Below are 121,896 nucleotides of genomic sequence, written 5' to 3'. Positions count from 1 at the left end.
ACAGTTTACAACACTACACTGAGCTTACCAACTCTGTTAATTAAATATTTCAAATCTTTCATATGAGGCAAGAGGTTATAGCTTAAATGGTCATCATCAAAACATACATTTTGTGTGTGTTATGTAGCCTACACTAAAAGTGTCACAATGGACTACAAATTAAATATTTAATAATATGGATATCTAATTAAACGCAAAGTAAATCCATAAAAATTAAATATTAGGCCATATATATATATATATATATATATATATATATAAGAAACCTCTGTATTTTATACGACACACGCATAAATATATATATACATATATGTTGCATAAAATACAGAGGTTTCTCATACTGACCACGTGTGGTTGTTTTAGTGGTTATTTTGGCGCAACATTGGATACATTGTGGGAGGCAACCGTCCGCCTAGGGAGTACACGATGCGCAGCATGAAAACGCATTCCATCTATTTTGAATTTTGTCTCGAATGCTAAAGTTGAAAGGACATATTGCGTTGCATGTTACCATTGGTTGGTTGAGGTCACGTTAGTTTTACATATTCATGAGCGGCCATATTCGTCAAGCCTGCTTTCTTTTGGTTGAGACAAAGTAAGATACTTGCATGAGCTTTGCGGCTTTCTTATATTTCTAACCCCATTCCACCGCCTGCCTGCTTTATATTGCCTTACGTGAGCTACTTTTGGTTTACTTCCTTCTGTTGTAAATTGATCTATTTTGTAACCTTTTTTGTTGTTGCTTAGGTTAGCGGATAAGCGACCTGTATTTCATGTCCTACAGCTTTGCCAAATTTAGTCTGCCGTGGTCATAATTTTCCCACCGTTTAAAATATATATTTTGTCGTTTTTAAACCGTATTTAATTGAATGTATATTTCTCTATTTGATTCAGCATTTTTGCTCCATAATGGCAACCGCAACTTCAACTCCGGCCGGCCAAAGAATAAGCACCCGCTCGACCGCCGGTAGCACTCCATTGAGCCCCACGAGGATATCCAGGTTGCAGGAGAAAGAAGACCTCTGCAATTTGAACGACCGTCTAGCCATTTATATCGACAAGGTCCGGAGTCTAGAGTCCGAGAACAGCGTTCTTCACCTGCAGATTTCTGAGAAGGAAGATGTAAGAACCCGGGAGCTTACTGGTTTGAAATCACTGTATGAAACCGAGCTCGCTGACGCTAGAAGATCTCTCGATGACACCGCCAAAGAACGCGCGAGGTTGCAGATTGAATTGGGAAAGATCAAATCCGACCATGAGCAGTTATTGCAGAAGTAAGTAACTTATTTTATTTACGAGAACATTTGTTGAAATTAGGCCTGTGTGAAAATTCGCCGATTTGTCGCCGAAGTGTTGCACATTTGAACACCTAAAACAGTGAATTGCAACATTGGAGCCAAGTCGTTGCAACATCAGACCGATAACCTCGGCAAAGTTGTTTCAAATGTATCCAATTTCTTTACTGTTCACGAATGGTCTACCCAAGAGAATGTGAACATGTAGCCTACGTTGAAAACACAGTTGGTTTGTTCCCGTTTTATAACTGGTTTTAGTAGAACACTAATGTATACAAACAGTAACTTTTTTATTTGTTTTTCTATTGAGTCAGTTTTGTTTTCCGTATAAATTCAAGCATGGGTGTTACTCTGTCTTTTCCAAGTGCCACACCTTTTTGATAGGAATTAAGGTAGGCGCCCCTCCCCCATCCTAACGGTTGAATGGATCTCATAGCGTCATTGTCTCAATCTTGAAATCTGAGCCATTCCAAGCGACCACTGCCCAGTCAAAATACAACTTGAGTGTATACAAATACTCATTGTTTGTCATTTGTCTTCTATCAAAAAGTAACATGATACAATATAAACTCTTATACGACAGAATTTCTATAGTATCCTACTAAAGTGGACTGTAACTCCAAAATCATGACTTTTCAAATCAAATTTTGTCACATGTGCCGACTACAACAGGTGTAGACCTTACAAGGAAATGCTTACTTACAAGCCCTTATCTCACTTGGCATTTGAGCACTTGGTGCTGTAAATGCTTTTGGGCTTGGTCACTTCACTTTCTACTTTTCTCTCTACTAACTTCCTGCCTATAAAGTTGTAAGCTGTAAAAAATGCAGGGAATTTTGTGGTTCTCCCGAGGTGTAGATGGCCCAGAGCTATTTGAGTCTGGGAGAGGATTCAGAAGTAGTCATTCCCACAACAATTATTCATAGTCATCGAAGGAAGAGGGGAATGAAATGAGCCTATGATTAATGTTGTAGGAATTTACTACAATAACACGTGAACTGTCCACTATCTTTATCCCCACCCTCTGGCTGCATGTCAATGGTACGAGAGGCAGGTAGAAGTCACTTGACAAGTCTGAATGACTGTTTACGCTTGATTGCCACGGACTTGTTTTGGTGTTTAGGGCTAACAAAGTAGCATGTACATGTGACTTTAAAAATCAGTACGACAAATTTCTACCAGCTGGTTACAGTTAGTATATTAGAGGCTTTGACTCATTTGGATAATATCCACACATTTACAATCCTTGAGTTTGTCTAAGAATAAAAACAACCAGTACATTCATATCAATTGAAAGTATAGGGAAAATGCTGATTTCGCCCATCTCAGAGTTCACAGTAGACCCTTTCTGTGTTTGCAAACATTGTCGCATGAGGGCAGCAGATCAAGGAGGAGTTCTTAAAACACCAGCAAAATTTGGCTCTCTTTACATGTTGTTTTATGAGTGCATTTCACGCTACTTTTGGATTTTAATGCTGTACTGTTTAATGTTTTGTCATCGCAAATTATTATACTTTAAAAAAACACTTCAACCAGTAAAATAGCTCTGTCTAACTTTTGCTACAGACTATATAAATGAGCGTTAGCATTCTAGCTAACAAATGCTGCATCCAAAATAGTTACTTTGCAAAGATCACAACCAAATATAATCTTAGTGACTGAAGCAAGAATCAAAACATCGTAAGCGTATGAGAATCGCAAAAAGTTATTTTTTAGAAGTAATAAAAATGTAAATCTAGGCTATGTTGAATGGGAACAGATGGCGACGGTTATCTTACTACCATCGAGAGTTCGCGCGCATATCTGCGTGACGTCAGTGTGTCAACTGGAAAGGGGTCTATAATCTGCAAACCAATTCCTGACATGTCTTGCCTCTTATTTCCTCTACTAATGCTTTATCCAATTATTTGCTCATTTGCATACTCTATTGCCAGATAAAAAAAGGCTTGTTTTTCTGGGCAGAACTAGACTGGGGTCAGTTTGGAAGACTGACCAGATGGGCAATTTGAATATTCAGAAGTAATTAAGCTTTGTGTACTATTCCTGATCATGTGATTATACAGTCACGTGGCAGGTTTTGTTAGCCTATAAGAGGTCATTTGAACGGCAATAAAGTTCACACACATACTACTATTCCATATAGATTTCTATTGGGGAGTGTTAACACACGTTACTTCCTGATCAGCAGTCTACTGTTGACGACATGCATTTACAGTACACATGGTAATGTAGTTATCGCTAAGGATGCATATTGCACGTGTTCCATTTGAAAAATATGAACAATATTCAAGGGTCTCTACTTTCATTTTATGGACCATGTTCCAGTTTAGAACTTAATACTTATATTGTACCTGCACCACACATGCATTTAAAATCAGCAAAAAAAGAAACGTCCCTTATTTAGGACCCTGTCTTTCAAAGATAATTTGTAAAAATCCAAATTACTCGACAGATCTTCATTGTGAAGGGTTTAAACACTGTTTCCCATGCTTGTTCAATGAACCATAAACAATTAATGAACATGCACCTGTGAAACGGTCGTTAAGACACTAACAGCTCATAGATGGCAATTAAGGCCACAGTTATGAAAACGGAGGACACTAAAGAGGCCTTTCTACTGACTGGAAAAACACCAAAAGAAAGATGCCCAGGGTCCCTGCTCATCTGCGTGAGGCATGCTGCAAGGAGGCATGAGGTCCGTTCTGTGAGACGCCTAAGACAGCACTACAGGGAGACAGGACGGACAGCTGATCGTCCTCGCAGTGGCAGACCACGTGTAACAACACAGGATCGGTACATCCGGAGATTACATCCTGCACAGGATTGGTACATCCGAAGATCACACCTGCGGGACAGGTACAGGATGGCAACAACTGCCAGAGTTACACCAGGAACGCACAATCCCTCCATCAGTGCTCAGACTGTCCAAAATAGGCTAAGAGAGGCTGGACTGAGAGTTTGTAGGCCTGTTGTAAGGCAGGACATCACCGGCAACAACGTCGCCTATGGGCACAATCCCACCGTCGCTGGACCGGATAGGACTGGCAAAAAAGTGCTCTTCACTGACAAGTCGCTGTTTTGCCTCACTTGGGGTGATGGTCGGATTTGCGTTTATCGTCAAAGGAATGAGCGTAACACTGAGGCCTGTACTCTTGAGCAGTGTTGATTTGGATGTGGAGGGTCTGTCATGGTCTGGGGCGGTGTGTCACAGCATCATCGGACTGGGCTTGTTGTCATTGCAGGCAATCTCAACACGGTGCGTTACAGGGAAGACCTCCTCCTCCCTCATGTGGTACCCTTCCTGCAGGCTCACCCTGACGTGACCCTCCATCATGACAATGCCACAAGCCATACTACTCGTTCTGTGCATGATTTCCTGCAAGTCAGGAATGTCGGAGGGTGAGGGCTAGGGCCATCCAAATGTCTGGGATCTGCAGGTGCGTTGGTGGAAGATTGGGGTAACATCTCACAGCAAGAATGGGAAAATCTGGTAAAGTCTATATGAGGAGGAGATGCACTGCAGCACTTAATGCAGCTGGTGGCCACACCAGATACTGACTGACTTTTTTGATTTTGAACCCCCCCTTTGTTCGGCACCCATTATTCTCTTTCTGTTAGTCACGTGTCTGTGGAACTTGTTCAGTTTGTATTGGAGGTCGACCGGTTAATCGGAATGGCCGATTTTTCAAGATTTCATAACAATCGGAAATCAGTATTTTTGAGCACAGATTTTGGCCAATTTTTTTATTTTTGATATATATATATAACACCTTTATTTAACTAGGCAAGTCAGTTAAGAACACTTATTTTTAATGACAGCCTAGGAATGTTGGGTTAACTGTGTCGTTCAGGGGCAGAATGACAGATTTTCACCATGTCAGCTCGGGGGATCCAATCTTGCAGCCTTACAGTTAACTAGTCCAACGCTATAACGACTTGCCTCTCTCTTGTTGCACTCCACAAGGAGACTGTTACGCGAATGCAGTAAGCCAAGGTAAGTTGCATGCTAGCATTAAACTTATCTTATAAAAAACAATCAATCATAATCACTAGTTAACTATACATGGTTGATGATATTATCTAGTGTCCTGCGTTGCATATAATCTGACTGAGCATACAAGTATCTAAGTATCTGACTGGGCGGTGGTAGGCAGAAGCAGGCGCGTAAACATGAATTCAAACAGGACTTTCTTTGCGCTTTGCCAGCAGCTCTTCGTTGTGTGTCAAGCATCACGCTGTTTATGACTTCAAGCCTATCAACTCCCGAGATGAGGCTGGTGTAATTGAAGCGAAATGGCTAGCTAGTTAGCGCGCGCTAATAGCATTTCAAACGTCACTCGCTCTGAGCCTTGGAGTGGTTGTTTCCCTTGCTCTGCATGGGTAATGCTGCTTCGAGGGTGGCTGTTGTGTTGCTGGTTCGAGCCCAGGGAGGAGCGAGGAGAGGGACGGAAGCTATACTGTTACACTGGCAATACTAAAGTGCCTATAAGAACATCCAATAGTCAAAGGTTAATGAAATACAAATGGTATAGAGAGAAATAGTCCTATAATTCCTATAATAAGTACAACCTAAAACTTCTTACCTGGGAATATTGAAGACTCATGTTAAAAGGAACCACCAGCTTTCATATGTTCTGAGCAAGGAACTGAAACGTTAGCTTTCTTACATGGCACTTTTACTTTCTTCTCCAACTCTTTGTTTTTCATTATTTAAACCAAATTGAGAATGTTTCATTATTTATTTGAGGCTAAATAGATTTTATTGATGTATTATATTAAGTTAAAATAAGTGTTCATTCAGTATTGTTGTAATTGTCATTATTACAAAAAAACAAAATTGGTCATATTAATCGGTCTTTTTTGGTCCTCCAATAATCGGTATCGGCATTGAAAAATCATAATTGGTCGACCTCTAGCTTTAACACCTGTGCTCCATAAAAATGATGGTGGCCATAATGTTGTCATTTTGTAGTCTAGACTAACGTTAGAACATTACTCGTTCCACTATGAAGATTTGAATGCATTGTCGCTGAAGATGAAGTAGCAGGCAGTTGCACTGAAGTGTGTGCAAACACATGGTTTACTGGTTCCTCAGAACATCTGCCTAGTGGCTTTGCACAGCTATGCATATTTGCCCTCAAGACTTTGGGACGTAGCAATTTAAGAAATGCATTTCTACTTGTGATTCGCAAAGGGAACATTCCACAACTCCTCCTTTCACACACAACTTGGAAATGTATCACATTTTTCTACAGCCTATGATAATAATTTTGTTTCTCCCTCTTGGCAAAGTATGGCGACAAACATGTGACATCTTTTAATTGAACTAGGAAGTGTTGTTGGAAGCCATTTTGATTGACTGAAGCATCAAGTAGACTCTACACCTGTTGGAAGATTACATTGAACAACAGATGCCCATTATTTGCCAGTAATCCTGCTGCAGCATGTGTGCCATTGACTCCAGTCTCCAACGGTCTCGTTCCAGCCCAGTACTCTCTAGATAACCTGAGCATGGACTTGACCTACCCCTCTCATTTTATGTTAAGTTGACAAACTTCTATCAAATAGTCCACATCTTGGGGAAATCAAGCTATACTAGTTGAAAGTTAACCTTGCTCGAAATAGTGTTTTACTAAACTTTTGGACTACCCTTTAAAAAGATTGCAGTATGCAGAAAGTACTGTCTAAAATATATATATATTTTTTTACTGCATTAATTTTGCAGTATAACTGCAGTTCTACTATAGCTGCAGTTATTCTGTCATTACTGTGTCCAAAATACCACAGTTAACTGCAATATTTTTTGGGTACTGTACTCATGTCGTACGTAGTATGGAATGTTAATGGAGACATTTCTGTTCAGCCCAGTCAATGCATGCATGAAAGTCCTCTGATACTAGTCATATTCAACCAGTTCTGAAACCGGGCCTGTCGGAAGTTTTGCTACTCGAATGAATTCTTCTCTCCAGTACTCTGGGTAGTTTCGGTGCATGGCATGGGTGGGTTGGAGGTTGTGTGCTGTGGTGGCAGGACATCTTGGATATAAAATGGCTTTTCAACCCTCTGCAAAGAGTGACATGGCAGCTGCAAGATGTCTGTGTTCGGTCCCCCTCATTGAACCAGTTGTTCAGCCCATTTCCTACAGAAAGTAGCCTTTTGTCCAGCTCTGCCAACCAAGCTAGCAGCTACTTTGCTTACATTTAATACAGTAGTGCTTGGCCACCTTGTGTACTTTTCAATGTGTTGCATTTGTTGGGTTATGTCAGTGGAATACTGAACAAAAATATCAATACAACATGTAAAGTGTTGGTTTCATACGTTGAAATAAAAGAGCCCAGAAATGTTCCGAAAGCAGCAAAAGCTTATTTCTCTCAAATTGTGTGTACAAATTTGTTTAAATCCCTGTTTGTGAGCATTTATCCTTTTGCCATGATAATCCATCCACCTGACAGGTGTGGCATATTAACACTGATTTAAACGGCATGATCATTACACAGGTGCACCTTGTGCTGAGGACAATAAAGCCCTGTTTCCACTGGCACTTAAAATTTGTGCCAAATTTGAGCTGGGTCGAGGGAAACCTGGGCCAGTGCAGCCCAGTTTCACGACTGGTGCCAACAAGATTTAGAATTAGGTCTAGTGACACCATTACTATGCAACCACCAAGCTGATCACTGTTGGATGCTGACACAACGTTTATATAGCGCGTCTGAGTTTGTTGCTGTTGGCTACCACATGGACAAGCCATACTGCAGTAGTCAGACATGACACAAATTACTACCATAGTTGGATCCTTCCTTAATTTTTGCACTACACAAACTTATGAGAAGTCAGCCCTCAAATGCAATTTATGTTAGCTAACAAATCAGTTTAAACATGCTAGCTAACGTGAGCTAACAGGAATTTTAATGGCTAGGTCATTGAAAGCTAGCTGTCATCTGGTTAGCTCGCTAGCCAATGCCATGGCAAACAAGGTAGAAATTAAGCTATGTTTAGCTAATGATGACGTCAGAGCGTCCAACCTGCTTCATAACCGCAGACCACGTGTAACCACACCTGCCCAGGACCTCCACATCCGGCTTCTTCACCTGCGGGATCGTCTGAGACCATCCACCCGGACGGCTGACACAACTGGATTTGCACAACCAAAGAATTTCTTCACAAACTGTCTCAGGGAAGCTCGTTGTCTTGACCTGACTGCAGTTCAGCGTTGTAACTGACTTCAGTGGGAAAATGCTGACCTTTGATGGCCACTGGCGTGCTGGAGAATCATGCACGTCGTGGATGAATTGCAGTTTCAACTGTACAGGGCAGTTGGCATTGTGTGGTCGAGCGGTTTGCTCATGTCAACGTTGTGAACAGAGTGCCCTATGGTGGGGGTATGGACAGGCAGAAACTGTGGACCACAATTGCATTTTATCGATAGCAATTTGAATGCACAGGGATACCGTGACGAGATCCTGAGGCCCATTGTCGTGCTATTCATTCACCGCCATCATCTCATGTTTCAGCCCCATGTTGCAAGGATCTGTACACAATTCTTGGAAGCTGAAAAATGACCCAGTTCTTCCATGGCCTGTATATTCACCAGACACATGCCACCCCTTGGGATGCTCTGTATCAATGTGTACGACAGCGTGTTCCAGGTCCCGCCAATATACAGAATTCGCACAACCATTGAATAGGAGTGGGACAACATTACACAGGCTGGCATCAACAGCCTGATCAACTCTATGCAAAGATGTCGCGCTGCATGAGGCAAATGGTCACACCAGATACTGACTGGTTTTCTGATCCACGCACCTACTTTTTAAAAATCTGTGATCAACAGATGCATATCCATAGATTAGGGCAGAATGAAATTATTTCAAGGGACTGTTTTTCCTTATTCAAATTCAATCAAATGTATTTATAAAGCCCTTGTTACATCAGCCGATGTCAAAGTGCTATACAGAAACCCAGCCTAAAACCTCAAACGGCAAGCAATGCAGATTTGGAAGCACGGTGGCTAGGAACTGTAACTTTTCTTATGTGTTTTATTTTTGTAAAGCAAGATAGAAAATCACGCCCTAGCGCAGGTACTGGGAAAAACAATGAAGCAAGCACTCATTACCTATAGAATAAAGTAAGCCTGTCACTACGTAGTAACATGTTATTGTTGGTCTTTGTCTGAAAGAAGCAGCTTTGTTCTTCTGTAATGCATTTCGTCTACCTAGAGAATTCTTCTATAACATGAAAGCCTGTGTCGGATAAGACATTTCCCCCCTGCATTCAGCTGTGTGTGAAATACCAGACATTCCCCCTGTATTCCACACAGTGTGCTCTACCTACGCATACCTCATGCCCCCAAGTCAAGTGTGAGACAGGAAATGCCAGCGCTCGGCAGGAATGCTTCCCTCCCACTGACGTATACACACCACGCCTCCCTTTAAAAAAAATCTTAATTTCAAACACACCTGGCATCCGCAAAGCTTTACACCTACGTCATGTGATGTTTGTAAAATCCTCAGTGGCTACTGGTGAAATAACTCCACCCCTTTTTCCCTTGAACTCTCTACTGTTCCAGAAGCACCATTACATTGACCTTTTAGACATGTATTTACTGCATGTTGGAATCATCCTATGTACAGTACTAGGGTTAAATATTTTCCTGTTATTTTACAAATCTTCCGTCCTGAGAGTAACTCACTTTTCTCCCGTGTTTTATTACATTTTTATTTGGCCTTTTATTTAACTAGGCAAGTCAGTTAAGAAACAATTATTTTTTACAAACCCAGACGACGCTAGGCCAATTGTGTGCCGCCCTATGGGACTCCCAATCATGGCCAGTTGTGATACAACCTGGATTCGAACCAGGGTGTCTGTAGTGACGGCTCTAGCGCTGCGATGCACTGCCTTAGACCACTGTGCCACTCGGGAGCCCCAACTCGGGTAACCCGGTATTTCCCGCCAAAAACCGGAACTGTCTTTCAAAAGCATTATTAAAGTACACTACAAAGTATGTGGACAAACCTTTAAATGTGTGGATTTGGCTTTTTCAGCCACACTTGTTGCTGTCAGGTGTATAAAATCGAGCGCACAGCCATGCAATCTCCATTGACATTGGCAGTAGAATGGCCCGTACTGAAGTGCTCAGTGACTTTCAACATGTCACCTTTCCAACAAGTCAGTCAAACCCTGAGCATTGATGATTCACCATGCAGAGGCCGTGGAGAAGCCAAATTTAGACATCGCGTATCATTTAACAGTTCCATTTCACGCCATGCTGTTCATAAATCATTTTTTATAATTTACCGGTTTCTCAGTTATTTATCCCAGGAAAAGGGGAGTGGTTTTGGGCGGTAAATCTCGGTAACCGGGTTCCTGCCATTCAACCCCAGTCAGTACACAGCGTGAACTCCGCAGTATTGTATATGGAGGGCACCGCCCAGAGGAGGACTGCTATGTTGGTCTCATCTGGAGCCTTCATACTTAGCGGTCTAGATATGAGCCTCAACAAATAGCCAATAGAATAACCTCATCCTGTTTCCCTTTCTGCTACTCAGAGCAGTCAGTTGTGTGCACAGGAACTCCAGATTGAATGTAGAGTTTGATATTAATCTCAAACCAAATATGGCCTGTTGCACTTGAATTATGGCATGAGAAATAGCAGATTTTCTTTCAGTGAAATCACAGGATATGTTATGAGATGCTGTTTACGTTTGACTGTTTATGTAGCCTGGGTAAATACGACTAAAATCTACGCTCATTATTACCATGTTCGGCTTTAACCACGCTAGTTTAAATGGTTAGTTCACCCAAATGTCCAATTTACTGTGACCTTTATGGTTTGCCAGTGAGCAATCCTTAGATCCAATGGACTTTTGCAACCCTACTGTTTATGCTATTTCAATTGAAGACAACAGGCCTCGTGTCTTGGTATTTGAATACCAAGAGAAATGGTGATCTGATGACATCACAACACTCGCCATCCTAACTAACCACCCCTGCAAGGCTATGGTATGCAACGTTGCTGATATGTTTCACGTGTTTTTACTCAAAGGCACCTTTATGACTATATGACAATGGGGACTTCAGTCATTGAAATCCCCTCTTGGCATTTTAAAACACACACACTACCTTCATGGCTGGGCCGTACTCAATGCTGCTGTGCCTCCACTTTTGCCTGCAGCTTTGCCAAGAAGGAGTCTGATGCGGCTGGCGCCCTGGCCCGGCTCAGGGACATGGAGACCCAGCTGAACTCGAAGGAAGCGATGTTGGCCACCACACTGTCAGAGAAGAGGGCCCTGGAAGCCAGCCTGGCTGACCTGCAGGGAACTGTCCAGGAGGTAAACGATGATGATAACAGTACTTTTAATTTGTAACAGGCTTTCCTCAAAGTGATGGCAGTATGGATCAATCAGACAAAGATAAGTTACTGTTTACGTTGTCTAACTTTTTTCCTATCAAGATTGTGATTTGTCACGGCAGCTGTTGGTCAGCCTATTGATGACTAGCTGCACTGAAATTGCCATGCTTAAATGCAATCATCTTTATACAATTTGTTTTCAAAATTATGACATTGAATAGTTCATTTGTTGCTTGAGTGAAACTTACTGTTGACGAAGCCAACTATCGTGTGTGTGTGTGTGTGTGTGTGTGTGTATGTATATATATTTATATAGTTATATATATTTTTATTTATTTATTTTGTGTGTATATATAAACAGCACTTGTTGTAATAAATGCACCTGGAAGATGAGTTGAAACAGATCTCACAGCTGCTGAGCACATTTAGATAGATACGTTCTCCATCCAAATGTCTGAGGAGATTTTGCATCACTAACCAGAAGGGGGCAATCTAACGCTCCTCCATCTTAATTACATTGTTAAAAGAGGCCATAGGAGGATGGGCTCAGTGTAATGGCTGGAATGGAATTATGGAATGGAGTCAAACACATCAAACATATAGAAACCAAGTTTTATTCCAGCCATGAGCCCATCCTTTTATAGCTCTTGCACACACACGTACCCAGTCTTGTTCTTTCCTAAATCTTATTCAGTATATCGGATTTTAACTTTGCGGCATTGGGGTTCTTCTTTGCCATTTACGATCTGCAACATTTTGACAATTTAACTCCATTGTCTTTTCATAGTCCACAACAACTTCAAAACATCCAGTAGATTAGAACTCATTCACGTATTAACCCTCTTGTTCTTCTCCTACAGTTGGATTCTGGCCTGATCTTTGCCAAGAAGCAGCTGGGAGAGGAGACTCTGCTTCGCATCGACCTGGAGAACCGTTACCAGAGCCTGTCTGAGGAGCTGGAGTTCCGCAAGAACATGTTCGAGGAGGTCAGAGAATTGTCCAACACCTCCATTAGTTATAGCTATAGACATGTTCACATTCATTCATTTAGTTATAGCACAGCTGTCTTTTAGTGGGAATGTTTGGTGCAGCAAATGCAAATCTCACAGTATACTCAACAGCAGGTTGATGACGTGGACAGTTTTCAGTATAAAGACTGCTTAACCAGGGTAACTAAGGGGAAAGGGGACATACACTACCGTTCAAAAGTTTGGTGTCACATAGATTTTTTTATTGTCCATTTAAAATAACATGAAATTAATCAGAAAAACAGCATAGACAATGTTGTAAATTACTATTATAGCTGGAAACAGCAGATTTGATCAGAAATTGATCAGAAATACAATGTAGACATTGTTAATGTTGTAAATGACTATTGTAGTTGGAAACAGCAGATTTTTTAATGGAATATCCACATCGGCGTATAGAGGCTCATTATCAGCAACCATCACTCCTGTGATCCAATGGCACGTTGTGGTAATCCAAGTTTATAATTTTAAAAGGCTAATTAATCATTAGGAAACCCTTTTGCAATTATGTTAGCGCAGCTGAAAACTGTTGTTCTGATTAAAGAATCAATAAAACTGACCTTCTTTAGACTAGTTGAGTATCTGGAGCATCAGCATTTGTGGGTTCGATTATAGGCTCAAAATGGTCAGAAACAAAACTTTCTTCTGTAACTCGAGATATGAAGGCTATTCCATGCGAGTAATTGCCAAGAAAGTGAAGATCTGGTACAACGCTGCGTACTACTCCCTTCACAGAACAGCGCAAACCGTTTCTAACCAGAATAGAAAGTGGGAGGTATAGTTTGAGAAACAGACGCCTCACAAGTCCTCAACTGTCTCAACGTCAACAGTGAAGAGGCGACTCCGGGGTGCTGGCCTTCTAGGCAGAAAGAAAGAAAAAGCCATACTTCACTGGCCAATCAAAATACAAGATTAAGATGGGCAAAATAACTGATGCTGGATAGAGCACTATTGGAATTAGCCTTTTAAAATCATAAACTTGGATAAGCTAACACAACGTACCATTGGAACACAGGAGTGATGGTACACCTATGTAGATATTCCACTAAAAATCAGCCGTTTCCAGCTATAATAGTCATTTACAACATTGTCTATGGACAGATGAATCTAAGTTTTAGGTGTTTGGATCACAAAGAACATTTGTGAGACGCAGAAAAGATGCTGGAGGAGTGCTTGACGCCGTCTGGCAAACATGGTGTAGGCAATGTGATAGTATGGGGTTGCTTTGGTGGTGGTAAAGTGGGAGATTTTTACAGGATAAAAGCGATCTTGAAGTAAGGCGATCACTCCATTTTGCAACGCCATGCCATACCCTGTGGGCGGCACTTAATTGGAGCCAATTTCCTCCTACAACAGGACAATGACCCAAAGCACAGCTCTAAACTATGCAAGAACTATTTAGGGAAGAAGCAGTCAGCTTGTATTCTGTCTATTGGAGTGGCCAGCACAGTCACCGCATCTCAACCCTATTGAGCTGTTGTGGGAGCAGCTTGACCGTTATGGTACGTAAGAATTGCCCATCAAGCCAATCCAACTTGTGGGAGGTGCTTCAGGAAGCATGGGGTGAAATCTCTTCAGATTACCTCAACAAATTGACAACTAGAATGCCAAAGATCTGCAAGGCTGTAATTGCTGCGAATGGAGGATTCTTTGACAAAAGCTAAGTTTGAAGGACAATTATTTAAATTAAAAATCATTATTTTTTACCTTGTCAAAGTCTTGACTTTCCTATTCATTTTACAACTAATTTCATCTATGTTTTCATGGAAAACAAGTGACCCCCAAACTTTTGAACGGAAGTGTATCTTATGTGAATCAGGTATAGAAGTATAGTATACAGGGCTTTACTTGTCCTAGACAAGTAAAAATATATATAGACGGACAAGAAGAATATATATTTGAGTTGTCCAAATGTGATTTGGTTTACTTGTCCAATGACGAACAATTACTCTGATCAGACTTGGCTCTGTGTCCTCTGGACGCAACAATTGAGTATGTGATATTGTGTACGGCACAATCTTATGGTAAAACAAGCCACCCCACACGTGGTCAGTCTCAACATGCCTGTAGCGTTATATTGCTAAGCAGACCCTTCAGAGTGCCATATGGTCATACACCTTTCCCTGAATGTGTGTGTACTACCTTGAACCAGAGCCATGTATTTAGAGTTGGGCTAACTTTTAGAATATGGTTCTAATTATAGACATTGTTACATATCTTTTTGTATTTTTATATTCCCCGTGTAATGTTAATGGGGAGCTAACATGGCTGCCATAGAATGTTGTAGTGTCATTTAACTGCATCATAATGCAGAAACCTCAATGTTCCTACTCTCTAAATACATGGCTCTGCCGTGAACCATCTTTTGTGTTTGTCCAACACTGACTGAACCTTTTGAGCAGGCACCAAGTTGTAGAGTTTACTTAAGCAATAAGTATACCACAAATATACCACAAACCGCAAAGGTTTGATTTATAAACTGGTTAACAATGTAATTAGAGCAGTACAAATACATGTATTGTCATACAAGTGGTATATGGTCTGATATACCACTTTTCAGCATTGAGTTCGAACCACCCAGTTTATACTGACAGTATTAACAGGGCACCAGTCCTTTCTTGGACAAAGTTGGTCTTTATTCTAATTTATTATTAGAAGTTATTATAATACATTATTACTCTGAAGATATGAATTGATTTAAGTTTTCCCCGCAGAATATCAAGATGAACACAAGCTCTTTATAGAATCAACATTTTAACACTAATCAAAAAAACTTAGCAAACATAATGATTGTGAAAAGGAGATCCTGAACATGGCTGTGTTTGTTGGTGCATTCCTTGGGCTGCTCCTTTATTTTAACTAGACAAGTTCAGTGAAGAACAAATTCTTACTTACAATGACGGCCCACCCCGGCCAAACCCTCCCCTAACCCGAATGACGCTGGGCCAATTGTGCGCCGCCCTATGGAACTCCCGATCACGGCCGGTTGTGATACAGCCTGGGATCGAACCTGGGTCTGTAGTGACGCCTCTAGCACTGATGGTGCCTTAGAGCGCTGCGCCATTCAGGTTCCCTTTGGATTGTTCCTTGTTGCTTCCTCTGAGATGCAGAGGCTGAGATCTAAAAAGTGTTGTCTTCTCCTTTTCATGAAGGTGAGTTTGTTAGGTACTGTTCAGACAACCCTAGCTCATTTTAAAGTCTTATGACTTCGTCTGAGACTGTTTTTAGTGTATGGGCTCTTCTGTCCCAATTCCCCTACTGAATAGCTAGTACTTCCTTTAAAAAGGGTCTCTCCTTCTGAGGAATGGAGGAACCCACAGCAGGGCAGACACGTCGCTACAATGACCCCTAACCCCCCCCCCCGTCTGTGTTGTAGGAGATCAAGGAGACAAGGAGTAGACACGAGACTCGTCTGGTGGAGGTGGACTCTGGCCGGGCTGTGGAGTACGAGTTCAAGCTGGCCCAGGCCCTGACTGAGATGAGGGGGCAGCACGACGAGCAGGTCAAACTGTACAAGGACGAGATGGAGAACACTTACGTGGCCAAGGTGAGACAGAAAACACACTCCTACCTGTTAACTTGTGGCCAAGGTGCAAGGCAGAAACACAACATCCAAGATCCTTGATGCAGACTGGAGGGCCCATTATTGTTTGGTCATATACCAAGGCTTTTAGGAGATTATGTTCCTGACTTGCTGTGGTATTGACCATAAAGTTAACCTCATTTCAGTGGGTCTCGCCATGCTGGGTGACCTATTGGGAACATTGCATGTAAATCTGTGTCAAACTTACTAGTTGTAGGATACCAGTATAGTCACGTCATCAAGCGCAGCGTTACACAGCAAATCTAAAAAGACCCATTTCTGGTGTTGCACTTCCTCTCTGGCTGGTCAGGAAGCCCTCTCTGTGAAGTTCACTTCCTCTTTGTGAGGCGTTGCACTATCCATCCTTCCGTATGTGTGAAATTAACATTGTTTGTACCCACACAACCCATTTTAACTCTGCTCTGTCCTCCTGTGTACCCCGGGGGCAGCTGGAGAACGTGCGCCTGTCGTCGGAGATGAACAGCTCGTCGGCCAGCATGGCCCGTGAGGAGCTCCGGGAGTCGTGCCTGCGTGTGGAGAGCCTAGCCTCCCAGCTGGCCAGCATGCAGAAAGAGGTGAGACCTCATTAATAAAAATGTATTGGAAAGGTGTTTTTACATGATTTGAGGTGATGGTTGTACCATTATTACTATCTACTGACAATGGTTACGATGCTATCCAGTTACTTTTTAAAGAGGTTGATGGTTTGGACTACACATTTAGACTAGAGCCTGATACTTAAACTAGCCAGAATGCAAAAAGGGGTGAGAGATGATATGGAGGATACAGGAGTAATGTTACACAGGAATAACAATGTTGAGGTGAAATGAGGTACTACCTGAACACATAATGTGTCTAACTTGTGTGTCCCACTGAACACAACCCTAACCTGTAAAATATCTCTCTAGACCCGTGGATGGCAGGACCGGATCCACGAGCTGGAGTCAGCCCTGGCCCAGGAGAGGGACACCAGCCGCAGGATGCTGGGGGAGAAGGAGCGGGAGATCGCGGAGATCCGGGCCAAAATGCAGATGCAGCTGGACGAGTATGAGCAGCTGCTGGATGTCAAATTGGCCTTGGACATGGAGATCAATGCCTACAGGAAGCTACTGGAGGGAGAGGAGGAGAGGTGAGGGTGAAGAGAGACTCATACAGAGATCAATGCCTACAGGAAACTACTGGAGGGAGGAGAGGAGAGTGACTCATGCAACAGTCACACTTAGGCACACAAAATTCTGCATGAATGCGGATGTAAACATTTACTTTAGGGTAAGCACACTTTAGGGTGGTGGGGAAACCAACACATAATTCAGATACAATCAGTGTCATCTTCTCTTTGGAGTGGAGCGCTTCAATGTTTGGCTCCTCTCTCCTGTTCTGGGTCAGGTCCCAGGCTGATGTCGTGTTGAGTTTAAAAGTTGTGTAGGTAGTGTTTGAACTGGCCAGACATGTACACATCGATGTAGATTCTTCATGCAGGAGAAATGTTAACTTCCCAGCTTGTCGTCGAGCTGTTACCGAGAATATAATGGTGTTAATTTGATGAATCTCTCATACCCAATCTTTCTCTCTCCCTTCACTAGACTGAAGCTGTCCCCCAGCCCGTCGTCCCGTGTCACCGTCTCCCGTGCCCAGTCCAGCTCTCGCAGCGTGCGTACCGCCCGGGGAAAGAGAAAGCGTGTGGATGTGGAAGAGCAGGAGGCCAGCAGCTCTGTCTCCATCGCCCACTCCGCCTCCACCACCGGCCCAGTGTGCATTGATGAGCTCGACACTGACGGGAAGTTCATCCGCCTGCACAACACCGCCAATGAGGTGAGGGTGGCAGATGAGTGGGACGCGCACTGTGCTATCTAATGTTCTCGCGTACATTTGAATGTGTTTGCGTTTGTTCTCAAACATTAGTGTGCGCTCAGACACGTTTGCTTTTGTTTGACAGCAGAACTTTACCGGTAATGTAACTTTTTTTAACTAGGCGAGTCAAATTGTTATTTAATAATGAAGGCTGTGTTCCAGATTGTCTATAAACCATTTGTGCGTCCGTTTGCCTATAAACCACCTTAAAATTAAGAGAACCAGTATACATTTTCAATTTTATTTCAAATGATATTTTCTGAAACATAATTTACTTCCACTGCAATTCCCCCAACCCTGACTGCAAATACTACAGCTTAAACTACAGCCTGTGGTATTATCACTTCAACTATACACACAGAGTTAATCAAACTCGTGGTCAGGGCTCCCTTGAAAAAGAGATTCATGTCAGTGGTACCGTAAATAAAGGGTACATATAGTTATTATAATGAACTCGTGTTTACTTGCGTCCTCTTCCCCAGAACCAGGCCATGGTGGGCTATGAGCTGACCAGGACCATCGGAGACGTTTCTGCCACCTACAAGTTTACTCCCAAATATGTCTTGAAGGCAGGCCAGAAAGTCACGGTAAGACTGCATTTCCTGCTAGTTAATACACAGGAAAGTAGATATTAATTATGTTGCTTCACTGTGGCATAACACTGTAGAGCAGAGTTAGATTTATCAATGGTGAGGAGGAACAACAAGCAGATATTTGATAATGTTTGTATGGGCAGATTTCCTGGACATAGATTAAACCTAGCCCTGGACTAAAGAGCACTTTCTATGGAGAATATCCATTTTAGAATTGTAGCCTGTTTAGTTACTTTACATCACATTCCCATAACCTTGAAACCTGTGTTTTCTCTCTGTCCCAGGTGTGGGCGTCCAATGCAGGTGTGGCCTCCAACCCCCCCACAGACTTGGTGTGGAAGAGCCAGGCGTCCTGGGGCACAGGGGAAGATGTCCAGGTGCTGCTGCTCAACCCTCAGGGAGAGGTACAGAACCTTTAATCCACCTTATGTAGCATTTATACAAATCTTATAAAGGACTTATGGAGGGCTGAGTTATTGTTAAGTTGTCTCTAACTTCTTGACGCTACCCATCCCGGGATAATTGTCATCAACAACCGCTGAATTTCATAGCTCCACATTCAAATATTACTACAAATATTTATATTCATATAATCAATATAGCAAAACACTGTTTAGCGTTTTGTTAATCCACCCGTCGTGTCAGATTTAGAAAATATGCTTTACAGCGAAAGCAATCCAAGCGTTTGTAAGTTTATCGATCGCCCGACAAAACATTATGTACACCTAAGCATCAAGTAGCTTGGTCACGAAAATCAGAAAAGCAATCAAATGAATTGTTTACCTTTGATCTTCGGATGTTTTCACTCACAAGACTCCGTTACACAATAAATGTTCCTTTTGTGTATTCTATCCTAATCTGTAAATTATATGCATATTCTAGCATCTGGTCCTGAGAAATAGGCCCTTTACTTTGGGAACGTTATTTTTCCAAACATAAAAATAGTGCCCCCTAGCTTCAAGAGGTTAAAGGGGGCCCCATAGGATATTTCTGTCTTTGGCCCTGTCTATAAACAACCCCTAGTCTGCTGTAATCGTTTTTTTTACCAGCAGGTGGTGCCCTGTTCCACCTTTTACTGCTGCTGTCAGGGGAGTATTCTAATCAGCTTTCCTTAGTCCCCTGGATCCAATGTTATGGAGCGTAATGCACCGTAGGGTGGTGTTCCATAGGGCGCACTGTAGAATTTAAAAAAATAATAAAATAAATAAAAAGTTGAAATTTACGGAATCAAATATTTCTTGCTGGACAAGTTCCTGTAGTCCCTCGTTTCAGTTAAAATCAAATTCAAATCAAATATATTTATATAGCCCTTCGTACATCAGCTGATATCTCAAAGTGCTGTACAGAAACCCAGCCTAAAACTCCAAACAGCAAGCAATGCAGGTGTAGAAGCACGGTTAATTTCTCTTCCGTTCGGTGCCTAATGAACACAACCCTGGTTTCTTCCTGTTTCCAGGAGGTGGCCAGGAGGAGCACCTCGTACAAGACAGCCATGGAGGAAGATGATGATGAGGATGACGAGGGAGTGGAGGTCATTGAGGAAGATCTCTTCCACCAGCAGGTAAATGGACTTTTATGGATAACCATAGCTATTTTCAGCAATGAAATATTTATTTGGATTAGAATTGAGTAATTATGGACTGAAAGAAAATCACTGCGAGGAGAAAGCCCATGCAACACTGTCTTGCAAAAATCACCATGTTTAATAGTTGTTTTAGACTGACTGAGAATATACTGAAATGTGGTTGTTTTGTGGCTTTCCAGGGAGACCCACGCGCCACCAAGAGGGGTTGCTCCATAATGTGATCTTACCAGTACACCCCCACCCCTTCACACCCCCCTCTCTCAACCAGTCTCAGCTGCCAACCGAACTACCACAGAACTATTTTGTATCTTTTTAGTGTATTATAAGAACCGTGTGAATTTCTATTCTGCTCTTTTTAGTTTGAAATTCCTCATATCTCAAGATTGTAAAACTGTTTTTTTCTTCTTCCCCACATTATTTTTTTTATGTGTAATCCTAAAATGAACCATCACTACTTACATTTTTCTGAACCAAATAATGTTTTCTAGTCCCAGTAGTTTCTTTTGTAGAGTATTACTTTGGACAGCTCTGTGCAGGAGAGGCAGCTTGCAGAATGAATCTGTACCTCGAGGTGCTGTGACTTTGTTTTGTTTTTACATCTGATTTTCGATAAATATAACATTTTAACGGCCTCTTTTATAGAAGGTAATTTTATTAGTGTTTTTTTTTTCTTCTCGCTCAGATACTAGTTAGACAGCCAGGTTGTTGCATACTTCAGAATGTAGGTAATGTTTATGTGAAACTAGAAGGAATAAAGCTTTCCAATTTGAAAGAAGCACGCAGCTTTTCGAAATGGTCCTCCATTCGTGTACTTATGGATGACCGCTTTTGGTATTGCAGGTATTGGCAAAGTTTGTCTTAACGTTACACACTACACCACAAGGTGTCAGTGTTCCATTAGCTAAGTTTCCATCCAATAGTTGAGATTTTCACATGAATATTCTGAATTCAGCATAGAAAAAATGTGGCAATTTTCCCACCAGGCGTGTTTCCATCAAACTGACTTGCTGCGGATGAAAGGCTGTGCGTGACGATGTAATGTTTCCTGTATCGAACCCCCCAAAAAAACATGCATTTCCATAGCATTCAACTCTAAAGATTGTTTTATTTCCTTGGTAGTAGGCTACATCGCGTGACTCCCAAGTTTACTAAGACGTGATGGTTTTTATACAAATATTTGCTCATAAAAGCATTTCAACCGCAATTATCACAATTTCACTGACAAAATATCTCACCTTGCCTAGCTTATTTTGTTGTCGACATTGGGACGTTTTACTGACACATTTGCTGTTTCCTTAAGGCCTGTCGTAACTTTTTTTTCATCCGGTCATTCATCTGCATGGAATGGTTGGATGGAAACATGGTTACTGAGAAGAATTTCCTGTCTGCTATATTCTTCATATATTTGACTCGATATTCTACAGCCAAGACTGTTTTACAAGACAATGCTGTATACTACCAGTTGACTCTGTGGGAAAATTGTTTTCATTTTATTTAATTGTATCACATCAGCTTTGATGCAGAAATGGCTAACTCGAGCCTGCTGTCTTGGTCAGATTTTCTTCCAGGAGCCCCTTTTTTTAAAAATAAACCACTAATTGCTGGATCCATGTCTGGTACAGGTTTAATGTCCATATAATAGCTTGGCGTTAGCTTAATGTGTCAAGGGTTAGTATTTTCTGTATTAACAAACTCAGCCAGGAGCCAAGTAATAGTTAAAGATGGCTGTTTTGGCATTATTCCTCAAACCAATGGGTCTGTGATCATGATTGTACTCTAACAAATGTCAATTGAAGATTTATCCTTTTTGAATTTAGCATGACTGTATACTCATGTTAACTTATGAATCTGAATGCAAAAATGCGTTTTTATGCTGTACTAGACATACCTTTTCAGAAACTCAGATTACCTTGCCAATATTTCTTAAGTCATTTGGGCGTCGGTCATATGCATACATTTAAAATTTTAGCGGACCGATTTTTTATTTTATTTGCTCCATCAGATTTGTGGTCATATGCATGCGTTGTTTGACTTTCTGTAACCTTCACATTTTATGAAAAAATAAACTATTGATTTTGTTGTATTTCCATTAGACAGGAATATTGTATAACTTTAAAAAAATCTTTGCCCATATTTGAAGCGTATAGGATTACATGTTTAATCAGTCATCTTGATCCAACATCGGCACTCCTCCTTTGAGATGCTTTGTGTATAAAGGGGCCCTGATCTGTTTGATGGTTATTCTAAAGCAATTGGGTCATGGCTAGGATTCAGCTTTTGTCAAATTAAAGTCCTATTTGACTTTTTGTAGCAGGTTAGAATTTACGCAGCAAGTTAGGATGATTTAATGTAGCTGGTTAGGAGAATTAGGGAAAGGGTTAGCGTTGGCTCAAATGCAAACAAACATTTGTCAAGCTGGATCCCATCTAGCCAAGACCAAGCAACTGGGGTGCATTTAACTAGGATGCAAACGGTAGACATGGAGGGATCAAACAGAACTTATCCAATCAAACTAGTTTTTGTTCCAATATATTGTCAGTTGCAAAATGTTTTTCTAGATTGTGCGCTGATGAATACACCCCTATCTAGTTTATCTAGCCTTTTTGTTTTTCAATGCCATTCTTTTTGACTCAATGTAATCTTTTTCTCTTTTGAATAGAGAACAGTATCCTATCCTTTTCTATGGCTTGGCACTTGAAATTGTATTCAATAATGCTTTATGAAAGTCAAGTAATACCCATTGCATGTTCAAATCGGAGTATGCGTTAAGGTTACCAATCTGACACTATCTGGAAGGATGGTTATGTGAGCTGATTCAGTTAATCACTTTAAAGGAAATGTAACATTTAGAACAGCTCCGGAGTCCTTTTAAGTTCATATTTTTATTGGAAACAGCTGATAAAATAACTGTAGAGAGAATACATTTGATCAAACTGCCACCCCGACACACAAACATAACGGAAGTTTATTCCACTTCACCAACAAGCTCAAAGTGAAGCCTGAAATTTAATCAAATGAAGATGCTGAAGAGTTAAATAAGGGCACCATGTACTCAATGATAATAATAAAAATAAAAAAATGTGATAGTTTAATGCATCTGGTATAACAAGAAGTTCTCTAGACAGAAAATGTAAGTGTTTTTGGCCCTTCTAATCAACCTGAATAGTCTTGGCTAGGCTATACAACCATTTCTAGGAAGAGAACTATCACAAAATACTTTACAAGGCAGCGACTACAAAATCCTTGAACAAAAAATCATTAACACAATGACATATGACCAGTCATGAGTCAAAGATGGGATGTCTAACAAACACAGCTATTTGTAAGTGAAGTGAATGACTAACACTAACATATACTACAGTCAACCAGTTCTCAACTGAGACCAATATTGTATTTTTCACACAAAACTACTTTGTAGCCAAAATATAAATTAATTCAAAATGTCCCTTTTAAGGTCAACCTCAATGTACTTCAACTGTTAATGGTGTTCTTATCTAAGGGGAGGACTGTTAAAGACTGAGCAGCTAGTATAGACCTACATCAACCTATGTCCTGTTTAACACTCCACAAAGCCTGTCTTAAGTTGGATCGTGTTCAGCAGGGCACACCGTAGTGAAACGTTTTAAATACTTTTGAAACGGAATGAAAAAATGAGTAGTCCCCCACTGTTTCATTAAGTTCTCTGTTGCATAATGAACATGACCTTGGTTTGAGGCACAGAGACCCATACATGTAAAGGTAAGAGTTTAATACTATGTAAAATACTGAAGAAGTTGAAGTACTTATTTACACTCTGGGCTTTGATTTGTTGATTGGTAGAATGTGACTAATATAGTAATGCTATACACAGGTTTATGTTGGTATGTTATATGAACCAGACAATGTTTTCTGCACTTCACAGGAATCACCAATCACAGCATATGGTCACAGTGGCAAACTTTTCCTGGCTGTCCTTCAGTCCAAATGCTTTATGACCAACTATGCACTCCACCACTTCTATATCACCAAATGTACCTGTCCATCCCTGTATGACATATTGGTGGCAGTGGTGGGATGTAATGCTGTATTTTGAGTCCAAAATGGATGCTGCACCGAAGAGAAGGTCTCTGTTGTACAGTAACTCTACCGCCTTAGTAAATGTGTGTTTAAACCATTCCTTAGGGGCCCATTAATGACATTTGGTGGCACTTCAAAGTTCAGCACTGGAGGGCACCAGAAGCAAATACTGTTCTGGCGCCTATGGAACTATCCCCATTCTTCCTCAGTGTTTCTCCTTCATGGCTTTTGAAGAAAGGGCTGCTCAGACAATAGTCTCTTTGGATGGCCATTTTTCACGAGATGGGCCTCGTGAAGAGGGCGGAGCAGACGGTTCACCATGTGACCTGGGGAGGAGAAGCACCACCCTCTGATTGGTCTGCCGCCATTCGTTGTACAGCCGACAGTGATACCTGAGCGACACCTGTGGTAGAGAGGCAAATTCAGGTTTAAATACTGTATATACTGTGCCCATTACTGTAATGCATTATGCAAGCCCAAACAAGTGGAAGATGTTGGGGCGGCAGATAGCCTACTGGTTAGGGCGTTGGGCCAGTAACCGAAAGGTTGTTGAATCTAATCCCCGAGCTGACATGGTACAAATCTGTCGTTCTGCCCCTGAACAAGGCAGTTAACCTACTGTTCCCCGGTAGGCTGTCATTGTAAATAATAATTGGTTCTTAACTGACTTGACTAGTTAAATAATGGTTAAATGTTTAAAAACTTTTTTTTTTTTAAAGCCCCTAGACCAGAGATGGGCAGCTGATCAATCCATAAAAAAAATATGCAGTCTCAATATACCAAGTTAGAATAGTACAGTACACAAGGTGAAATTTGGTTGTGCATCACCAATTTATTTTATGTCAGTCACTGATAGTCACTCAATTAGCCAATGTCAGCTAACTTTCAGATTGGTAAATTAGTCTAGCAGCCAGCTATCTCGGGGGTACGAAGACCCGCAAGCAACTGCAGCCCCTCATGATGAGTTCAGATTTTTTTTTATCCTCACCCCCATCAAAGTTGCCCATCCCTGCACTAGACACTGGTCTGACGTTGGTTTTGTGTTGAGTAATGTCTAGAATTGGGACAGGGTAAGCTGATCCTAGATCTGTGCCTAACAGCATCTTTTACCATGAGCAAACCAAGTGGCTGACTAAAAGTGCTAAATTCCCAGGGTTGCATTCCTATTTCCTGCATAGCACCCTGAAAAGAGGATCCTACAGTATACACAATAGGAATGGAGGATCCAGAGAGTCGACTAATGTTTATACTTGTTACATTGTTTTTTTACCAGTCAAATGGCTTGTATGTGTATTCCTTATGAGGCATTTGTGAATAATGCGATGTATCTGTGCAAGGGTTTTGCGTCACAGGCACATCCAAGGGAAAACGGGAACGAATTTGCGCAAAATGCACAAGAAACGCCCAAAATCAGTCTGACCTCTGCTGAGATATACTGGCTGTCACCCTCCACCACTCACCAGGGTCCAGAAGAGGTAGATGGTGAAGAGGGCCACGGTGAGGGCGATGAGGCCCACGGCCTCCAGGCGGCTGGAAAAGTGCAGGTGGTCCACGGCCCCCCGCAGACACAGCCACCCGGAGATTGTGGCCAGAGGCGTGATGAGCAGGAAGCACACCATATCGCCGAACAGCGTCCTTTTTTCCTGGCGCAGGCCCGGGTTACGCACCCACTAGACGGAGAGAGGAGAGAAAATGTCACGTTTGCTGACAACCGAAACATCAATCAATGGGCGAGTCAATGCCACATTTTCATTTGTGCCGAAATCAAAATTAAATAAAGTTCAACAGGCTATGTTGTGAAATAGGCTTGTTGAAGTCTTTATAGACGGGTTGGCTGACAACGTCATGAAAATGATGCGCGTGCATCGACACTAAATGTGTAACGTGATAGGTATTTTAACATTGCTATTTTTTAACACTGCTATTTTTTAACACCAAAAAAGCATTTGATTGATTAATAAAATATTTTGTCACTTGTCTTTCTCAAATGAAGGGGGTGATGACGCAATCTTTGCGAGAGGGAGGGAATCTGATTTCATTGTTCCTCAGCTCGCGACTCAACACTTAATTCAGGATAAATGGCGTTAGCCTACCGAGGAGGATTCATTGCCATAGAAATGTACCTGGCTAAAATATGAGCCACTTTCTTGGTATTGGTTATCCCGAGTTGAACTCAATTGACCAAAGTTACCTCGCTAATTCCTCAAACCAGGTATGTACTGTAGTATAGGGCTCTGGTAACCACCCTTGGGTTCTTGAGGTTTTGTGACAGTAAATTCTATATTTGCTCAGCTAACACCAGTATATAGTTTTATGGTCTTCCAGCTAACAGGAACAGTGTATTGCTAGCAGAAAATTGCTAACTGAGTTTGATAGCAATATGTTGAGAGATAGGAGAGTGTAACTGGATTTACTCTAAAACAGGATACCAGTCAGGTCTTCGGGGACTGGGCTAGGTTGGGCTAGAGCCAACCAAATGATGCCTTGCTGATTTAGCTATGCCATTTTCTCCCTCATACAACCTCTATTCCAAAGCAACATGCGCTTTGATAGACAGCTAGCTTGGATTGCCAACTACCCAACAATATCTTTGGTTTCAGTATATTAAAGATGCACCCCAGGATCTTAAGCACAACAAATTGGTAACCTATAGTTCAACATTTGTATGATTTTCAGGGCGTAACATATCATACGAAATAGACAACATATTGCACAATTTGATGACATAGTACACAAAAACCAGGGAACACTTTTGGCTCGTGAGCATCACGAGCAAACTACTGGATGAAATTATACAAAAGTTCCAGAGTTCGTCTTTAACTAAAGCCCATTCTTCAAATATTTGGAAAGTAGACTTCTCCTGAACATAACGAGAAATTCAATCGCAAACCAACCCACAATGTCTGTGGTTTGTCAATATTAAAAGTCTATGGCTCCAAGAATATAAAATAAAAATCCTGGTGCATCCTCAAAACCTCATGGAACAAAGCTCTCTTTATGATCCAGACGATGAGGCACGATATATAGATGATATATTATATTCATGAGAAATCAGACCTGGGTTCAAATACGATTTTACATCTTTTCAGTTACTTCAGCTGTGCTTGATTGAGCTCACCTAGCACAGTGGAACCAATAGAACTGTCCCAAAATTGCAAATCCCACCAATTCAGCACACCAGACAGGTTTAAGAAAACGATCAATGTATTTGAACGTTTTGGAATAGTTGTTGAACCCAGGTCTGATGAGAAATGCTACCATGGTATGCATGGTACGGGTGTAATTGCCACCAAACAACCACTTTGCACCACCGCTATCCAATTATATATTATATATGGAGGCAGTGTCCTGATGCAGAAATAATGCAGGAGATGCTAGGGGGTAATAACATGTTAGCTAGAGGTTATTGTGGAGACGAGGACACTAACACACACACACACTATTATTGTGGTCGAATTCATTCAACAAAAATATGGGGTGAAATCTTCTTCAAATAAAAGGGGAAATGAGGGGTAAAGAAATTCATAAATACAACGGATATTAGCAGTGAGCTTACTTATTACCATGAGAACCAAAACTAATTTGGAGTTGATTTATTCATTCACTTGCAGTATTAATTTACAGAGCACAGATGACTAGGTGTTTTTGCTATGTGTTGACAATTATTTTGCGATTTAAGAGCTTTTGGGAAACTCACCCCTGAAAGACTTAACTGTTACATTGCTAATAAGACACACAGTAACATCAGTGTGATGATATAACCCACAGTAACATGGAGGATTGGTTGACAACTAGTGTACCTGCTAAGAATGTAGAGGAAGTGGGGTGTGTGAAGTGTCATGGAATGTTTACCAGAAGCCCAAAGTGTCTTCAACCCCCTTCACTTCATATTCCATCTGTGCATATAGACCAAACTTCACACCACAGCTTATAACTATAAATGACAGATTGACTAGACTGTGTTCTTCCTAAAAGATATCAAGAGCCAAGAAAATCCTTTGGCATGTTGTTTTAATGTAACATGAAAATAACATGGAAAAACAGGACAGGCCCTAGGCCTGGTTTTAAGCCCAGCGCGGACAAACATATATGTGTTTGTTGGGATTATGTGGACAGATGGGGACAGAAGGGCCATGCACCGTATGGGTAGCATGTGATTATGACAATGGTTTATTTACATGCTGCATTTTGTGTGTGCATTTATGTGTCTGTATACTGTACCTCCATCAGTGGCCGGTTCTTCCTCTGTACAGTGAACTGGTAGTGGCAGAGCTCACAGGCGCTGGTGCCAGAGGCAGAGAGCCAGTGCTCCAGGCAGCTCCGGTGGATGGTACCCAGGGTCCCTGCACACTCACAGGGGGAGAGCAGCTCCTCCTGACCCCCTCCGTCATGACAGATCCGACACATGGGCCGCTCAGGCAGAGGGCTTCGGCGATATGGAACGAGGTGAGGAAAAAAGAGGAACAGAAAGAAATTGTCTTTAGATACGCTGATGTTTTCACAGGCTGGTGTTTTCTGTTCCCCTTGAAGCTTGGGACCGCAGGTGGAAAAATGTGCCGTTCCACCCTTGAGCAAGGAAATTAACCCCCAACACAACTGCTCCCCGTGCGCTGATGACGTGGACGTCGATTAAGGCAGCACCCCGCACCTCTCTGATTTAGAGGGGTTGGGTTAAATGCAGAAGACACAGCTGAATGCATTCAGTTGTGCAACTGACTAGGTATTCCCCTTCCCCCTTTCTGAGAACAATAACAGCTGACTAGGGATCCTACTTCCCCCTTTCTGAGAATAATAACAACTGACTAGGGATCCTACTTCCCCCTTTCTGAGAACAATAACATCTGACTAAGTATCTGGGCAGGTAGCCTAGTGGTTAGAGCATTGTGCCAGTAACCGGAAGGTTGCTGGATTGAATCCCCAAGCTGACAAGGTAAAAATCTGTCTTTCTGCCCCTGAGCAAGGCAGTTAACCCACGGTTCCCCGGGCGCTGAAGACATGGATGTCGATTAAGGCAGCCCCCGCACCTCTCTGATTCAGAGATTAGGTTAAATGCGGAAGACACATTTCAGTTGAAGGCATTCAGTTCGACAACTGACTAGGTATCCACCCTTCCCTTTGCCCTTTCTGAGAACAATAACTAAGATTGGACATCACAATTCACTGACTAGAGGTTTTCAAAAATATCATGTCAATATTTCAGTGGATAGAAAACTAGCTGGTTAAATAACAAAACCCTGGGAGGGAGTTGGTGTAATTTGACGCTGTCACACATTGTTAGAATACCCTGTCTATTCTGTCTCTGTACTATGCATACATACAGTACATCTCTTAGATTATAGACTCAAATCAAACATTTTCTGGATTAAAACAACATATGCAAGGAGGATTATTACTTTCATTTACTATATGGACTGTAATCTATGATTCACCAATCTCCTATATGGCATCTAATCCTCTAATCTGGATGATGATTATGTTGGGTTGTTGATCGCCTTGATTTCATCAGGAAACTAAGCCGATGTCTTTGACGGAATGAATGAGCCCCTCACTCAACAAACCTCCCCTTGAACATAAACACTTGTCGCTGCCAATAACTAACACAACAGAATGAACATCATCTTGTCAGACAAATGAATTAATAATAAGATTTTGCTAGAACAAAAAAACTTTGGAGTCGTCGTCAGTTTGAAGTAATAAAAGCCTTTAAACCTAATCTGGAAATTGTTTTTCATGTTGATCATCAACAGAACAAACATGACGACAACGTCACTGGATATGAAAACAACTAATAAACATCTATAGCGATAATGTTTGTTGATTTAGTTTATATTAGACATATATGATAAAAATACATATTTATAACCTGGTCCCAGATCTGTTTGTGTTGTCTTGCCAATGGCCAGACATAGAGTTGGAAAGACGGCACAAGTAGACCTTGGACTCGGATAGCACATACTCTTCAATCAGTATTTATTAAATAATACATTGTAGATTGTAGCCACCATGGCAATTTATTCTGTAATATTTATTCTGTAATCGGTAGCAAATTAAGTTGATCCCAATTCTATAATGTATGCTACCAGCTCTACTGTATGCCAATCTATGCTAGCTACCGCTTTGCTACTATGCTATCTATCTCTAAGCTAAGCTACCCTATCCTAGCTAGTGCAATGCCACAGGCTGATTATTAAGAGGGCTTTGGGGGGGCTAACAGTTGTGACCCAGTCTGCATGACTGCAGCTGTTGCCGCTAAAGCCCCCCTTTGTCTCCCATAGTGTGTGTGAGTGACAGAGTCCCGTCAGGCGTACATGCTAATCAAGGTGCTAAATTTAGACTCTGCACCATCCGGCCAGAACAGGACATTTGTTGTGTTTCAAATGTACAGACATTTACCCCACAGGGCCAGTTAGTGTGATTGGTATGCAAGTTATGTAGCTGTCTGAAGCCATAGTTACTCATCTATAGGATCTATATAGTCCTCTTTCACTGCACAGAGAACAAGAAGGACATCCCAGACAGATAGAGGGGGGAAATCCTTTTGAGAGGCACTTGATTTGTTACCATTCAGAAATCGTGTTTGGTTATATTTGGGTATATATTTAAAACTAGCTTCACTTTACCTCTGACCCCCACCAACCCCTCCCCTCCACACCCGTACAAAACTCTATTCCATCCATGTTTGGCAGGTCCATACCTCTGTTTGGCGTACGCTCCCACGATAGGTGACAGCAGCTGCCCATCCTTGGCAGACACTTGCATGTAGTACTGCGGCTCTCCATTGGCCGGACTGCTCTGCTCTTCCATTGCTTTTCCTGGGAGGTCAGGCTCTGTCGGGTAGTCCAGGCTACCCATTGGATCAAAGTCCTTGTCGCTCAAGCAACTCCCTGTGTGGGTAGAGTCTGAACACTCTGGCAGCACCTCCGGCAACAGAGTGCATCGACTGGTCGTCATGGCAGCAGACGGTTATCTTTCATTGGCGTCTGGCTTGGTTACTGAGCATCATCTGTCTGGAGTAGAGGAAGGGAGAGATACAGTGATATTGACAAGGGTTTCAAGCATCATAAAGTGTGTGTGTTGATGCGTCATACATACAGGTGGCACAATGGGATTGAATACAGTATCTTCTTTTGGTGTGAAATCCTGAAGGTCAAACTCAATGCTTTGAATCTGCCACTACACCAGCATTTCGCTACACCCGCAATAACATGTCCTAAATATGTGTGTGACCAATAAAAAATGTGATTTGCTGAATAGGCCTATCTGCCTTTGTTAAAAGCTATATTTTGTGGTGTAGTAATTGAAGATATGAAATTAGTAAAGTTCACCTGAGAACATTCAGTCAACTATAGTCCATAGTCAAGTAGAATCCTTTCCATTTCCTGTGTTACATCAATATTGTTAGACATGCCAGTCAATGTTAGACCTACTGTAATATGCAGGGCCTCCCTACCATGTTTCTGTTAGAATTATACTAAAGGTCATCTCTCTTGAGGTGCTGGAGATCTATATAGGTTATTAGTATAAAACCACTCTCAAATGACGGAGGCTTTACTAACCTGTATAGATCTCCTTGCTTCCCTGTGACAGAGGATAGATAAACTATACAGAAGAAGAATTAATAGTCGTCTGTACAACCTAAGAGTAACACTAACAGAGTAACACTAACATAACATACCACACTCAAAATAAACAAAAGGCAGTGTCTTAATATATTCTACGTTTTTGATTGAATGTATTGAGAGATAGATGTTTGGGATCTGTCAAAGTTTTCTCTTAATGCTTACTCGCTTAAAAATGTACAAATCCCTCTGGCTTGTGTTGATATTTACCACAAAAATGAACATGCGAACAGACAGCGATCACATTCCAACTGCCACAGACTAAACACAGATGTCTGTCTATTCAGTGTGCCGGCATTAACCGTGTCCTAGTTCAGCTATTCCAGACCGCACCGAACAACTAGGGAAAGTGAAAACAGACAAGAGGGTGGCTGCGACAACACAACTAAACAATGATGTCAACACAAAACGAATTCGCATCAATGCGGCTGAGGTCATATGTCTGGTGTTCAGGTAAACATTCTGTCAACGCAGCAGATTGGAGGAAGGCCACACTGACAACAATACCCAGTGTTGCAGGCTAAAGATGTGGTTGGTTGAACAATGATTAAATATAACTCACCATATTTGTAGCTAACTAAGCATACAACGTAACCACACTAAACACATCCATATGATAGCATGTAAATTAACCGACATTAAACAAGACACATTATAAACACAGATTTTAATTGTAAACATTTGAAGCTACCTAAGCATGCAACCGAACCCTATTGAAATGCATCCGTATGCCAGCATAGCAATTAATCAACATTAAACAAGACACGTAAATAACACAAGGGTTTTAACTGTAAACTAGCAGCGAACGATAAACAATGGCATCTTTATATCCGTATACAGCTGAGACAGTAGAGCCCTTCAGCTGGTTTTCCCCGAGAGTTTTCGCTAAAGAGCTTTAGAGAATACGTAATATTACTAGACACGTTGTTAACACGTCCACAGAGGACGTTCCTTTCAGATAATGATCTTTTGCCCTGGAACCACGCACTATAATTCTGGCACTCCCTATTACAGTACAAAGAAATGTGAATGACATGCTATTGGATACAGATAGAGCTTTCAGTATTGTACATTCAACCATGCCAATGAACTTCCTGACTAGGACCAGTGAGACAACAGGATAGTGACTTTTTAAATGCTTCACAATGCCTATCAGATTACACAACGCAACCGTTTGTGAGTGGGTGTAAAAATCTAAATGATGGAGAAGTGGTAGGGACGAGACCTGGGTTCAAATACTATTTGAAATCTTTCAAATACTTTGAGCGTTTGCTTTAGCATGCCTGAAGTGTCAAGTGGGTGGGGTTTTCACTTTTGGACTTTTCCATTGGTTCCATTGTGCTAGGCAAGTTCAATCAAGAACAGCTAAAGTATTTGAAATGATTTAGAATAGTATTTGGTACAGACATACGATAGGGAAGGGCAAGAACACAGTTGTTTCACATTGTGTTTGGATACAGAGGAAGCAGAGCCTCCTTGGCACTCTGTGGGTGGTGTTGCGTATTTGTTCAACTGTCAGTGAAAAATGTCAAACCACTTCCTGTTGCGTCATTCATTCAACCTGGTGTGCAGACAACCCGTGGAAACATAGGCCTACTGTAGACCCTTATAGATGCGTTAAGTGGGTGTGGAGATAGATAGTGGTTGTGAGATGTACTGTAAATACGCCTAAGTTGCAAACCTGCAACTAAGGTTGCAAATGCAGAAAACAAAACTTAATTGACTGATTTGTTTTGCACACACACCTTGAATGGTAACTTGCTCCACCCCGGTGTGCCCCTTACTCCACCTTTTTGGGTAGCCATTTTCCGGGTCAGGACCAATGTGCTTTGAAAAGTTGTGGTTTGGCACTGGGTGACCTCACATGTTGTTGTTGACCTCATCGTCGAGGCATAGGAGCGAGGCAACCCATGCCAGGGTGGACTACAGCAGCTCTCGTTAATGCCATAAACTACATTTCAAAGCCACGGTGCAGCAACAGAATGTTTCCCCTGTGAGAACCTGTGATCTCCAACCATGTCACAAGGTTTGACCAATTGAGGCAAGAGACTAACTATGACCGTAGCAGGAGACAATAGTAATGACTAGTCAGACCTCCAAAACAGGAACATTAATCATTGTTGGTCGACTTTCAGGAACACTTTACTCATGGTACTTTCTATAGATTTTTGTCATTCTTTGTAAATCAGTCACTCAATGTAAAACTATTTGACTCAAGTACCCATGGTGGAGAAAAGGATGTAAACATATTCTGACTCATGCTTTTGGGAAAGACTGTCAAAGTGCATTAGAATTTTTTATTTTTTAAATGGACTCTCCTGCCTTAAACCTGTACACCAGAATAAAATTAGACAAGGACAGTGATACACAGTGAACGTTAAGGACATCTGCATGTGAGAATATCCTATAAATTGTGAATGATGACCCATGTCGACATGCTGTAGGCTGTATGTTTTGAAATACTGCAAATAACTACTCAGAGAGCTGTTAAGCACTGGGTGTGGACATCACAGTTTAAAATTAACTGACATAGCTAAGCTAACTTCTAAATATTAGACCATGCTAACTCGCTTATTGCGATGACAGCTTTGAATCTGACTGGACTAAGTCTTCAAAAACAAGAGCATGAAATGCAATTCTTGTCAGTGAATAGGACCTAGTCACAGTGAAAGCACTGTTGTGCCTAGATAAGCCTGAGTGTCGTTGATAAGCGAGGTGGAGATTCCTCTGAAGTTTCATTTATCCCTTACTGCCTCGTAGACCCACACTCACTCACCTACTCTACTTAATCCTATGGAGACACTGGCTTTGTGCCAGTATCCACACTAACAGACAGGCTAGCATTAGAATGCATGGCAAATACATTGGTTCATTCTAAGTAGTGTTCTAGTGTGGATACTGAGAACAGTCATGGGCCTCATACATAGTGTGGATACTGGGAGCAGTCATGGGCCTTATACATAGTGTGGATACTGGGAACAGTCATGGGCCTCATGCATAGTGTGGATACTGGGAACAGTCATGGGCCTCATACATAGTGTGGATACTGGGAACAGTCATGGGCCTTATACATAGTGTGGATACTGAGAACAGTCATGGGCCTCACACATAGTGTGGATACTGGGACATAGTCATAGGCTTATTCAGGAGCATTCAATGTTACAGAATGTTGTAGAAAATGTATTGTGTAGAACATACATGGCCCTCTCTCAACTAGAATAAAGAGCTATGTTTCTGCTATGTTTTTTACAAGTTGCAGCCCACAGAATTAGCCACTCCAGGTCTGCATATCACCCTGCAAAGAGGCCCAGAGTCTAGTGTGTCGAGGTCTTTCGGTTCATATCGGCTATCCTCCCTATTCACTACAATATTTGGAGGCTCTGGAACGATGAGATAAAGTGATAAACGAGGTTATACTGTAAGCCTTTCCCAGTCAATCCCACTATGGCATAGTGTTGCTGTCTCTATCTCCCATTAAATTACTTGTCAGTGTGCTACAGTATGTGTTACAGTGTGTTAAATGAGCTTTGGGCTGGTTCCCAGTGGACGAGAGCGGCATCAAATGATAAGCTGTTCAGTGGACAGGATACCACTCCTGTCCTGCATTCAAGTCACAGCTGTGGCTCTGTGTGTAACAGTTGGCAGCCACTTCTGCTGCCGAAGCCTTCGGACCAGGCACTTAACTCTCATCAGTGATTTACTCACAAGCTGTGGTCAAGCCTAGCCTGGTTAAACTGGACTGAACGCTCACGTCAGTCTGTTTCAACCAGGCTAGATCAAGCCTTGATAGGGTGAAGTATTTAACAATGAAAGAATGTGGCTTATGGTCAAGTGTATAACGTTTTGTTGGGTTGTAGATTGATTCACACTGTTTTGTCTAGGCCCTTGGTCAGTCAAGTCCCTCAGTTGTAAGAAACAGTAGTCTAAGTGTATACGTTGTTACAGAGTTGGTGACAACCAATATCCAACACCTTCAAGTTAAATGTTACTTATTCAATGAAAGTGTCTTATGTCCATATCAATAGAATTAGATCTCTATTGTTAATATTGTTTTTAGGTTTGACCAATAACATAGTTAAAGTGCGTCATAACACTGTGGTATGTCTTTTATTGAGGAACCATTGTGCAAAGGCCTATTAACTCGGTTCCCATCTTTCAGAGGTCAATCTCTCTGCAGCAACAATGTATTGGCTAAATTTACCCTGTGTTTGGTCTTTCTAGTCGCCGATCCTTTTAAGATAAAGGACAGAGAGGAAAGACTGTGCTTTTATCAAATTGTGACTCACAGTTATCGGATTGGCTTGAATTCTTCCAGTAAAATGTTGTGTAACTAGGAATTCCCAAATTTTGCCATCACAATGGATAAATGGCTTTATTCCATGCAGATTTCCTCAGCCCTCCCCAAAAACAAATCATTCAGTGGGCTACATGTGAATCAGCTCTCAACTGAAACAGAGTTTAGTGTAGCACGATAGCATTCTAAGATAGCTAGTCCTGACCCCAATCACAGTTTATTACATTTTTCTTATTTAACCTTTATTTAACCTTTATTTAGCTAGGCAAGTCAGTTAACAACAAATTCTTATTTACAATGACAACCTACCAAAAGGCCTCCTGCGGGGACAGGGGCTGGGATTAAAAATAGATATATTTTTATAAAATATAAATATAGGACAAAACACACATCACTGCAAGAGAGACAACACAACACTATATAAAGAGAGACCTAAGACAACAACATAGCATGGCAGCAACACATGACAACACAGCATGGTAGCAACACAACATGGTAGCAGCACAAAACATGGTGCAAACATTATTGAGCACAGACAACAGCACAAAAGGCAAAAAGGTAGAGACAACAAAACATCACTCAAAGCAGCCAGAACTGTCAGTAAGAGTGTCCATGATTGAGTCTATGAAGATATTGAGATAAAACTGTCCAGTTTGAGTGTTTGTTGCAGCTTGTTCCAGTTGCTAGCGGCAGCGAACTGAAAAGAAGAGCTACCCAGGGATGTGTGTGCTTTGGAGACCTTTAACAGAATGTGACTGGCAGAATGGGTGTTGTATGTGGAGGATGAGGGCTGCAGTAGATGTCTCAGATAGGGGGTGAGTGAGTTACAGTACTTGTGAATCAGTCCTCAACTGAAACAGAGTATAGTGTAGCACGATGGCATTCTAAGCCATCTAGGCCTGACCCAAATCACACAGTTAGAGTACTTGTGAATCAGCCCCCAACTGAAACAGTAAACTGAGTAGAGGATAGGATAGCACGATAGCATTCCACGCTAGCTAGCCATGCTGTTTGGCTTCAACTTGAGGTCTCTCCCCCTCTCACATTTTCTAAGCTCTAGCACTGTGGGAAAGGGACCAGAGAGACTTAAATATAGCTTGTTTGACAGACTGCTTTCCACCACCCCGCTGACCACAGCCGGTAACCTCTAGCCAGTCTTAATTCCATCCGTAAGGACGCAGAGTCGTAGACCCTCCCCCCCTCCTCTTCCTTCCCTTCTCAGTGTCCTTTGGGACAAAGTGTGGTTCATTTAAACAGCTAGAGGAAGGGGCACATAGGAAGTAGGCCAGTTTGGTGAGAACTAGCTCTGCAAAAGACTGCACTTCTGGGTTCTCCCTAAGCTTGCATCTCCCCCCCACACACACACAATAGTTGTGGTGTCTAAAATCTTTCCAAATGTCTAATCTTTAAGACTAATTGGCTAATAATACTGTCTGTGAAAACTGCATTTAAACATCTTTCTGGTTTTGGTAGTAAAAGGTTTAAAACAATAACTGATATAGTGTACTGATGCCAAACACAATGTATTAAGGTGGTTTCCGTAGGTGGTGGTCATTTTTTTTGACCTCAAGAGATGTGTAGGAGGCTCATTTTTTAAAATTTGTATATTCATTTTCACTCAGCCAAGTGAAACACACCACAAAGGCTTTTCACATTAGACCAAAAATAATTGTTTCAAAGACAGTGGACATGCACTGGCCAGTGCCAAACCACACACATGAGAACTTCCAACTCTTGTATAGCCTGTTTGTTTTGAACACAATTTAGCTTTTTAATTTGACTCACACCTTTCAACAGCGTGCCAGCAGACAAATTCATTTTCCAAACATCTCTACACACATGGTTAACATTTTTGCGTTTTCGAGCATTTAACTCATTTTTTATTGAGAATATCCAATTTCAAATGCCTGTGAGCATCCACTGACTCTAGGCTGGCACAATTATCTAGACTGTTCCCACACAACTACACTACAGCATTCCTCTTCAACTAGTGTTTGACCATAACATAGCTGCATACTTTTCTGAGATAAAACCCCATAGCGACTCATTTATGGTTAATCTACCGCAATAAGGAAGTTAATGGATATAAATAGCCAATGTGGGACTGAGTACAAAGGGGCTTTGACTGTGTGTGCCAGGGACAGTGCCCACCCAGCTCTGTGTGTGCTGCCAACCGACCATTGTGGCATGGCAGGAAAAGGACTCCATGCTGCTTTTTGCATGGCATGCTGCCTCGGGGGAAAAATTTGAGCAGAAAATCTGCCCTTTTGTTTTTTAGATGCCCTTTTAACTCCAACTTCTCAACAGAAATCCCACATGTATAAATAGGCTACAGTATATCTCTTCGGTTATAGTGGGAAAGGGCTAGACAGGGCTAGCGTTTAGTACAGAACTGCTCAAAGTATGGCTTAAACTGTGGCCTAGCTAACCTCCTAAAACAAGAATTGGCATCCTATATCTTACCACAACATGAGCAAAACCACTGTATGTAGAGAGGCATGGCTGCTGTGTAGCATCTGTATTTGCATTTGTATTTATTATGGATCCCCATTAGTTCCTACCAAGGCAGCAGCTATTCTTCCCGGGGTCCAGCAAAATGAACTGCCTTATACAATTTTAAAAACATTACAATACATTCACAACAGATTTCACCACAGACTACTCCACTACCACATCTCTACAATACAAAATCCATGTGTACGTGTGTGTATAGTGTGGGCTTCCGAGTGGTGCAGCTGTCTAAGACACTGCATCTCGGTGATAGAGGGGTCAAGACAGACCCTGGTTCGACAACCAGCCGTGATTGGGAACCCCATAAGCCGGCGCACAATTGGCCCATTGTTGTCTGGGTTTGGCCGGGGTAGGCCGTCATTGTAAATAATAATTTGTTCTTAACTGACTTGCCTAGTTAAATAAAACATGTAATTGTGTGGATGCCAGTTTGTGTTGATTCGCAGTCTCCGCTGTTCCATAAGGTGTATTACTCTCTGTTTTTTAAAATCTAATTTTACTGCTTACATCAGTTACTTGATGTGGAATATAATTTTTGTTAGTGCTGTTAGAGTCGCACTTTATTATGGACAGACTTCTCCCCAATATGTTTTGACCATGACAGTTTACAATCCAGGGTTACTTGCTCAATTTCCACATTATTTATTACAAGATTTAGTTGAGGTTTAGTGAATGATTTGTCCCAAATACAACGAATTTAGTTTTAGAAATATTGAGGACCAACTTATTCCTTGCCACCCATTCTGAAACAAACTGCAGCTCTTTGTTAAGTGTTGCAGTCGGTGTAGTAGCTGACGTGTATAGTGTTGAGTCCTCCGCATACATAGACACAATGGCTTTACTCAAAGCCAATGGCATGTCGTTTTCATAAAGATTGAAAAAGTAAGGGGCCTAGATTGCTGCCCTGGGGACTTCCTAATTCAACCTGGATTATGTTGGAGAGGCTTCCATTAAAGAACACCCTCTGTGTTCTGTTAGACAGGTAACTCTATCTACAATATAGCAGGGGGTGTAAAGCCATAACACATGTTTTTCCAGCAGCAGACTATGATCGATAATGTCAAAAGCCGCACTGAAGTCTAACAAAAAAATATTATGGGGGCTGTTATCATCAATTTCTCTCAGCCAATCATCAGTCTTTTGTGTAAGTGCTGTGCTTGTTGAATGTCCTTCCCTATAAGAGTGCTGAAAGTCTGTTGTCAATTTGTTTACTGTAAAATAGCATTGTATCTGGTCAAACACCATTTTTTCTAAAAGTTTACTAAGGGTTGTTAACAGGCTGATTGGTCGGCTATTTGAGCCAGTAAAGGGGGCATTAATATTCTTAGGTGGTGGAATTACTTTTGCTTCTCTCCAGGCTTAAATTAGTAGGCTTAAATTGAAAATATGTAAAATAGGAGTGGTAATATTGTCTGCTATTATACTCAGTAATTTTCCATCCAATATATCAGACCCCAGTGGCTTGTCATTGTTGATAGACAACAATAATTGCTTCACCTCTTCCATACTCACTTTACATAACTCAAAATTACAATGCTTGTCTTTCATAATTTGGTCAGATATACTTGGATGTGTAGTGTCAGTGTTTGTTGCTGGCATGTCATGCCTAAGTTTGCTAATGAATGATCATTAAAGTAGTTGGCAATATCAGTCAATTTTGTGATGAATGAGCCATATGATTCAAAGTTTGCATTTTTCCCCAAAATGTCATTGAAGGTGCTCCAAAGCTTTACTATAATTCTTTATGTAATTTATCTTTGTTACATAGTGTAGTTTATTTTTATTTAGTTTAGTTTACTTCTCAATTTGCAATATGTTTGCCAATCGGTTGTGCAGCCAGACTTATTTACCATTCCTCATCACTCTCAACCATACAATTTTTTAATTCCTCACCAATCCACAGGGATTTAACTGTTTTTATAGTCATGTTCTTAATGGGTGCATGCTTATCAGTAACTTGAATAAGGAATTTAATAAATGTGTCAAGTGCAGCGTCTTTTTGCTCCTCATTACACACCACGGACCGACATATTATTTACATCAACATAGGAATCACCACAAAACTTATTGTATGACCTCTTATACATTATATTAGACCCAGCCTTTGGAACTTTGGTTTTCCTAGATATGGCTACTATATTGTGATCACTACATCCGATGGATCTGGATACTGCTTTCAAGCACATTTCTGCAGCCTTAGTAAAGATGTGATCAATACGTGTTGATGATTTTATTCCTGTGCTGTTTGTAACTACCCTGGTGGGTTGACTGACAACCTGAACCAGGTTGCAGGCACTGGTTACAGTTTGAAACTATTTTTTTTGATTGGGCAGCTTGATGAAAGCCAGTCAATATTTAAATCACCCATAAAATATACCTCTCTGTTGATATCAAATATATATACTGACTGTTATCACTTGGTCTATAGCAGCTTCCCACCAGAATGGTCTTTAGGTGAGGCAGATGAACCTGTAGTCATATTACTTCAACAGTATTTAACATGAGATCCTCTCTAATCTTTACAGGAATGTGGTTCTGAATATAAAACAGCAACACCTCCACCACTGGCATTTCTGTATTTTCTGTAAATGTTATAACCATGTATTGCTACCACTGTATCATCTAAGGTATTATCTAAATGGGTTTCAGAGATTGTCAGAATATGAATGTCATCTGTTACTAGAACATTATCTGTGTTTAGGCCCTGGCTGACACATATAATCTATGAGTTGACATACATACCATTGGCATGAAGGCCTGATTGTCTGTGATGGCTTTTCTAACTGCCAGTGATGTCACTGTGCTTTGTGCAATTAATAGAAGGCGTCGAACTGTCGTGGCTCTGAACAGACAAGGGGAGGGGAAACCAACGCGGATATGGATTCAGCCCATAGGGGCTAGTGCCTTTAACTCAGAGGGATTACCCCTGTCAATCAGAGGATATTACTGTATCACCACAGAATTACTTAATGTAATAATAACTTGTATTGCGCGTCATTGTCAGTTTAATGTGAAACTGCAGGGGATTAGTTTGGCAGTGTGCCAGCTGTCAAGTAGTAGATCAAGTCTGAGATAAACAACATCAACATGTCATGATTTGTTTACTCTTCTGGGCCAATCAGAGGAGTGACAAGCTATCCCATTGCATAGCAACAAGCTCTTTGGCGAAATAGGGATTTTGAATGATCAGTTAAATCCAATGGAAAACTAGAGATACTACTTGACCAAAACCGCTGTACAGATGTTTTCAGGGGTAAAAAACAACATTGGCCTTGTGCTGGAAGGGTGCCCATTTAGATAGATTCAAATAACTACTACTACTACTACTACTGACTATCTATTTGAACACACCCACCACACACACAAGGACATTTAAACACACTGAGAATACTATTTTGGTGCATCTGGGAAATAGAGCCATATCCACTATTCTTCACCATTTTATCCCTCCATCTTACCAAGGCACGTACAGATGTACAATAGCTATAACATACTAAGGAAACTGACACTTCAGAGAAACCTTGGGAGTGATTGTCCTCTGCACAGTCTCCACTTCAGATGGGTACTTTTCCCTTTTCATGATGGCTGACAGCCATTGAGAATTGGCACAATGCCTGCTACAACAGTGGATTGTGAGACCTGGTAGCCACAGCACTGACCAATCGATATTTTCACAGTACACACATTGTAGGACACTATAACACTATGCTGTCCTCCCACATACTGCACTGTAAATCTACTTTGTTGCTCCCTGAGGCTGTGTTCTGTGAGCATGGTTGGTGTCAATGCCATTGCTAGTCAGTCAATTCAGGAAGTTAACTGAAATTCCTTTTTTCCCATGAAGGAAAATTATAATTTTAGTTGACTAAATTAATTTGATTACAATTGACCTCCGCACTGTCTGTGAGTGACCCCTTGCCTCAATCTAACATTCTATTTGACATCTTATTTCCTTGTTGTAACTATATAGTTTTCCAAACATAGGAAAGGCATATAATATCAGCCTTTATTTTACACCCCAGCCTATTAGAACCTGACTGTTCTCTGTTACATGACAACTTCTGTTGTTGTGATCCCCCAGGATGCTTTGCATCATTGTTGTTTATGAGGCTCAGGCAGACAACAGAATAGTATTAATCCATCTAACATTTTTATAGCCACAACGATATCCGTTCACCATGTGTTTCACACAAGTTCTAGTCTAACCTTTAGTATAATTCACATTTTAATCCAAATGATACACCACAGAGATCATTAGTAATGCTAAACTCTCCACATACAGCACAGTGCAATGTGAATATTGGTATTACACAGCCAAATTAGCATTTCACCAAAACCGTTCAAGCTATTTTTTATTCTATACTTTCCAGCAAGAGATTAAATTGGCCTCTACAATCAGACGTTCATAACCACAAATTCATATTTAGTTAGAAATGCTGTATAAATGAACATATTTTCTGTGTGTTGTATGTTCGGGAGTATTTTGATGACGTGATAAGCTGAACAACTGTAAACAAAGCAATGCCAAACAATACCTTTTTTTTAAAGGGCCAAAGTACACTCATGACACACCGCAGGGACTGGATTCCTTGAAGCAGCACCATGCTGCATACGTTTTCTGTGAAACATAATGAATCTTTCAGTCTAGTGCCCTTATGGCATGGACCAATGACCATATTGTTTGACCCTCTCGACAAAAGATCACCTATCTATTGCGTGATGAATAACCAGATAGACACAGACATGTGCTTCTCTTAATAACTCCAGTAGAAACTTCAGTATTAGTTATGATATACAGGTAGCTGCCAAAATAATGGAAACTTTTGAGTAAATGAGGGATAGATACAAAGTATATTGAAAGCAGGTGCTTCCACACAGGTGTGGTTCTTGAGTTAATTAAGCAATAACATACCATAATGCTTAGGGTCATGTATAAAAATGCTGGGCAGACTATTACTTTGGCTACCATGGCTAAGCCCCCCACAGGATGACAATGCCCCCATCCACAGGGCACGAGTGGTCACTGAATGGTTTTATGAACATGAAAACCATATGCCGATGTCTCAGTTAAAAGATCTCAGCCCAATTGAACACTTATGGGAGATTCTAGAGTGGTTGCTCTGAGACAGCACTTTCCACCACCATCAACAACAAAACACCAAATTATGGAATTTATTGTGGAACAATGGTGTCGCATCCCTCCAATAGAATTCCAGACAGCTATTCTGGCTTGTGTTGGCCCAACGCCGTATTAACACCAAGTTGGTGTTTCCTTTATTTTGGCAGTTACTTGTAGCTAACTATCTATGTCTGTGCACTCAACGTGAAATTGAAAAGGGTAATTTGACCGTTTTGCTGTAATAGACACACTTTAAAAGAGTGTGTTAAAGTTTAAAATAAAATATGTATTTATTTTTTATTAAAAATATAATATTGTCATGTTTTTCAGTCTATATCATCATTGGCTTGGCCGTCCAATTGAAGAAGCCTACACGAGTCAACAATAATGCAACAGCTGAACGCAATGACAACTGTACGAGAAATGCTCTGACTAATTAACTAACGTTCTGGAGCAAATGTGCCCTCGGTCTCATGACAGCATTTTTGGGATTATCACAGGCAAGTCCCAAAGAGAGAGCTGCCAAGAAGACTCAAAGAGCAGATACCGTTTTCAGAAAATTGAATGCACTGTACATGTTAGATAAATGAAAGTAGCCTCGCAATTTATCAGACCATTTACAAAAATCACACGCTTACACGGTGACTATTGACATTGTTCATAAAGACAAGTAATAACATACACAGTACACGTATCCAAAACGCTCTGTTGTCAAAACACTGTTAGATTGTAACACTGTAACTAACATTAGCTTTATGCATTGTGAACCCCATTGCATTGTTTTGACAGCAGGGTGTGTGGGTGTATTGAGCCAGACACAAAACGAAATGTTAATTTTGTTAACTCATGTGCCACACCTTACATTTTACCATGTGTACTAATATCTAAACTATACATACCTTCATTGTGAGATCCCAAGTCTTCAAATTATGATTTTACACACTGCGACGCAGGATGATCAAATAATCGTTTGGTTTAATGTCAGTGATCCACGCCAACTTCCCCCCCGTCAGCTGGTAAATCAAGCCGTCTAGCCAGTCAGACATACAATAACTGTCTCCCCCATCCAATCAGATTATTGCAGTAACAAAACTTGCCACCAATGGGAGGGTCCTCGGCGGAATGATGATCTCGGGTACCGTGGCGCATCCTGGTGGTCTATCCAGGAACTTTCACTTTCAAATCAATTACCGGTACTTGGTTATTATTCATCCAATGTAAGACGGCTGTCTTTTTGATATTTAAAATGTATTGACAAAAGATAATCATCACTATAAGCATGCATTTCACGTAAGAAAATTATAGGCCTATATTTATTTCAGTCAAATAAAAAATTGCCTACAGCTGAAGTCGGAAGTTTACATACACTTAGGTTGGAGTCATTAAAACTCGTTTTTCAGCCACCACACATTTCTAGTTAATAACAAACTATAGATTTGGCAAGTCGGTTAGGATATCTACCTTGTGCATGACACAAGTCATTTTTCCAACAATTGTTTACAGACAGATTATTTAACTTATAATTCACTGTATGACAATTCCAGTGGGTCAGAAGTTTACATACACTAAGTTGACTGTGCATTTAAACAGCTTGGAAAATATTTAAAAAATGTCATGGCTTTAGAAGCTTCTGATAGGCTAATTGACATAATTTGAGTCAATTGGAGGTGTACCTGTGGATGTATGTCAAGGCCTACCTTCAAACTCAATGCCTCTTTGCTTGACATGGGAAAATCAAAAGAAATCAGCCAAAACCTCAGAAAGAAAAATTGTAGACCTCCACAAGTCTAGTTCATCCTTGGGAGCTATTTCCAAAAGCCTGAAGGTACCACGTTCATCTGTACAAACAATAGTACGCAAGTATAAACACCATGGGACCATGCAGCCGTCATACTGCTCAGGAAGGAGATGCATTCTGTCTCCTAGAGATGAACGTACTTTGGTGTGAAGATGCTGGAGGAAACAGGTACAAAAATATCTATATCCACACTAAAACAAGTCCTATATCGACATAACCTGAAAGGCCACTCAGCAAGGAAGAAGCCACTGCTCCAAAACCGCCATAAAAAAAGCCAGACTACGGTTTGCAACTGCACATGGGGACAAAGATCACACTTTTGGGAGAAATGTCCTCTGGTCTTATGAAACAAAATAGAACTGTTTGGCCATAATGACCATTGTTGTTTGGAGGAAAAAGGCGGAGGCTTGCAAGCTGAGGAACACCATCCCAACCGTGAAGCACGGGGGTGGCAGCATCATGTTGTGGGGCTGCTTTGCTGCAGGAGGGACTGGTGCACGTCACAAAATAGATGGCATCATGAAGGAGGAAAATTATGTGGATATATTGAGCAACATCTCAAGACATCAGTCAGGAAGTTAAAGCTTGGTCGCAAATGGGTTTTCCAAATGGACAATGACCCCAAGCATACTTCCAAAGTTGTGGCAAAATGGCTTAAGGACAACAAAGTCAACGTATTGGAGTGGCCATCACAAAGCCCTGACCTCAATCCCATAGAAAATGTGTGGGCAGAATTGAAAAAGCGTGTGCGAGCAAGGAGGCCTACAAACCTGATTCAGTTTCACCAGCTCTGTCAGGAGGAATGGGCCAAAATGTACCCAACTTATTGTGGGACGCTTGTGGAAGGCTACCCGAAACGTTTGACCCAAGTTAAACAATTTAAAGGCAATGCTACAAAATACTAATTGAGTGTATGTAAACTTCTGACCCACTGAGAATGTGATGAAAGAAATAAAAGCTGAAATAAATCATTCTCTCAACTATTATTCTGACATTTCACATTCTTTAAATAAAGTGGTGATCCTAACTGACTTAAAATAGGGAATTCTTACTAGGATTAAATGTAAGGAATTGTGAAAAACTGAGTTTAAATGTATTTGGCTACGGTCTATGTAAACTTCCGACTTCAACTGTACATATAATTTTTATTTAACCTTTATTTAACTAGGCAAGTCAGTTAGGAACAAATTCTTATTTTAAATGACGGCCTACCCCAGCCAAACCCGGATGACGCTGGGCCACTCGGGAGCCAGTAGGCCTTAACTGTATATTTAAAGATGGAATGCTTAGTTCCTACTTTCATTTTTGGACCTATAAAATAATGATATATATATATATATATATATATATATATATATACACACATTTTTGAAGAATAGAACTTATAAATGCCTCATGAACTTTGTTCAACAGTCACACTCCATGAGAACCCAAAATAGAAGCTTAGTTTACTCCCAATAATTGTAAACAATGTAAATGCAAACAAACACTGAATAGCCTTAAAAAAATGGTTAAAACTATCATTTTAATATCATGCATGGTCTGACCTTGCATCCATATCTCTGTCCATGAATTTGAGCGTGGTTATAGTGCCCATCCCACAGCTCTTAACCAAAACACAGGTGGGGTGACCTGGATTCTAGCTTTAAGAAGGCTACACTATTGCAAAGTAATTTTATTGTTGTTCTTCATCCACTTCAGCCAACCGTTTCTCCAGGAGTGAAGTGCTAACTCGGTGCATCATTAGAAACTGTCCATTCAGATGGAAGACTGGGATGTCGTATTTGTATCTGTCCCACCAAATTTTGTTCTCCGGCAGTGTGATATCTACCTGCAGAAAAATATACTGTAAATAACAGAAATAAGAGAAGACATTCATTAGTAAATTGACCTTTTCATAATACACTGAGTATACCAAACATTAGACACATCTTCCGAATATGGAGTTGCACCGCCCCCTTTTTGCCCTCAGAACAGCCTCAATTCGTCGGGGCCTGGACTCTCCAATGTGTCCAGCGTTCCACAGAGAAGCTGGCACATGGTAACTACTATGCTTCCCACAGTTGCGTCAAGTTGGCTGGATGTCCTTTGGGTGGTGGACCATTCTCGATATACACAGGAAACTGTTGAGCGTAAAAAGCCCAGCAGTGTTGCCGTTCTTGACACAAACCAGGGCACATGGTACATACTACCATACCCCGTTCAAAGGAACTTCAATCTTTTGTCTTGCCCATTCACACATACACAATCCATGTCTCAAAGCGTACAAATCCTTCTTTAACCTGTCTAATGCCTTTCATGTACACTGATTTAAGTGGATTTAACAAGTGACATCAATAAGGGATCATTGCTTTCACCTGGAATCACCTGGTCAGTCTATGTCATGGAAAGAGCAGGTGTTCTTAATGTTTTGTACACTCAGTGCATTCGGAAAGTATTCAGACCACTTTACTTTTTACACATTTTGGTACGTTACAGCCTTACTCTAAAATTGATTAAATTGTTTTCTTTCCACGTCAATCTACACACAATACCCCATAATGACAAAGCAAAAAAAGGTATTTTGAAATGTTTGAAAATGTTTGTTTTTTTTATTCCCAAAAATATCACATTTAAATAGGTATTCAGACCCTATACTCAGTACTTTGTTGAAGTACCTTTGGCAGCAATTACAGCATCGAGTCTTCTTGGGTATGACGCTACAAGCTTGGCACACCTGTATTTGGGGAGTTTCTCCCATTCTTCTCTGCAGATCCTCTCAAGCTCTGTCAGGTTGGATTGGGAGCATCGCTGCACAGCTATTTTCAGGTCTCTCCAGAGAGGTTAGATCGGGTTCAAGTCCGGGCTCTGGCTGGGCCACTCAAGGACATTCAGATACTTGTCCCAAAGCCACTCCTGCATTGTCTTGGCTGTTTGCTTAGGGTCATTGCCCTGTTGGAAGGTGAACCTTCACCCCAGTCTGAGGTCCTCAGCGCTCTGGAGCAGGTTTTCATCAAGGATCTCTCTGTACTTTGATCCGTTTATCTTTCCCTCGATCCTGACTAATGTCCCAGTCCCTGCTGCTGAAAAACATTCCTCACCATAGGGATGGTGCCAGGTTTCCTCCAGACGTTCCGCTTGGCATTTAGGCCAAAGAGTTCAATCTTGGTTTCATCAGACCCGAGAATCTTGTTTCTTATGGTCTGGGAGTCCTTCAGATGACCTTTGGCAAACTCCAAGCAGGCTCTCATGTGCCTTTTACTGAGGAGTGGCTTCCGTCTGGCCACTCTACCATAAAGGCCTGAATGGTGGAGTGCTGCAGAGATGGTTGTCCTTCTGTAAGGTTCTCACATCTCCACAGAGGAACTCTTGAGCTCTGTCAAAGTGACCATTGGGTTCTTGGTCACCTCCCTGACCAAGGCCCTTCTCCCCCGATTGATTGGTTGGGCAGGGCGGCCAGCTCTAGGAAAAGTCTTGGTGGTTCCAAACTTCTTCCATTTAAGAATGATGTCGGCCACTGTGTTCTTGGGGACCTTCAATGCTGCAGAAATGTTTTGGTACCCTTCCCCAGATCTGTGCCCCGACACAATCCTGTCTCGACTCTCTAAGGACAATTCCCTCGACCTCATGGCTTGGTTTTTGCATTGACATGCACTGTCAACTGTGGGACCTTATATAGACAGGTGTATGCCTTTCGAAATCATGTCCAATCAATTTAATTTACCACAGGTGGACTCCAACCAAGTTGTAGAAACATCTCAAGGATGATCAATGGAAACAGGATGCACCTGAGCTTAATTTCAAGTCTCATAGCAAAGGATTTGAATACTTATGGATATTTACTTTGTCATTATGGGGTATTGTGTATAGATTGATGAGGGGGGAAAAAACAATTTAATCCATTTTTGAAACGGGCTGTAATGTAATAAAATGTGGAAAAAGTCAAGGTGCCATTTAGCAGACACTTATCCAATTGTTCAGCAAACATTTAAGGTGCATTTTTCTGAGAAACATAACCTCACCCTGTGTTTGTATGGTTCAAGGACTTCTTTTGCTTCATCACACAATGGGCATGGATCCTGGAAAATTGTTAAATACATATATCAGTAGTGCTAACTAATGCATTCATCACTTTTCCTATAAAAAACACACAAAAAATGTGTCAAGCAAAACCACTAATATGAACATAATTAATTAAAAATATGAATATTATCTGATTAATTTAAATGACTCGACAATTCACATTACCTTGGTAAAAAGTGTTAATGTAGGTAAGTACTTTTGGGAGAAGAGTCTTCTAAGCAGATGAGCAGAACTCTTTGTCCTGTGGAGAGTCCTCGGCAAGACCAAATGCATTGTCTGTCTGCAAAGTAGACAATTACTGCATCAGACATGTAGGCTTGGCACTACTTTATATGCTCTCTGTTACCTGGAGTTGCATGACAAATGGTCCAGGTACACAAGTACAATGCCCACTACAGTAAATGGTGACCCCAACGTGATATATCATTAGGAAATTGTGGATTATTTTCATAACTTTGGAAGTTCGGTAAACGGCGATTGGATACTTAGGAGTATTCTTGATTACTCGGAATGTCCGGTTCAGGTCGTATCCTTCATATTTGCATCCGTGGGTCCGTAGGAAGTTTAGATGATTTATTCCATTAGATTCCCTGATATATAATGAATACACATCCTATGTAATGAATAACCTTTTTAAGTTGAGGGAATCTCGTATTCTTGAGTTAGCTCAAATGCAGATCAAGAAAAATAATAATGGTCTTAACATTAATTCGACAAGTGATGAAATACTTGATTAGGCTGCTAATATTTAGGCTGCTAATGAATGTCTTAGGCTGCTAATGAAAGGTCTATTTGACCGGAACGTTACATGTTTATTAATGTTCTCTCTGCACTGTGTGCTGGAGCACCTATTCTAGTTTTCACTTTTCCCAACCTGTGACCTGTGCGTATTTTTGATTTATTTTTCTACTTATTTCTGAGTGAAAGTGTGTTGTCTGTCCAGAGCTGAAGGTTGGTGAGCTGTTTCTTAACCAGATGGAAGAAAATTAGCTATGGTCCAGCATTGAATGCCTTGTAATGCTTGTTAATGCTTTATAACTTAAGCTTGATGCCTTGTATGTAATCCCTTCATTTTCCAAAGTAATTAAATACACTTGTATTTAGGATTCCATTCTCAGACATTTATTGATTGCTTATTAGTGTAACTCAAATATATTGTTCTTCCATATTGCTAAATCATCTTTATGGAGTCAGATAAACATTTTAATTGGCTAATTGCTTAGTCTTATTACTAGTCACATGTGAGGTATTTATACTATCATATATACTGTATATACACATGTCAAAAATATTAGGGCTACAGACATTCAGATATTCTTGTATTTCAAAAGCATTTCGATTGCTATAATGACCTCTCTTTGCATTGTGAAGGGTGACCAGAGTATTAAGACAGCCATATTTCCTCTCAAATTTCTCCACATATAAATCTAAAGCACTGGGTAAATCTGTCAGAAATCAACAAATTTTTTTAAACAGTAGCGCCGATTGCGTAGGATGTCGCTCTCGTGTTTGGCTGCAATGTGTATTTTTAGCGTAGACCTGTGCCTTGAGGTAGTAAATAAACCTACCTCTGTATCTATGTTTATGTTTCTCTATGAAATGTTTTTATCCAGTATACAAATGTATGCACGTCAAAAGCCTGGCAGTATTTGACTTATTTGTGTAAAAGAGTAGAGTTTATGAAATATCTCACCTATGAGAGGACAACCAGGCGTGACAAAACAGAGGAAAAAGAAACGCAAATGTAGGTGATACCTATTGGTTGACTGTCATTTTACTTCCTGCTCATGAGAGTGCCACTATTGGACAATTTTCTGTCCATCAAATAAAGTTAAACGAACACGCGGCAGTATTGTGGAAACGTGTACAATCAGCGGTTACAAAGTTTCCATTCATAAAATGACAAATGACAGTCAGATAGATGGGTGCCCCCATTTGTTAAACAGTAGCAAGTGTTTAGCCTTTTGTTTTTTGTATATGACAAACCTTCATTTGCAGTGCATTTCTTTTCCAATCAATATTGATAATGGACATAATTTGGAAATGGGTATTACTTGCATTATATAGTATTAACAAATAATACTATTTTACAGTGATGACCTATATCCTAGATATTCATACAGTATGTAAACCCCCTCAAAACAATCCTGGTATTGAAAATATGTCAGCTGAAGGCTCACTGTCTGCACTGAAATATACAATAATAATAACAAAGACCTTTTGAATGTTGACAACTAAGCGAGGTCAAGCCCCATCATTTGACACTCACACAAACACGCACACACACACGCTTTTACCTTATTACACATGTACTACATTTAGTAAACAAATGTCAAAGAGTCAGTAGCCTAATAACACCTCATTTATTTTTTATTTATTTTATTTTTTCACTTTATTTAACCAGGTAGGCTAGTTGAGAACAAGTTCTCATTTGCAACTGCGACCTGGCCAAGATAAAGCATATCATTCTTTATGCAGTTATTTTGGGGTTGGATGATCAAGGTGTGCCACACTGAATCCAACCTCAGCGTAAATACAACAATCTGAAACAAATAACTAATGATTTGGTGCGGCTAATCCACTAGTACCGAAAACCTGACTCTAGGCAACAGTGACCAATCAGGTTGGTTTTCGAGACTACTAATGCACAGCATGGAGTTTGTTTGGCTGCTGAGAACGTGCAACAGTGACCAGTCAGGTTGGGTTTTCGAGACTACTAATGCACAGCATGGAGTTTGTTTGGCTGCTGAGAGCGTGCAACAGTGACCAGTCAGGTTGGGTTTTCGAGACTACTAATGCACAGCATGGAGTTTGTTTGGCTGCTGAGAGCATGCAGCCACTGCCAGTGTCATGGACGAGACAGTGCGGCTCTCAAACTGTGTGAGCGAGGAATTTAGCCCTCCAAAGCCTGCTGCTTTTAATGGAGTAGAGTAATATAACACAATGTATATTGATCTGATGAAACATTTTAAGCCTTTCCACCTTCATCATCACCTGTATCCATTATGTTACTAGGACAACGGACTAGGACAGTTGTCATTTGATTGTGCCTTTACAGATTACACATGTAGCCATAGACTATTCATTCGTGCAATATGGAATAATTCTCATCAATGGCTAATTTACACCCAGGTGTGCATGGACAGTCATTTCAAAAGTTATGAACATGTATTGTGAGGAGTGAGGCAGACATCTTTAAAAAAACTTAAAGTTGACATAATATATGTCCACAAGTGCAGAACTTATGTCCGTCTTTTAGCAGTATGAGGTTTGGTTGTGTCTCCTGTAGGCCTCTTTGCCAAACAGAATATTTAGGCTGCTAATGAATGTCTTAGGCTGCTAATGAATGTCTTAGGCTGCTAATGAATGTCTTAGGCTGCTAATGAATGTCTTAGGCTGCTAATGAATGTCTTAGGCTGCTAATGAATGTCTTAGGCTGCTAATGAATGTCTTAGGCTCCTGCTAATGAATGTCTTAGGCTGCTAATGAATGTCTTAGGCTGCTAATGAATGTCTTAGGCTGCTAATGAATGTCTTAGGCTGCTGCTAATGAATGTCTTAGGCTGCTAATGAATGTCTTAGGCTGCTAATGAATGTCTTAGGCTGCTAATGAATGTCTTCGGCTGCTAATGAATGTCTTAGGCTGCTAATGAATGTCTTAGGCTGCTAATGAATGTCTTAGGCTGCTAATGAATGTCTTAGGCTGCTAATGAATGTCTTAGGCTGCTAATGAATGTCTTAGGCTGCTAATGAATGTCTTAGGCTGCTAATGAATGTCTTAGGCTGCTAATGAATGTCTTAGGCTGCTAATGAATGTCTTAGGCTGCTGCTAATGAATGTCTTAGGCTGCTAATGAATGTCTTAGGCTGCTAATGAATGTCTTAGGCTGCTAATGAATGTCTTAGGCTGCTGCTAATGAATGTCTTCGGCTGCTAATGAATGTCTTAGGCTGCTAATGAATGTCTTAGGCTGCTAATGAATGTCTTCGGCTGCTAATGAATGTCTTAGGCTGCTAATGAATGTCTTAGGCTGCTAATGAATGTCTTAGGCTGCTAATGAATGTCTTAGGCTGCTAATGAATGTCTTAGGCTGCTAATGAATGTCTTAGGCTGCTAATGAATGTCTTAGGCTGCTAATGAATGTCTTAGGCTGCTAATGAATGTCTTAGGCTGCTAATGAATGTCTTAGGCTGCTAATGAATGTCTTAGGCTGCTAATGAATGTCTTAGGCTGCTAATGAAAGGTGTCTTTGACCGGAACGTTACTTGTTTATTAATGTTCTCTCTGCACTGTGTGCTGGAGCACCCATTCTAGTTTTCACTTTTCCCAACCTGACACTTCAGGTGTGCACGTTTTAATTTTTACTCTCTTATTTGTGAGTGAAAGTGTGTTGTCTATCCAGAGCTGAAGGTTTGAGAGCAGCTTCTTAACCAGATGGAAGAATAAGATGAGCTATGGTCCAGCACAGAGAAAATGCCGCAACACAGGATGTGAAAAGTCAGAGCTGTCTATTCTGTAAGGCTCTGTGCTAAACTGTACTACCATCTATAGGATTTTAAAAGCAACAGCACATGAAACTCAATATCATGAATGCAAGATTATAAATGTGACACATTTTCAATTTATGTTTCGTGGCAGGCTTTAAATCCAAAGGACACAATGGATTTCACAAGGACATGAGGTAACCTACCGGATCAGGGTTCACACAAGTCCCTCTATATTTCACACTCTAGGTGGAAGACCTACACACATTCTTGGATGCCATCTGACACTGGGCAAGCAACCTATACCGTGAGGATGCCTTCAAGGACCTAGTCATACACTTTGAGGAGATGGGCAACCACTCTGTCATCTGCTCTCTCTTGTAGATCATAATTAGACAAATATAATATAGGAGCCTACTTGTTATGGGAGAACACTGGAAAAATATTGAAATAAAATTCTCTGAAGTATAGTGTCTCAATTTATATTTCTCACAAATGCACATGGTTTGTAATGATGTTTTCAGTGTATGTGGTTGAAGATGTTGGTAATGGAGATAACTGTTCTCTGTCTTGTCCTCTCTGCCCATGTCACATGGCATTAGAACTGCTTGAGGCCAATACAGCAGATTGTCATGTTGCCTCGTGAGCCACCCGTATCGGTTGACAGTGAAGACACGTCATGTAACTTACTGCTTCAGTGAAACAGACAGACACAGAGAGAGAATGGTCCAAATACACTACTTTAGACCATGCTACTATTGAATGTCTTAGCAAAGGTCTCTTTGACTGTACTAATGTGCTGGAGTACTACAAAATGAATCATCCTGGGTCGTGTTCAGTAAGACACACCGTAGACAAACTGTAAACAAACAAAAAATATTTCTTAATTGGACAAGCCACCAAAAATATAATTTGATGCATAGTGAACATGACCCTCCTTAAACAGTATCCAGAAACAGCTTACCTCACTGAATGTGGCCACAATTCACTATAGATGGGGTCTGTGCATCAACAATGTTACATTATGGGAAATGTAGTCAAATCTTAGCCCAACGAAGAGGAGGAGCCTATTAATTGGTATTCAAGTTCCTCCCTCTTGCTGTTCTAACTTTGCTAAAAGATGGCTATTTTCTCAGTAAACTGTGTTGCTTAGGGTGTCCATCATTCTTCCAGGCACGTCAACAGAATGTCAAGCAGAGGACAGATTAATGTTTTCCAGCAGACAAAACATACTTCAGGATGAAACGACGTTTGTGGAAGAATCCGTGATCGTCGCTTTGCTTCACGCAACGAATGACTGTGGAGATGAATGGGAGCTACAATGAACCAGCTCCTTAGGAGAAACTACAAGAAGGGAAAGGATTTGTCCGATAATTTGGCACGATTATGATCATTGGTTCTGTTTGTTTTACAAATACACTGTTTGGAACTGTTGACACTAAAATACAGGCCAAATAAAGACCACCTGCTCCACAGAAATTCATACTATCTTGTGTGAGCCTTATTGACAGTAGGCCTAAAGAATACATTGTTTCTGAGATTTGGCAAATGGCAGTGGCGAATGACATCATAAATGCACTTATTGAAAAACAACATTGTGCTGCACTGTTTGATTCAGTTGACCACAAGCTGTTGCTAGTCAGACTCAGTAACATTGGTCTCAATGGGTCCTCCATCTTTAGTAACACTATATGGGATTTTATTTGATATAAGATATACATATGTGCTAATTAAATAAAGTAATTAATTGTAGTGCCTTAGAGCCTTATCTAACAACTAGTTGCGAGAATGTAATAGTTTGTCTCTGCCACTGAGGGGGGCATATACACTCTAACAGAAGCAGGAAGAGAGTTAAAGACAGTTATAGATATTAGGAAGTTCAGTCATTCGATTTGGGGCCTTGGTCCTTGACACACACATTGTGCATTGGTACCATATAACATATGGAGACACATACCCAGAAATGGATTCTCATCTTGTCATGTATTGTCATATTATGTCTTGTTCCTGTTCTTTCTCTTCACTCCGTTTCCCTCTGCTGGTCGTATTAGGTTACCTTCTCTTCCTCTCCTTCCCCCAGCTGTTCCTCATCTTCTCTAACTACCTCGTTCACTCTTTTCCCACCTGTTCCCTTTTTCCCTCTGATTAGGTCTCTATTTCTCTCTCTGTTCCTGCTTCTTTCTTTGTCAGATTCTCGTTTGAGTTTCTCATGCCAGAACCAAACTATCGTCTTGTTTGCTTCACCCTTGTCCCATCCTGTCGGAATCTGCCTGTTCTTCTGACGCTACGTGTGATCAGGTACCTCTGTCCGCTACGACCCACGCCTACCCAGAGAGACCAGCAGTCTGTCGCCGCAACCCAGCTATTCTCCTCTGCTGCTAAGAAGGGGACTCTTTTGTAAATATCAGAAGGACTTTCTGTTTCATTTGTCGCCCTCTCTGAGGGTTGTCTATTTTGCCATTTTCTACATCTGAAGAGGATCTATGTCTTCCCTGTGTTTTTACATTAAAGGACTCTGTTTTTGTTAAACTGCTTTTGGGTCCTCACTCAAGTGCACAACACATCTCTCCCTCCTCCTCATCTTCTCCAGACTCTCAGGTTAGGGTAACAAGTTATTTAGGGGGATATTATGGGGGATATTTTTTTTTAAATGAAAGGGTAACATGTTTCTATGAAGTGCTGAAGTTGAGGTCAGGGACTGAGACTGGACACATGCTGAAACTCTGAAGACAGGAGCAGTAGCTTGTCTTATCAATAACACTTTCTGTATTATGTGTGTTAGAGTCCAGATGGAATGTTATTTTTCTGCTGTGAGAATTTGGTTGGATTCCAATCTAATGTGTTTTCTGTTGTCTACAGGTGCTTATCGTGTGTCTGTACAGACAGGAGGCTCCACCACCATCCCATGTCACTATGTTCAGAAATATAAAACCCATGTGAAATACCTGTGTAAAGGAGATAATTTGTATAGTTGCTCCCCTGTTGTACCTGCTGACCCTCCCAAGAGCATAGATAAGTCCTCAATCTCTGACATCAACCGGCAAACAATCACTGTGACCATGACTGATCTGGAGCCAGAGGAATCTGTACATTACTGGTGTGTTGTGGAGATCAATGGTGGACAAAATGTCTGGATAGAAAGGTTCCACCTATCTGTCACTCCAAGTAAGATCTCTGCAACTCATCCAAATGATTACATGACTGGTGCTCTGGTTTCATTTACTGGTATCACTACTATTGTTCAATTTGACATGAGGAAAGTTGTTAAAGTTGCTATATGTCTACTTTCTGTTCTCTATACATTATGATTGATTTGTTGGACTTTCTGTCCAAAAATGATGCCAAAAAATTAATCCATGCTTTTGTCACTTCTAGGTTAGACTACTGCACTGCTCTACTTTCCGGCTACCCGGATAAAGCACTAAATAAACTTCAGTTAGTGCTAAATACGGCTGCTAGAATCCTGACTAGAACCACAAAAATGTATCATATTACTCCAGTGCTAGCCTCTCTACACTGGCTTCTTGTCAAAGCAAGGGCTGATTTCAAGGTTTTACTGCTAACCTACAAAGCATTACATGGGCTTGCTCCTACCTATCTCTCTGATTTGGTCCTGCCGTACATACCTACACGTACGCTACGGTCACAAGACGCAGGACTAATTGTCCCTAGAATTTCTAAGCAAACAGCTGGAGGAAGGGCTTTCTCCTATAGAGCTCAATTTTTATGGAACGGTCTGCCTACCCATGTCAGAGACGCAAACTCGGTCTCAACCTTTAAGTCTTTACTGAAGACTCGTCTCTTCAGTGGGTCATATGATTGAGTGTTGTCACGTTCTTTCAAAATCGAACCCAGAAGCAGACCAGGACAAGGAGAGTAGGAAGAAGGTGAGTATTTATTTACAAGTGAATGTGAATGGGTAGATATATCCAGGTGGCGTAGCGGGCAGCGGTGGTGAGTTGACGGGAGTAAATAGGTGGATCCAATGGGGTAGCGGAATCCGACGATGACCAGGCGGGAATGGGGTAAATGATCCGGGTGAGTAACTGAAGACAGAACAAACGGAGGTAAGTTTAAGGCAAGCAATACGTAAAAAACAACAAAACAAATTCTATCCAACTTGAGGCTGATACTATGGCACAACATACTGTTCATGGCTAACGATCCGGCAGGGAATGGATGTCAGGTCAGAGCTTTTGAAGGGGAGAGGTGATGATCAGGACAGGTGTGCAGATTACTGATGGGATACAGGTGCGGTGAACATCGATCTCCCAACAAGCTAATTCGCCCGGCAACCAGACAGGGTGCGTTCCAGGACACCGGAAACACCGGAACACCGGTGACACACTCCAGGACAGAAACACAGGCAAACAGCGGAACACCGAAAACACCAGAACACCGGAAACACACTCCAGGACAGAAACACAGGCAAACAGCGGGATTTGTGACAGTACCCCCCCTCCGACGAACGCCACCGGGCGGACTACCTGGAGCGCCAGGGTGGAGGCGGTAGAAGTCACGAAGCAGGTCGTCATCAAGGATCTGACGCCGAGGAATCCAACTCCTCTCCTCTCTCCTTCCCAATCCACGAGATATTGGAAACCTCGACCCCGCTGTCTGGAATCCATTATGCGGCGCACCGTGTAGGCAGGACCACCTCCGATCATCCGAGGAGGAGGGGGACGAGGAGGAGGGGGCAACAGAGGACTGAGGAGAACCGGCTTGAGGCAGGAGACATGAAAGGTGGGGTGTACTCGAAGCGTTGCCGGCAATTTGAGTCGGACCACAACAGGGTTAATGATTCTCTCCACCACAAACGGACCAATGAACTTTGGTGACAGTTTCCTCGACTCAGTCCGTAGAGGAAGATCCCGTGTAGCCAACCAAACCTTATCTCCAATTGTATAAGCGGGAGCAGGAATACGGCGACGATTCGCCTGGATCTGATACCGGTCAGAAACTCTAAGGAGGACCTTCCTGGCCCGATGCCAGGTCCGGTGGCAACGACGAATGTGGGCCTGGACAGAAGGAACCGAAAGATCCCTCTCCTGAGAAGGAAACAAGGGAGGTTGGTATCCGTACAGGCATTGGAAGGGGGACATCCCAGTGGCAGATGAAGGAAGGGTATTATGGGCATACTCGACCCAGGGTAATTGAGATGACCAAGAGGTGGGATCAGAGGAGACAAGACAACGCAGCGTGGACTCCATATTCTGGTTGGCTCTCTCCGCCTGACCATTAGATTGTGGGTGAAATCCAGAAGTGAGACTGACTGTAGCTCCAATGGCCAAACAGAAGGATCTCCAGACAGCAGAGGTAAACTGAGGACCACGGTCAGAAACAATGTCACTGGGAAATCCGTGGACCCTGAAAACCTCCCTAACCAGGATCTCGGACGTCTCCGTGGCAGATGGAAGCGTGGAGAGAGGGACAAAATGAGCAAACTTGCTGAATCTGTCCACAATGGTCAGAATAGTAAGGGGGCAATCCCGTGACAAAATCCAGGGCCAGATGAGGAATAGGTAGGGGGTGAAGAAGCCCAGAGCTGGGCCGATTGGTACTTTTGTTCTGAGCACAAACAGGACATGCGGCAACAAACCTCCGGGTATCTTCTCCCATGGCAGGCCACCAAAATCGTCTGCGCAGTAGCGCCATAGTCCGAGCAACACCAGGATGACAAGCTATCTTGCTGGCATGGGACCACTGAAGAACAGCAGAACGGACCGACTCAGGCACGAACAACCGACCGGGTGGACCGTTACCGGGGCCGGGCTGCGTCCGAAGGGCCGCCATCACATCCTCCTCAATCCTCCATGTAACGGCTCCCACGACAAGGTTCTGGGGAAGAATCGTCTCAGTCTTGGCCCCACTCTCATCCGTCTTGGAGAACATCCGGGACAAGGCGTCCGCTTTGCCGTTCTTCGACCCAGGTCGATTTTTTTTTTGAAGCGTCCAAAAAACAAAGCCCACCTGGCCTGACGGGAGTTGAGACGTTTAGCCGATTGCACGTAAGCCAGATTCTTGTGGTCAGTCCAGACCACAAACGGTTGCTCCGCTCCCTCCAACCAGTGACGCCACTCCTCCAAGGCAAGCTTCACAGCGAGAAGCTCCCGGTTACCCACATCGTAGTTTCTCTCAGCTGGTGAAAGACGACAAGAGTAGAAGGCGCAGGGATGGAGTTTACCGTCAGTGGAGCTACGCTGGGACAGGATGGCGCCCACCCCCACATCAGACGTGTCCACCTCAACAACAAACTGACGGGAAGTGTCAGGTTGAGAGAGAATCGGCGCGTTGGTGAATCGGCTCTTCAAGTTCAGAAATGCTGCCTCAGGAGTCTGCCTCAGGAGTCCAACAGAAAATTCTGGTGCAAGACGTCAGAGCAGTTAAAGGGGCGGCCACCCGGCTGTAATCACGGATAAACCTCCGATAGAAGTTTGCAAATCCCAGGAATCTCTGGAGCTGCAATCTCGTACCGGGCCGGGCCCAATCCCGAACCGCCCGAACCTTCTCTTGGTCCATCTTGATCTCACCCCTGGAGATGATGTACCCGAGGAAGGATGTAGTGTGGGCGTGAAAATCACACTTCTCTGCCTTCACAAACAGACGGTTCTCCAATAACCGCTGTAGGACCTGCTTAACATGCTGGATGTGGCTGGAAAGCTCCTTGGAGAAAATCAGGATGTCATCCAGGTAAACGAACACAAACAGACCGATCATATCCCTCAGCACGTCATTCACCAAACCTTGGAACACTGCTGGAGCATTGGAAAGTCCAAACGGCATCACCTGGTACTCGAAATGTCCCATAGGTGTATTGAATCCAGTCAACCACTCGTCCCCCTCTTTGATCCGAACCAGATGATACGCATTGCGTAGATCAAGCTTCGTAAACACAGTAGCACCCTGTAAAGAATCGAAAGCGGAGCTCATCAAGGGCAAGGGGTACTTGTTCTTGACCGTAATATCATTCAACCCCCGATAATCAATACACGGTCGAAGAGAGCCATCCTTCTTACTCACAAAAAAAAATCCAGCTCCCAGGGGTGATGACGAGGGACGAATGAGACCTGCAGCAAGAGACTCCTTTATGTAGGTCTCCAGGGCTTCCCGCTCAGGTCGAGAAATACTGTATAACCGTCCCTTGGGAAAGGCAGCTCCAGGGAACAGCTTAATTGTACAATCACAAGGTCGGTGGGGAGGAAGTGACTGAGCTTTCTGCTTACTGAACACCTCACCCAACTCGTGATATGTTTCAGGAACCAGGGACAAATCAGGAGGAGCAGACTCACTGACCCGACTGGGGACAGCATGAGAACAGGCAGTCCTGAGGCAGTTAGCATGGCACTCAATGCTCCAACTAGTTACCTTACCAGTCACCCAATCGAACGAAGGATTGTGTTCTCTTAGCCAGGGGTATCCAAGAACCAGAGGAACATGGGGGGAAGGCAAAATGAAAAAAGAAATAACCTCTGAATGATTCCCCGACAACAACATCTTAACCGGTTCAGTCCTCATAGTGATCCGTGCCAGAATACTGCCGTTGAGAGTGGTTGCTTAAATGGCTTCCGGTAATTGCTCCTTGGAAAGCCCCAGCTGTTCCACTAAGTCGGCATCAATGAAGCTGTCATCGGCACCTGAATCGATGAAAGCGTTAATCGCTAAACTCTGATTCTTATTTATGAGGGTAGCAGGAAAACGAGGTCTGACAGGGCTCTTGAGAGGTTGAAACTGGCTCGCTAACAAACCTCCCAAACTTAACGAGCCAAGCAGTTTAACGGGCGCTGAGGACATGTAATGTCCCGAGATGGAGATGTAATGGAGATGTAACGGAGATGTAATGTCCCGAGCTACCACAGTAGAGGCAGCTGTTGGTCTCACGTCTACTGTCACGGTGCTGACTTTTGCCCAATACCTGCAGCAAAAGCCTCTACCCCGTCCTCTGGCTAGGCAGAGTACTTTAGGATTTTAGTTACTTCGGTGTAACAAGGGCCTTGCCGTGCGGCCCTACCAACCTTCCTATGTATTCGTAATGGCCCTTCGCGTGAGTTGGGTTTGTTCCTTCTTTCACGTTGTCACTCCCTTATTTTCCGGTCTAGTATGAGGCCTTGGATAGATATACTCCTATTTAAATATTCTTAAGCGTTATGGATTCCTCCTATATTTCCTTACCCTCAAGTTATCTTTACCTATGTATATATCAATACCTAATAACAACTCTTAGTAGTTATTATGCTCGTCAGCTAGTAGTCACTCGGAAACTAGTATTGGTATATGTTTTGACTCTCTTAAAAATATATTATTGTCCACACAATGAAATATTCTTTAGTGCAATCACTTTAACCTATAACCAGGGTCACTTTCTGTTCAGTGAGAGTGTCAAAGGCGTTTGATCTCCAGATCGTTAATCTGGCCTAGTTCAAGCTTTTATTAATTAAGTCACTCTGTTTTTTGTCTTATACACATCATTACAATTCAATGGTTATACAGTTTCTCAATACAACAATAATGCTCAATCAATCCTTAATGCTTTAAGCTATGCCAGATAATATTGCAAAACTTTAAATGCGTTAACACTTCTAACACTATTGACTAAATAGCAAAAATAGTTCAATTACCTTAAATGCTCAGCCCCTTGGTCACTTTCCTGTAATCGGTATTATCACAGCACTAACGCTAGATTCCGAATTCTAATATCTTAATACACTTACAACTCTGTGTATGGACTCAATATATTGTAACTGTTACTTTGCTGTTTCCTTGTATTGCCAATCACATCTGTACCTGATGTCTCACTGAGTGACCGCCACTTTGTCTGTATTCAAGAGGTGTTTAGACCTCTGTTTTTCGTAGACTCAGTCTCGGGGTCACCAAATTCAACCAAGTATATTCAGATAGTGATCCAATAAGTACTTAGTCAAAATAATCAAATTCTCTAATATTGTTATAGTCTAACAAAAAGAGTATAGTGCAATAGTAAATTTACCTGTGATGATTCTCCATATGAAGTCTGTCTCATATGTTAACGAGGATCATGCTGTCTTATGATCTCTGTTCTCTTTATATATCTTTTTAAAGGGGAAGTTCCCACTGGGGCTGTAGACCTACGTAATCTTAGGCCTGTGTGTTAAACGGAAGCTTCCTATTATTACCCTTTAAGGTCATGCACTACTGACTCTCACATTGTTACATTGCTGCTTCCGTGTTACTGTTGGCTGATTCTACTCAATAATACCAGCTGGTTGTTTCTACCACTGGAGGTGGCGTAGGAGGTATGTCAAGCGTCAGCTGGGAGAAGTCTATGATAGGTATCTCCTCTGCTTCCCCCCGTTGTCCAGTTTCTGCAGGTGCGGTCCATGGTTCCATGAGGTCCCGTGAATGTCCTGTGTTGTGGTCCCCATTGCTTGATGGAGTGGGCAGATTCTTTTCATCTCTTGTCACACTACGTTGGCGCTCGTCCTTAGTTAACCCGTGCCGCCCCACTTGCATAGGTTTAGGATCTGGCGGCAGGACTCCTCCACTAACCCCGTGTGAAGAAAAATGATCAACCCGTTCTGGTCCACTTCCTGACCCGAATGGTAACCGAGTCTCAGATTGATTAGATGGACCCCACTGCTTCTCCCTCCTTCTCTCTCGGACTCTATTATCTACCCGAATAGCTAAGGTGACCAAGCTGTCTAGATCACTAGGCTCTGGATAGGATATCAGCTCGTCCTTGAGTTGCTCCGACAACCCCTGGTAAAAAGACGCTTGTAGTGACTCCTCATTCCAACCACTCTCCACAGACAATGTCCTGAACTCGATCATAAAGTCTGCCATATTGCGAGCTCCTTGGCGAAGAGTGAACAAACGTTTAGCTGCGTCCTTACCTCGGACTGGATGGTCAAAAAGCTTTCTCATCTCTGCCGTGAACTCCTGGTATGAAGCCATGCAGGTCTCCTGTCGTTCCCAAATGGCTGAAGCCCATTCCAGAGCTCTTCCACGCAGCAGTTCAATAACAAAGGCTATCCTAGCCTTGTCAGTGGCGTAAGAATGGGGCTGCAGATCAAATACTAACCCACACTGCATAAGAAACGAACAGCATCTTCCCAAATCCCCTTCATATTTATCAGGCGTCGGTACCTTGGGTTCACGGAAGGAAACCGCACCAGACACGGCAGGTGAGATGGGTGAAACAGGTGGTGAATGAATCGGCGGCAAACTGAGCTGATCCTGGATTTGTGTCAAGCTAGCAGATAAGTTCTGGATTGAACCCGCTATCTCCTGTAGCGGCATCTTGTGTTGTCCCAATGTCTTCCCCTGCTGGGTAATGGCATGGCAAACGGAGTCCAGGTCCGCTGGGTTCATCCTTGGCCGGATCGTTCTGTCATGTTCTTTCAAAATCGAACCCAGAAGCAGACCAGGACAAGGAGAGTAGGAAGAAGGTGAGTATTTATTTACAAGTGAATGTGAATGGGTAGATATATCCAGGTGGCGTAGCGGGCAGCGGTGGTGAGTTGATGGGAGTAAATAGGTGGATCCAATGGGGTAGCGGAATCCTCCTCCGACCAGGCGGGAATGGGGTAAATGATCCGGGTGAGTAACTGAAGACCGAACAAACGGAGGTAAGTTTAAGGCAAGCAATACGTAAAAAAAATTTTTTTTTAAACACAGGCAAACACAGACTCAGGAAGCGGGATTCGTGACAAGTGTAGTCTGGCCCAGGAGTGGGAAGGTGAACGGAAAGGCTCTGGAGCAACGAACCGCCCTGGCGGACTACCTGACATGATGACTCCTTGCTGTCCCCAGTCCACCTGGCCGTGCTGCTGCTCCAGTTTCAACTGTACTGCCTTATTATTATTCGACCATGCTGGTCATTTTCATCTCATGTGCATACGTATATACTGTACTCTATATCATCTACTGCATCCTTATGTAATACATGTATCACTAGCCACTTTAACTATGCCACTTTGTTTACATAATCATCTCATATGTATATACTCTACTCGATACCATCTACTGTATCTTGCCTATGCTGCTCTGTACCATCACTCATACATATATCTTTATGTACATATTCTTTATCCCCTTACACTGTGTATAAGACATTAGTTTTGAAATTGTTAGTTAGATTACTTGTTGGTTATTACTGCATTGTCGGAACTAGAAGCACAAGCATTTCGCTACACTCGCATTAACATCTGCTAACCATGTGTATGTGACAAATAAAATTTGATTTGATTTGATTTATGACCATTTGAACATCGTGGCCATGTTCTGTTATAATCTCCACCCGGCACAGCCAGAAGAGGACTGGCCACCCCACATAGCCTGGTTCCTCTCTAGGTTTCTTCCTAGGTTTTGGCCTTTCTAGGGAGTTTTTCCTAGCCACCGTGCTTCTACACCTGCATTGCTTGCTGTTTGGGGTTTTAGGCTGGGTTTCTGTACAGCACTTTGAGATATCAGCTGATGTACGAAGGGCTATATAAATAAATTTGATTTGATTTGTTACAAAAAATACTTCATCACTCAAGAACTAATTTTAATTTTACTAGGCAAGTCATTTAAGAACAAATTCTTATTTTCAATGACAGCCTCCAAACAATGGGTTAACTGCCTAGTTCAGGGGCAGAACAACAGATTTATACCTTGTCAGCTCTGGGATTTGATCTTGCAACTTTTTGATTACTAATCCAACACTCTAACCACAAGGCTACCCTGCCACTCTGTGTTCAGGTACTCAAGAACTATGTGGACCAACAGGAGGTGACTGGAGTTGAAGGAGGGAGTGTCATTGTAAATTGTAAATTGGAGAACACTGGCTGGTACAGGTGTGGAGTTGGAGACCTTATAATGCCTGTTCACATCACTGTCAGACAACAAACCACCACACAAAGTACCACCACTATGACCAGTGAGTAGAGAGCAATCAGATGCACAGAATTAAGTATTAACCTGGTTTTATCCAGTTTTGCCACTGAACAATCCTCTTTCTCTCCAGCTGCTGTGCCTGTTCAGACTGACAACACAGTCCAAGGACCTGAGGGGGGCAAGGAGAAGGACACCATGAGGTAATTATCACTCATTCAGCTGTATTTAACACTTACTCTTCCAAATGGATGACAATAGAAATATGCAGAAAGTTAACATGTTCTGTTTTTGACACTAGCGTTTAGGTCACAAAAAGACCCTCCTTATATGTTTTCACACTGTGTATAGGCCAACACTTACCACTTCCTCATTTCTCTGTGGTTTGCTGAAGTAGCAGCATTCTATTATTGGATGTAAAAGGTGTGAAGGGCTGAACACGTGATATTGATATTTTTTTAACCTTTATTTAACCAGGCAAGTCAGTTAAGAACATATTCTTATTTTCAATGACGGCCTGGGAACAGTGGGTTAACTGCTGTTCAGGGGCAGAACGACAGATTTGTACCTTGTCAGCTCGGGGGTTTGAACTTGCAACCTTCCGGTTATTAGTCCAACGCTCTAACCACTAGGCTACGCTGCCGCCCCAGTGGAGTGGGAGACCTTATAATGCCTGTTCACATCACTGTCAGACAACAAACCACCACTATGACCAGTGAGTAGAGAACAATCAGATACTGTAGAATTAAGTATTAACCTGGTTTATCCAGTCTTGCTGGCTGATCATCTAAAACAAATTGGATTGTAACATGATTCAAAGCTTTGGGGAATACTAAGTCAAAATTTCCAAGTTGGTGTAAATGAAATAAACTGGACAATAAACTGGACAAAAGATTCAACTGGACAAATACATCCACAATGTATTGCTGCAGTTCAGTCTACCCTGTGTCTCTCTGGTACACCAGTCATAATGACGTTGTTGTTTTTACCTCACAGCAACCCAAGCTCAAACCACTGAACAATCCTCTTTCTCTCCAACTGCTGAGCCTGTTCAGACTGACAACACAGTCCAAGGACCTGAGGGGAGCAAGGAGAAGGTCACCATGAGGTAATCATCACTCATTCATCTGTATTTCATACTTACTCTTCCAAATGGATGGCAATATGAAGAAAGATAACATTTTCTGTTTTTCACACTAAGGTTTACAGCACAAAAACACTCTCCTTAAACATTTTCACACAGAGTATAGGCCAAGGCAGTGTTGTCATAGAGACATTCACCATCACAGAGACATAGACAGTTACCACTTCCTCCCACCTCTGTGGTTTGTATTTCTGCCACATTAAAAGGTAATGCATGTTAAAAGTGATATGAGAAATCTTTACTAGTTCTAAGCTAAAAGACCCACAGAGATTATATATGAAAATAATAGGGATTGTGTATGTAATTCTATGATTACACATAGGCTTAAATGTTTTAAATAATTTGTAGAGTAGCTCTATTTGTCCTGTGGGGTACAGCAGGTCAGCCACCAGGGGAAGACTCGTTGAGGCCTGGTGACAGAGGGAGTATACATCACGAGGCGATGGTCCATCTGCTCCACGTGCCAGGTCTCGACGGGCTCTCCGGACTGGACTAATTGGTGCTGAACTATTATTTTACACCTTTGAAACTGAGCTAATCCTACTCTGTCCGTGTCTGATCTGTGTAAACGTTTTGACCCAACCCCTGGTCTGCCACGGTCCTCAACATGCATTTTTCCACAATTTTGAATGTCTAAAGAATCCACATGTTCTTCTGAAATATGAACACAGAAATACTGGACATTTTAACTCTTATTACGAGGGCGATTTGACAGTATAACAATCGTGGTCTTCAATTGGACTTGCATTTTACTGGTCTCAGTCTTGCCCCGGTCTCTGACTCCTCGGCACGCTCCAGTCTTGGTTCTTGACTTGGTGGCAGTGTCTCCTGTGTGGAGAGGACATTACAACAGACCACTGATGTCACCAGAAGAAAAGTCTTAACGTTGACTAATAGTGGATTGAAGATGAAGATCAATGTTTTTCACTCTAGCACAAAAACACCCTCCTTAATCCTTTTCACACAGAGTACAGGCTAAGACACTTCCTCAGACTCTGTTATAGAAACATTTACCATCATGGAGACAGGTACAATTACCACTTCCTCATATCTCTGAGGTTGTAGAAATAGCAGCATTCTATTATTGTATGGACACTTTTCACATAAAAGGTATGAATATTTCCATTTTGTCCATTTTGTCATAGCAGCACAAAAATATTATAAAAAATATTCACAGTAAACATACTCTTTCACTATCAGTTCCATCGATCTAAAAGTCCTACTGATTCCTCTGGGCAGGTTGGTGGTGGTGATAGTTGGTGTCCTAGTCACATGAAAGATGTCTATACTACCACTTTCAATGATCCACATTCATTAAATACCTTGAGCGGTCAATCTCATCACTGCCACTGCAAACCTTTAAATGCCTCTAGAAATAGGAAGTCTTCCCTTTACAATTCCCTTATAAAATAATTTAATTGTCTTGCAGAAATGTACAGAGGAACATGTTCTAAATGTTTTAATTCTTCTACAGATGGGAGAGAACATTCTTCTACAGATGGGAGAGAACATTCTTCTACAGATGGGGGCAAAACATTATTCTACATGCCAAACATTGGTAATGCAGTACTTTTCATCATGTGCAACATCATTGCTGTGGTAATGTTCAGGGGCAAACGGACTCCACGGTGAGACCAAGGGACAGATTGACATTGTTTCTGAGTTGTGTGCGTTTGCAAGCACTATACATGATTGAACTGTTAATGATTATGCATAAATTTAAAAAATCTATTTAAAAATGATTCATTAACTCTTTAACACCCAAAATGTGGAAATCAACATATGTTCACCCCCTACTAAAGGGTGGAGAACCAGATGTGAATAACTATTGCCCTATTTCCAAGCTCCCTATCATGGTCAAAGTCTTTGAATCCCTAGTGAACTCTCAGTTAAATAAATTCCTGCTTGAAAACAACCTGTGTGGGGTTCAGTCTGGCTTTAGTTGCAGCAAACTGTTGCTAGCCAGACTCAATAACATTGGTCTCAGTGGCTGTCAATTGGTTAGAAAGTATCTCATAGACAGAACACAATACATCTATGCTGAGAATTACAAGTCTAGCCTCCTTGAGATTTTTTGAGGTGTACCCCAGGCTCCATTTTAGCTCCATTAAAAAAGGTGTCATCTTACAAATACCTAGGTATATGGTTGGATAAGAAACTGTATTACAAAGTTCAGATTGATAATCTTATGAAGAAGCTTAAACTGAAATATATATTTATTTTAATTCGCTACAAGGCTTGTTCAAGCCAATTTTCTTTCATTGATTGTGGTGACTTAATGTACACACATTGTTAAGCCTCCTTTGTGCAACAAAGTCTGGACTCTATCATGCATCCTTGTGCTTTGTTACAAATGCCAAGTCGCTCATCCACCATTGCACCTTGTATCAAATGGTGGGCTGGACCTTGCATTAAATGCACAGAGAGCTACATTTGAGTGTTCATATACAAATCCCTTCTGGGTAAACTCCCCCACTACCTCTATAGCCTGTCCTCCTTCACCACTAGCAGTTAACAGACACGGTCTACCAGGTGGATGTTACTTAAAGTCCCCAGGGCCATTACCGAGATTGGCAAGACTGTTTGGCAAGACTGCCATTTCCTATTGTGCACCTGAGACATGGTCTTCAAAGCATATTTCACCCCTCAGTGAGTTTACAACTGACAAACTCTATTCAGGAGGAGGATTATAAATATTTCATGCAGACTGTTTTTCCTTAGTCCTTGATTTGAGGTTATATATTGCTATTGGCCAAGTAAATGTACTTTTTTTTATTGTTCATTATTTTTGTCATATGTACATTTTTGTAAATACAACCTCTGGATCCAGTCTTCATCACCTAAACTGTAAAATATATATTTAAGCAATAAGGCCCGAGGGGTTGTGATATATGGCCAATATACCATGGCTAAGGGATTTTCTTAGGCACGAGCAACGCAGAGGGCCTGGATACAGCCCTTGGCCTTGGTTTATTGGCCATATACCACAAATCCCAGAGGTGCCTAATTGCTATTATAAACTGGTTACAAACGTAATAAAAACAGTAAAAATAAATGTTTTGTCATACCTGTGGTATGTGGTGTGATATACCATGGCTGTCAGCCAATCAGAATTCAGGGCTCGAACCACCCAGTTTAAAAATATATTTCTTGCACCTGAACTTCTGACTCCGTCTCAACTTTTGCTGCTGAACACCAACTAAAAAGGCTGCTGGGTAATTAACAGTATACATGATTTTATTTGATATAAGATATACAAATGTGCTAATTACATAAGTAATAATTGTAGTGCCTTAGAGCCTTATGTTACAAATAGTTGATATAATGTAATAGTTTCTATCTGCCACTGAGGGGGGCATAGACACTCAAACAGAAGCAGGAAGAGAGTTAAAGACAGCTATAACTATTAGGAAGTTCAGTCATTCTCTTTGGTTCCTTGGTCCTTGACACACACACTGTGCATTGGTACCATATAACAAACGGAGACACATACCCAGAAATGGTTTCTCATCTCTCCCTCTCCACCCTCCTCCTCATCTTCTCCAGACTCTCAGGTAAGGGTAACAAGTTATTTAGGGGGATATTATGTGGCAAGTGGCAGTTTGGTATGCACAGCTTGTCCCATTAATTAATCATAACATTGAGGATTCGCTGATAACTACAAAACAAACATTCTGGATAATATAGAGAACCTTCAACTATTTATTGATCAACACAGAAGCCCAAAATGATGACTAAAGCGTAGTCACTTACATTTGCTTACATTTGAATACAATCACATATTTCTCACTATTATGCGTGTTAATATTTGGAACATTTTTCCCAAATTGAAATCACTTAGAGCTGATTTCTGGTCTTTTTACAATATTTTATGTACAACAATAAATGTCTTAAAAAATGTAAGTGTTTTTGCTCAGAAAAATGTTGGGGACAAGTAAAGTCATCGCCAGTTGTGGAACTCTGCTGTAGATTGTCAGAACTGCATGTGCTGTATTGCTATCTTGCCCTGGCTGTGTTAATTATACGTTAATGTATCACACTACACAGAATACATAAGACAAATATTTACTAGCAGTCATTAGCGGCTGTTAAAATGCATTTTCCTTCTTCTTCCTTGCTTTTTACGGAACTACATGAAATATGTCTCTCTGCTGATAGGAATATAACAGGACATAATAAGAACTACGTGAAATATGTCTCTCTGCTGATAGGAATATAACAGGACATAATAAGAACTACATGAAATATGTCTCTCTGCTGATAGGAATATAACAGGACATAATAAGAACTACGTGAAATATGTCTCTCTGCTGATAGGAATATAACAGGACATAATTAGAACTACATGAAATATGTCTCTCTGCTGATAGGAATATAATAGGATATAATAAGAACTACATGAAATATGTCTCTCTGCTGATAGGAATATAACAGGACATAATAAGAACTACATGAAATATGTCTCTCTGCTGATAGGAATATAACAGGACATAATTAGAACTACATGAAATATGTCTCTCTGCTGATAGGAATATAATAGGATATAATAAGAACTACATGAAATATGTCTCTCTGCTGATAGGAATATAACAGGACATAATAAGAACTACATGAAATATGTCTCTCTGCTGATAGGAATATAACAGGACATAATAAGAACTACATGAAATATGTATTTCTGATGATTGGAATATAACAGGACATAATAAGAACTACATGAAATATGTCTCTGCTGATAGGAATATAACAGGACATAATAAGAACTACATGAAATATGTCTCTCTGCTGATAGGAATATAACAGGACATAATAAGAACTACATGAAATATGTATTTCTGATGATTGGAATATAACAGGACATAATAAGAACTACATGAAATATGTCTCTGCTGATAGGAATATAACAGGACATAATAAGAACTACATGAAATATGTCTCTCTGCTGATAGGAATATAACACGACATAATAAGAACTACATGAAATATGTCTCTCTGCTGATAGGAATATAACAGGACATAATAAGAACTACATGAAATATGTCTCTCTGCTGATAGGAATATAATAGGATATAATAATAACTACATGAAATATGTCTCTCTGCTGATAGGAATATAACAGGACATAATGAGAACTACATGAAATATGTATTTCTGATGATTGGAATATAACAGGACATAATAAGAACTACATGAAATATGTATCTCTGCTGATAGGAATATAACAGGACATAATAAGAACTACATGAAATATGTCTATCTGCTGATAGGAATATAATAGGATATAATAAGAACTACATGAAATATGTCTCTCTGCCGATAGGAATATAACAGGACATAATAAGAACTACATGAAATATGTATTTCTGATGATTGGAATATAACAGGACATAATAAGACCTACATGAAATATGTATTTCTGATGATTGGAATATAACAGGACATAATAAGACCTACATGAAATATGTATTTCTGATGATTGGAATATAACAGGACATAATAAGAACTACATGAAATATGTCTCTCTGCTGATAGGAATATAACAGGACATAATAAGAACTACATGAAATATGTCTCTGCTGATAGGAATATAACAGGACATAATAAGAACTACATGAAATATGTATTTCTGATGATTGGAATATAACAGGACATAATTAGAACTACATGAAATATGTCTCTGCTGATAGGAATATAACAGGACATAATAAGAACTACATGAAATATGTCTCTGCTGATAGGAATATAACAGGACATAATAAGAACTACATGAAATATGTCTCTGCTGATAGGAATATAACAGGACATAATAAGAACTACATGAAATATGTCTCTGCTGATAGGAATATAACAGGACATAATAAGAACTACATGAAATATGTATTTCTGATGATTGGAATATAACAGGACATAATTAGAACTACATGAAATATGTCTCTGCTGATAGGAATATAACAGGACATAATAAGAACTACATGAAATATGTATTTCTGATGATTGGAATATAACAGGACATAATAAGAACTACATGAAATATGTCTCTCTGCTGATAGGAATATAACAGGACATAATAAGAACTACATGAAATATGTCTCTCTGCTGATAGGAATATAACAGGACATAATAAGAACTACATGAAATATGTCTCTCTGCTGATAGGAATATAACAGGACATAATTAGAACTACATGAAATATGTCTCACTGCTGATAGGAATATAATAGGATATAATAAGAACTACATGAAATATGTCTCTCTGCTGATAGGAATATAACAGGACATAATAAGAACTACATGAAATATGTCTCTCTGCTGATAGGAATATAATAGGATATAATAAGAACTACATGAAATATGTCTCTCTGCCGATAGGCAGCGTGCAGGAAATCAACATTAAGAACTGTTCTTGCGATATTATAGTGTATTTACACAACATGTAAAGTGAATTCCCTCCCATGTATCATGAGCTGAAATGAAAGATGCCACAAATTGTGAAATCCATAGACTTGGATTTATTTCAAATGACTGATTTCCTTATATGAACTGTAATTCAGTACAATCCTTGAAATTGTTGCATATTGCATTTATATTTTTGTTCAGTGTATTTTATTTATGTTGGTTGTAATTTAAAAAAAATGTATTGTATTTTATGAACAATTGCATATGCCTTTGCTATGATTTTCTTAATATGAACATGAATCTAAAATATTGTGCAGTTATTACTATTTTGTATTATTATTATCTATTTTTATTATTATTGGTTATATATTATTTCATTATATTTTCTATCTCCTTTTTACCTGTTATATTTGTATTTGTATTTATTATGGATGCCAAGGCAGCAGCTTATATTTGTGGGGTCCGGCAAAATTAAGGCAATTTTAAAAACATTACAATACATTCATATCAGATTTCAGTGTGTGCCCTCAGGGCCCTACACTACCACATATCTAAGCGTGTGCCCTCCACTACCACATATCTACAACACAAAATTCATGTGTACGTTTGCATATGTAATCATGTGTGTGTATGCATGTGTCTGTGTCTATGTTTGTGTCGCTTCACAGTCCCTGCTATTCCATAAGGTGTATTTGTATCTGTTTTTTAAATCTAATTTTACTGCTTGCATGAATTACTTTATGTGGAAAAGAGTTCCATGTAGTCATGGCTCTATGTAGTCCTGTGCTCCTCCCGTAGTCTGTTCTGGACTTGGGGACTGTGAAAATACCTCTGGTGACATGTCTTGTGGTGTATGCATGGGTGTCTGAGCTGTGTGGTAGTCGTTAAAACAGACAGCTCCGTGCTTTCAACACGTCAATACCTCTAACAAATACAAGTAGTGATGAAGTCAATCTCTCCACTTTAAGCCAGGAGAGATTAACATGCATATTATTAATGTTTGCTCTCTGTGTACATCCAAGGGCCAGCCGTGCTGCCCTGTTCTGAGCCAATTTAAATTTTTCTAAGTCCCTCTTTGTTGCACCTGACTACACGACTGAACAGTAGTCTAGGTACGACAAAACTAAAGCCTGTAGGACCTGCCTTGTTGATAGTGCTGTTAAGAATGTAGAGCTGCACTTTATTATGGACAGACTTCCCCCAATCTTAGCCATTGTTAAATCAATATGTTTTGACCATGACAGTTTACAATCCAGGGTTACTCCAAGCAATTTAGTCTGCTCAAATTGCTAAATTTCCACATGATTTATTACAAGATTTTGTTGAGGTTTAGGGTTTAGTGAATGTCCCAAATACAATGCTTTTAGTTTTAATAATATTTAGGACTAACTTATTCCTTACTACCCATTCTGAAACTAACTACAGCTCTTTGTTAAGTGTAGCAGTCATTTCAGTCGCTGTAGTAGCTGACGTGTATAGTGTTGAGTCATCTGCATACATAGACGCAATGGCTTTACTCATAGCCAGCGTTAATGTCATTAGAAAATATGGAAAAAGTAAGGGGCCTAGACTGCTGCCCTGGGGAATTCCTGATTCTACCCGGATTATATTGGAGAGGCTTCCATTAAAGAACACCCTCTGTGTTCTGTTAGACAGGTAACTCTACCTTCAAACTCAGTGCCTATTGCTTGATATGGGAAAATCAAAAGAAATCAGTCAAGACCTCAGAAATAAAATTATAGGCCTCCACAAGTGTGGTTCATCCTTGGGAACAATTTCCAAATGCCTGAAGGTACCACGTTCATCTGTACAAACAATAGTACGCAAGTATAACCACCATGGGACCACGCAGCCATCATACCGCTCAGGAAGGAGACATGTTCTGTCTCCTGGAGATGAACGTACTTTGGTGCGAAAAGTGCAAATCAATCCCTGAATAACAGCAAAGGACCCTGTGAAGATGCTGGAGGAAACGGGTACAAAAGTAGCTATATCCACAGTAAAACAAGTCCTATATCGACATAACCTGAAAGGCCGCTCAACAAGGAAGAAGCCACTGCTCCAAAACCTCCATATAAAAGCCAGACTATGGTTTGCAACTGCACATGGGGACGAAAATCTTACTTTTTGGTGAAATGTCCTCTGGTCTGATGAAACAAAAATAGAACTGTTTGGCCATAATGACCATTGTTTTTGTTTGGAGGAAAAAGGGGGATGCTTGCAAGACGAAGAACACCATCCCAACCGTGAAGCATGGGCTGGCAGCATCATGTTGTGGGGGTGCTTTGCTGCAGAAGGGACTGGTGCACTTCACAAAATAGATGGCTCCATGAGGGAGGAAAATTATGTGAATATATTGAAGCACATCACAAGACATCAGTTAAAGTTAAAGCTTGGTCGCAAATGGGTCTTCCAAATGGACAATGACCCCAAGCATACTTCCAAAGTTGTGGCAAAATGGCTCAAGGACAACAAAGTCAAGGTATTGGAGTGGCCATCAGAAAGCCCTGACCTCAATCCCATAGAAAATGTGTGGGCAGAACTGAAAAAGCGTGTGTGAGCAAGGAAGCCTACAAACCTGACTCAGTTACACCGGCTCTGTCAGGAGGAATGGGCCAGAATTCATCCAACTTATTGTGGGAAACTTGTGGAAGGCTACCCAAAACGTTTGACCCAAGTTAAACAATTTAAAGGCAAGCATTCAAATATGAATTGAGTGTATGTAAACTTCTGACCCACGGGGAATGTGATGAAATAAATAAAAGCTGAAATAAATCATTCTCTCTGCTACTATTCTGACATTTCACATTCTTAAAATAAAGTGGTGATCCTAAATGACCTAAGACAGGGAATTTTTACTAGAATTAAATGTCAAGAATTGTGAAACTGAGTTTAAATGTATTCGGCTAAGGTGTATGTAAACTTCTGACTTCAACTGTTGTTTCTGCCCTCTGAGGAGGAGGGGGTGGCTGGATGTGCCAACCATTTTTTTTTTTAAATGAAAGGGTAACATGTTTCTATGACGTGCTGAAGTTGAGGTCAGGGACTGGACACATGCTGAAACTCTGAAGACAGGAGCAGTAGCTTGTCTTACCAATAACACTTCCTGTATTATGTGTGTTAGAATCCAGATGGAATGTAAGTTTTCTGTTGTGAGATTCTGAATTCTAATCTGTGTTTTCTGTTGCGTCTTCAGGTGCTTATCGTGTGTCTGTGAAGACAGGAGACTCCATCACCATCCCATGTCCCTATCATTATTATTATATCAAACATTCTAAATACTTATGTAAAGGAGATCATTTTGATAGTTGCTCCCATGTTGTACATGCTAAACCTCGTAAGGGCACAGCTAAGGCCTCAGTCTTTGATGACATCAACCAGCTAACCATGACCGTGACCATGACTGATCTGGAGCAAGAGGACTCTGGACGTTACTTTTGTGCTGTGGAGGTCAATGGTGGAATAAATGTCAGGGCAGAATGGTTCTACCTATCTGTCATACCAGGTAAGATCCCTGCAACTCTTCCATATGATTGGTGTTCTGGTTTCATTTACTGATATCACTATTATTGTTCAAGTTGAAATGAGGACTGTTGGCATAAGTCTACTTTCTCTTCTCTATCCATCATATCATCATTATGATATTTGTGGTCAGTTGTTACAAAAAACACTTGATCACTCAGGACCTTTGGTGTCTGTACCTCTGTTCAGGTACTCCAGAACTCTATGTGGACCAACAGGAGGTGACAGGAGTTGAAAGAGGGAGTGTCATTGTAAATTGTTACTATAGTAACACTGGAAATAGGAAGGGGTGGTGCAGGATTGGTGGCAGTAGTGGCTGCTGTGTGTGGGTGGGTTCTGGGACAATAAACGGAACATCAGTGACTCTACAGCAGACCACTGATGCCCCCAGAAGAAACGTCTTAATGGTGACTATGAGTGGACTGAAGATGGAGAACACTGGCTGGTACAGGTGTGCAGTGGGAAACCTTATAATGCCTGTTCACATCACTGTCAGACAACAAACCACCACACAAAGTACCACCACTATGACCAGTGAGTAGAGAGCAATCAGATGCACAGAATTAAGTATTAACCTGGTTTTATCCAGTTTTGCCACTGAACAATCCTCTTTCTCTCCAGCTGCTGTGCCTGTTCAGACTGACAACACAGTCCAAGGACCTGAGGGGGGCAAGGAGAAGGACACCATGAGGTAATTATCACTCATTCAGCTGTATTTAACACTTACTCTTCCAAATGGATGACAATAGAAATATGCAGAAAGTTAACATGTTCTGTTTTTGACACTAGCGTTTAGGTCACAAAAAGACCCTCCTTATATGTTTTCACACTGTGTATAGGCCAACACTTACCACTTCCTCATTTCTCTGTGGTTTGCTGAAGTAGCAGCATTCTATTATTGGATGTAAAAGGTGTGAAGGGCTGAACACGTTTCCATTTTCTCTTAGCAGTAGAAAAAACATCATATAATTGTGTTCTAATCTATTTATCTTTGATGTTTTATGGACTGTATTTTACACTAAACATAATCTCTCACTATCAGTTCCATAGATCTAACAGTTCTACTGGTTCCTCTGGGCATGTTGGTGGTGGTGATAGCTGGGGTCCCAGTCACATGGAAGATGTGGAGAAAGTATAGTAAGTATTCATTCTATAATGACTATAAAGAAAAAGTGATAAGTTTGAATTTGGAGATATTTTCAGGAGACAATAAATATTTTCCTTGAAGACAACTGTCTTAGCATATGTTATAACCAATGTATCTTGACATAAGAGGAGAAGACTGTTATAACCAATGTATCTTGACATAAGAGGAGAAGACTGTTATAACCAATGTATCTTGACATAAGAGGAGAAGACTGTTATAACCAATGTATCTTGACATAAGAGGAGAAGACTGTTATAACCAATGTATCTTGACATAAGAGGAGGAGACTGTTATAACCAATGTATCTTAACATAAGTGGAGGAGACTCAAAGGTATTACTCTATGATGAATGTATTCAGTATTATTCAAGTATATCTGAGGTCTCTAAAACTGCATCTGTCTTTATTCCAGAGGACAATAAGGCCATGGACCAGACAACAAACACCTCAGTGGTAGGCTACACTCATGTTCCTCTCATCTGACTCAAGGTCTTGTGAGAATAAAAGCCTCTCTATGGCCATAGAGAGGCTTTTATTCTCTCTTTTATTCTCTATTTTGGTTAGGCCGGGGTGTGATTAGGGTGGGCCTTCTAGTTTCTTTATTTCTATGTTTTCTATTTCTTTGTGTTTGGCCGGGTGTGGTTCTCAATCAGAGGCAGCTGTCTATCGTTGTCTCTGATTGAGAATCATACTTAGGTAGCCTTTTTCCCCACCTGGGTTTGTGGGTAGTTGTTTTCTGTATAGTTTTCGTTACCTTACAGAATTGTTTGTTTCTTGCGTTGTTATTTTTGTTCTAGTGTTCAGATTTAAATAAATATCATGAACACGTGCTGCGCTTTGGTCCATTCCTTCTTCATCAGACGAGCGTTACAGGACATGGACATCAGATGGACTTAAATCACACATTAGCTCTTCAGCTACAGCTTCATGTCCATTGTAACTGTACAACTTTAACATGTTATCTAAATTTTTACAGTCAATGCTACATACCCAGGACTGTTGAGACCGTGTGATGTCAAATTGGTTTGCAATGTAGAGATAATAATAGGATCTGTTGAACAGTCACTGGTTAAAGTACCACTCCAGATATTTCTGAACTAATCCAATTGAAAAAGGACAGTCCAAGCTTAAATACAGTAAACTACACATACTTAAAGGTTTAAAAAAAACATGTTCTAAGTAAAATAGTATTTTGTATTAGTTCTCTGAACTGTTCTGACGAAATAAACTTGTGCAGGACCCATTTCCTGCCAATGGTGATGATGTGACATACAGCACTGTTGTCCCCAAGAGGAGGAACCAGCTAAATGTACAGACCAAGGTAAGGCTGCTATTCTGATCACTATGATGTTAATAGATTAGGTTGTAGCTGTGTTGTACTGTCAGCTATGTGGCAGACTGGTGCATGAGGATAAATTATAGATGAAGTCACATTTGTTAGACAATTTAAATGTCTTACACTGTAAACATTTTGGAGTTTTAATGTCTTCATCAAATCCAATTTTATAGGCCGCAAACATATAATTAGGGGATGTTATTGCAGGTGTAGCGTAATGCTTGTGTTTCTAGCTACAGCAGTGCAGTGGTATTTAACAATTCACAACAATAGACACAGATCTAAAAGTAAAATTATGGAATTAAGAAATATAGAAACATTAGGACGAGCAATGTTGGAATTCGGAGTATAAATACGTGTGTGTGTGATGGGATGTATAGACATTATGAATATCTCACACACACACACACACACACACACACTTCTATCCTACAGATATAATAAATATTCTATCCACATACTATTCATAATGTCTATACATCCCATCACACACACACGTATTTATACTCCGAATTCCAACATTGCTCGTCCTAATGTTTCTATATTTCTTAATTCCATTATTTTACTTTTGGATATATATATATATATATATATATATATATCTATATCTCAATAGTTGAATAGGATGATATATATATATATATAGATAGATATATAGATATATATATATCTCAATAGTTGAATAGGATGACATTGACTAGAATATTTATTATATCTGTAGGATAGAAGTGTGTGTGTGTGTGTGTGTGTGAGATATATATATATATATATATATATCTCAATAGTTGAATAGGATGACATTGACTAGAATATTTATTATATCTGTAGGATAGAAGTGTGTGTGAGATATATATATAGATAGATAGATAGATAGATATAGATATATATATATCTCAATAGTTGAATAGGATGATATATATATATATATAGATAGATATATATATATATATATATCTCAATAGTTGAATAGGATGACATTGACTAGAATATTTATTATATCTGTAGGATAGAAGTGTGTGTGTGTGTGTGTGAGATATAGATATATATATATCTCAATAGTTGAATAGGATGACATTGACTAGAATATTTATTATATCTGTAGGATAGAAGTGTGTGTGTGTGTGTGTGAGATATATATATATATAATCTCAATAGTTGAATAGGATGATATATATATATATAGATATCTCAATAGTTGAATAGGATGATATATATATATATATATAATCTCAATAGTTGAATAGGATGACATATATATATATATATATATAATCTCAATAGTTGAATAGGATGACATAGATATATATATAATCTCAATAGTTGAATAGGATGATATATATATATATATAATCTCAATAGTTGAATAGGATGACATAGATATATATATAATCTCAATAGTTGAATAGGATGATATATATATATATATATCTCAATAGTTGAATAGGATGACATAGATATATATATAATCTCAATAGTTGAATAGGATGATATATATATATATATCTATATCTATCTATCTATATATATATATATATATATATATATATCTCAATAGTTGAATAGGATGACATTGACTAGAATATTTATTATATCTGTAGGATAGAAGTGTGTGTGTGAGATATATATATATATATATATAGATAGATAGATAGATAGATATAGATATATATATATATATATCTCAATAGTTGAATAGGATGATATATATATATATATATCTCAATAGTTGAATAGGATGATATATATATATATATATATCTCAATAGTTGAATAGGATGATATAGATATATATATATATATCTCAATAGTTGAATAGGATGACATTGACTAGAATACAGCATATACATTTAAAAAGAGTAAAACAGTAAGTAAACATTTATTAAAGGGACCAGTGATTCCATGTCTATGTACATAGAGCAGCAGCCTCTAAGGTGCAGGGTTGAGTAACCGGGTTGTAGCCACGAGTGACGGAAACTAAGTTCAGGGCAGGGCACTGGGTGGATTTCACCCAGTGATGGCTATTTAAGAGTCTGACAGCCTTGTGTTCGAAGCTGTTTTTCAGTCTCTCGGGCCCAACATTGATGCACCTGTACTGACTTTGCCTTCTGAATGATAGCGGGGTGAACAGGCCATGGCTCGGGTGGTTGATGTCCTTGATTATCTTTTTGGCCTTCCTATGACATCGGGTGCTGTAGGTGTCCTGGAGGGCAGGCAGTGGTGTGCCCCCGGTGATGTGTTGTGCAGACCGCACCACCCTCTGGTGAGTCCTGCGCTTGCAGGTGGTGCAGTTGCCATACCAGGTGCTGATACAGGATGCTCTCAATTGTTCATCTGTGAAAGTTTGAGGGTCTTAGGGGCCAAGCTAAATTTCTTCAGCCTCCTTAGGTTGAAGAGGCACTGTTGTGCCTTATTCACTACACCGTCTGTGTGGGTAGAACATATCAGATTGTCAGTGACGTGTACACCGAGGAATGTGAAGCTGTTAACTTTCTCCACTGCGACCCTGTGGATGGGGGCATGCTCCCTCTGCAGTCTCCTGAAGTCCGCTCCTTTGTTTTAAGGGAGAGGTTATCTACCTGGCATCACAGATGGCGTAGCAGTCGGACGTCTTGTCGTGTCCCTTCTATATATCGTATATATCGTTTTTTTAAACATATTTTTCTTCGCATATCTTTTAAAACATTTTGCTAAACCTCAACTTCTAAATACTCTCCTGCAACCCGCCTCACCCAATGTAGCTATTTTTTCTAAAGTACTTATATTTACTTCGGATCCGGATCCCCTCAACTGAAGCTAGCCAGCTAACTACCAGGTATCAGTCAGCAAACCATTGCTAGCGGTCTTCAGCTAACCGGTCACCAGCTAACCTTTAGCTCGGAAAGATCTCGCCAGTTCGAACAACGCGACTCTAACCAGAGCATAACGGACCTATATATATTTTTTATTTTTATCCCCGGATTCCCACCGGATTCCCACCGGATTCCCACCGCAAACGGAACATTTTCAGCTGGATCTTCACAACTAGCTAACTAGCTAACCACAACCCCGGATGATTACTCCTGGCTAGCGTTTCCACCCACTTAGCTTGAAGCTATCCCGGCCAGAGCTCCTGTGCTACCACCGAAGCATACTCCTGGGCTACAATATCCGGACCCACGACCGGTCTATCGATGTCACCGCATGAAGAGGCATAAACAGACTCACCCCATCGCGACGCCCCCCAAAGGCTAACTTTCTAGCCCTTGCTATCTCCCTGCTTGCTAATTCGGCCTGCTAACTGCTAGCTTGTTTGGCCCCGGTCCGCTAACTGCTACCTTGTTTAGCCCCGACCTACTAACTGTTAGCTTGTTAGCACAGGCCTGCTAACCGTCTGAATCGCCGCGTCCCAAACACTCACTGGACACATATTTACTTTCAATCTCTTTTCGATTTTTTATTTGTTTATACCTTCCGGTAACCTGCCTCACCCAATGTGATACGGAATCGCTATTATTTTACATTTTTATTACACACTCAAGAACCTCCAGAAGCTAACCAGCTAACTAGCTACAAGCTATTTAGTCATTGTTAGCCACAGCTAGCGGCTTTTACCTTTTACCTTCTGCACAGCCAGCCAGTTGTTTAACCTGGATAATACTCGCCAGTCCAGCTTCCCTGCCCCATCCACCGCTGCCCCCTGGACACTGATCTGCAAAACCTGGAACCGTACAAATCAGCTGGGCTTGACAATCTGGACCCTCTATTTCTGAAACTATCCGCCGCCATTGTCGCAACCCCTATTACCAGCCTGTTCAACCTCTCTTTCATATCGTCTGAGATCCCCAAGGATTGGAAAGCTGCCGCAGTCATCCCCCTCTTCAAAGGGGGAGACACCCTGGACCCAAACTGTTACAGACCTATATCCATCCTGCCCTGCCTATCTAAGGTCTTCGAAAGCCAAGTCAACAAACAGGTCACTGACCATCTCGAATCCCACCGTACCTTCTCCGCTGTGCAATCTGGTTTCCGAGCCGGTCACGGGTGCACCTCAGCCACGCTCAAGGTACTAAACGATATCATAACCGCCATCGATAAAAGACAGTACTGTGCAGCCGTCTTCATCGACCTGGCCAAGGCTTTCGACTCTGTCAATCACCATATTCTTATCGGCAGACTCAGTAGCCTCGGTTTTTCGGATGACTGCCTTGCCTGGTTCACCAATTACTTTGCAGACAGAGTTCAGTGTGTCAAATCGGAGGGCATGCTGTCCGGTCCTCTGGCAGTCTCTATGGGGGTGCCACAGGGTTCAATTCTCAGGCCGACTCTTTTCTCTGTATATATCAATGATGTTGCTCTTGCTGCGGGCGATTCCCTGATCCACCTCTACGCAGACGACACCATTCTATATACTTCCGGCCCGTCCTTGGACACTGTGCTATCTAACCTCCAAACGAGCTTCAATGCCATACAACACTCCTTCCGTGGCCTCCAACTGCTCTTAAACACTAGTAAAACCAAATGCATGCTTTTCAACCGTTCTCTGCCTGCACCCACACGCCTGACCAGCATCACCACCCTGGATGGTTCAGACCTTGAATATGTGGACATCTACAAGTACCTAGGTGTCTGGCTAGACTGTAAACTCTCCTTCCAGACTCATATCAAACATCTCCAATCGAAAATCAAATCAAGAGTCGGCTTTCAATTCCACAACAAAGCCTCCTTCACTCACGCCGCCAAACTTACCATAGTAAAACTGACTATCCTACCGATCCTCAACTTCGGCGATGTCATCTACAAAATTGCTTCCAACACTCTACTCAGCAAACTGGATGCAGTTTATCACAGTGCCATCCGCTTTGTCACTAAAGCACCTTATATCACCCACCACTGCGACTTGTATGCTCTAGTCGGCTGACCCTCGCTACATATTCGTCGCCAGACCCACTGGCTCCAGGTCATCTACAAGTCCATGCTAGGTAAAGCTCCGCCTTATCTCAGTTCACTGGTCATGATGGCAACACCCATCCGTAGCATGCGCTCCAGCAGGTGTATCTCACTGATCATCCCTAAAGCCAACACCTCATTTGGCCGCCTTTCGTTCCAGTTCTCTGCTGCCTGTGACTGGAACGAATTGCAAAAATCGCTGAAGTTGGAGACTTTCATCTCCCTCACCAACTTCAAACATCTGCTATCTGAGCAGCTAACCGATCGCTGCAGCTGTACATAGTCTATCGGTAAATGGCCCACCCATTTTTACCTACCTCATCCCCATACTGTATTTATTTATTTACTTTTCTGCTCTTTTGCACACCAATATCTCTACCTGTACATGACCATCTGATCATTTCTCACTCCAGTGTTAATCTGCTAAATTGTAATTATTCGCCTACCTCCTCATGCCTTTTGCACACAATGTATATAGACTCCCCTTTTTTCTACTGTGTTATTGACTTGTTAATTGTTTACTCCATGTGTAACTCTGTGTTGTCTGTTCACACTGCTATGCTTTATCTTGGCCAGGTCGCAGTTGCAAATGAGAACTTGTTCTCAACTAGCCTACCTGGTTAAATAAAGGTGGTGAAAAAAACAAAACTCTGCCAGGGCCTTCACCTCCTCCCTGTAGACTGTCTTGTCATTTTTGGCAATCAGGCTACTATTGTTGTCATCTGCAAACTTGATGATTGAGTTGGAGGCATGCGTGGCCACACAGTACTGGGTGAACAGAGAGTACAGAAGAGGGCTGAGCACACACCGTGGTGGGGCCTCTGTGATGAGGATCAGCTTAGTGTAGGTGTTGTTTCCTACCTTCACCACCTGGGGCCGGCCCGTCAGGAAGTCCAGGACCCATTTGCACACGGCGGAGTTTAGACCCAGAGCTAAATGATGAGCTTGGAGGGTACTATGGTGTTGAAGGCTGAGCTGTAGTCAATGAACAGCATTCTTACATTGGTATTCCTGTTGTCCAGATGGGTTAGGGCAGTGCTACGGCGATTGAATCGTCTGTGGATCTATAGGGGCGGTATGAAATTGAACTGGGTTTAGGGTGTCAGGTAAGGTGGTGATATGATCCTTAACTAGCCTCTCAAAGCATTTCATTATGAGAGAATTGAGTGCTATGGGGCAATAGTCATTTAGTTCTGTTGCCTTCGCTTTCTTGGGTACAGGAACAATGGTGGACAACTAGAAGCTAGTGGGGACAGCAGATAGGGGGAGATTGAATATGTCTGTAAACACCAGCCAGCTGATCTGCGCATGCTCTGAAGACGCGGCTAGGGATGCTGTGTGGGCCGGCAGCCTTGTGATTCTTTATGTCCCTATTCCAGTGTGTTTCCAAACTGTAGTCTATATTAAATTGTTCCTCTTCACCTCTCTACCTGTGTGTGCCCCTCTCTTATAGGCAGAACCTGATGATAATGTGGTCTACAGCTCTCTCACCCTTTAGCTGGATCCATTTCCTGCCAATGGTGAAGATGTGACGTACATCACTGTTGTCCCCAAGAGAAGGAACCAGCTAAATGTACAGACCAAGGTAACGCTGCTTTTCTGAGCACTTTGATATTAATAGATGAAGTTGTATCTGTGTTGTGCTGTCAGCTATGTGGCAGACCGGTGGGGTTATGGATGAAGTCACATATCATGTTTATTGTCCTATAAGAGGAACATCAGGAAACCAACAACAGTCAGACATAAATAGTCTGCCCGTAGGAGGAAGACGCATGGAACTGCTGAGAATTGGTATAGTCCCTGGGATGAAACTCCTCCTGAAGCCTGCAGTGAGATATTTAATAGTCTGACCTGATGAGAGAAGATCAAATCAGTGGTGTAGGGGGGTGGTCTGGACTGGAAATCATGTGGGCTTTACTCTGGATAGCTTCTTCATTAAGAAGGGAGTGTTTTGGAGTCTAGAATCCAATCAGTTTAGATGCCGTGTTGTGAATCCTTAATAGTTTTTTGTGGTGTGAGACGGTGAGCATGTTGTGGTAGTAGGTACGTTGCTGGGACATCTGTTATTTCAGTGGTCTGTTGATCAAAAGTGAGCTTGTGGTCGACTGTAATTCAAACTAATTTAATTTAAGGAACCATTTCAACACCCTCCCTCTGAGGACAGGGACATCACAGGTGGGGTCTTTGGGAAAGTCAGTGGTTGTTTTTTTTTGTTTAGGAGAAGTTGAGATCCTGGTGATTATTGTAGCATCAGTCACTGAATTAGGAAATGGATTGATATTGGTGGGGGGGGTCGTCATCAGAATACTTGAAAAGGAGGGTTTTGTGGTCTGTGCTTTATCAGTCATTGGTGTATAAGTTGTAGACACTGAAAATGTGTTATGCTGTAAACATTTCTGAGTTTTAATGTTTTTATGTATCTCTTCCCTGTGTCAGCTATTCTGCAACAAATGGTTGAAGTGTTTCCAAGCAGTCGCCTACATTCCACCATCACAAATTGTCCCTCTTCTCCTCTCTACCTGTGTCCCTCCTCTCTTCTAGACAGAACCAGATGATAATGTGGTCTACAGCTCACTAGTCCCACACCGCAGGTCAGTGTTGACTTATCTTCTCTCTCAGATGATGCTAATCTCTTAACAAAGAAACAAACAGACAAGACCATACATTACTACTGTATGTGTACAATGCATCACTCTTTAGGCTCTCACTTTGTTATCCTTATCATATAGAGAAGCTGACTACATTGTTATCATTATTTCTGTAGCATGCCTGTATTGTGCACCAATCTACTTTCTGTCCAGCAGAGGACAGCAACACAGCAGTGACTGACTGAGTGAAAATCTTGGTCCAAAAGATCCCTCATCCTGGAAGGATAGCCCACTCCCCTCCTGTGTCACAACATGAGTCATGACCATCTACCTGCCTCCAATATGCTTCTGCCCACACCTTCTAACCCACCTGTCTCCTTGTTGTGTCCATAAACTACTGAAGACAGTCTGCTGTGCTTGTTTTGATTATCACCATATACACAATAGTATGTGGACACCTCTTCAAATTTCTGGATTCAGCTATTTCAGCCACACCCGTTACTGACAGGTGTATAACATTGAGCACACAGCCATGCAATCTCATTACACAAACACTGGCAGTAGAATCGCCCGACCACTCCCAGAAGAGTGGAGGCTATTTATAGCAGCAAAGAGGGGGGGGGGGGGGACTAACTCCATATCAATGCCCATTATTTTAGAATGAGATGTTTGACGAGCAGATGTCCACATACTTTAGATCATTTAGTGTATCTGTTATATTAGTCATGTCCTGCCCACCTGCAGTACTCCAATGCCCTTGTCACTTTTTAATCTTATTGATATCATGTATCTAGTCAAATGTAACTGATTATGATCAAATATGTATATTAAATGAACAAGCTGTGTAACAAAATAAAAGGCTAATGCTGAATGCAAAATGGATTGTTATTTGTATTAGTTTTTTAAAGGTTGTTAGCAATTACTATATGCTGGGGACTAGTTATCTGCCACTGAGGGGGGCATATACAGTCAAACAGATGCAAGAAGAGAGAAGACAAACATGTCAGTGATTCTCTCATTAACACAGGTGTGAGTGTTGACGAGGACAAGGATGGAGATCACTCTGTCATGATGATTGAGTTCAAATAACAGACTGGAAGCTTCAAAAGGAAGGGTGGTGCTTGGAATCATTGTTCTTCCTCCGTCATCCATCGTTATGTGCAAGGAAACACTTGTCGTCATTGCTTTGCACAAAAAGGATATTGCTGCCAGTAAGATTGAACCTAAATCAACCATTTATCGGATCATCAAGAACTTCAAAGAGAGCGGTTCAATTATTGTGAAGGAGGCTTCAGGGCGCCCAGCAAGTGCCAGGACCTAAAGTTGATTCAGCTGCGGGATCGGGGCACCACCAGTACAGAGCTTGCTCAGGAATCGAGTGAGTTTATCAGGAAGTGCAGTTTATCAGGAAGTGCATAGGAGATGTTGCACCCACTGTGACTATTAAAACCTACACAGACCAGTTACCGTGGATAGATTGGTTGCACAAAACAGAAATCGCAAGACACCGAATTTAACCAGGGCAAGAAGACCGGGAATATGTAAGAATACAAACAGTGTAGTTATTCGCTTTGAGGTTAATAGAGTGTTACTGACGCAGCCCGCTAGCAAAGCATATGGGCTTTCTTTCTCCGTGGCCGAAATGAGTAAGACATTTAAGCATGTTAACCTTCGCAAGACTGCCGGCCCAGATGGTATCCCTAGCCGGGTCCTCAGCACATGCGCAAACCAGCTGGCTGGTGTATTTACAGATATATTCAATCTCTCCCTATCCCTGTCTGTTGTCCCCACGTGCTTCAAGAAGGCCACCATTGTCCCTGAACCTAAGAAAGCAAAGGTAATTGAACTAAATAACTATAGCCCCGTGGCACTCACCTTTGTCATCATGAAGTGCTTTGAAAGACTAGTCAAGGATCATATCACCTCCAACTTACCTGCCACCCTAGACCCACTTCAATTTGCTTACCGAACCAATAGCTCCACAGATGATGCAATCGCCAGCACACTGCACACTGCCCTGTCCCATCTGGACAAGAGGCATACCTATGTCAGAATGCTGTTCATTGACTATATCTCAGCATTCAACACCATAGTACCATCCAAGCTCATCATCAAGCTTGAGGCCCTGTGTCTGAACCCCGCCCTGTGCAACTGGGTCCTGGACTCCCTGACGGGTTACCCCCAGGTGGAGAAGGTAGGAAATAACACCTCCTCTTCGCTGATCCTCAACAAATAAAATCAAGTGAAATGCTTACTTACAAGCCCTTAACCAACAATGCAGTTTTAAGAAAATACCAACAAAAAAAGTAAGAGATAGGAACTACAAATAATTAAAGAGCAGCAGTAAATAACAATAGCGGGGCTATATACAAGGGTTACCGGTACAGAGTCAATGGTCGGGGGAATCAGTGTCGAGGTAATTTAAGTAATATGTACATGTAGGTAGAGTTATTAAAGTGACTATGCATAGATAATAACAGAGAGTAGCAGCAGCATAAAAGTGGGGGTCAGTCTCCTGAGGGGGAATAGGTTTTGTCGTGCCCTCTTCACGACTGTCTTGGTGTGCTTGGACCATGTTAGTTTGTTGGTGATGTGGACGCCAAGGAACTTGAAGCTCTCAACCTGCTCCACTACAACCCTGTCGTTGAGAATGGGGGCGTGCTCGGTTCTCCTTTTCCTGTAGTCCACAATCATCTCCTTTGTTTTGATTACATTGAGGGAGATGTTGTTGTCCTTGCACCACAATGTCAGGTCTCTGACCTCCTTCCTATAGGCTGTCTCATCGTTGTCGGTGATCAGGCCTACAACTGTTCTGTCATCAACAAACTTAATGATGGTGTTGGAGTCGTGCCTGGCCGTGCAGTCATGAGAGAACAGGGAGTACAGGAGGGGACTGAGCACGCACCCCTGACAGGACCCCGTGTGGAGGATCAGAGTGGTGGATGTGTTGTTACCTACCCTCACCACCTGGGGGAGGCCCATCAGGAAGTCCAGGATCAAGTTGCAGAGGGAGGTGCTTAGTCATTTAGGAAGTCATTTAGGCAGGTTATCTTAGTGTTTTTGGGACTATGCTGGTCGGCTTGAAACATGTTGGTATTACTGACTCAGACAGAGAGAGGTTGAAAATGTCTGTGAAAACCCTTGCCAGTTGCTCAGCTCATGCTTGGAGTACACATCCTGGTAATCCATCTGGCCTTGTGGCCTTGTGAATGTTGACCTGCTTAAAGGTCTTACACACATTGGATGCGGAGAGCATGATCACACAGTCGTCCGGAACAGCTGATGCTCTCATGCATGTTTCAGTGTTACTTGCCTTGATGCGAGCATATAAGTTATTTAGCTCATCTGGTAGGCTCGTGGCTCTGGGCACCTCTTGACTGTGCTTCCCTTTGTAGTCCGTAATAGTTTGCAAGCCCTGCCACATCTGATGAGCGTCGGAGCCGGTGTAGTATGATTCAATCTTAGTCCTGTATTGACACTCTGCCTGTTTGATGGTTCGTCGGAGGGCATAGCAGGATTTCTTATAAGCTTCCGGGTTAGAGTCCCACTCCTTGAAAGCGGCAGCTCTACCCTTTAGCTCAGTGCGAATGTTGCCTGTAATCCATGGTGTCTGGTTGGGGTATGTACGTACAGTCACTGTGGGGACGATGTCCTCACTCATTGATAACGACAGTGACTGATGTGGTGTACTCCTCAATGCCATCGAAAGAATCCCAGAACATATTCCAGTCTGTGCTAACAAAACAGTCCTGTAGCTTAGCATCTGCTTCATCTGACCACTTTTTTATTGATCTAGTCACTGGTGCTTTCTGATTGAATTTTTGTTGTAAGCAGGAATCAGGAGGATAGAATTTTGGTCAGATTTGACAAATGGAGGGCGAGGGAGAGCTTTGTATGCATCTCTGTGTGTGGAGTGTAGGTGGTCCAGTTATTTTTCCTCTGGTTGCACATTTAACATGCTGATAGAAATGAGGTGGAACTGAATTAAGTTTCCCTGCATTAAACTTCCCGGCCACTAGGAGCACCGCCCCTGGATGAGCTTTGTCCTGTTTGCTTATGGCGGAATACAACTCATTGAGTTACGAAAAACGTGAAAAAAACAAACAAAATAGCACGGTTGGTTAAAAGCCAATAAAACAGCAGCCCTCCCCACCGGGGTGCCATTTTTTTAAACACTGGAGTCCCATAAGGGTGCATGCTCAGCCCCTCCTGTTCTCCCAGTTCACCCGTGACTGCATGGCCAAGCACGCTTCCAACTCAACCATCAAGTTTGCAGGCGACACAACAGTAGTAGGCTTGATTACCAACAACGATAAGACGCAGCAGCGCCTCTTCAACCTCAGGAGGCTAAAGAAATTTGGCTTAACACCTAAAACCCTCACAAACTTTTATAGATGCACAATTGATGCACAATCACCGCCTGGTACGGCAACTGTACCACCCACAACCTAAAAGCTCTCCAGAGCATGGTGCGGTCTGCCCAAAGCATTACCGGGGGAAAACTTCCTGCCCTCCTGGACACCTACAGCACCCAATGCCATAGGAAGGCCAAAAAGATCATCAAGGACATCAACCACCCGAGCCACTGCCTGTTCAACCCACTATCATCTAGAAGGCAAGGTCAGTACAGGTGCATCAAAGCTGGGACCGAGAGATTGAAAAGCAGCTTCTATCTCAAGACCATCAGACTCTTAAACAGCCATCACTAGCACATCAGAGGCGGCTGCTTATAGACATAGATTAGGAATCACTGGCCACTTTAAGGAAATGAAACACTAGCTACTTTAATAATGTCTCTGTAACTTGCATTACTCATCTCATATATGTAAACTGTACTCTATACTATTCTACAGTATCTTACTCACTTTAATTGTGTGTAAATATTGCATCATCCATCTCATATGTATATACTGTATTCGATACTATGCCACTGTATCTTAGTCCAATGCCACTCTGACATATATGTATATTTTGTTAATCCATTCCTTACTTAGATTTGCGTGTATTTTGGGATATTACTGCACTGTCGGAGCTAGAAGCACAAGCATTTCGCTACACCCGCAATAACATCTGTTAAACACATGTATGTGACCAATACATTTGATTTGATTTGACTAGAAGTCACGTATCATAGCAAAGGTAAATCCAGGACAAGCAAATTACGTTTCACATGGTTACATAAGGTTGGTCTGGGTGGATGGGTGGGCATACACCCAAACGTCTGGCAACCCAACGGTTATGTGTTTGAAACTCATCCTGAATAAATGTAGCATTTTACCTAATTAGAAACTTTGCAAGTATTTAGTATCTTAGCTAAAACTAAACCTAACCTTACCCCTTTTACCTAAACATAAATCTCACCTTAACACTTTAAGCTTAACCATAACCTAACCTTAACCACTAACCCTAACCCCTAGGCTAAATAAAGTTATTGCTAACGTTAACGAAATGTTGATTAATTTGCGCTGTCCCTCAACTCAAAACTCAAATGTTAGCCACCTAGCTGACATTAGCCTCAACAAATGGGAATTCGTAACACATTATACGTTTTACAAATTCATAACATATTGACGATTTGTCATTCGTAACATATCATACGTAATGGATGATGGACATCCACAAAATAATACATACCATACCATACTAAATGGAGTGTCTTGTATTTACTTACAGAATCATACGTATGAGGTATGGTATGCCAGCAGCATACCACCCTGCATACCACTGCTGGCTTGCTTCTGAAGCTAAGCAGGGTTGGTACTGGTCAGTCCCTGGATGGGAGACCAGATGCTGCTGGAAGTTGTTTTGGAGGACCAGTAGGAGGGACTCTTTCCTCTGGTCTAGAAAAAAATATATCCCAATGCCCCAGGGCATTGATACTGCCCTGTGAAGGGTGCCTTCTTTTGAATGGGATGTTAAACGGGTGTCCTGACTCTCTGCGGTCATTAAAGATCCCACGGCACTTACCATAAGAGTAGGGGTTTTAACCCTGGTGTCCTGGCTAAATTCCCAATCTGGACATCAAACTATCACGGTCACCTAATAATCCCCAGTTTACAATTGGCTCATTCATCCCCCTCCTCTCCCCTGTAACTATTCCCCAGGTTGTTGCTGCAAATGAGAATGTGTTCTCAGTCAATTTACCTGGTAAAATAACGGATAAATAATATGAAATCATACAAAATGCTGCATCTCTCCCTCATCTTCTCCAGACTCAGGTAAGTGCACCATGTTTCTATGATGGAATTCAGTCATGGTTCAGTTCACTGCTGTTTGAAGACAGGGTCTGGGTAAATGCTGAAACTCTGAAGACAGGACAGGATTATTGTCTGTTGTCATGTGTGTCCTTTTATTTCTTTTTTGTATCTATATTTTGAGCGAGGACTTGCCATTGGCTTTCTGGTTTTCAATCACATTTGTCCTTTAAAAATGAAAAGTACCCTTTAGTCAATAGGGGGGAAAAACACTGCAGGTGCAATGTGATTTCTCTGTATTGTGTATTTTCTTAAATTCCAGTCAATACTGTGTCTGTTTTTTGTGTCTGCAGGTACTGGTGGTCAAACGTATGTGTCTGTACAGACAGGAGGCACCATCACCATCCTATGATAGTGATGGAGCTGGTCGAGAGTTTCAAGTTCCTTGGTGTCCACATCACCAACAAACTATCATGGTCCAAACATACCAAGACAGCTGTGAAGAGGGCACGACAACACCTTTTCCCCCTCAGGAGACTGAAAAGATTTGGCATCAAAAAGTTCTACAGCTGCACCAAGAACACCCTGACCGGTTGCTTCACCGCCTGGTATGGCAACTGCTCTACATCCGATCGTACGGCGCTACAGAGGGTAGTGCGTATGGCCCAGAACATCACTGGGGCCAAGCTTCCTGCCATCCAGGATCCACATAAATACTAGGCTGTGTCAGATGAAGGCCCAAAAAATTGTCAAACGCTCCAGTCACCCAAGTCATAGACTGTTCTCTCTGCTACCTCATGGCACGTGATACCGGAGTGCCAAGTTTTGGTCCAAAAGGCTCCTAAACAGCTTCTACCCCCAAGCCATAAGACTGCTGAACAATTAATAAATGGCCATGCGGACTATTTACATTGACCCCCCGCACTTTACCCCTACCTACATGTACAAATGACCTTGACTAACCTGTAACCCCGCACATTGACTCGGTACCGGTACCGCCTGTATATAGCCTCGTTATTGTAATTTTATTGTGTTACTTTTTAGGTTAGTTTTTACTTTAGTTTATTTAGTAAATATTTTCTTAAATCTATTTCTTGTATGCATCGTTGGTTAGGGGCTCATAAGTAAGCATCGTCTAAACCTGTTGTATTTGGGCATGTTACAAATCAAATTTGATTTGATGTCCCTATCATCAGGATTACATACAAAACGTGAAATACTTGTGTCAAGGATATTACCAGGATATGTGCTCTTATGTAGTGGGCACTGACTATCCCAAGAGCACTGATAAGGCCTCAATCTCTCATGACATCAACCAGAGTACCTTCTCTGTTAACGTGAAGAGTCTACAACAAAGTGAGTTCGTAGTTTATTCATATACCAAAAAGATCACCTGCACTTTTAAATAAATTATATATTTTTTGCACCTGAACCTCTGACTCCCTCTCAACTGTTGCTGCTCAACACCAACTAAATAGGCTGCCGGGTCATCCATCTTTATTAACATTATAAGTGATTTTATTTAATGTAAAAATGTGCTAATAAAATACAAATATCAATTGTAGAGCCTTAGCACCTTATGTTACAACTAGTTGATAGAGTGTAATAGTGTTTATCTGCCACTGAGGGGGGCATAGACACTCAAACAGAAGCAGGAAGAGAGTTAAAGACAGCTATAACTATTAGGAAGTTCAGTCATTCTCTTTGGTTCCTTGGTCCTTGACACACACACAGTACATTGGTACCATATAACATACGGAGACACAGAGCCAGAAATGGCTTCTCATCTCTCCCTCTCCATCGTATTCCTCATCTTCTCCAGACTCTCAGGTAAGGGTAACAAGTTCTTTAGGGGGGAAATTATGTGGCAAGTGGCAGCGTGGTAGATACATATAGCTTGTCCCATGACTTAATCGTAAAATTGAGAATTATCTGATAACTTGAAAACAAACATTCTGGATAATGTAGAGAACCTTCAACTATTTATTGATCAACACTTTGATCAACACATCGAAGCGAACAAGAGCAGAACTTTCCTTGAGTGAAACTGAAGGGAAGCCACCATCTAAGCTTCCAAATGTAACAATGGGAGAAGAGGTTTTTATAACAATGGATTACAGCAATAATGGATTTACAGCATAAAATGATGGAAGAAATACGAGCTGAAAATAAGTCATTGAAAACCACCGTGGACTCCCTAAAAGCCACTACGGCAAGGATCATCAACTAGATCCAGCTGCGGGCTGATCTTTTCTTGAGTGGATGGTCAGGGGGTCGGAACATAATTACAAATAATTTATAGACTGCAAATTGACCGCAAGATGCCGAAACAGATGACTAAAACCTAATCACTTCAAACCTTGCTTACATGTGTGTACATATATATCTCTATTATGCATGGTAATACTATTGAACAGATATCCAAAATGAAAAACACTTTGAGCTGATTTGCTGGTCTCTTTACAGTCTCTAAATACATTTTGTTCAGAAAAAATTGGGCGGCAAAATAAAATCAACTGCGGGTCAAATTTGGCTCGTAGGCCACCAGTTGCGGAACACTGCACTACGGAGAAGCAATGGTATGTTCATAACACAATTTAAAAAATAATTACTTAATCTGAAGTGTAGAAGTATGAAGACTAATATAGTAATAGTGGCAATAAATGAGGATAAAAACGATTAGGCAACTGAGAAATAAGTCAAGGTTTTCATTAAACAATCTCAAGATGAAGGACGAACAGGTGGACACAAATTATTTTCAAAGGGCTCACAGTTTGGGTGGCAGAGGGGAGGGAAGGCACCGTCCTACTGTCAGATATTAGCTTGGCTAACTCAATACAAAATGAATAGGCTAACTCACTTCAAAATGAAGATTACCTTGCTACAACTGGGTAGGGAGCTGAAGAACACACCGTTCTCTATTAATGAGACATTTCCCCATGAAATAGTGGAGAGATGATGTGCCCTACCCACTCTCAAAAGGCTCCGAGCAGATACAATGCATTCGGAAACTATTTTTCCACAATTTGTTACACTACAGTCTTATTCAAAAATGTATTAAATAAATACAAATCCTCATCAATCTACATACAATACCCCATAAAGTGAAAACAGGTTTTAATTTTTTTTGTAAATGTATTGAAAACAAAAAACAGAAATGCCTTATTTACTTAAGTATTCAGACCGTTTGCTGTGAGACTGGAAATTGGCTGTTTTACTGTGCTGTCCTTTTGGCCGATGTGAATCGTAACAAATAGAATTTAAGATAAAAGAATATTGACAGCTCTGTGGGGGTACAATAGGATAGGATAAAGTTTTGATAGAGGAAGAGGGTTAATAACCTGTCTAGGTTCTCTACTGGAGTGGGACTATGTGATCCTATAACAATTGGTATCACTATCTTTTTAACACCATGTAAACAATAAATCTCAATCTCAAACATGCAAAGGAAATATTATTGTTCCGATACACACCGGCAATTTGGGTTGGATGTGTTAACGGGTTCTGTTAACTCTGCTAACGCACGGCTGGCTGGTTAACACTGCGTTAAATGTTACAGCCTTGTTCTAAAATGGATTCAATTCATTTTTTCCCTCATCAATCCTCACACAACATCCCATAATGACGAAGCAAAAACAGGTTCTTAGAAAATGATGCAAATGTGTTAAAAATTAAAAACAGAAATACCTTATTTTCATAAGTATTCAGACCGTTCGCTATGAGACTGGAAATTGAGCTAAGGTACATTCTGTTTCCATTGATCATCCTTGATGTTACTACAACTTGATTGGGGCCCACCAGTGACCAGTTCAATTGATTAGACATGATTTGGAAAGACACAACTTCTGATGGTGAAATATATTTCTGGCATAGGAAAAGAAACTCACCAGGGGTGATGACATTAAATAATAACAGTTTATTAAAACAGTCCAGTCCACCTAAAAAACTGGAGGCCTTTACACTTCAGTGTTGTTATCCAAAATGCATAGCACATTGAATTAAAAAGGTGTTGTTGGATATTATTCAATCTGATCAGACAGGTTTTTTACATTGACGATACATTGGAGATTGTATAAGAACAGTACTCGAAACAATAGAATACAAAATATAGGAAGCTTTTAATAGAGTATGACTAGAATTTATATTAACATGCCAGGACTATTTAAATGTTGGAGAATATGTTATACAATGGGTTAGAGTTATGTACAGTAACCTTAGGTGTAAACTAATAAATAATGGCTACTTCTCAAAAAGTATTAAGCTGTCAAGAGGACTTAAACAAGGTTTAAATTGTCCACTGCTGGTGTATCTATTTATTATGGCCATCAAAATGTTAGCTATTAAAATCAGATCCAACAATAATATAGAGGGGCTAGTAATCCAGGGCTTAAGAACAAAGACACTGCTGGTGTATCTATTTATTATGGCCATCAAAATGTTAGCTATTAAAATCAGATCCAACAATAAAATAGAGGGGCTAGTAATCCAGGGCTTAAGAACAAAGATGTCATTGTACGCTGATGACTCATGTTTCCTCTTCAATCTGCAATCTGGATCCCTGCACAGCCTCATAGAGAATATAGATCATTTTTACAATGATACAATGATTACAATGATAATTAAGCATTGGATTCCCCAAAAATAGTGCTTTTACATTACTGTGTTGTTTACCAATAACATTGTCTGACTTGAAGTTGAGGTACTCAGTATTCATATCCCTAAAGAAATAAATTAACTCCCTAAAACAAATTTCAATATAAAGTTAGAAAAAATAGACAAGATCTCGCTAGCATGGACAGGTAAATACCTGTATTTGTAGAACAATCACCCTGATTCATTATTTAGTCGTATCCCAGTTTATGGAGCTGCCTATGCTGAATAATTTGTTTTTCAAATTATATGAGCAAAAAACATTTCACTATATTTGGAATGGCAATCCATACAAATTTAAAATTTAAAATTAATATCAGTTTGGGGGAGCTAAAATTATTAAATGTTAAAGCATTAAACCTCTTACTAAAAGCATCAGTCATACAAAAGGTGTACTTAAAGCCGAACTTGTTATCAAGTAGATTAATAAGATTGTCTCACCCCTTGTTCAAAAATGTATTTTTCCCCTTTATCCAGATTAAAAACTCTCATTTTCAGTTAATTGAAAATTGAATTGTCAAAATATCACCCTTTCTAAAACAAGCCAAACAAAGCTTGCTGCAATTCCAGTTTCATCCTCCAGAAAAAAACAGAACAAATATTATGGTTAACGTCAAACATGGTAAAAAAAAAATAATATTAACATTATTTATGGAACACAATGTTTGCTTTATCTTTATTAATGATATTATGAATAGAAAGGTAGAGTTATGTCACAAGTGCAGTTAATACAAATATATGGAAAAGTTTGGCTCTATCCAAAATTACAACCAACTGATTGCAACAATACCACCAAAATGGAAGAGGCAAGTGGAAGGGGGAGAAATTGGGGATTCTGATTCCATAGAACACGGTTTATGAACTGATACACAAAACAATGCTTGATTACATTTTTTTAAATTACAATTATATACAATTATTTCCACCAACAAAATGTTATGTTAATGGCACATGCAACCATCTCAGCTCTGCAGATTTTGCTGCGAAGAGACAGAATCATTATGTCACTTATTCTGGTGTTGCCCCTATGTAGCTTTTTTATGGTCACACGTTCAGGAGTCGCTGAAAAATCATAACAGTTACCTGAAACTAACTCTACAGGTAGCACTGTTGGGAGATTTGGAAGGCCGTAGTCAATCAATCAACAATATAATAATACTCTTAGTTAAAATATGAATCATTAATATACAATCTGTAGACACTAAGTGATTAGACAGGTTTAGAATGTATGTGAAACATCAGAGCACAGTTGAAATATATATGGCACATATACAAAATCAGAGGGTGATTTACAGAGATTTTAATGATTCATTATTAAATGTAACCTTTATTTAACTAGGAAAGACAGTTAAGAACAAATTCTTATTTACAATGACGGCCTACCCGATAGGTGGGTTGGACTGAGAGCAGCTGAGGGGTGGGATTAGAAGCCCATGATCTATAATAGTTCTTACTGAAAACACTATATATACAGTTGAAGTCTACATACACCGCAGCCAAATACATTTAAACTCAGTTTTTCACAATTCTTGACATTTTATCCTCGTAAAAATTCCCTGTCTTAGGTCAGTTAGGATCACCACTTTGTTTTAAGAATGTGAAATGTCAGAATAATAGCAGAGAGAATGATTTATTTAATCTTTTATTTATTTCATCACATTCCCAGTGGGTCAGAAGTTTATATACACTCAATTAGCATTTGGTAGCATTGCTTTTAAATTGTTTAACTTGGGTCTATAGGATTGAGGTCAGGGCTGTGTGATGGCCACTCCAATAATTTGTCTTTGTTGTCCTTAAGCCATTTTGCCACAACTTTGGATGTATGCTTAGGGTCATTGTCCATTTGGAAGACCCATTTGCAACCACGTTTTAACTTCCTGACTGGTGTCTTGAGATGTAACTTCAATATATCCACATAATTTTCCTACCGCATGCCATCTATTTTGTTTAGTGCACCAGTCCCTCTGCAGCAAAGCACCCCCACAACATGATGCTGCCACCCAGTGCTTCACGGTTGGGATGGTGTCCTTCAGCTTGCAAGCCTCCCACTTTTTGCTCCAAACATAACGATGGTCATTATGTCCAAACAATTCTATTTTTGTTTGATCAGACCAGAGGACATTTCTCCAAAAACTATGATCTTTGTCCCCATGTGCAGTTGCAAACCCTAGTCTGGCTTTGTTATGGCGGTTTTGAAACAGTGGCTTCTTCCTTGCTGAGCAGCCTTTTAGGTTATGTTGATATAGGACTTGTTTTACTGTGGATATAGATACTTTTGCATCTATTTCCTCAAGCATCTTGACAAGGTTCTTTGCTGTTGTTCTGGGATTGATTTGCACTTTTCGCACCAAAGTACGTTCATCTCTAGGAGACAGAACCCGTCTCCTTCCTGAGCGGTATGACTGCTGTCTCCATGGTGTTTATACTTGCGTACAATTGTTTGTACAGATGAACATGGTACCTTCAGGCGTTTGGAAATTGCTCCCAATGATGAACAAGACTTCTAAAGCCATGGCATAATTTGCTGGAATTTTCCAAGCTGTTTAAAGGCACAGTCAACTTAGTGTATGTAAACTTCTGACCTACTGGAATTGTGATACAGTCAATTATAAGTGAAATAATCTGCCTGTAAATAATTGTTGTTAAAATTACTTGTGTCATGCACAAATTAGATGTCCTAACCGACTTGCCAAAACTATAGTTTGTTAACAAGAAATTTGTGGAGTCAATGAAAAACGAGTTTTAATGACTCCAGCCTAAGTGTATGTAAACTTCCAACTGTCACGCCCTGACCTTAGTTATCTTTGTTTTCTTTATTATTTTGGTTTGGTCAGGGTGCGACAAGGGTGGTTTGTTGTGTTTTCCCCTGTCTAGGGTTTTTAGTTTGTTTATGGGGTTGCAGCTAGTCTAGGTGTCTTGTATGTCTATGGTTATCTAGATTGGTTCTCAATTAGAGGCAGCTGTTTATCGTTGTCTCTGATTGGGATCCATAATTAGACAGCCATATTCCTTGAGTATTTTGTGGGTGATTGTCTATGTTTAGTTCCCTGTGTCAGCACTATTATTATAATATAGCGTCACAGTGTTTTTGTAAGTTTAAGTTTCTTCATTTCATTAAAGATGTATTCTCATCACGCTGCGCCTTGGTCTCATCGCTATAACGGACGTGACTTCAACTGTAGGTCTAGAATGTGAAAGTAACGGGAAAAAGCTGCACAACAAAGTTATTTTTGGATAGGCCAACAACAACAACAAACGTACCATGTTTCTATAAAGTGCTGAAGTTGATGTCAAGGACAGGGACTGGACACATGCTGAAACTCTGAAGACAAGCTACTGCTCCTATCAATAACACTTCCTGTATTATGTGTTCTAGATTACATATCATTTTCATGCTGTGAGAATTTGCTTGAATTCCAATCTAAGGTGTTTTCTGTTGTCTACAGGTGCTTATCGTGTGTCTGTGAAGACAGGAGGCTCCATCACCATCCCATGTCGCTATGATCTGATATACAAAATGCATGAGAAATACTTGTGTAAAGTAGATTATTTGGTTAGATGCTCCCCTGATGTACATTCTAAGAGCATAAATAAGGCCTCAATCTCTCATTACATCAACAAGCAAACCTTCACTGTGACCATGACTGATCTGAGGACAGAGGACTCTGGACGTTACCGCTGTGCTGTGGAGATCAATGGTGGATCAGATGTCATTATAAAAACATTCCAACTATCTGTCACTCCAGGTAAGATGTCTGCAACTCTTCCATATGATTACACGACTGGTGTTCTGGTTACATTTACTGGTATCACTATTGTATCACTATGAGGAATGTTGGTATATGTCTACTTTCTGTTCTTCAACCATCATATCATCATTATGATATTTGGTCAGTTGTTACAAAAAAACACTTGCTCACTCAGGACCTTCTTTGGTGTCTGTACCTCTGTGTTCAGGTACTCCAGAACTGTATGTGGACCAACAGAAAGTGACTGGAGTTGAAGGAGGGAGTGTCATTGTAAATTGTTACTATCGTGACACTGTAAATATTAAGTGGTGCAGGATTGGTGGCAGTGTCTCCTGTATGGATGGGAATTCTGGGACTATAAGTGAAACATCAGTGACTCAACTGCAGACCACTGATGCCACCAGAAGAAATGTCTTCATGGTGACTATGAGTGGACTGAAGACGGAGAACACTGGCTGGTACAGGTGTGGAGTGGGAGACCTTGTAATGCCTGTTCACATCACTGTCAGACAACAAACCACCACACAAAGTACCACCACTATGACCAGTGAGTAGAGAACAATCAGATACTGTAGAATTAAGTATTAACCTGGTTTATCCTGGCTTGTCATCTGAAACAAATTGGATTGCAACCTGATTGAAAACTTTTCGATGTACTTATTGGTGCTAATACTAAATTAAAATCCACATATTGGGGTAAATTAAATAAGCTGGACAAGGTCATAGCTTAGCCACTGTCTTGTTACAGTTCAGTCTACCCTGTGTCTCTCTGGTACACCAGTCATAATACCATTGTTGTTTTCACCTCACAGTAACCCAAGCTCCAACCACTGAACAATCCTCTTTCTCTCCAACTGCTGAGCCTGTTCAGACTGACAACACAGTCCAAGGACCTGGGGGGGGCAAGGAGAAGGTCACCATGAGGTAATTATCACTCAGAAAGCTGTATTTCACACTTACTCTTCCAAATGGATTACAATAGAAATATGCAGAAAGTTAACATGTTCTGTTTTTCACACTTGAATTTAGGGCACATAAGGCCAAGATTGTTATAGGCATATACCACTTCCTCCCACCTCTGGTTTGTAGAAGTAGCAGCCTTCTATTCTTGTATGGCCAAGTTTCACACACAAACGGTGTGAAGAGCTGAACAAATGTTTCCATTTTGTCATAGCAGGAGAAATATATATTTAAAAAATCTGTTTTATGGACTGTACAATAAACACAGTATCACTATCAGTTCTATAGATCTAAATGTCCTACTGATTCCTCTGGGCATGTTGGTGGTGGTGATAGCTGGTGTTCTAGTCACATGGAAGATGTGGAGAAAGTATAGTAAGTATTCATTCTATAATAACTGTAATGTTGGATTTTGGAGATTTTCAGGAGACAAATCTTTTCCTTGACGACAACTGTTAGCCTATGTTATAAACAATGAATCTTGACATATGAGACTAAAACGTATAACTCTTCTATGGTGAATTTATTCAGTATTGTTCTAGTGTATCTCAGAGGTCTCTAATAATGTATATTTCTTTATTCCAGAGGACAATAAGGCCATAGACCAGACAACAAACACCTCAGTGGTAGGCTACACTCATGTTCCTCACATCTGTCTCAAGGCCTTGTGGGTAACCCACTATCTGTGAAAAATGCAGGCCATGGACAGGACATGAACATCAGATGGACTTAAATCACAAATTAGCTATTCAGCTATAGCTTCATGTCCATTGTAACTGTACAATCTATAACCGTTAACTCTATATTTACAGTCAAAAATACCAAGAACTGTAGAGAGTGTTATTTGAGTTTCGCAAAGTAGATTGCAGTGTTGAGCTAATAATCTGATCTGTAGCGAGCAGCAGTTAGCGAGCAGTTAAGGTGTTGTGATTTCCTGTTTGACTTTGCAGACACAGTAGGCCTAAGTTGCTTCACTGTGCTGTTCCTATTTGACCTGACTGATACTGTGCTGTTCCTATTTGACCTGACTGATACTGTGCTGTTCCTATTTGACCTGACTGATACTGTGCTGTTCCTATTTGACCTGACTGACACTGTGCTGTTCCTATTTGACCTGACTGACACTGTGCTGTTCCTATTTGACCTGACTAATACTGTGCTGCTCCTATTTGACCTGATTGATACTGTGCTGTTCCTATTTGACCTGACTGATACTGTGCTGTTCCTATTTGACCTGACTGATACTGTGCTGTTCCTATTTGACCTGACTGATACTGTGCTGTTCCTATTTGACCTGACTGATACTGTGCTCTTCCTATTTGACCTGACTGACACGGTGCTGTTTGAAAGTAAGAAAGGTCATATCTCGATGTTGTTAAAACAAATACAGGCTTTATATTGTGGATTATGTAAATGTACAAATGTATCTCATACATGTAGACTGATACGTTTTTATCATCAACCCCCTTTGTCTGTCTACCAGCAGGACCCATTTCCTGCCGATGATGTGATGTACAGCACTGTTGTCCCCAAGAGGAGGAACCAGCTAAATGTACAGACCAAGGTAAGGCTGCTATTCTGATCATAGACTGTTCTCTCTACTACCGCATGGCAAGCGGTACCAGAGCACCAAGTCTCGGACCAAAAGGCTTCTCAAAAGCTTTCACCCCCAAGCCATAAGACTCCTGAACAGGTAATCAAATGGCTACCAAATGGCTGCATTGTGTTTGTGTCCCCCCCAAACCCCTCTTACGCTGCTGTTACTCTGTTTATCATATCTGCACAGTCACTTTAACCATATCTACATGTACATACTACCTCAATTAGAACAACTAACTGGTGCCTTTTTCACTGTCTATTTACTGTTTTATTTCTTTACTTATCTATTCACCTAATACCTTTTTTATTTTTTTACTTATAAATTGCAGTGTTGGTTATGGCCTGTAAGTAAGCATTTCACTAAGGTCTGCACCTGTTGTATTTGGCGCACGTGACAAATAAACTGATTTGATGTTAATAAACTGAACAAGATTATAAATGCCTTATTTACAGTTCATATAAGGAAATCAGTCAATTTAAATAAATTAATATACCCTAATCTATAGATTTCACATGACTGGGAATTCAGAGATACGCAAAGAAAAGGTAGGGGTGTGGATCAGAAACAGTCAGGATCTGGTGTGACCACCCTTTTCCTCTTGCAGCACTACATCTCCTTCACATAGAGTTGATCAGACTGTTGATTGTGGAACGATGTCCCACAAGTAACTTAATATTGGTGGGAAATAGAACTCGCTGTTGTACAGCATCCCAAACTAGCTCAATGCGTGACATGTCTGAGTATACAGGCCATGGAAAATCTAGGAAATTTTTAGCCTCTAGGAAATGTGTACAGATCCTTGCGACATGGGGTTGTGCATTAACATGCTGAAACATGAGGTGATGGATGAATGGCATGACAATGGGACTCAGGATCGCGTCGTATCTCTGTACATTGAAATTGCCATCGATAAAATGCAATTGCATTCGATGTCCGTAGCTTATGCCTGCCCGTACCATACACCCACCGCCACCATGGGGCACTCTGTTCACAACTTTGACATCAGCAAATCGCACGCCGCCATGCACATGGTCTGCGGTTGTGAGGCCGGTTGAACGTCCTGCCAAATTATTTAAAACGTAATTGGACGCGGCTTATAGTAGAGAAATTAACATTTAAGTATATGGCAAGAGCTCTGGTGGACATTCCTACAGTCAGCATGCCAATTGCACGCTCCCTCAAAATAAGACATCTGTGGCATTGTGTTGTGACACAACTGCACATTTTAGGGTGACCTTTATTATTCCCAGCACAAGGTGCTCTGAACTTTTTGTTGGTAAGAAACATTTCTGGGATCTTCTATATTAGCTCATGAAACATGGGACCAACACTTTAAATGTTGCATTTATATTTTTCTTCAGTTGAGATTAAATTGTATCTGTCTTGTACTGTCAGCTATGTGGCAGACCGGTGGGGTTATAGATGAAGTCACATATCAGAATCAGGTTTATTGTCCGATAAGGGGAACATCAGGAAACAAACAACAGTCTGACATAAATAGCACCACCCACCTGCCCATAGGAGGAAGATACATGGAACTGTTTATAATTGTGATGGTCCCTGGGATGAAACTCCTCCTGAAGCTTGCAGTGAGATATTTAATAGTCTGATATCTCTGACCTGATGGGAGGAGATCAAAGCAGTGGTGGAGTTGGTGGTCTGGAGATCATGTGGTGGGCTTTATGCTGGATAGCTCCTTCATTAAGGAACCGTTTTGGAGTGTAGAGTCCAATCAGTTTAGATGCCGTGTGGTGGATCCTTAATAGTTTATTGTGGTGTGAGACGGTGAGCATGTTGTGGTAGTAGATACTTCAGTAGATGAGTAGTGGTGATGATGCTCTGGTAGACTAGAAGGAGGAGTTTGGGTTTGACAGACAGGTTGATCAGATGCCTGATGACACAGACGTTGCTGGGACGTCTATGTTATTTCAGTTTTGTGTTGATCAAAGGTGAGCTTGTGGTCTAACGTAATTCTGAGGTATTTAAATGAAGGAACCCTTTCTTCAGCCTCTCTGAGGACAGGGCCACAGGTGGGATTTTTGGGAAAGTCTATGGTTATTTATTTTGTTTAGGAGAAATTGAGATGACTTGTTAAGGGTTTTGTGGTCCATGCTTTGTCAATCATTGGTGTATAGGTTTTAGACACTGAATGTGTTATGCAGTAAACAGTGTTAATGTCTTAATGTATCTCATCCCCATTTCAGCTATTCTGCAACAAATGGTTAGTGTTTCCAAGCTGTAGCCTACACTCCATCACATTGTCCTTCACCTCTCTGCCTGTGTCCCTCCTCTCTTCTAGGGACAACCATATGTGGTCTACAGCTCACTAGTCCTACACCCCACAGGTCAGTGATTTATCTTCTCTCTCATTTACCTACACAGATGATGCTAATCTCCTAACAAAGAAACAAACAGACAAGACCATACATTACTACTGTATGTGTACAATACATCACTCTTTAGTAACACACTTTTTTATCCTCATCAAACAGAGGCTGACTACATTGTTATCATTATTTCCATAACATGCCTGTATTGTGCAAAAAACTACTTTCTGTCCAGAGGGCAGCAACACAGCAGTGACTGACTGAGTGAAGATCTTGGTCCTAAAGAGCCCTTATCCTGGAAAGAAAGACCATTCCCCCTCCTGTGTCACAACATGAGTCATGACCATCTATCTGCCTCCAATATGCTACTGCCCACACCTCCTAACCCACCTGTCTCATTGTGTCCATAATCTACTGAAGACGGTCTACTGTGCTCATTTTTATTAGCCCTTTTCAATAACCTTTTCCCTTGTAACTGATCATGATCAAATGTGTATATTAAATGTACAAAATAAATAGCTGTTGCTGAATGCAAAATGGATTGAAGTTCGTATTGGTATGTTAAAAGTAGGCTTGAACAAGTCCATAAAATGTAATAGTTTCTATTTTTTATTGTATTTTTATTTCACCTTTATTTAACCAAGTAGGTCAGTTAACAAGTTCTCATTTACAACTGCGACCTGGCTAAGATAAAGCATAGCAGTGCGACAACAGTTACACATAAACGTACAGTCAATAACACAAAGGAAAAGAAAAATAGAAAGATCTATGTAGAGTGTGTGCAAATGTAGGGAGGTAGGCAATAAATAGGCCATAGAGGCAACATTTCAACTTAGCAGTAATACTGGAGTGATATATGTGCAAGTAGAGATACCGTGGTGCAAGAGGTAAGTAATATGGGGATGAGGTAGTTGGGTGTGCTTTATTACAGATTGGCTGTGTACAGTGATCGGGAAAGATGCTCTGACAGCTGACACTTAAAGTTAGAGAGGGAGATATAAGACTCCAGCTTCAGAGATTTTTGCAACTTGTTCCTGTCATTGGAAGCAGAGAACTGGAAGGAAAGGTGGCCAAATGAAGTGTTGGCTTTGGGGTTGCCAACAGTGCAATATACCTGCTGGAACGTGTGCTACGGGTGGGTGTTGCTATGGTGACCAATGAGCTGAGATAAAGCGGGGCTTACCTAGCAAAGACTTATAGATGCCCTGGAGCTAGTGGGTTTGGCCAAGGATATATCATGTGGGTTTGGCCAAGGATATATCGTGAGGGCCAGCCAACGAGAGCATAGAGGTCGCAGTGGTGGGTAGTATACGGGGCTTTGGTGATTAAATGGATGGCACTGTGATAGACTACATCCAGTTTGCTGAGTAGAGTTTTGGGGGCTATTTTGTAAATGACATCGCCAAAGTCCAGAATCGGTAGGATAGTCATGTTTACGAGGTTATGTTTGGCGACGTGAGTGGAGGCTTTGTTGCGAAATAGGAAGCCGATTCTAGATTTAATTTAGGATTGGAGATGCTTAATGTGAGTCTGGAAGGAGAGTTTAGTCTAACCAGACACCTAGGTATTTGTAGTTTTCCACATATTCTAGGTCAGAACCGTCCAGAGTAGTGATGCTAGTCGGGCAGGCGGGTAGCAATCGGTTGAAGAGCATGCACTTAGTTTTACTAGCATTTAAAAGCAGTTGGAGGCCATGGAAGGAGTGTTGTATGGCGTTGAAGCTCATTTGGAGGTTTGTTAGCACAGTGTCCAAAGAAGGGCCAGATTTATACAGAATGGTGTCGTCTGCATAGAGGTGGATCAGAAAATCACCATCAGCAAGAGTGACATCATTGATATATACAGAGAAAAGAGTTGGCCCGAATATTGAGCCCTGTGGCACCCCCATAGAGTCTGCCAGAGGTCCAGACAACAGGCCCTCCAATTGGACACACTGAACTCTATCTGAGAAGTAGTTGGTGAGGCAGTCATTTGAGAAACCAAGGCTATTGAGTCTGCCGATAAGAATGTGGTGATTGACAGAGTCGAAAGCCTTGGCCAGGTCGATGAAGATGGCTGCACCATCGATGGCGGTTATGATATCGTTTAGGACCTTGAGCGTGGCTGAGGTGCACCCATGACCTGCTCGGAAACCAGATTGCATAGTGGAGATGCTATGGTGGGATTCGAAATGGTCGGTGATATGTTTATTAACTTGGCTTTCGATGATTTTAGAATGGCAGGGCAGGATGGATATAGGTCTACCACAGTTTGGGTCTAAGGTTTCTCCCCCTTTGAAGACAGGGATGACCGCGGCAGCATTCCAATCTTCGGGGATCTCAGATGATACGAAAGAGAGGTTGAATAAGCTAATTTCATAAAGAGAGGGTCCAGATTGTCTTGCCCAGCTGATTTGAAGGGATCCAGATTTTGCAGCTCTTTCAGAACATCAGCTGTTTGAATTTGGGTGAAGGAGAAGCGGGGGAGGTTTGGTCAAGTTGCTGCAGGGGGGGCTGAGGTGTTGGCCGGGGTAGGACTAGCCAGGTGGAAAGCATGGCCAGCCATTGAAAAATGCTTATTGAAATGATCAATTATCGTAGATTTATCGGTGGTGACAGTGTTTCCTATCCTCAGTGCAGTGGGCAGCTGGGAGAAGGTGCTCTTATTCTCCATGGACTTTACAGTGTCCCAAAACTTTTTGTAATTAGTGCAACAGGAAGCAAATTTCTGTTTGAAAAAGCTAGCCTTAGCTTCCCTAACTGACTGAGTATATTGGTTCCTGACTTCCCTGAAGAGTTGCATATTGCGGGGGCTAATCGATGCTATTGCAGAATGCTTCAGGATGTTTTTGTGCTGGTCAAGGGCAGTCAAGTCTGGGGTCAACCAAAGGCTATATCTGTTATTAGTTCTACAATTTTTGAATGGGTATGTTAATTTTTTTGCACGCCCAATTTTTCATTTTTTGATTTGTTAAAAAAGTTTGAAATATCCAATAAATGTCGTTCCACTTCATGATTGTGTCCCACTTGTTGTTGATTCTTCACAAAAAAATACAGTTTTATATCTTTATGTTTGAAGCCTGAAATGTGGCAAAAGGTCGCAAAGTTCAAGGGGGCCGAATACTTTCGCAAGGCACTGTATATATAGCGCTGTTAAGGTCATCAATGGATTATGGAAGTATAGCATATGGATCAGCAGCTCAGACATCTTTAAAAAAGCTAGATGTAATCCAGGCCCACGCCCCTAAGAACATATTGTGGAGCATCATGGCCATATTATCGTATGGCCAAGTTTCACACATAAAAGGTGTAAAAAAATATTTCCATTTAGTCATAGCAGCACAAAAAGGATCATAAAAAATCTTTATATCTTAGATGTGTTATGGATAATATTTTACAATAAACAGTCTTTCACTGTCCGTTACAAAGATCTAACAGTCCTATTGATTCCTCTGGGCAGGTTGGTGGAGGTGATAGTTGGTGTCCTAGTCACACGGAAGATGCCTACACTACCACCTTCAATGATTCACACTCATTAAATACCTTGTGTGGTCAAAATCATCACCGCTGAAGCAAACTGTTAAATATATAATTCCTCTAGATATAGAAAGAATTCCCTTTACAATTCCCTTTAAAAAATGTAATTGTATTGCACCAATTTACAGAGGAACATGTTCTAAATGTTTTAATTCTTCTCCAGATGGGAGAGAACATTCTTCTACCTGCCAAACATTGGTAAAGCAGTGCTCCTCATCCTATGCACCATTATTGATTTTGTGAAGTTCATGGCAAACTGACTCTGTGGTGAAATACAAAATTAGTAGAAACCAGACAGGTCTCTCTGGTGAGAACAAGGGACAGATTTACTTCTTGCACCTGCTTTTTCAAGGATAAAACACAAAATAAGAAACTGTTCATCTGTGGTTCATTTGACCTATATGTCTTTGACCTAATTTGTAGCCACCATATGATTAGTTTCATAGTTGATCTTAATGTAATATTCTGTCTGCTTTATATGTAAAAAAAATGCATGCTTTGTTAATAAACTTTACAATCTATTAAGATATTCTTAGGAAGTTGTGTATCTGCCCAAATACAATGTGTATGAGTTGTGTGTGCTTGTGAACACCATATATGTTCACAAGCACTGTTCATGATATAGCATAATAAGTGTCAACTAACAATTCAATACACATCATTTGGAAATTAGCATGTGTTCAGCCCCTGCTAAAGGGTGGAGACCCTTCAGATGTGAATAACTATTGCCCATTTCGAAGCTACCTATCCTGGACAAAGTCTTTCAAGCCCTAGTGAACTCTCAGCTAAATAAATTGCTATTTGAGAACAACTTCCTGTGTGTGGTTCAGTCTGGTTTTAGTTCACCACAATCTGTTGCTAGCCAGACTCAATAACGTTGGTCTCATTGAAGGGGCTGTCATATCTCACAGAGACAATACACAATGCATCTATGCTTAGAATCCCGAGTCTATCTTCATTTTCATTTTAGATTACTAGAGCTGTACACCAGGGCTCAATTTTAGCTCCATTAAAAAGGTGTAATCTTACAAATACCTAGGTAAATGGTTGAGCAAGAAGCTGTAATACCAAGTTAATATGGATAATATTTTGAGGAAACTTAAACTGAAATTGGCTTTTCTTTCAGTAATTGATTATATTGACTTAATGTACATGCATGAAGCCTCCTCTGTGCTCCTCTGTGCTACAGAGTCTCAGTCTATCATGCATCCTTGTACTTTGTTACAAATGCCAAGTCACTCACCAACCATTGCACTTTGTATCAAATGGTGAGCTGGACCTTGCTTTAAATGCGCAGAGAGCTACATTGGTATGTGTTCATATACAAATCCCTTCTCGGTAAACTCCCCCACTACCTCTGTAGCCTGTTCTCCTTCACCACTAACAGTTACCAGACACGGTCTACTAGGTGGTTTCTACATAAAGTCCCCAGGGTCATTACCCAGTTAGACAATACTGCCTTTTTCTATTGTGCACCAGAGACATGGAATAGTCTGCAAAAGTCTGGTTCACCTGGAGGTTCTAGTGCCCCTCAGTGAGTTTATAACTCTGTTCAGTAGTAGTAGTGTAATTGTGTCCTGTAAGCAGTTTTGCTTTGGTCCTCGATTTGAGGTTATATTTAGCTATTGGCAAAGTAAGTGTATTATTTTTCAAAGTTAACCATTTTTCATAATTTTTGTAATCTATACATTTTTATAAATAAAACCTCTGGACCCTGTCTTCATCACCTGCGCTGTAAAATAAATATATATATATATTTTTGAACCTGAACCTCTGACTCCAACCTCTGAACAGGTTGCTGGGTCAACCATCTTTTGAAATAAGATATACAAATGTGCTAATTAAATAAAGTAATCAATTGTAGAGCCTTAGAGCCTTATGTTACAACTAGTTGATAGAGTGTAATAGTGTTTATCTGCCACTGAGGGGGGCATAGACACTCAAACAGAAGCAGGAAGAGAGTTAAAGACAGCTATAACTATTAGGAAGTTCAGTCATTCTCTTTGGTTCCTTGATCCTTGACACGCACACTGTACATTGGTACCATATAACATATGGAGACACATACCCAGAAATGGCTTCTCATCTCTCCTCCTCCTCCTCCTCCTCCTCCTCCTCCTCTTCATCTTCTCCAGACTCTCAGGTAAGGGTAACATGTTACTATGAAGTGCTGAAGTTGAGGTCAGGGACAGGGACTGGACACATGCTGAAACTGAAGACAGGAGCAGTAGCTTGTCTTACCAATAACACTTCCTGTATTATGTGTGTTAGAATTTGCTTGAATTCCAATCTAATGTGTTTTCTGTTGTTGTGTCTACAGGTGCTTATCGTGTGTCTGTACAGACAGGAGGCTCCACCACCATCCCATGTCACTATGGTCAGAAATACAAAACACATGTGAAATACTGGTGTATAGGATATGATTTACATAGTTGCTCCCCTGTTATACGCACTGACTCTACTAAGAGCACAGATAAGGCCTCCATCTCTGATGACATCAACCAGCTAACCATCACTGTGACCATGACTGATCTGGGGACAGAGGACTCTGGACGTTACTGGTGTGCTGTGGAGATAAATGGTGGACCAGATGTCAGGACAGGATTGTTCCACCTATCTGTTAGTCCAGGAAAGATCTCTGCAACTCTTCCATATGATTACATGACTGGTGTTCTGGTTTCATTTACTGGTATCACTATTATTGTTCAAGTTGACATGAGGAATGTTGGTATATGTCTACTTTTTGTTCTCTATCCATCATATCATCATTATGATATTTGTGGTCAGTTGTTCCAAAAAAACACTTGATCACTCAGGACCTTCCTTGGATGTTAGTTTTTAAATGTCATTTTTACTTTGATTTATTCATGGGAACCCATTGAGACCAGGGTCTCATTTCCGATGGTGCCCCGAGGACAACAACACAACAAATTAAAAATGATATCTAAAAATAAACTTCAAATGACAGAATCAACACCACAGGTTCAAACACCACAAATACAGTTATTTACATTCAATCTAAACATTTGCAATTCTCAAAAAATGAATTCAACATTAAAGTCCTAAACTGCCCTAGAGGCACCCGAGACAAGTTGTAGGGAGTTCTGCAGGATATTCCCAAAATTAAAGGCACTAAAACTGAAGGCGGATTTACCTAGATTGGTGCGTACTAGTGGAACCTTGAGAGTTAACCATCTATGGAAATGGTTTCTCATATTAGAACATTTTAACAGTGAAGTGAGGTAGGTTGGACCCTTGTGTAGTAGATATTTGTAAACAAAATGGGAGTAGTGAAGTGATCTACAGGACCTTAATGAGGACCAGCTAACCTTTTGATACAGGATGTGGTGATGCATATTTAAACTGTCACCTGTGACAAAGCGAAGGGAGCGAAGGTAGACGGCATCCAAAGGTTGAAGAGTAGTAGCTGCTGCATTCTGGTAAATGGTGTCACCATAGTCAAGAACTGGCAGGAAGGTTGACTGTAGCTTCCTGCTGTTTAGGGAGAGGCATAATCTATTTCTGTAAATGAAGCCCACTTTAAATCTCAGCTTCTTAATAACTAGCTCATCAGTATGTTTAAATTTTTTTAATTTTATTGTCAATCTAAAAGCTCAGATTCATCTGTGTTCAGGTACTCCAGAACTCTATGTGGACCAACAGGAAGTGACTGGAGATGAAGGGGGGAGTGTCATTGTAAATTGTTACTATAGTAACACTGGAAATATGAACTGGTGTAGGATTGGCAGTGTCTCCTGTGTGTGGACAATTTCTGGGACTCCAGATGGAACATTAGAGACCCTACAGCAGACCACTGGTGTCACCAGAAGAAATGTCTTAACGGTGACTATGAGTGGACTGAAGATGGAGAACACTGGCTGGTACAGGTGTGGAGTGGGAGACCTTACAATGCCTGTTCACATCACTGTCAGACAACAAACCACCACACAAAGTACCACCACTATGACCAGTGAGTAGAGAACAATCAGATACTGTAAAATTAAGTATTAAGCTGGTTTTATCCAGTCTTGCTGGCTTATCATCTAAAACAAATTGGACTGTAACCTTATTAAAAGCTTTTGGGAATAATTAGTGGTCCTACCATTGGTTTGAACTCAACAAAATAAGAAGTCAAAATTCACACATTGGGTAAATTAAATAAGCTGGACAAGAAGGTCTTAGCTTAGCCACAATGTGTTGTTACACCAGTCATAATACCATTGTTGTTTTCACCTCACAGTAACCCAAGCTCCAACCACTGAACAATCCTCTTTCTCTCCAACTGCTGAGCCTGTTCAGACTGACTGTAATGGTTCTCTTCATCTGAAGGAGAGGCGGACCAAAGCGCAGCGTGGTGGTTATTCATATTCTTTAATTGATAAAGAAACTACACATGAGATAACTAACAAAAACAACAAATGTGAGAAAACCTAAAACAGTCCCATCTGGTGCAAACACAAAGACAGGAACAATCACCCACAAACACACAGTGACACCCAGGCTACCTAAGTATGATTCTCAATCAGAGACAACTAATGACACCTGCCTCTGATTGAGAACCATACTAGGCCGAAACATAGAAAATAGACATAGACTGCCCACCCAACTCACGCCCTGACCATACTAACTAAATACAAAACACAGGAAATAAAGGTCAGAACGTGACACTGACAACACAGTCCAAGGACCTGAGGGGAGCAAGGAGAAGGTCACCATGAGGTAATTATCACTCAGACAGCTGTATTTAACACTTACTGTTCCAAATGGATGACAACAGAAATATGAAGGTAACATTTTCTGGTTTTCTCACTACAGTTTAGGGAACAAAATCACCCTCTTTAATTTTGCACGCCCAATTTTTCAGTTTTTGATTTGTTAAAAAAGTTTGTAATATCCAATAAATGTCGTTCCACTACATGATTGTGTTCCACTTGTTGTTGATTCTTCACAAAAAAATACAGTTTTATATCTTTATGTTTGAAGCCTGAAATGTGGCAAAAGGTCGCAAAATTCAAGGGGGCCGAATACTTTCGCAAGGCACTATAGAACCCCACATAGAAAATATAAACTAGAACAACCCCCCAGTCACACCCTGACCTACTCTACCATAGAAAATAAACACTTTCTATGGTCAGGACGTGACACTTTCACTGTCTGTTCCATAGATCTAAAAGTCCTACTGATTCCTCTGGGCATGTTGGTGGTGGTGATAGCTGGTGTCCTACTGTTAAATATACACGGGGTGGTTTGAGCCTTGAATGTTGATTTGTTGACAGCCGTGGTATAGCAGACCGCATACCACTGGTATTTTATTTTACCTTTATTTAACTAGGCAAGAACAAATTCTTATTTTCAATGACGGCCTAGGAACAGTGGGTTAACTGCCTGTTCAGGGGCAGAACAACAGATTTGTACCTTGTCAGCTCGGGGGTTTAAACTTGCAACCTTCCGGTTACTAGTCCAACGCTCTAACCACTAGGCTACACTGCCGTATGACAAAACAGTTATTTTTACTGCTCTGATGACTTTGGTAACCAGTTTATAATAGCAATAAGGCACCTCAGGGGTTTGTGGTATATGGTTAATAATACCATGGCTAAGGGCCGTGTCCTAAGAACAGTCCTTAGCTGTGGTATATTGGCCATATGCCACACCCCCTCGGGCCTTATTGCCTAAATATACACTGCCTTTAGAAAAGGGAAATCTTCCCTTTACAATTCCCCTTAAAAATATAATTATATTGTAGCAATTTACAGAGGAACATGTTCTAAATCTTTTAAATCTTCTACAGATGGGAAACAACATTTTTCTACCTGCCATACATTGGTCATGCTGTGGTTTTTCTCCTGTGTACCATCAGGGCTGTTGTGAAGTTCAGAGTAAACTGAATCTGTGTTGAAACTAAAGATGAGTAGAAAATAAGATAGGTCTCTTTGGTGAGACCAAGGGACAGATTTACTTTGTTTCATTGTTGATCTTACATACTGAATCATAGTCTTACTGTACTATTCTGTCTGTTTTATATGAGAGAGAGAGAGAGAGAGAGAGAGAGAGAGAATACTTAAATAAGACAGGAGAAATAGTCCAGATGTAACAGACTGACCCTAGGCCCCGACACATAAACTACTGCAGCAGTCTTCAGTGGCGACTGATGTCTCGTTAGGTTGCCTTTGCTTGTTAAACTCGTTAGTATTGTAAATACTTTGGTCACAATCCTTATAGGGTTGCTCTTTTAACTTCTTGACGCTACCCATCCCTTAAGCAGGATAATTGTCATCAGAAACCGCTGAATAGCATAGCGCCACAGTCAAATAATATGACAAAAAATATTCCTATTCATGAAATCACAAGTGCAATATTGCAAAACACAGCTTAGCCTTTCGTTAATCCACCTGTCGTCTCAGATTTTGAAATTATACTTTACAGCGAAAGCAATCCAGTTTATCGATCGCATGACAAAACATTAAGTACACTTAGTATCAGGTAGCTTGGTCAAGAAAATCAGAAAAGCAATCAAATGAATCGTTACCTTTGATGGTCTTCGGATGTTTTCACTCACGAGACTCCCAGTTACACAACAAATGTTCCTTCTGTTCCATAAAGATTATTTTTAGATCCAAAATACCTCCGTTTGTTTGTCGCGTTATGTTCAGAAATCCACAGGAAAGAGCGGTCACGACAACGCAGACGAAAATTCCAAATGATATCCATAATGTCCACAGAAACATGTCAAACGCTTTTTATAATCAATCCTCAGGTCATTTTTAAAATATATATTAGATAATATATCAACCGGGAGTGTAGGTTTTTCAATAGGACCGGGAAAAACAATGGCCGCTTTACTGCGCAAAACTCACTCTGAGAGCTCCCACCTATCCACTTACGCAATGTGATCTTTTTCGCTCATTTTTCAAAATTAAAGCTTGAAACTATGTCTAAAGACTGTTGACACCTTAGGGAAGCCATAGAAAAATGAATCTGGTTGATATCCCTTTAAATGGAAGACAGGCATGCTTTTCTGATTTTCGTGACCTAGCTACTTAATGCTTAGTGTACATAATGTTATGTTATGCTATCGATAAACTTACACAAACGCTTGGATTGCTTTCGCTGTAAAGTATAATTTCAAGATCTGGGATGACAGGTGAATTAACAAAGGCTAATCTGTGTTTTCCTATATTGCACTTGTGATTTCATGAATATGAATATTTTTTAGTAATATTATTTGACTGTGGCGCTATGCTATTCAGCGGTTGCTGATGACAATTATCCCGCTACCGGGATGGGTAGCGTCAACAAGTTAATGTCATGTTCCAACACGTTTGTGCGAGTAGGAACGTCATTAAAGAGACATGGAAAACTGTGCCTCACAATATCGTCATCCTGTCCGTCCGTTAAATGAACCAGACCTGACTGGATAGTCAGCAGCATTTCTGAGTTGCACAATCTAACGCAATGCTGCTGAGTATTATGCAACTCTAATCCATCTCCATCAGCATCATTAATATGACAGCCCACTATCATAGCAACAGAAGCAGAGGAGACAGCAGTACCTGCCTGTCAGAGTGTGCGCAACTGGTCAAAGGAAGTCAGGTGCAGGAGAGCAGAGATGAGTGAACAGGCACACTTTATTTAGGCAGAGGAAAACAGCCGGACGCAACTGCATCACAACACTCCGGCCCAAGGAAAAAAGCGAGTGCACAAATACACAAAGGTTCAAGTAACAAAACCACGGGCTACAAACAATACCCGGCGCAAAACCAGCCTGTAGCGACACACACGTAATAAAACGAACAATACCACACACAGACATGGGGGGAACAGAGGATAATATACACGTGGAGTAGTGAGGGGATGTAAACCAGGTGTGCGGAAAAACAAGACAAAACAAATGGAAAATGAAATGTGGAGCGGCGATGGCTAGAAGACCGGTGACTTCGACCGCCAAACGCCGCCCGAACAAGGAGAGGGACCGCTGTTTTTGAACTATGTAACTGGGTAATGTTTTGGGTGTGGTATGCTTTCAACATGTTAATGTGGCACACACGAGATTGGCGTTTTCTATCAGGAGTTTGAATCACATAATCAGTTTCACTTAATTTATTTTCAATTAAATAAGGACCAGAGAAATGAGCTGACAGTGAAGATCCTGGAACAGGCAATAACACCAATACTTGGTCCCCCTGTAACGGAATTCCTCTTCTTCAGAGGAGGAGTAGCAAGGATCAGACCAATGTGCAGCGTGGTAAGTGTCCATAATGATATATTTAATAAATCAACAGAACACTGAACAAAATAACAAAAGTACAAACAAACAACCGAAACAGTCCCGTATGGTGAAAACACTAACACAGGACAAAACCACCCACAAAACACAATAGAAAACAGGCTACCTAAATATGGTTCTCAATCAGGGACAACGATTGACAGCTGCCTCTGATTGAGAACCATACCAGGCCAAACACAGAAAACCAAATCATAGAAAAACGAACATAGACAACCCACCCTACTCACACCCTGACCATAATAAAACAAAGACATAACAAAAGAACTAAGGTCAGAACGTGACACACCCGGCTGTAGTGGACGAGAAACAGCCTGTTTATCATTGTGTCTTTTCATACTCCTCTGTGAGGAAGACAAGAGTTTCCTTTGCGAGAGCACAGGCTTGGTGTAGGAGCTCACGAAAGCGACTAACGTATTCCAACACATTCTCATCTCCCGCACACAACTCTTGGGACAAAAACTGTTCTTTAATTAAGGACTTTCATCGGTCCTCTCACTGTGTGACCGAACACTAGTTCAGCCAGGCTGAACCCTAGGGACTCCTGTACAGTTTCATGAGCAGCAAACAAAACTAGAGGAACTCCCTCATCCCAATCTTTCTCAGATTTCAAACAATATTTACGTAGCATAGACTTCAGTGTCTGATGCCAACTTTCAAGAGCACCCTGAGACTCTGGGTGATATGCGCTTGCCACACGGTGCATAATTGACAAGGATTTTAACACCTGCTTGAAAAGCTTGGATAGGAAATTGGTACCCTGATAAGTTTGTACCACCTTAGGTAACCCAAATGTCTTGAAGAATTTAATTAAGGCTTTACTCACTACCGGAGCTGTACTCCTTCGCAGAGGAATGGCCTCGGGTATCTTGTTTCCATACACATAACCGTTAACAGAAACTGGTTACCCGATTATGTCTTCGGTAACGGTCCAACACAATCAACCACCTCATGTTCGAATGGTTCACCTATGACAGGTATTGGACAAAGAGGAGTGGGAGGAATAACCTGATTGGGTTTTCCATTTATCTGACATGTGTGGCAGAACCTACAGAACTGAGCCAAATCGTATTTTAAACCTGGCCAAAAGAAATGTCGAAGGACCCAATCATAAGTCTTGGTGATTCCTAAATGACCGGACCACTGGTGATCATGGGCAAGGGATAACACATTTTGCCGAAAGGCTGTAGGAATCACTATTTGGTAAACAAATAGTGGGCCCTGTTATTAACCAGGTTCAATTTCACCATCTCCTACTGCCCAGGGTCCAAAAATGTGAATCTGGATGCCCTTTCCCGCATGTACAATTCCGCTGCCACACCTTCTGAATCAGAGACCATCCCTTCCTGCCTCATGTTTGGTAGCTTCGGTTGTCTGGGGTACTGAGGCTCTGGTCCGCAAAGCACAACGCTCCCAACCGGACCCTGGGGGGGGGCCCAGCTGACAGGTTGTTTGTTCCTGATTTGGCCCGGCCTCAAGTCCTGGAATGGGCTCACTCCTACAGGCTTACTTGTCATCCTGGTGCTCGTCGTACCCTGGCTTTCCTCCGACAATGCTTTTGGTGACCCACCATGGCTCCTTATGTATCGGCCTTCATCACCGGATGCATGGTGTGTGTAAAATATTCCAAATTAGATCCATAATATCGACAGAAACATGGCAAACGTTTTTTATAATCCTCAAGGTGTTTTTCAAATATCTATTCGATAATATATCAACCGGGACAGTTGGCTTCTTAGTAGGAGCAGAGAAACAGTTCTATTATACTCACAGACAATATTTTTACAGTTTTGGAAACTTTAGAGTGTTTTCTATCCTAAGCTGTCAATTATATGCATATTCTATCATCTTGTCCTGACAAAATAGCCCGTTTATTTTGGGAACATCATTTTTCCAAAAATGAAAATAGTGCCCGCTAGTTTCAAGAGGTTAACCAGGTAGGCTAGTTGAGAACAAGTTCTCATTTACAACTGCGACCTGGCCAAGATAAAGCATAGCAGTGTGAACAGACAGTAACACAGAGTTACACATGGAGTAAACAATAAACAAGTCAATAACACAGTAGAAAAAAAGAAAAAAAGGGGTCTATATACATTGTGTGCAAAAGGCATGAGGAGGTAGGCGAATAATTACAATTTTAGCAGATTAACACTGGAGTGATAAATGATCAGATGGTCATGTGCAGGTAGAGATACTGGTGTGCAAAAGAGCAGAAAATTAAATAAATAAATACAGTATGGGGATGAGGTAGGTAATTTGGGTGGGCTATTTACCGATGGACTGTGTACAGCTGCAGCGATCAGTTAGCTGCTCAGATAGCAGATGTTTAAAGTTGGTGAGGGAGATAAAAGTCTCCAACTTCAACGATTTTTGCAATTCGTTCCAGTCACAGGCAGCAGAGAACTGGAAGGAAAGGCGGCCAAATGAGGTGTTGGCTTTAGGGATGATCAGTGAGATACACCTGCTGGAGAGCGTGCTACGGGTGGGTGTTGCCATCGTGACCAGTGAACTGAGATAAGGCAGAGCTTTACCTAGCATGGACTTGTAGATGACCTGGAGCCAGTGGGTCTGGCGATGAATATGTAGCGAGGGCCAGCCGACTAGAACATACAGGTCGCAGTGGTGGGTGGTATACGGTGCTTTAGTAACAAAGCGGATGGCACTGTGATAAACTGCATCCAGTTTGCTGAGTAGAGTATTGGAAGCCATTTTGTAGATGACATCGCCGAAGTCAAGGATTGGTAGGATAGTCAGTTTTACTAGGGTAAGTTTGGCGGCGTGAGTGAAGGAGACTTTGTTGCGGAATAGAAAGCCGATTCTAGATTTGATTTTGGATTGGAGATGTTTGATATGAGTCTGGAAGGAGAGTTTACAGTCTAGCCAGACACCTAGGTACTTATAGATGTCCACATATTCTAGGTCGGAACCATCCGGGGTGGTGATGCTAGTCGGGCGTGCGGGTGCAGGCAGCGAACGGTTGAAAGCATGCATTCGGTTTTACTAGCGTTTAAGAGCAGTTGGAGGCCACGTATGGCGTTGAAGCTCGTTTGGAGGTTAGATAGCACAGTGTCCAAGGAAGGGCCAGAAGTATACAGAATGGTGTCGTCTGCGTAGAGGTGGATCAGGGAATCGCCCGCAGCAAGAGCAACATCATTGATATATACAGAGAAAAGAGTCTGAACCCTGTGGCACCCCCATAGAGACTGCCAGAGGACCGGACAACATGCCCTCCGATTTGACACACTGAACTCTGTCTGCAAAGTAGTTGGTGAACCAGGCAAGGCAGTCATTAGAAGAACCGAGGCTACTGAGTCTGCCGATAAGAATATGGTGATTGACAGAGTCGAAAGCCTTGGCCAGGTCGATGAAGACGGCTGCACAGTACTGTCTTTTATCGATGGCGGTTATGATATCGTTTAGTACCTTGAGCGTGGCTGAGGTGCACCCGTGACCGGCTCGGAAACCAGATTGCACAGCGGAGAAGGTACG

At 41.1% G+C, this 121,896-nt stretch overlaps 5 protein-coding genes and 1 long non-coding RNA gene across 23 annotated transcripts; 4 read left to right on the top strand and 2 right to left on the bottom strand.

The window, feature by feature from the left end:
* Positions 1 to 472: 472 nt before the first annotated feature.
* On the top strand, positions 473 to 22,375 carry lmnb1 (lamin B1). 2 transcript variants are annotated; one of them, XM_020457721.2, is made up of 12 exons: positions 473 to 595; positions 895 to 1,274; positions 11,467 to 11,623; positions 12,504 to 12,629; positions 16,048 to 16,218; positions 16,704 to 16,829; positions 17,163 to 17,383; positions 17,838 to 18,066; positions 18,588 to 18,692; positions 18,983 to 19,102; positions 20,155 to 20,259; positions 20,463 to 22,375. In XM_020457721.2, exons 2-12 carry the CDS (start codon positions 910 to 912, stop codon positions 20,502 to 20,504), a joined length of 1,767 nt encoding a protein of 588 aa, XP_020313310.1. In that variant the 5' UTR covers positions 473 to 595; positions 895 to 909; the 3' UTR covers positions 20,505 to 22,375. The 2 variants fall into 2 exon arrangements, with proteins under 2 accessions (XP_020313310.1, XP_020313309.1); XM_020457720.2 differs by having other exon boundaries at positions 543 to 675.
* Positions 22,376 to 23,145: 770 nt separating this feature from the next.
* Positions 23,146 to 45,387, bottom strand: marchf3 (E3 ubiquitin-protein ligase MARCH3). 3 transcript variants are annotated; one of them, XM_031803218.1, is made up of 6 exons: positions 44,782 to 45,387; positions 43,299 to 43,381; positions 31,034 to 31,346; positions 28,561 to 28,765; positions 25,800 to 26,009; positions 23,146 to 24,742 (listed from the first exon to the last, which is right to left on the bottom strand). In XM_031803218.1, the coding sequence occupies exons 3-6, from the start codon at positions 31,288 to 31,290 to the stop codon at positions 24,584 to 24,586; spliced, it is 831 nt and encodes a 276-aa protein (XP_031659078.1). In that variant the 5' UTR covers positions 31,291 to 31,346; positions 43,299 to 43,381; positions 44,782 to 45,387; the 3' UTR covers positions 23,146 to 24,583. The 3 variants fall into 3 exon arrangements, with proteins under 3 accessions (XP_031659078.1, XP_020313311.1, XP_031659079.1); XM_020457722.2 differs by lacking the exon at positions 43,299 to 43,381; XM_031803219.1 differs by lacking the exons at positions 43,299 to 43,381; positions 44,782 to 45,387 and adding an exon at positions 31,665 to 31,683.
* LOC116356634 (uncharacterized) lies at positions 26,322 to 31,240 on the top strand. Its single transcript, XR_004205057.1, has 3 exons — positions 26,322 to 26,551; positions 28,593 to 28,785; positions 28,870 to 31,240. It is a non-coding gene; the product is annotated as an uncharacterized LOC116356634 (long non-coding RNA).
* Positions 45,388 to 47,185: 1,798 nt separating the features above from the next.
* lg23h5orf63 (linkage group 23 C5orf63 homolog) lies at positions 47,186 to 63,320 on the bottom strand. 3 transcript variants are annotated; one of them, XR_004205056.1, is made up of 4 exons: positions 51,436 to 51,476; positions 49,908 to 50,022; positions 49,682 to 49,738; positions 47,186 to 47,511 (listed from the first exon to the last, which is right to left on the bottom strand). XR_004205056.1 is itself a non-coding variant. In XM_020458028.2 (4 exons), the coding sequence occupies exons 1-4, from the start codon at positions 63,222 to 63,224 to the stop codon at positions 47,356 to 47,358; spliced, it is 360 nt and encodes a 119-aa protein (XP_020313617.1). In that variant the 5' UTR covers positions 63,225 to 63,320; the 3' UTR covers positions 47,186 to 47,355. The 3 variants fall into 3 exon arrangements, 2 of the variants coding, with proteins under 2 accessions (XP_020313617.1, XP_020313618.1); XM_020458028.2 differs by lacking the exon at positions 51,436 to 51,476 and adding an exon at positions 63,208 to 63,320 and having other exon boundaries at positions 47,186 to 47,526; XM_020458029.2 differs by having other exon boundaries at positions 47,186 to 47,526; positions 51,436 to 51,514.
* A 7,318-nt stretch (positions 63,321 to 70,638) lies between these two features.
* LOC109867918 (uncharacterized) lies at positions 70,639 to 106,620 on the top strand. Of its 10 annotated transcripts, none has more exons than XM_031803208.1 (10): positions 70,639 to 70,769; positions 76,807 to 77,115; positions 77,322 to 77,666; positions 77,754 to 77,823; positions 78,175 to 78,269; positions 78,691 to 78,731; positions 79,516 to 79,599; positions 85,994 to 86,125; positions 86,977 to 87,131; positions 87,345 to 88,006. In XM_031803208.1, the coding sequence occupies exons 1-8, from the start codon at positions 70,715 to 70,717 to the stop codon at positions 86,036 to 86,038; spliced, it is 1,044 nt and encodes a 347-aa protein (XP_031659068.1). In that variant the 5' UTR covers positions 70,639 to 70,714; the 3' UTR covers positions 86,039 to 86,125; positions 86,977 to 87,131; positions 87,345 to 88,006. The 10 variants fall into 10 exon arrangements, with proteins under 10 accessions (XP_031659068.1, XP_031659076.1, XP_031659074.1 ...); XM_031803216.1 differs by lacking the exon at positions 87,345 to 88,006 and adding an exon at positions 106,596 to 106,620 and having other exon boundaries at positions 70,646 to 70,769; positions 86,023 to 86,125; positions 87,082 to 87,102; XM_031803214.1 differs by having other exon boundaries at positions 70,646 to 70,769; positions 86,023 to 86,125.
* Positions 95,043 to 107,145, top strand: LOC109868756 (polymeric immunoglobulin receptor). Of its 4 annotated transcripts, none has more exons than XM_020458490.2 (9): positions 95,043 to 95,152; positions 101,419 to 101,718; positions 101,930 to 102,268; positions 102,534 to 102,645; positions 102,962 to 103,056; positions 103,267 to 103,307; positions 104,165 to 104,245; positions 106,581 to 106,626; positions 106,844 to 107,145. In XM_020458490.2, exons 1-9 carry the CDS (start codon positions 95,098 to 95,100, stop codon positions 106,870 to 106,872), a joined length of 1,098 nt encoding a protein of 365 aa, XP_020314079.2. In that variant the 5' UTR covers positions 95,043 to 95,097; the 3' UTR covers positions 106,873 to 107,145. The 4 variants fall into 4 exon arrangements, with proteins under 4 accessions (XP_020314079.2, XP_031659065.1, XP_031659066.1 ...); XM_031803205.1 differs by lacking the exon at positions 95,043 to 95,152 and adding an exon at positions 100,988 to 101,150; XM_031803206.1 differs by lacking the exon at positions 95,043 to 95,152 and adding an exon at positions 100,988 to 101,150 and having other exon boundaries at positions 104,168 to 104,245; positions 106,844 to 107,139.
* Positions 107,146 to 121,896: the final 14,751 nt, after the last annotated feature.

This window comes from Oncorhynchus kisutch, linkage group LG23 (genome assembly GCF_002021735.2).
Source record: "Oncorhynchus kisutch isolate 150728-3 linkage group LG23, Okis_V2, whole genome shotgun sequence".
In the NCBI taxonomy this organism is placed as follows: Eukaryota; Metazoa; Chordata; class Actinopteri; order Salmoniformes; family Salmonidae; genus Oncorhynchus; species Oncorhynchus kisutch.
Note: the sequence above shows the minus strand (reverse complement) of the source record. Positions and strands in the feature narration are given on the sequence as shown.

What these genes read in the sequence shown, in the direction of transcription:
- lmnb1 (XM_020457721.2), top strand. Translation starts at nt 910, where the DNA reads ATGGCAACCGCAACTTCAACTCCGGCCGGCCAAAGAATAAGCACCCGC. An exon ending in TGCAGGGAACTGTCCAGGAG is followed by an intron (nt 11,624 to 12,503) that starts GTAAACGATGAT and finishes CTTCTCCTACAG; the next exon opens with TTGGATTCTGGCCTGATCTT. An exon ending in TGCACAACACCGCCAATGAG is followed by an intron (nt 18,067 to 18,587) that starts GTGAGGGTGGCA and finishes CCTCTTCCCCAG; the next exon opens with AACCAGGCCATGGTGGGCTA.
- lg23h5orf63 (XM_020458028.2), bottom strand. An exon ending in CATTAACACTTTTTACCAAG is followed by an intron (nt 49,739 to 49,907) that starts GTAATGTGAATT and finishes ACAATTTTCCAG; the next exon opens with GATCCATGCCCATTGTGTGA. An exon ending in TTGAACCATACAAACACAGG is followed by an intron (nt 47,527 to 49,681) that starts GTGAGGTTATGT and finishes TGTTATTTACAG; the next exon opens with TATATTTTTCTGCAGGTAGA.
- marchf3 (XM_031803218.1), bottom strand. Translation starts at nt 31,290, where the DNA reads ATGACGACCAGTCGATGCACTCTGTTGCCGGAGGTGCTGCCAGAGTGT. An exon ending in GGAGCGTACGCCAAACAGAG is followed by an intron (nt 28,766 to 31,033) that starts GTATGGACCTGC and finishes ATATCGCCGAAG; the next exon opens with CCCTCTGCCTGAGCGGCCCA. An exon ending in AGAACCGGCCACTGATGGAG is followed by an intron (nt 26,010 to 28,560) that starts GTACAGTATACA and finishes CTCTCCGTCTAG; the next exon opens with TGGGTGCGTAACCCGGGCCT.
- LOC109867918 (XM_031803208.1), top strand. Translation starts at nt 70,715, where the DNA reads ATGGTTTCTCATCTCTCCCTCTCCACCCTCCTCCTCATCTTCTCCAGA. An exon ending in GAAGATGTGGAGAAAGTATA is followed by an intron (nt 78,270 to 78,690) that starts GTAAGTATTCAT and finishes TCTTTATTCCAG; the next exon opens with AGGACAATAAGGCCATGGAC. An exon ending in AGCTAAATGTACAGACCAAG is followed by an intron (nt 79,600 to 85,993) that starts GTAAGGCTGCTA and finishes CCTCTCTTATAG; the next exon opens with GCAGAACCTGATGATAATGT.
- LOC109868756 (XM_031803205.1), top strand. Translation starts at nt 101,093, where the DNA reads ATGTATTCTCATCACGCTGCGCCTTGGTCTCATCGCTATAACGGACGT. An exon ending in AAGTACCACCACTATGACCA is followed by an intron (nt 102,269 to 102,533) that starts GTGAGTAGAGAA and finishes TTCACCTCACAG; the next exon opens with TAACCCAAGCTCCAACCACT. An exon ending in AAGGAGAAGGTCACCATGAG is followed by an intron (nt 102,646 to 102,961) that starts GTAATTATCACT and finishes TATCACTATCAG; the next exon opens with TTCTATAGATCTAAATGTCC.